This window comes from Neomonachus schauinslandi, chromosome 11, assembly GCF_002201575.2.
Source record: "Neomonachus schauinslandi chromosome 11, ASM220157v2, whole genome shotgun sequence".
Classification (NCBI taxonomy): domain Eukaryota; kingdom Metazoa; phylum Chordata; class Mammalia; order Carnivora; family Phocidae; genus Neomonachus; species Neomonachus schauinslandi.
The window spans coordinates 23791437-23935615 of NC_058413.1; the positions used below are offsets into that span (position 1 = coordinate 23791437).

The following is a 144179-nucleotide window of genomic DNA, read 5'->3' on the forward strand; positions in this document are numbered from 1 at the left end:
TGCTTAATTTTATCATTGTAATAAACCTTATTGTAGGCTGTTCCCAATCTATAATTCTATATATTCTATATCTATATATTCTCCCCAAAGCATTTTTATTTTGTTGTTTGGAACCAAATACATGTTTTCTATAAAAAAACAAAACAATGTTATAAATTGGGACTAGTTCCCCAGTCTGCCCCACAAAAGGCTATTTGACTCATACTGTATCTGAAATATGTTTGCAGTTAAAAGATACAATTACTGAAAATAATTCTGTTGCATAAAAGACATTATTTCAACTACATTGTGGGCAATTCAAAGAAACTAATCATTACTTATTTAATTGCCTTTTGGGAAAATTATATTATAAATTCTAATCGGGAACACTGGAGATAGTTTTCCTCTTCTTCCCACCAAGCAAATTCAAGCCACAGATTCTTGTTACTGTCCTGTCTCAGACATTCTGGTCTCCTCTGCTGGTGTGGAGAATCTCCACACCTAGGATTCCAACAGGAACATATACAAATCAGGCTTTTGAACTCAGAAACTTCCTAAATGATAAGCCTCCATGTGTTCCAAATTATGGATAAGCCAAAAGCTTATAGATACATTTGTGATTTTGTGTTATAGTGCCATGATTAAACTTTTCTATAAGCATCCTGATGTCCTAAGAGGTTTGACATTATCCCACTCAAAAGGTTAACCATCAAACATGCAAAAATCTGACTGAGCAATTTATTGCATTTGTAAACATTGGAAAGAAGCAGAGTCGAGTAGGAATGTCATAATGTTAAAGTAGAATTTTCAAAAAATTACACAAAAGGTTACCAGATAAATATAGAATGAACGCATGTCTAAGATTTTATTCAAACGATTAATGAGGGAATCGTTAAGATGACAAAGCTGGTTCAAAGGAGACTTGGAGAAGCAGATTTTATATGGTCAGTCAAAGGAATGCTGAAATGAATTTATGGGGTTCCTAGATACATAATTGGTTAATATCATATTGTGCATTGACCTCTGGGTTTGTATTTTTTAACTGGACAGAAATCTGTAAGTTACCATGTAACTTCAGTGTCTGGTTTCTAATCAAATAATAAACAGTAAAATCAAATATAGGTGAATTCTCAGACATTGATAATTAAAGAATTATTAGGCAAACGTGTTTAAAAATGACACTGAAAGGATACTAGCCTTCCTTTTGCTTTATTTCAAGTTTTGGATTATTTTTCTTGATAGTAATTTTTAAAAATGTGTCCAGATAGAATGTACCAAGAGAAGTCATAGGGTGTTATTTACCCTGATTAATTATCCTGACCCTTAGCTCTGTAAGTTCAAAAACTGATTTTTCCCACCCAGTATGCCTCTCCATTAACGCAGCTCATGGGAAACAAATACGCACATCAGACAAAAGCAATCCATTTACATTAAAAATACAACTCACAAATACATCAGATACTCACCTCCTCTGGCTGGTACATTCTTTCCCTCAAGGAAAGCAGTAAATTGGGTCAACTTATCATCTCAACATTGCTTGATGAGCAGTGAACAAGAAATAAACCAGTCACAATGCACTGGACATCTACCCACCATCTCCCATTCCCCCAAACGAAGAAAAAAAAGAGATCCCCTCCCTTTTCCAGGAGCAGGAAAAATGAGGGTACCCACAAAAAGTCTAGGTTCTTGACTGGGATTTGGGAAGAGGGTAGAGAAGGGCAAGTTATTTTTAAGTTCTTGCTAGGAAACCGACTTTACCAAAGAAAACTCATTGCCCTAGGCAATTTATTTAAAGTTTATTTATATTTCTTAGTAATCTCTACACCCAACGCGGGCTTGAATCCCAAACCCCGAGATCAATAGTCACACACTCCTCCGAATGAGTCAGCCAGACCCGCCTGCCATAAACAATTTTGGGAGCTTCTATAAACTGCAAAGCAGATTCAAAGCTAAACTTCTGCCTCCTAGTGGCTCAGAGTCTGCTCTCAACCTGGACAGGAGACTGAACCAAGTGCATAGCCCCAAAGCCTATTATTACTGTCTGAAGTTTCCCCCCCGGAGCCTTCCTGTACACATCTACCTGTCCACACACCTCACTCACCTTCCCTCTGAGCTCCCCCAACCGCCCACCTTCACTCCTCATTATCTACTCCCATCCCTGCTCTGATTTTGGAATGGGGAGTGGGGGGCAGGGAAGGAGAAATGATAGGGGCTGTCCTGAAACTTATTACACTCGATATATATTCCAAGGCCAGAATCTTCTATTGGAAAACATTCCTTCATGTGTTCCTTTGGCTTTGTTTGGCCCCTGTTAGCAATTGCTTCTACAGCTCAAACATTAATAACATCAGGCCATTTCCAAAATTCCTGCCTTTGAAAATAGACAGCTGGGGGAGAGTTTGATCCAGAGCACCTCCTCCCCAAAACAGAATGTACATGGGAAATGCCATACTGGATCTCTGACCTTTTTCTAGATTCCATCACATCTAATTCCTCTTCTGATTGACTCATTCTTTCTTGATCTATAACTTTATCAAAGATTAGCATATCTTTTTTCTTGTTCTTCCTGCTTCTGGCATGAGAAAGATTCTGACTCTAAGATGCTTTTGTCCACACTGCAGATACCAGATTGCATCTCTTCCCTAAATACAGTCTCACTAGGTGATATCATTCAGGTGATTCTAAACACTGTTTATATGGCAGTTGCTCACAAATTTACAACTCCAGGTCTGATCTCTCCCTTAAGCATCAGAGGACTTACTTCCACAGCTAACTAAAGGTCTCTAACTGTATATTAGTAAGCAATTCAAGCCTAGGCAGGTTGGAACATAGAACTCCTGATTCTTTTCTCTCCCAACCTGGTCCTCCCTCAATCTTTCTCCAACCACTCAGTTGCTCATCAAAAATATCAGAGTCCTGGGGCACCTGGGTGGCTCAGTCAGTTAAGCATCTGCCTTTGGGTTGGGTCATGATCCTGGGGCTCCTGCTCAGCGGGGAGCCTGCTTCTCCCTCTCCCTCTGCCCCTCCCACCCCACTCGTGCTCTCTCTCTCTCTCTCAAATAAATAAATAAAATCTTAAAAAAATATATCACAGTCCCTTGTTATCACCAGCTCACCCCCAATCAGCAAGACCTATGACATGGGGCTCTCCCTCCAAAATGCATCCAGAATCTGCCCACTTCTAATCACATCCACTGCTACCCACCAGTTCAAGTCACTGTCTTTCCTGGAGCACTGCAATCTTCTCTTCCCCTTTGCCCTTGCTTCCATCCTTGTCCTTATTCTTCACACAGCTGCCAGAGTGATTCCCATGCATAACATCACACCTCTTCCCTCCTTATAAATCTCCTTTGCATGGATTACAAGACCCTGCATGATCTAGCCCTTCCCTGCCCTTCTGTTTCCATCTCTTACCACTCTCTACCTTAGTAGTCTTCTTTTTTTTCCCTCTCACATGTCCCTTAAAGGTGATTTTAAAACTGTGTAACCTTTACCCTATAATAGGTGAACATGAACCACCTTTGCAGAGGTGGATGAAAATCTTTTGTGTATCTCCTGCAAAGTGCCTGTTACATTCCTTTGGTTTGCTTCCAGTTAAACAGGGAATTCAAAATAGCTTTCTCATGACAGTGACAGAAAAGAGGATGGTGTCATTGGCAGCAGTTTCAAAGAAATTCTTAATATATGGGCTTGACTCCTTGACTCCCTCGGACTGGTCGGAGGAGAAGGACCAGGTGATAACAGAGGGTTCTAAGTACTGTGGAAACTTCCTTGGCAAGGAGGGTGGAGTTGGGGAGGGATTTAAGAATTCCCGAAGGTCAAATGATCTAACCCAGTTGGGGTTTTTTCCTGCTTGGATAGGGAAGCTATAAAAACGCACCACCCACCCACCCACACACCCACCCACACCCACATACACCAGTTCAGGACTGCGGGGTCAGGAATTCCCAGGTCGATTATCTCTCCGAGCTGAAAAGGAAGCCCAGCCGGCGTGCGCGGGTTTGACAGCTGGACCTGCCCCGCGCCTGCGCCGAAGCCTGCGGGCCCGTGGAGGACCGCCGCCAGGGGGCACCCGGGCCCGGCGCCGCCGCTCGGTCTCCGCCCCGCCCGATCCCCGCCCCTCACTGCTCAGAGAAAGCAGAGAAGGCGGAAGTAGGGGCGTCCGCGGCTGGGGCGCGGGCTCCGGGCGGCCCGGGGTCGCAGCTGAAGCGGCCTTCGGGTCGGCAGATTGGCGTCCAGGCCGCCTCAACTCGGAGTGAGCAGCCTTGGCGGAGCCGAGTCGTGCTGCCGGCTGGCGTCGGCGGTCCAGCGGACGAGAGCGGTGAGTCTTCGGACGTCTCCTCCCGGCGGCCGCGGCCTCATCCCCGAGGTTGGGAACGCCGCCCCCTCCTCTCTAGTTCCTCACAGGTTGGGGTCGCCGCCTCCTGTCCCCTCGCTTCCCAGAGGCTGGGGACGCTGCCCCCTCTCCCCTCACCTCTGCTCCCCCTGCCTGCGGGCACCTCCTCCCCTCCCCTCACTCCGTCTGCCAGCGGGAATCCCGCGCCCCCTTCCTTAACCCTACCTCCCTTCACCCCCCGTATTCCCCTTTCCAGAAAAGGAAATTGCCTCCTGGATTTTCCCGTCCCTCGGAGCTGTTACCAGCTTTTTATAAAAAAGGAAAAACAAAACAAAACCCAAACCTTGTAAATTCCCGTCGCTCTCTGTCACTGTCATGGGAAAGCTATTTTGGGGTTCCCTGTTGAACTCAATAGAGGTCCCAGACAGCGATTTAAAAAAAAAAAAAAAAAAAGGTTCAGATGACATGAATGTTTCCTCCCCCGCCCCTGCATTCGGTAGTTGTAGAGATTGTTCCAGACGCTGGGTTGATAAAGCTGTTCCTAGTATTTGGCTTTAGGGGAACTCCAGTTGAGAGTTAGGACTGTCTTGAATGTGAACAGAAAGCACCTAAAGTATTAGCAGCTTAAATGTATAGTATTTGCGTGTTTCTCTGTTTCTCGGGAGAACAGGTTACTAATGTCTTGCTACACAGGGGTAGAAACGAGAAAAACTTGTAAAGAATATCTAAGTGTTGGCCTTGTGAACCCAACCACTGCCATATTATCCGTTCCTCTGTGATTACTTGGGAAGATAGAAGGGGTTTTTCTGATTTTGAGGTTGGGGTGGGCTAAGGACAGTGTGGCCTTTTTGTGACTCAAGGAAGGAATGTGTTTCATTCAGGCACTTGTTGCCCATGTGATGAGCCGAGTTTCAACCTGCATGTACTATATACTTCTCAGTATTTCAGAATTGTAAAGGCCAGACCTTTTCTGTGATAAGATGGGATATATGATGCTGATACAGTTTTGGCTGCAATTTTAAAAGAAGTTGTTCAAATCCTTGCCTCCAGGAGGAAAACAAATAGTGCCTAGGAAGGGGAATGCCTCTTGAATTTGTATTCAAAATTAAGATCTAACAGTTGACTATTTTGCAGCACATTTACAGGTCTTTGCATTTCAGGAATAGATTTTAAAGAGTTGGTGAATAGTTGTTTCTAAAGCTAGTAGAAGAATAAAGGTACTTTCTCAGTATTTTGTTTTATATCATTTTACTTTATAGGAGTTCTGTGTTTTGCTATGAATGAATTTTCCGTTGACTTAAAATTGACCGATTCAAGACATACCTTGTTGATTTCTTTAGCTTAGAACCTTTCTCTCATTAGCATCTGTTGATCTTAGAGGAGCACATTTTTGTGCATCACCATACTCCTCCCTTCCCTAAGATATTTAACTATGTACTTTTTGACCCAGATACTAATATTTGGATTTAAGCCATGATATATGACAAGCCATGATTTTTGACAATATTTATTCATTTCGCAGTCTAAATAAGTCATCAGCGGTTACATCCCACAATATTTAATTAAGGCTGTGCTTTGTCAAAGTTCAAAAATAAGAGAAGTAAAAGCCAGTGAATCACTGAAGTAGTAGTTGGTAAAACTTTATTGTACATACCAAAAAATTCTTTGCAAACCAGGAGCAGTTGAACCAAAACATGGAATGAGGCTCAGGGGTATTGTTATAAAGCAGCTTACATAGTGAGAAGGCTGTGACTGTTTATTCTTCAGAGTGATTGAGTATAATATTAGAATTTTTTTAAGTGATAGGGAATTGGTCATTGGTTACTTTTATCAACCTTGGGGGACGCTTCAGGTTTTGCCTATGATTTCCAGCAAGTTACTTAACCCTTTTATGGTCCATAGTTTCCACCCTGATAAAATGGGGACAGTGAAATTGTTCAATTAATTTACTACAGGGAGCTGCACATAATAATAACAACTCATTCTTCCAGAGGCAGTTCTAAGTGCTTTGCACATATTAACACATTTAATCCTCAGTAATTCTGAGGTGGGTTTCATGATTATCTCTATTTATACATGAGGAAACTGAAGGATAGAAGGTTACCTAACTCGTCCGGGTCCTACCCCAAATAATGGAGAAAAGAAATAAACCCCTATCATCAAATTCCAGCACTTAAGCTTCACGTACTGTCTATCCAGCCAAAACAGTGCCTCTTCCTTTGTAGATCTTTTTGGGAAGAAGAAGGTGTCTGTAAAAGAAGAAAGTGTGGAAGTAAAAGATACAGGATTACTGTTTTAACCCACTATTTGGCCTGGTGGCAGCCAGGATTTTCATATGAAAATGAGACAGGCAGGGGGATAAATGTCTACCATATTGACTAGAGGCTTACATTCTGTTTCTAGAACTATATCTGGCACATATTAGGAATTTTCCTCAGGTGTAATTATCTGCAACAGAGACTTGGTTACATAGGCTGTGAATTGCTTTTAGACATTAGCTTCTAATTCATAAATACTATGGGGGTTTAGAATTTGAAAGCATCCCACCTACCCATGAAAGCAATAGTTTTCAATAGGCCAATGAAACCTCACGTGTTTTTCCAGTCATTAATAATGAGACATAGTCACTTGACCTGACTGAAGGCAAAAGGACATACACATATATATTTTCAATTCCATTCTTTCTACATAATAGAAATCCCCACACTGAACATTTAGAAGTACTTGTAGAATTTCAAATCTAGAAGAAACCAAGAGCCAAATTGTTAGGTTGCCCCAAATCACACATCTAGTGTTGCACGTGATCACCTGATTCCTTGTGCATCGCTCTTCCTTGCACTGCTTGCTGGTCTTGCTGTGCTCTTCACCTTACGATACTGAAGTCGAAACGTCAGTAACATAATTCAGTTCTTCAGCATATGCTTAATGAGCACCTGTTATATGAAAGATCTTGTGCTAAGTACTGAAGATATGAAAATTCTTGACTTCAGTCAACAGGAAACAGACATATAAGCAGATAATTAAGATACAACTAAGTGTTACAGTTGAGGTGCTTTTCTTCTTTTAATCTTATATTCTCTCTTTCTCCTAGATCATAAACTCCACAACTCAAAAATCGTAGCCATGAAGCAAAGCCCAAAGAACTTGAAACATTCTCTGTAAATATTATTAACATGGCTAACATATATCAACTAAATAGTGACTTGCCTTGATAAGCTATGATGTCTATGTGTGTGTGTGTAGATGTGTGTGAAGGCATTTTTTCCTCACTATTTCTACAGAGCAGTTGATAATCACATTACTATGAGTCTGCTAAACTGTGAGAACAGCTGTGGATCCGGCCAGTCCGAGGGTGACTGCTGTGGTGCTATGGCCGGCCCGTGTAGCGCTGCAGCAAAAGATGACAGTGTGGGTGGAACCGCCAGCCCGGGGAACCTGTCCAGCTCCTTTATGGAAGAGATCCAGGGGTATGATGTGGAGTTTGACCCACCCCTGGAAAGCAAGTATGAATGCCCCATCTGCTTGATGGCGTTAAGGGAAGCAGTGCAAACACCATGTGGCCACAGGTTCTGCAAAGCTTGCATCATCAAATCAATAAGGTACGTGAGCGGGGTGCCTGGGTGGCCCATTTGGTTGACCATCTGACTCTTGGTTTCAGCTCAGGTGGTGATCTCAGGGTCATGAGGTCGAGCCCCGAGTCAGGGTCTGCACTCAGCTCAGAGTCTGCTTAAGACTCTCTCTGCCTCTCCCCCGTGCTTGCATGTATTCTCTCTCTCTCAAATAAATAAATAACTCTTGAAAAAAAAATATAAGGTACGTGAGCATAAGAACTGTATCCAGCAACAGAACCAAATATAGAGAACATTATTACATAGAGCACACCCCGAGAGTAGTCTTATACGTAAAAAGTTACTTAGGGAAAAGCACACTGGACAAAAAATTGAGAAATTTAGATTCTTACTCGCTTCTGCTGTGGTATGAAAGGTAACTACTGTCCTGTCCCCTCCTGTCCCTTAGATAAATAAATAGGTAAATTAGCTATTTCTACTTAAAGCAGTTCTGTTGCAGACTAAGGGGTGAGTCTCTATGCTTTAAGAAAATAATATAGAATAAATGTGCCTTAGGGGTACCTGGCTTGTTCAGTCGGGAGGAGTATGCAACTCTTGATCTCAGGGTTGTGGGTTTGAGCCCATGTTGGGTATAGAGATTACTTAAAAATCAAATTTTAAAAAATGTACCTTAAATGATGATGCTGTTAGAATCTGATAATCTCAGCCATACAAAGAATGCTGGCTTTTAAGTGATCAGTTATTCTTATTTTAGCTGTGTTAAATTCTGTTAAACCTGGTTTCTATCGACAACTGTAAAATAACCAGTATTTTTAAAGGAAGTAATAGTTGACAGCTCTACCTTCATAATATACCCAAAATCAAATTCCTTCTCACTGCCTCCACTTGCTACCACCATCTGATTCACCATCAGCCCTCACAGGCCTCCTGCTTCTACCCTTGCCTTCTTCCAGACTGTTTTCAGTACAACCTGGTAAAATAAGTAATATGATATCACTGCTCAGAACATTGCAGCAGGTCATCTGAGAATACAAGCCAAAGTCCTTGTAAAGCCCTGTATAATAGGCTCATAGTCTGTTTTCTGACCGCCTTTCTACTACACTCCCCTTCCTTCCACCGGTTCATTCTGCTGTTTCTTGAACATGTCAAGCATGCTCTTGCCCTGGGGAGTTGGCTTTAACTGCTCTCTCTGCTTGGAGCACTCCTACTTCAGCTAATTGCTCAGCTTATACTCTTTCCTTCCCCCAGTGTGGCTCACATCTCACTTTCTCATGGGTAACCGGGCCACCCTATTTATACCACAGCATGACTACCTCCCCCCACGCTCTCAGTCTCCCTTAACCTACTTTCCTTTCTTCCTTAGCACTTTTCATCTTCTGAAATACCAGGTAATTTATTTATTGTCTGCTTGTTTGACTGGAAGATTAGCTCCTTGAGAGCAGATGTTGACATCTCTTTTATTTCTTGAGTGCCACTATTTCCTAAGTGCCAGGAATAGTGCCTGACACAGTTGGTGCTCAGTAAATCATGGCTGCTTTAACCAAATGAAGGTAGATGGGATTTCCACATGTGATTCAAAATCATCTCCTAAGAAATAGATACATTTTACTATAATTCAGAAATAGATGGGAGTCTTTTTAGGTGACTAAAGGGCTCTGTCCTGAACAAAAATGACGGAAGAAGGTGGGGGAGGAGTTTATGTTCCTCAGTAAAATCATTCTTAAATAGGTTAAGCTGGCTATTCACTAGTCTTACAAGTTTTTCTCTTTGAACTTTTAAATTAACTTTAACATAAAACTTGAGTTTAGGGTAACTACATCCACACTTGGGACTTGGCTTGATTTAAGTAACAAGGGGACATGTGACTTGTGTAATTCTTGAAAAAACTGTGTTACCCACTGTTGAATTGGTAAGATCTGTTGAGGGTAGATTTTCTCACCCTCCTCACATGGCATTTTGGCCCAGATAATTTTTTGTTGTGGGAAATTCTTGTAGGATGATTAGCAGCATCCCTGACCCCTGTTCGTGGATGTTGTCGTACCCCCCACCCCCAACTCCCAGAGTGGCCTCCAGACATTGCCAAATGTCCAATGGGGGACAGAATTGCCCTGGTTGAGACCACTGGTTTAGAATATACATGAGAATGATGTTAAAGGCTCAATTTTTTGTTTGTTTGTTTATAATGATGTTTGTTTATGTTGTTATGTAGGCAATGAAAGTGGATTGTTGGTTTTCCTGTGGGTAAAAATATATAGTATTTTACCAAGTGGTCACACATCCCAGGAAGGTAGCTAATCTTTAGCAGTTTTTTTAATAGCAAAGTTCATGCAAGTAGTGGGACATGTTCTGAAAAGGAAGTAAAACCCACAAAAGGAAGTCTGAGCTTTTTTTTTTTTTTCCTGTCTCCCTTTAAGTTAGAATTGACCATTTAGCTTTAACTCTGAAGTTCTTAAAGGAACAGCTCTGGAATTTTTCATTTCTTATAGTCATTCAAGGAATCAAAATCTATCTCAATTCAATTCCATTTTCTTTTGGAGTGATTGCTAATGCTATGGACAGTGGTTTCCAGTTTACTCTGTAAGGTGGTTCTTATTTTCTCTTAGTCATCCATCACTTAGATTTTGGGCATCTATTTCTATGCTTCTCAGAAAGTTTTTGACAATTTAGTAATAACATGCATTCTGAGAGAGGCCTCAATAAAGACCATGTCTCTCACCTTTATTATTTCTAAGACCTTTGACAGCAGACCCCATTTTTCAGCAGCTTTTTACCTGCAGCAGCAATTAGCACTGTTGGTTTACACATAGGAAGTGCTCAACAAATATTTGAGTGATTGAGTAGCCTACCTGACCTTCACTTTTCAGTGAAGATTGAGACATCCCAAAAAGTTAAAGGGGAGTGACAGACACCCAAGCTTCCTAGGGATGGTTTTTCCATCATAAGATGGAATAAACCACTGGGAATCAGGACATAGAGGTGCTCTACTCCCTACTACACTGTACCTTAAACATAAAGGAAACCTTCTGTTGCCTGTGAGCCAGAGTATTGTAATGACTGTTCAGAGTACACCTAAAAATGTGACCTTGTAAGGTTACTGCTGATTGGTTTAATTTTTCCTTACAGCCAAGCAGCACACTACAAGTAGATGTTGGCACACGAGCAGCCCATCTAGTTCCATCTCACTAGGACACTACGGCTGCTCACAGAACAGAAGCCTGCCAGACTGCCACAATTCCCACCCTTAACTTTCATTTCACTTCATGCCAATCGAAATACGATTTTACTCAATTTTTCTCATTTTTTGCTCTAAATCTATCCCCAAATCTAAAATGCAACATAGTTTTTGATAGGTAACCAAAAGGTACTAGTTGTATTCATTTCAGTAAAGAATGCTTGTTAAACTGTCCACAGAAGAACAGTTTATTTTGGTGATATGCTGTTAAATTACTTTCCATAGGAAATAATCAATGAAGAATTTATGTGCGGTGACTAAAAGTTTTGTGTGTTCTAACGTTAACATTTGTTTAAATCTACTAAGTGTATGTATCTTGTTTCTTTTAGGGATGCTGGTCACAAATGTCCAGTTGACAATGAAATATTGCTGGAAAATCAACTATTTCCTGACAATTTTGCAAAACGAGAGATTCTTTCTTTGATGGTGAAGTGTCCAAATGAAGGTTGTTTGCACAAGATGGAACTGAGGCATCTTGAGGTATTAAAATTATTTTCTAGCTGTTAGCATATATGCAAGGCAATTCCTAGAGGATACGCACTTTGCTGTGTCCCATCTGTGCCTAGCATATAATAATTGGTTAATAAATTATTGCTGAATTAATACCAATTCTTTCATAATTGAATATAAATATGAGTAGAAACTATATATTTCTAATCCATATACTCTGGCTTTGCCCCAGTGATAATAAGAAAGAAATCCGTATTCTACTACAAATTTTTTAGGTGAACATTATCTGCAATAAAACCGAGGAGCATTGTGGGGCACCTGAGTGGCTTAGTCGTTAAGCGTCTGTCTTCGGCTCAGGACATGGTCCCAGGGTCCTGAATCGAGCCCCGCATCTGGCTCCCTGCTCAGCGGGAAGCCTGCTTCTCCCTCTCCCACTCCCCCTGCTTGTGTTCCCTCTCTCGCTGTGTCTCTGTCAAATAAATAAATAAAATCTTTAAAAAAAAAACCTGAGGAGCATTTCAAATATAAATGTCACATGTTAATCTCTTAATTTTGTTTCTCTCGTTTTGAAATAAGCAGCAAACTCTATGTAGTCGTCTGTCATCTTAGTATCCTAACCATACTTTTTTTGTTTTTCTAAATTGTATATTTTATTAAGAGCTAAATGGAGTCCTCCTACAGCTTGAGATTAGCTGAAGTAATCAGCTAAAAGCATTTGCTTTTAAATTAAATAAAAACAATTCTTAGTTTGGTTGTTTTACAAGAATTAAATATTGCTTATGTTGTATTTGAAATTAAGTGTTTAAAATGTATTTGTGGGGCACCTGGGTGGCTCACTCAGTTGGTTAAGTGTCTGCCTTCGGCTCAGGTCACGATCCCAGGGTCCTGGGATTGAGCCCCATGTCGAGCTCCTTGCTCAGTGGGGAGCCTGCTTCTCCCTCTCCCTCTGCTGCTCCCCCTGCTTGTGCTTGCTCTCTCTCTCTGTCTCTCTCTCTCAAATAAATAAAATCTTAAAAAATACCTGGTTTAACAATGGGAAGCCAATTACATCTTTAAAAAAATAAAATAAAATGTATTTGCAGCATGCCCACCTTTACTTAGCTCCTTTTGAAGGAATGGTCCTTTTGAGACTAAATTGATAATCAGAAAATCTGACATCTTTCCCTAATTGGATACATGAACTTGAGAATTCACATTCTTTGTATAAACTTGTAATTCACAACCATTATTTAAATTCAGTAAGGCCAAGGGCACCTAGGTGGCTTAGTCTGTTAAGCATCCGACTCTTGATTTTGGCTCAGGTCATGATCTCAGGGTCGTGGGATTGAGCCCCACGTCAGGCTCTGCGCTCAGTGCGAAATATGCTTGTCCCTCTCCCTCTGCTCCTCCCACTCGCTCACTCTCTGTCTCTAAAATAAATAAAAAATGGGCGCCTGGGTGGCTCAGTTGGTTAAGCGACTGCCTTCGGCTCAGGTCATGATCCTGGAGTCCCGGGATCGAGTCCCGCATCGGGCTCCCTGCTCGGCGGGGAGTGTGCTTCTCCCTCTGACCCTCCTCCCTCTCATGCTCTCTGTCTCTCATTCTCTCTGTCTCAAATAAATAAATAAAATCTTAAAATAAATAAATAAATAAATAATAAATTCAGTAAGACCTTCATATGGTATGTGCTAGACAAAGCAGGTTCAGTAGCCAGTTCTATAAAAGGGAACAGTACATTTGTAGATTATTTCTTAGGAAATTTCATAGGGATTGGCAAATACTGATCAATTACATTTTCCTCATTACAGGATCACCAAGTACATTGTGAGTTTGCTCTCATGAATTGTCCCCAGTGCCAACGTCCCTTCCAAAAATGCCAACTTAATATTCACATTCTTAAGGAGTGCCCGAGGAGACAGGTTTCTTGCGTGAACTGTGCTGCGTTGATGGCATTTGAAGATAAAGAGGCATGTACTTACTTGGATTTGTTAATTTTACTACTTCTTTAAAAAAATAAAAGTTTCAGGGGTGCCTGGGTGCCTCAGTTGGTTAAGCGGCTGCCTTTGGCTTAGGTCATGATCCTGGAGTCCCGGGTTCGAGTCTCAGCAGGGATCCCGCTTCTCCCTCTGACCCTCCTCCCTCTCATGCTCTCTGTCTCTCATTCTCTCTCTCTCAAATAAATAAAATCTTAAAAAAAAAATGTTTTAATGTATATTTGAGGGTATAGAAGAAGATGTTACTCCAAATCTGAGTCTATATTATCAGTGGTGGGAAGATTGACTTTTAAGAAGAGGGGTCAATAAACCATTTAGTAAGTAAGTGTAGAATTTATACTTGTATATCTTTCTTAGAAAACATTGTTTATACTACTTAACCACTATAGTAGATATGCAAGTAACACAAGCTTCTAGGAAAGACATATGCTGATCTCCTTTTCTATGTGATATTTTAATGACCAATTTTGGATTAGAGACAAGTAGAATGATTACTTTATCAGACTTACACTTTTCTCTTTGAAAAAGAGAATAGGTAGATAAAACTTTTATGGAGAATAAATTAAAAACCACAAAATGTGTTCCTTTGATGATAATTTATTGAGCTATACCCATGTAATGAATTCACTTTTTTGTGCATATGTTATACTTCAATTAAAACGTTTATCTTTAAAAAGAAGTGTCATGTGCTTGACAGCATCATAGTGATAGAGCAGTTTTCCATTCAGAAACTGAGATGTGGAGAGGTTAAATAATTTTATGTTAATATAGTCAGTGGCAAAGCTAGCACTAAGATCTAGTCCAGGATCTCCATCCTGTGTCCTCTTTACTAACATAACCTATGTATAATTTATGTTTTTTATTGCTATGAAAATACTTCTTTAAACTTTATTTCTTATAAATTCATTTTGGTAATTTTTTCCTACTTTCTTAGAAGGTCAAGCATATTCATTAAGTTGATGAAATATTAAAGAAGTCTGCTAACTTGCTAAACATGTAGAGAAGTCTGAGACATAATTAGAGCAAATTGATGTCTTCCTAAACTTCAGTAAGTGGACTTAACCTAGAAGCTTAATTACTTCTCAGCATATCAACTAAACTAAATTCATTGTATTCTGGAACACAAAGCTCACTTTCCTGGGGCATATGAGAACCTGGGCACCAAAGGTTCTTGCTCTAATAATACTTCTATTCTTTTAACCTTCCTGGTAAGAGTTTTAGTTAAGACATCATGCTGTTGCTGGAAATTTTTGGAAGAGGGCCTTTGGAGAATTATATTATTGGTAAATTTTGTCCAAACTCGTCGCAGAAGTTCAAAAGAAATGATTTAAAAGATTCTCTTGTGTACTACTCATATTCTTTTAAAGAGCTAGAAAGTGAGATGAACCTCTCATTACCACACTGGCTCCCTTTGGAGAGAAAATAACCTTTGTACATTATTTTTACATTTTTGTTTTGCACAAATTGAGGTCTTTAATTTTTTTATAGTGAATTACTTTTTATAAATAGATTGTTACTTTTTCAGATTTTCTCATGCTTTTTTTATATTTTTTTAATAAAATTTAGATCCATGACCAGAACTGTCCTTTGGCAAATGTCATCTGTGAATACTGCAATACTATGCTCATCAGAGAACAGGTATAATGATTCCCTTTTGTAAGTTAATATTTCCATTAATGGATTAAAGAAACGAGTTAGGTTTTTAATGGGAAATTTAAATCAGTAAGTCAAAATGAATACAGATTGAAGAAGTATTAAAACTGAAAAGCTTTCATGTAAATTATTATAGTACTTTTAGAAAGAACAAAATATTCAGCTCTAAGTACTTAAAATTCCTAAGTCATTAACATAATACCCGTGTTTGTGTATATTCATAAAAATTCCTACCAAACCCGGGTCATTTTAAGATAAAAATAATAAAAAAAAATCTCCATTTAAAGAAAGAAAAACTTTGAGAAATACATATTTGCACACTGTGGAACAGGGTTCTTAGGTGTCCAGAGACCAGCTGAAAGTGAGAGAACTATGAAACAGATGAAAGCAAGTCTGTTCAGTAGCAGAGCATTATTTGTAGCTGTCGCCCCTGAGACATAGTGGGACGTTTTGAGATTTCCAAGATCTGTAGCGCCTCTGTTCATTTGTGCCATAGCCTGCTAATGGACATCATCAAAAGTAGTAATAATAGAAAACTGTACATTTGTATTAATAGAGAAAGGAAAATTCCATCTGATTGCTATCTTTTGACATTTGGGGAGTTTACCCACAAAATATGAATATTAGTCACTAAATATTTATACACCCATGAAATCTGCAAACCCCAAGATCATAATTGATTACGTTAATAAGTAGCAGCAAGCAAAACCCGTCACTTGACTAAACTTTTCCATTTGTCTTTTAATAAAGTCTTTTAGGTTTTTTCCCCCAACAAAGCCTTAATTCGAAGGTGTTAAACTTCTTTTTGCTTTTGAAGTCTCACCTCCTTAGTTTTCTTTTTTGCTCTGTTTTAATATTTGAAGGAAACCGTGTATCACATATTAAACCCAGCAAAAATAAAATAATGTAGGAAAAAACTCTAGGTTAAGAGAAAACCCAGGTTTTGATTTTGGCTGTGCCCCTAACTTGCCCACTGATCTCTGACAAGAAAGCTGACATTCTAGATCAGGAATCAGCAGACCAGCCCACCAGCCAATCTGGCCCACTGCTTGTTTTTGTAAATACATTTTATTGGAAAACAGCCATGTCCACATGTCTGTGTGCTGTACGTGGCTAGTGTACCACAATAGTAAGAGGTGACTACTTGGGACAGAGACCCTAAGGCCTACAAAGCTCAAAAAACTTTCTATCTGTCCCTTTACAAAAAATTCTGCAGACTGCTGTTCCAGATGATGCAAAATGAAGAATTGGACTAAGTAGTTTCTATAGTCATTTCTGCTCGAAGTATCTATGAATATAGCCAAACTAAATTTCTAAAGGGAATTTGGCACCACTTTCAAAGAACATGATTCTGCATAATGGATCTCAACTTAAAGAATGTGTTTAGAATCCCCAAATCAAAGGCTGAGACTTTCTTTAGAACTTTGATTAATGTGCTTAAAATACCTTCTGACATCTGCATCTGCATCTCCCCATGGTAACCAAAACATGCCCTGGTTAAAAGAAAGTAAGATTTATGAGAGCCGGTCATGAGGGAAATAATGGCCGCAGCCAGTGGTTTCAGTGTATGCAGTTAACTGGTCCCTGTTAAATGGTCTGGACCACAGTGAGTCTTGAGTTTGCAGTTTTAGTTGCTATCAGAAGGTGCCTTTTCTCTAAAGTGCCACTAGAGGGGGTTAGTTCCTAGCAATAGAAACATTCATTTTCTGGGCATTTGAGTGATTTGGAGGGATGGTAAGAGATGTTGCTCTAGCCTTTCTCTGTGACTTTTGGAAATAAATATTATTTTGATCTTTGTGGGCTACATGGTTCCTGTTGCAGCTTCTCAACTCTGCATTGTGCAAAAGCATCCATAGACAATACATGATATTGTTTAGATGAAATGTAAATCTTTATTTCAAATGTGATCATTAAACTAGAACATGATATGCAGGGAGAACCATTTTTCAACCTTTGTTTTGGTTTTCAGATGCCTAATCACTATGATCTAGACTGTCCGACAGCCCCAATTCCATGCACATTCAGTACTTTTGGTTGCCATGTAAAGGTAAGGGTTTTTTTCTTTCTTTTATTAATTCTTGAATATCAAAGAAAATTCTGTAGTGAAGTTGAGAATACCAGTGGAAGGGGATATGGCTGACATGCAGTGTATAACTTTTGAGCTCCAAAGAGAAATTGGGACTCGGAATATTGATTTGGGGAAGTGGTTTGTGATGATAATGGAAGGTCGATAGAGTGAGTGTGTACAGGAAGGAGAAGCAGACCATCAAAGGAGTCATGAACAGACTGTATTAGAAATTGGTGAATCAGGCAAGGAAGAGGTGGTATTGTTATGCTCTCCAAAATAAGCTTCAAGGCTAGTGATCAGTTGTGTCACATATTTGAGATTGATGGTTATTTTTTTAAAGATTTATTTGAGAGAGAAAGAGCGCACGCATGCAGGGGAAGGGGCAAAGAGAGAGTGAGTCTTAAGCAGACTCCCCACTGAGCACAGAGCCCACCCCAACCGTGGGGCTCAGTCTCACAGCTCTGAGAACATGACCTGAGCTGAAACCAAGAGTCAGCCACTTAACTGACTGCACTGTCCAGGCACCCCAGAGATCGATGGTTATTAATGATAAGTCTTTCTTTCTGGAGAGTCCAGCTATACTTTTGCTTTTCCATTATGCTTTTTAACCTGACTTTTTTTACAATAAGCACGCATTTAGTAATTTTAAGAATAAAGTGAAGAAATAGTATATACTATGATTACCATGGGAAGATTCTGTATTGTCTGCATAGAGAAAAAGACTTGAAGGAAATGTATCAAAATGTTAATGGGGGGCGCCTGGGTGGCTCAGTTGGTTAAGTGTCTGCCTTCAGCTCAGGTCATGATCCTGGGGTGCTGGGATCGTGCCCTAAGTCAGGCTCCCTGTTCCGCAGGGAGTCTGCTTCTCCCTCTCCTCCCCCCTCTCTCTCACTATCTTTGTCTCTCTCTCTCTCTCTCTCTCAAATAAATAAATAAAATCTCTTAAAAAAGTGTTAATGGTAGTTAGGTGAGATCATAAGTAACTCATTTTATTTTCAGTCATCTGTATTTTCTGTTTTTTGATAATATACGTGAATTACTTTTGTAATAAAAGTTATAAATACTTTCTCATATAACAATTAAGCTGTTCTTGATGACATGAGAAGAGTGTGGAGACAAGAAAGATTATACTTTGCAGCACTTTGGAAAACAAATTGGAGACAGCGCAGATGGAGTACTCTTGGTTGTAAAAAGAAGAGAGAGAAAATGGTATTAGCTAAAGAGAGACATGAGATTAATAGAGAGATGTACCTTTTTTTTCAACAGGAAAGCTGTAATATATTCTGAGGGAAAGGGTTAAGGGGAGGGAATGCAGATAAAGGAGAAGGGGTATAACTGAGCAAAACCTCTGAGGTCTTGAAAAGGTGGGTGCCAATGAGAGCCCAGGTGAAGCATTAATGTTGGACAAGCGGAGAGTCATCTCTGAGTCAGAAGCGAAGGATGGGTATAGATCCTGATACTTTTATAGGTGGGAGGGAGATTTATCTGAGTGAAAGGTATTCAGCACATAGCCTCACTTTTTCAGTGACTAAAGAGACAAGATCGTCTCACTGGATCAAGAATTTGATGAAGACAGGAGGCTGTTAGGGGTTGGAGGGAAATGATGACATTACTTAAAAACCTTTTATTTGGCTTGGCTAGGTCCCTTTCCTCACAGTATCTAGTCCCAGCCTAAGGCTTATGCTTGGTTTTTAGATGCAGAGGAATCACTTGGCACGCCACCTACAAGAGAATACCCAGTCACACATGAGAATGTTGGCTCAGGCCGTTCAGGGTTTAAGCCTTGCTTTAGCTCCTGTACCTCAGCGTGATATGGCGCCATACGATTCTTCCTCTGTGTCCCGGGTCTCCACTCCGTGTCACCCCGAGGTCCATAATTTCCAAGAAACCATTCAGCAGTTGGAGGGTCGCCTTGTAAGACAAGACCATCAAATCCGAGAGCTAACTGCTAAAATGGAAACTCAGAGCATGTATGTAAATGAGCTCAAACGAACCATTAGAACCCTTGAAGACAAAGTTGCTGAAATAGAAGCGCAGCAGTGCAACGGGATCTACATCTGGAAGATTGGCAACTTTGGGATGCATTTGAAATCTCAGGAAGAGGAGAAACCTGTTGTCATTCACAGCCCTGGATTCTACACGGGCAAACCTGGCTACAAACTGTGCATGCGCCTGCACCTCCAGTTACCAACTGCTCAGCGCTGTGCTAATTATATATCCCTCTTTGTCCACACAATGCAGGGAGAGTATGACAGCCACCTGCCTTGGCCCTTCCAGGGTACAATACGCCTTGCAATTCTTGATCAGTCTGAAGCGCCTGTAAGGCAGAACCACGAAGAGATCATGGATGCCAAACCAGAGCTGCTTGCCTTCCAGAGACCCACAATCCCACGGAACCCAAAAGGTTTTGGCTATGTGACTTTTATGCACCTGGAAGCCCTAAGACAAAGAACCTTCATTAAGGATGATACTTTGTTAGTACGCTGTGAGGTCTCTACCCGCTTTGACATGGGCAGTCTCCGGAGGGAGGGTTTTCAGCCACGAAGTACTGATTCAGGGACATAGCATCCCTGCATGTGTTCAAAAACAAAAAGCCGTCTGGAGAAAGCAGTGTCTTGGCCTTGTTCTCAATAATATGCAAACCACAAAAGAAGTGGGAAGGCTCACCAGTGTAGTACTCACCAGTGAATGTTATTAGACAGGTCACTTACCACTTCTTCCTGTTACAAATCTCTGAAGCAGTTTTATTTTCTTCCTTGGAAATCTGCACATTCTGTGCTTTCTCAAAAACCGAAGTGCCTGTGGCACATTGTAGAAGCTCTTTTGTCACTTAGTATACCTCTTTGTTGTACTTCCATGGGCTTTTGCTCCAGTGTGTTTGATTGTCAAAAAGCCCATGGTTGGACTAGGAAAGCTCAAACCTTTTAATAATAATGGACATTCCTTAAAACTTCAGCTTATTTTTATACTATATGTAATATATTAAACTTGAGAATCACTACTGCCTCATGCTGGTGCCAGCGAGAATTATTACTTTGGAGCTGAGTTCTCATTTTATTTGACCTTGTACGGATTTCAGAGGATTTGAACCTTAATCCTTGGACAGCTTAAGTTCTCATTCACTCCAACCCCCCAACCCCCGTAGGGTGTTACTAAGGATGTTCAGAAACTAGTTTAAACCCTAAATGTAACCTTACTTATTCAGTATAAACACTTATCTGGCTTACATATTTCCTTGAGGCTACAAGTAGCATCTTCTCCAGAGTTGAGACTGTTGAGAACCATGTGGGTACCAACTGCCCAGTGTCTGTTCAGTGCAGAGTGAGTTCCACAGCTTTACATATGTTCTCTGTGGCTTAATGCTTATAGGACAGGGAGATGCACACATAGAAGCACCAACAGAAAAAATGTGTCTCATCAGTCAGCCAACATGGCATCTCACTGGTGGTGATGGGAGCTATCTGAGCCAGAAATTTTCAGCTCTTTTGAACACCTCCGATAGTTGTTAAATGGAACAAAACTGATTTCCTAAAAACAGAATTTCTTAATACTTGGGAGATCACTGGAGATAACCTGAGAGGTCATCAAACCAAGGTGGGCAGTCATAGTGGTTCTGTCAGGACTTAGCCTGAGTAGGTTGCTTTGGTCAACAACAATACATAGTTGAGGAGGGTCATCTGGAATGTACTGAAGTGGCTAAATGTTCCTAATAGGGAGAGATGATTTTTTGCCATTGATTTGTTAAGGCCTATAGATACTAAATATGGTGAAATCTTTTTCTCAGCGAGTCCCAGAGCTAGTAGAGGCTCTTAGAAGAATCTGAGAGGACCCATACTCCTTGCTGTTCACACAAGATTGTTTTACTGCTGTCTGGTCATGAGAGATGCAATTATATCTTTAGAGGGGCCAGATCAGAGCTTCCTGACCAGCATTGAAGATGAGCCTTAATTTCAAGAGGAAGCCAAGAGACCTTGTCTGTGGAAAAGAATGGTTTTGGTTCCAGGCAGACCCAGCAAGTGTCACTTTGACCTTTCCCTTTACTTGTGTTTCTGCACTTCCTCTCTGCCGCATTGAGGCTCCTGCTCTGATGCATTTAAGTTCCACAGTAAAAAGAAGGGTCATGCGGAGATCCTGTTCCCCAGAGTTACCAACCGTTACCAGCTGCTCATCGCTGGTTCCCAGTTCACTTCCTGGCAGTTGGTGTCCCTTAGCTGCTGTGCCTTCCAACTAGCTCCTCAGAATCATGGCAGCACCACCCTCCAGGTTGAGAGCCCCGCACTACTGCTGTTCTTATGACTGTTTTTCAGTGAGTAATTGTTGAGTTCCATTTAACAAGTAAATGGTAAACTTTTTTTGTTGCATAGAAAAGCCTGAAGGAAATGTACTGAACTATTTTTGATGACTTATATTCTTTGTGCTTTCTTAATATGTTTTACATTTTCTACAATAAACCATATATTTTGATCAGAGGGGAAAAAAATGTTGCCACAAAACATTCAACCCCACCAAAAAAGGAAATACTATTTAAAAGCTTCCTGGTCAAATTTCTATTAAAAGCATAGCTGTACTTTAGGTACTGAAGCCAGTCATTTCCTGCTTTGGTTAGTTTATTTTTTTTTCTACTCACTCTGCTTAATCCAAACAAAAACAGGGTTTTTTGCCTAATTTCAACTTCTAGCTTCAAGGTTCTCATCTGTAGAATAAGGAGTTGCTTTAGATGTTTCTAAGGTCCACTCCAACCATAAAATTCTGTTTTAAGAAATTAAGTCCTAACCAGCAGAGTGTTGACAATACTTTATTAAAGGATTGTGCCAGTAGGAAATTGCTCTGCCTTATTTTCTGCTGACATAATACTTCAAATGTAGTATCCCATCAGCTGGGTCTCATCTTAATTCAAATAAGCATTTGTTTTCACCCCCAAACATGTGGAATTTTGTAAGAAACCAGGCACTTATTTTATACTGGTCATTCACTGTGAATATAGAATAAAAGTAATGGTCAAGCTGTCATTCCAAATAGAAACTTTTGTTAAGACCTCACCTCAGAATCAAGCCTGAGGTGGAAAATCTGGTCTGTTATATTTTTCCAATCTGCTGGACTCAAACATGCTGGCTTCACTCAACCGGCTTTCAAGTGTTTGCACCCTGCATTCTTATTTTATTAACTTTTGAACATGTTGATCTTCTGACATCATTCTCAAATGTAGCAAAATTGTTTCCTCTTTTCCCAGAGAGGTCCAACCCAGTGTTGGAGGCAACTGGCTGCGAGTCATGTATTTCGCTGTGGGAAAACAAGTCAGGATGTTGATTTGTAGTTTGGGAGTTTTTACGGTCCTTTGGCCAGGGCAGCAGTGAAGCTTTGTCTATAGTACAGTATGATTCAGCTTCTATTGTGGGGCCGAGTCAAGGGAGATAGAATGAAAGGTGAGTTTTTTCCTCTAATGATGGGCTAATATAGAGATGTTGGATGACATCTGACAGTTTGTGTGACAGGTATAAAATTAAGTTCTCCATTAACTGTTTCTGTACTAGTAAAGTCTTAGATAAACTAAGCAGGAATTAGGAATTAGGAATTATGCATGCAATTAGAATACATTCTCCTTAAAGAGGAGCAGTTGCTTGTCATTCCTTTATCCAGGGAACCCTCTAATCTCTGGTGACCAGAAAACACTTTTAATTAGGAGAGAGGTTTTTCTAACTTAAAACTTGAAAGCATTGTGCTTTAATTCAGTTACTCCAGCTCTTTTTTTGGCTTGCCTCAATTAAATTATGAATTATGCTCATCATTTATATAAAATACCATTAGGTCTCTTTTGTGATGCCTAGTTCCACAGAGCCTAAGCACTGCAATGCCTTAAAAAAATGAAAAATGGACAATAGTCATTTGTACTTTTCTTTTGAAATACATTTTTTTCTAAATTTTCCAGATTCACACAATAAGCTATAGTAAGTTTCACAGTTGATACCATTGCATTCTACAGAATGGAGTTGACACTCCCGAATTGCCAGTCTCCAGAAAGTTGATTTGATGAAATCAAATTAGATGGATCTCTACAGATTGTAGTATTCAATTACAGCCTTCACTTTTAGTCACATGCCTGTAAAGAGAAGCCTACTCGGGGCGCCTGGGTGGCTCAGTCGTTGGGCGTCTGCCTTCGGCTCGGGTCATGATCTCAGGGTCCTGGGATCGAGCCCCACATCGGGCTCCCTGCTCGGTGGGGAGTCTGCTTCTCCCTCTCCCACTCCCCCTGCTTGTGTTCTTGCTCTTGCTGTGTCTTTAAAAAAAAAAAAAAGCCTACTCGTTTCTCTAAATGTCACCTAAGCCTTTAATGTTTTAAAGCTTTTTCCTCTCCCAAAATTGTTATTATAAAGTTATAAAATACTGAAAAATCATTCTAGATGGGGCAAGCATGTTGTGGAATGAGAAGATGTGCTATTTTTTTTTACTCTCAAAGTGCTTTCTCAGCCCGACGCTAGCCCTGCCTTTAGGACAAGAGGGAAGGAGAGGCCGACCCCTGTGCTCCGTCAAGGCTTGCAGCTCTGAATGCCCACCTGGAAGGTCACCAGAGCACAGCCGCAATGCTGCTTCCCAGCCGTGGTTTCTGGAAAGGAGAGCCTCCTGTCAGAGCTCCTCTGCCAGCTGACTGCATTTATCCCAAAGTTGCAGGTAGATTTCAGGGTAAAAGCTAAAAGGCCAATGGAAAGAAGAGCATATGGATTCCTGTATTCCAAGAAAGAAATGCTGCCAGTCTTAGAAGCACGTAACGACAGTTTTACTGCAGTCCGAAGGAGAATGTGAAAATTGAGGGACAGGGACAGTGTTCGGTTCATGTTTCAGCACAGTGCCTGGCACAGGATACACACTCATATATTTAGTAATGATCTGTTAATGAAAATACTGGTTAAAACTGACCAATTTCTGGTAGTTTGTCATGTAAGTTTTAGGTGGAATGGTATAGATGAGTTTGTTTTGTTTTTTGTTGTATTTTTTTCCCCCAGCACTTTCTTTATGAAATTTTTCAAACATGCAAAGATGTTGGATGAATTGTATACTGAACAACCACCACCTAGAATCTACAAGTAATATTTTATAACATTAATACATGTTAATTTTAATGAGACTTCTTCAAGTTTGGTTTCTCTTTAAAAATTTTGCTAAGATAATTAGCTTCAGTTGAGTCATCTCTTCGGGGAAACTTGTGAGATTTGAGTTGTAGCTGGAATTGTGGTCCTCACTTTGAGTTAGTTTTCAACTTGTAAATCTATTATGCTGAATTTTGATCTTATTTATTTTGCCTGAAGGGATGCTTTTTATAATGGATTTATTTGAAAGTCCTTAGTTGTGCAGAATATTCTAATGTTATTTTCACACTTGATAAATTATCCAATTAATTTCTCTGGTGAGAATGTAATTTTGGGCCCATTTTGCTTACACAGGATTCCAGGATTATGTTCCCAGAGGGCTAAAGAGGCATTGTAATTTAGCATATATACCCCTAAATTAGAAGCTAAGAGACTTAGGTTTTACTCCTGACTGACCATGGGCAAATCAGTTCTCTTTGTCTTTGTGTCCGTTTATCTACCTGTAAAGAGTGGGATAGAATCTGAAATTTAGATACTATTAAGTAATGGGTAATGTTTATTAATGCTTGGATCTATTAAGCAAGACGCTTTATGAACCCAAGGAGGCTATTAAAGTTCTGTAACTGTATGACAAGCTATGGGGTGAAAACGTGAAAAATTGAAGCACATGGAATGGTGAAAGTGTCATCAAAAAGCCTGCTGTTGCTAAGAATTTACTGTTGCTACAGAAGTTGTGAGCAGTTTTCCTAATCCATCTGGACTCAAAATAATGTGTTTTGTGAGAGGGAGTGAATGCAAAGATGGGAGGGGGTGGCTCATCACAGAAAGACCAAAAATCAGTGTTCATCGGAAGAGCAGGATGCGTGAAAGGGAGGGCTTAAAGGCATTACCCAGATTCACTGCCACACACCCTCCACTGCCCCCCTCCAACCGCCCCCATCACCACGCACAACACAGAGGACCTCCCCCCACCACCACCTGCCATGGTCTCCATCAGGTCAATACAACTGGATTGCAGGACTGGCAGAGGAATCAACAGGGTCTCCACTCCATTTAGTAGGTAAGTGTGACCTGTTCTTTCCAACCTTAGGTTATGCATATAGATTCACATTTAAGTCACAAAGGCACTTGGAGATTTTACATTAGATCCTGTCTTAGTAGTGGTTAAAAGAGTGTGACCAAAAGTGTTTCTTGAATGGCACCTTATTGAATGTTAGTGTACATGAAAACAAATGCTGGACTGACATGGCCTACCCACTCCCATCTGTTGTGCATATTCTCTTCTCAGCCTGTATACAGCACCGATGGCTTTACCACAGAAGTACTCTTACTTAAAATGAAATATACATATTAAAATATAACTGGTATCCCGCGTTTGTTTTAATAAAATAACTACACTGCTTTGATATTTGCTTTATCTTTGTTTTATTTTGGAGACTGTAACTCACTGTATTGGGAGGAAAGAATGATCCCAGCCACTGGTTTACACATGAAATACAATTAATATTTTGCTCCTCTAGGAAATGGTAAATGATTTATTCTAGACCTTGGTTTAAGCTGTGGTTTCTTCCTCGGACTCTTAAAACTGTATTTTGCAAAATAAAATTGGGCCCAAAGAGAAACGTTTGCACAGCCATTTTAGGCCCAGTGAGAAAACCAGGTAAACAGAAAGTACGAAGCCAGAAACGGCATGAACTTAGTCCCAACAGATGCCTGAGAAGCTTCAACTCCAGGGCCGAGGCTATCCCAGCCGCTCCATCATTAGCAAACCCCCCAGACACTTGTTTTAAGTGATGGCTGCCTCTATCGTGTGGCAAAAAAGCATTTTTAGGAAGCTTTCTGTGGGTCAACCCCGTCTCTTCAAAAGTAGACTCAGTTTCCCTAAGTGGGACGTACAAGTTTGTCAAGCATGCACGTGTTCTACAAAATGCCACCTTAATTCTTGGAAAGTTCCAAAAGTGAAATATTGTTATTAATCCCAGAATAAGCCATAAAAAATTTTTTTAAACTCCACCTCTAATTTGGGTTAGTTTCTTGACCAGTCCATTCTTGTGGATGTCTTGTTACACTTGTCATATTTTAAAATTAACTTTTGTATGGGGACCAGCAGGGGCATGATTACTTTATGAAGTGACAGTTGTAATCTTGTCAGGAAATGATGCATAATCACAATAATTTTTGCTTGGTCTGGGTAGGGATTTGCACATTTTAATATAAAAACGAGTCAACAAGTCTGAGCTTCACAGAATTTATACTTTTGAAAACTAAGTAATAAAACCACACTGAGATTTAGATTCCTAAATCCTGAAAAATAATCCTTTAAATATAAAAATATATATTTATATAAGTATAAATATATAAATCCTTTTTTAATATATAGTATATTAAATAAATATCCTTATTTAATTATCCATTACCCTGGACCTTCTCACGGGCCGCTCCACCCTGATTGGCAGAGGTTGATTTAAAAACAACGACAAAAAAAAAAACCCTGTGTGAGAAGGTCTAGCTTCTTAATCCCAGCTGTTTCCCTCTGGCCAGTCCTTTATTTTTTATTTTTGTATATATTTTTTATTTTTTTTATTATGTTCAGTTAGCCAACATATAGTACATCATTAGTTTCAGATGTAGTGTTCAGTGATTCATCAGTTTCATATAACACCCAATGCTCATCACATCACGTGCCCTCCTTAATACCCATCACCTGGTTACCCCATCATCCCCCACCCCCCTCCCTTCTGTAACCCTCAGTTTGGGTCCCAAAGTCCACAGTCTCTCATGGTTTGTCTCCCTCTCTGATTTCTTCCCCTTCAGTTTTCCCTCCCTTCCCCTATTCCTTCCCCTTCCACGCTATTCCTTGTTTCACATATGAGTGAAACCATATGATAACTGTCTTTCTCTGCTTGACTTACTACACTTAGCATAATCCCCTCCAGTCCCATCCATGTCGGTGCAAATGGTGGGTATTCATCCTTTCTGATTGGCCAGTCCTTTAACTTGAAGTGTCTACATAAAGCAGACAAAGCCCCACCAGAAGTGCTTGAGAAAACTAAAGCTAACCTGTCATTTCCTTTAGAATAGTTAGGAGCCTGAAAGTGAAATTTATTTCAGACCTAATCTGATATTCTCCTGGAGCCACTGTGAAAGAAGAAAGCAAGCAGGTTTTCTGAAGACAACTAGGCTAACAGACCTGAATTTGACTATACCTGTGCAGTCAGTGTTTTGCGAAGGTTTTTTTTTTTTTTTTATTGTGGTAGTTTTTGTTGTTGTTTTTGTTCGTGACGCACAGTAAATTATATAGATACATAGATAAATATAGAAAGATGATAGAGATAAATGAATAAATAATATGTACACTGACTCAGCTGCAACAAAAGGTGTTTGAAAAACTTGCTTTTACTACATCTTGATGCGTTCTGCTATTTTCTGTTCTTTTTTAAATGTAGCCCCAGAACCCATATGAGTTCATCAGAATACAACTTGTCTCTTGAGTCAAGATCCGAGGATTGAAAATAGCCCAGAAGGCTGGAGGCCAAATTCACATTCTTTCTCTCTCTCTCTCTCTCTCTCTCTCTCTCTCTCTCTCTCTCTCTCGTAGGGTGCTATCTGTTTGAATGCAGAGGGGCAGGAGGGAGGGTGGAAAGTGGAGAGGCAGGTTTCTTCCTGATATCTCAGTTATTGGCAACACTGAGTGTCTCCATCAGGCTAAGCTTTCAAGGAAAGGGCCAACCTTTCTATATCTCAGTCAGGAATGTGAGATATCTAATATGATTCTGGTCTTCTCAAAAGAGAGTCAAATTATGACTCTCATACAGATATCAAATGAACACAAGTTAAAGATTTTATTTAATTCTTAATGAGGGAACCAGGTGGATGTTTTAACCCATTCAAAGGAGAATCCAAAGAACAGACACAGGCCAGGAATATTTAAATGAATGTCCAAATGGAAGCAAAAATAGCTTCTTCCTCTGTAGGGGAGGGATGTCAGGTGAACCTCTCCCCACAGGATACGATTTGCATTTCTAAAAACAAGAATTATTTTGCATTTCTCAAAGTTACCTACAGGACAGAGCTGAAAAATAGCTTCCTTAGGGTCAGAATCTGATAACCCTGAAGGCTGTGCTCCAGACAAGATAATGTAGTGTTCCATCAAAGCACAAAATACCCATTCCTGCCTAGAACTGGACTACTCTGACAGCTGGTGTGGGGTGACAGCTTGTTCTAGCTCTTAAAAAGCTCCAAACTGGAAGACAAGTCAGGAGTAGAGCAAACTCAGCTTAAGAACCATGTGGCAGTAGGGGGCAGCAAAGCTCCATCCCTAAAGATGCACACTCAAAAAAGAAATTTGTAAAGTAGGATTGACCTGGAATCCATGGACTGAGTCCATAAATCCCCCCTGAGATTGTATGCAAAAAGGTTTACTTTGTACATTGTTCTGGGAGGAGTCTTTTTTTTTTTTTTTGACTTTAAGTCTGATGAAACTATAAAGCACTTTCCCCAAGTATTGGAAATTCCGTGTCCTAATTGTCATATTCACAACTTGGTTGCCAAATTAGCTTCAAATTAGAAACACCTGAGGAATTATTCGGTTGAACCATACGAAACTGACATTTCAACTTACATATATAGATTCCTGGTCGCCCCCACTCTGATAGAGCCAATGGGTAGATGAACATCTGAGATCAACTACCATCTTCAGGTTGAAGTTTAAGAAAATGGACTGTTGGACTCCAACCCACCCCAAGGCCTAGATGTGTAACCCCAGCCTATTCTGGCCACTCTGAACAGTGCAAACCAAGATGGCATTAGGACCATCACCCCACCCACTTCACTGGGGGGCTTTCTCAAGGGGTCTGATCTGAGGATCACTAGCCTCAGAGTCTCCTGGGGTGCCTGTGAAGATGCATATCATTAGGTCCCATGCTAGAGCCCCAGAATTAGATGGCTGAGCAGTGGGCTGGGGAATCTGCATTCTAAATAGGCTCCCAGGTAACTCTTCAGCAAAACAAGAGAGTAGGTAATCCCAGGAGATAGGCGAGACTATGAGCTGAGGTCTATCAGGTATATCAAAGTATAACTGTTAAAATGGTAAAATCATGGCTCTCATTCAAATATAGAATAGACATGTGTCAAAGGTTTTGTTCAGCTCATAAATTTATGACAGAACCATTAGGTGGTAAAGCTGATTCCAAGAGCATTTGAGGAAAAATAATTTATATAAGCCAATAGGAAAAGCATTTCAAAACAAACAACAAAGAATCTTAGAGCAAGATCGCTGGGTTAAATAAGAAGCTAGTTAATGTCCTCCAGGCTAATACAACCATAACCTTTGGGGTTATCTTTCCTACCAGATAGAAAAATACAAATTAACACATAACTTCACAGTATCTGGCTATCATCAAACAATAAATAGCAAAGTCAAACACAGATACATTCAGCTAGAAAATTAAACAATCCTTGGCTGACTTCATTAAATAATTCCCCAGTAGGACTTTGAAAGGACATACAGCCCAACATTTTGCCTTATTTCCAAGTTTTAAATAATTCTTTTCTACAGTGAGCGAAGATAGTAGAACATTAAGTGTGTGGACCCTGCTCCTCTGGGTGAGACAATTCAGACTAGAGCATATATTCCAACACAAGAACTACTTGATTCAGAGGGAGGAGAAAACTGTCAGAAGTCACGTATAACGTCCTTGGATTTATTTCAGACACTAGCCATAATCACTTCCTCTTCCTTTTGCAAGTAAGTGTTTTGTCCTCTTTCTAGTTATCTGACTTACAAACTCGTCATTCCCTAATAATTTCTCTTAGAAGTTTAACTGAATAGGCTGCTAAGGTTTTCAGCTTTGTTCTTTTGTGTTTAATCTAAAAATTCAGGCACTTTGTTTAAACATCAGAAATATCCTCTAATTTTTATGAAACAATTGTGCACCTCAGGGATTAAACTTTGAGCTTCATGAAACATGAACTGAAATAGAAATACTGTGTGTCCCAACTCAACCTCCATATTTTTTCATAACTTCTTTTGCCTTCAGAGGGATAGCTTAGGAATGAGTATATCAGTGTTGGGAATAAACATCTGAAGTTCAGCAGTGTCTTCATTTCAGTTCCTTCTATGAATTTCAGGTAAAATTAAAATGTAGTCGTTTTTGTGAAGTAATCTTTCAGTGGTTTTCTGTGAGATGACAGATCTCTCTTCTTTGTACTTTTTTTGTATTTTTCCTTTTTTTATTATTCTCTTAAAACTCACTTTACTGATCAAATTTGCCATTCTATGAGTTATTGATAATAACAGCATCTACCATGTATTGGCTAAGTTTATTTTAAAATGACTTTATTGAGATATGTTCCACATATCATAACATCCACCCATTTCAAGATAGTTATACACTGATATTCATAGCAGTCTTATTCACACTAAGCAAAAGGTGGAAAAAACCCAAATGTTCTTCACTGGATGACTGGATAAACAAAATGTGGTCTATATACAGAGGAATATTATTCAGCCTCAAAAAGGAAGGAAATTTGGGGCGCCTGGGTGGCTCAGATGGTTAAACGTCTGCCTTTGGCTCAGGTCATAATCCCAGGGTCCTGGGATGGAGTCCCGCATCGGGCTCCCTGCTCAGCAGGGAGTCTGCTTCTCCCTCTCCCTCTGCCTCTCCCCCTGCTTGTTCTCTCTCTGTCTCTCTTGCAAATGAATAAATAAAATCTTTAAAAAAAAAAAAAGGGGAAGGAAATTTTGACACATGCTACAACATAGATGAACCCTGAAGACATCATTCTAAGCAAAATGATTCAGTCACGAAAGGACGAATATTGTATGATTGCACTCACCCGAAGTACCTAGAATAGTCCCATTCGAAGAGGGCGAAAGTAAAATGGCTGCTGCAGGGGCCGTGGGGAGCGGGGGAGGGGAGCCTCTGCTTGCTGGGGACGGAGTTTCAGTTTGGGAATATGAAAACATTCTGGGGATGAATGGTAGCGATGGTTTGCACAACAATGGGAATGTACTTAATGCCACCGAACTGTACACCTAAAAATGATTAGAATGGCAAATTTTATGTATATTTTGCCACAAGAAAAAAGAAAAAACTGCAATTTCAGATGTACAGGTTAAGTTCCTTTTAGTAACTTTACGAAGTGATGGAACATCATCATTAATCAGTTTTAGGTAATTCTCATCCTTGCAGTAAGATCCCTGACACCCATCTACAGTCAATCCCCATTCCTACCCCACCCCTGAAGCAACCACTAATCTACATTCTCTCTCTATAAATTTGCTTTTTCTGGACATTTCATTTGTATATATGGAATCACAGAAATTGTGGTGGCTTCTTTCATTTAGCATAACATTTTTGAAGTCTGTCCGTGATGTACCATGTGTCTATAATATGTTCCTTGTTTATTGCCAGATAGAACTTCACTGTGTGGATATACCTGGTTTTGTCTACTGCATTCGTCAATAGATGTTTAGGTTGTTTCTAGTTTTTGGTTATTACACATAATGCTACCAAGAACAGTCATGATTTTACCTAACCCAGAAACAGCTTAAACCTTTTCTATGCCATATGTATGCTTACATATATGTGTGTAAGTATGTGTGTATATATGGGTGTGGGTGTGTGTGTGTGTGTATAGTTTTTTTTTCTCTCTAATCCTGCAAGGCAGGCAAAATTAGCTGCATTTCACAGAAGAAGAGGTTAAATAACTTGTGAAAAGTCACCCAGCTAGTTTTGCTGGGCATGGACAAAGGTCTGACTGTCCACAGTGACAGGGGTGACAGAGGAGAAAGAGGTTTAATCACTAGCGGCCTCTGGGTTCTCAGTGGAGTTGGCCCCCTACCACGCGCTCACAGGCTCTCAGGCGGCAGGTTTTGGGGACCTAGCCTCACTGGGGGGAGCCTCACAGAGGGCATTTCCCTCAAGTAGAACTACTTCTCTATGGGAAACCAGGGGCTCCAAGGGGCCGCCCAGCAAGCTCCTGCTTTTCCCAGTGACTGTAATTCTGCTTGGTAATTTAGATTACATTTTCCAAGGGTAGGGGAAGAGTTTACCACAGTGGTTAAAAGCAAGGCCTCTGGAGCTGGACTATGTGAGTTCGCATTCTGGTGTTGCCACTTAGTTCTGTGGCCTCGGGGCAAGTTATTTACCCTCTCTGTGCTTCAGCTTCTTTATGTGTAAAATGTGAATAATAATGGCATCTACCTCACTGGGTTGTTATAAGGGTTCAATGAGATGATAGAGAGAGAGCAAAGACTACACCAGCACCTGGCCATAGCAGACCCTGAATAAGTATTGAATGTGGTTAGTGTAGTTACTTGCTACAGAATTATCCTTGGAGTTCCAGAAGCTAAGACACACAGGGCCCCTGCGTCCTCTTGGCTGTCCATGAGCACTGCACATTATGCCCCAAACTTCAGTCTGTAGGCTTTTCCAGTGGTGCCTGCCCAGGTAGTAAGAGGAGTGGCAGTTGATGACCATTGTCCCTGAGAGAAAGTGTCCCCCTGGTAGCTCATGGGCAGAGAGGGCTCCCGCCCAGACTGCCCACTTCAGAGAACACTTCATTTCATGCTTTCCTCCAGCTTCCCTTGCCACCCTGACGAGCCTATCTGTTCCCCGCTCTCTCCTGGGGCTTCCCCACCTCTTCTGCTGAGCCTGCTGCCTGTCCTCCGCCTCCAGACAGCTTGTGTTTTAGGTGAAGACCAGAGCTAGCGGTGGCTTGGGAAGGCTTCTCTGGGGGTTTTCTGTTCTGGTTCCCACCCACCCACATATGCATGGATTCAGTCTGGAGTGGGTGAGTCTCTTCTAGAACTGCTGAGCCATCCCCTTCAGTTCCAATGGAAGAACTTAGCAGAGCTAAATCTGAAACCAGGTAAGATGGCACTCCTTAGCAGCAAGCCGGCTGATTGAATCAGGAGTGGTTTCATGATTCCTGAACTTGACCATATTCTTGAGAATTTAGACCAAAAAATTCAAAGAATCGGGCTGCAGTAGTCCATTAATAGGAAGGTCTCTGTACCTCTTGGGGATCAGGTATATAGAAGAGCAGAGCATTTACACAGAAATGTGAATGTGTGAGAGACAGACAATCTTAGGGTCTTAGCTCTTGAAGGGTTTCCAGTCCAGAGTCCCAGCAGTACCCACAGAATGTCCTCCCTTTGGGCTAAAACATACTATTGTGCCCTCAGGGGCCCTCTCCAACTGGTTTAAGAAAGCACACCACAGGCAGCAAAACTGTGATTAAAGCTCATTGGCAAGAGGTCAGACAGAACTAGGTTTGAATCTTCTCTATCATTTTCTTAGTTGTGTGACCTCAGGCAAATTGTTCAGTCTCTCTGAGCTTCAATTTCCTCGTCTAAGGGGGATGATACAATTGACTTCAAAAAAGCGCTCAGATGATTACACAACACAATGAATGAAATCCTCAGGGTGGTGCTTGACATATAGTTGATGACCACTAAGTGATAATTTAAGTATTATAATTTCTATCTTCCTTTTGAATAGACCTTTTATCATTATGAAATATGATGGCTCTAAATTAGCAGCGCCAAATTTCTTTTGCTAGTATTTACACAGTATATGTTTATACTTTTAATTTTCAATCTGTGTCCCAATATTTAAAGTTGTATCTCTTATAAACAGCATATTGTTATTTCTTCACCTGATGTGACTGTCTTGGTCTTTTTGTTGGAGTGTTTAGCCCATTTACATTTAACATAATGACTGCTATCGTTGTGCTTGTCTACCATCTTGCTACTGGGTTGGCCTTTGTGGGGTCTCAACCAAAAGCCCAGGAGGTTTGCCAAAGCTTCTCCCCGCCTCTGCAGGACTCAAACCTCTGGCTCCTCGGCATGATCTATTTAGCTCTTTGGCTCCCCAGCTGTTGTTCTCTGCTGTGCTCAGCTTAGGAGTCAGCCAACAACTGGAGGGAAACACGTATGCAGATTTCTCATGCGGTCCTCTCCATCATCCTCCCTTTGAGTTCCAGCTACTCCAGCAGCCTTCACCTCTGATCTCAGCCCAGTAAGATGGCAGCTTTCTGCTCTCATCCACTCCTCCCACCCCCACCCCACCCGTGATTTGGGAAAATGCCTTCGGGAAAAACCAAGATGACTGTACATTTCACCTCTCTTAGGGATCACAGCCATTCAGACTTGTGCTGAGTGCTCTCCAGCTCCTTCAAACAGTTGCCCTATATATTGTGTCCAGCTTTTATCATTATCTTGGCAGGAAGATTAATCTGATACAAGCCATTCCCCTCTGGCTAGAAGCAGAAGTGTTACACTACTTCCATTTATTGAGCCCTTCTCAAAACTGCCTTAGAGTGGGCATCAAAAGTTTCTGTTGGCAGGCGACTGACTTGATCCTAGTTCAGTCAACAGGGAGAGGAATGACCTTATAAGTTGGCCCCCAGGGGCGCTTTGGTGGCTCAGTCCATTAAGTGTCCAGCTCTTGGTTTCAGCTCAGGTCATGACCTCAGGGTTGTGGGATCGAGCCCCGTGTTGCACTTAGTGTGGAGTCTGCTTGTCCCTCTCCCTCTGATCCTCCCCCACCCCCGCTCGTGCTTTCTCTCTCCAAAAAATAAATCTTTAAAAAAAGAAAGTTGGCGCCCAGACAAAGCTGAGATATTTAATCGATATCAGACTGAAGTTTAGGCATTTGTTAAAAGTTATGTGGCCCCGAGAACCTGCAAGAATTTAGAAGCCTCTATTTATAGTGCTTCGGATTCTTCTCAGAGGCCCAGACCTAGGCCAAAAGACCATGGAAAATAAGAACCAACTTAATGTGTGACTTGGTGAGAGGGGCATACTTCTGAAGGGAGACTGAAGAACAAGGCAATTAGATAAGACAATTGCCTACAAGGTCACGTCTCTTAGGTTATGAAGTTAATGAGTAAGCAATCATAAACAGCATCCAGTGTCTCTGGGGATTCTGACAAGAGTCAAATATGCTTCACCAGTAAACTCAGGAATGTGAGGAACAGTCCGCCAAAATTACTTGAAAAGATGTTTTGGTGTCCTTAGGTCAGGGTGAGAAGAATCGCTGTGCATGTCTACAGCTCTGGGTCGCATACCCAAAGGAAATTTCTGGTCGTTAGTAACCTGGGTGAACGGAGAGGGTCCGTGCCTTCTTTAGTGAGTGGTTTATCAGCCAGGGTCTAGTCAGGGGGCAAAAGCCGCATCTACCAATGGAACAGAGAATTTAACATACAGAATTGTTAATCAGGTATTGGACAAGTCAGCTGGCAAAGAGGAGACATGGAGGAATCTCAGAAGTGGAAAGTGCAGGAAGCAGGTACCACCCTTAGAAGGAGGGAAACAAAAGCCCCAGTTGGGGATGGTTGACTTCGAAAGGGCTTGGAGGAGGGCCCAGGCCGGCTGGTACTCCTGGCTCTGAGGGGAGATGTCCTGAGGCTGCCTGTGGGAGGAAAAGCTGCAAACTGATCCCAGGTGCTGCCACTGGGCCCACCTGTCCTGCCCCAGGATGTTGACAAAGGCAGGAAACAGGGATGAGCGGTCTCTTCTCACTACCCCCACCCCACCGCAGCCTCCCAGCCGCCCTCCAGTGCCTCCTACAGGCAGAGCCCCACAAAGCGGAACTGGGGTTTCGGACTTCCAGCCCCAGCACAACTGGTTTTAGACTTCCAGCCCCAGCATCCCAAAATGCGGAAAAGGCCTGAAGCTGAGAGACAACAGCTTCACAATGTGCAGCACGCCAGGAAGTTTAGACTCAAGTGTGGGAAGATTTAAAAGAAACAAACTAGAGCACTAAGACTTTTATGTAAGGAAGGAATCTATGCATAGTTGGTATTTTAGACACATGTCGTATTTAAGAGAATAAGGCCCTGATCGGTGACAGTTTTATAATCCATTTTAAAATGTATAATTGAGTAATTAATTAAGACTTGTGATTTTTTTATGGTGTCATCTAAGCTTAAGTAGAGTGTGAAAACATTTAAAGTTTCCCTTATTTATAAGCTTAATTTATTAGTTTCTATAAGAAGTTAGAAGGGGAAGATTTTATATGCTGTCAGAAAAACTGAAGTACTTAAAAAAGAAATATTAAATTTATAAATGTATTTAAAAGTGTTTGAAGTGCTGAGCTAAGCTTGTAAATAGGACCAAGCGTTATTTAAAGAATTCTCCAAAATTAATGCTAGAATCTGCTAGACTTATAAATAGAATAATAAAATTTGTGAGTTGAACTTAAAAGCCAAAGAAAATCTTTTAAATTTGTATCTTAAATTGAATATTGATTCTAAAGACATTATTAACAGAATTATTTATTAAATGAATACTAATTAAACTTATTAAAATACTATTTTTAAATCCAAATTTAAACTTAATGAATTTTTCAAGAAAAAGACCCACTGAAATCTTTTCTGCATAGGAAATCAGCCATTCAGGACAGCAGACTCTCCACACCCTCACTCCCTCCCCTCATGAGGTTTTTTTAGAAGTGGCTGGAGAAGAGCAAGATAGGCAGCTTTGCTTCTCCACTCTCTGGAAACCCTGAAACCATCTCACCATGTAGCAAGCTGAAGAGGATATGCCCCTGGCTTAGTTGTTCTGCTTCCTCATCCTCTACCAAGCCAGGACACCTCATGGAAGAGAGGAAGGATGGTCGCTGGACATGGGGTAAAAGAACCCAAGCCTCAGTTTCCCCATCTGCAAAATGGGAGCGATACCTGCCTTGCACAGTTGTTGTGAGGGTCCGTGTAGTGCTTGGCACACCAGGGCAGAGTTTGAAGCTCCCTTTTGCTGGATCTTTCCTGGGTTAGGGCCAGGAGGTTCTTGCCTGAGCACACTGGCCAGGAATACTCCCGCTTACTTCTTGGCAGGAGAACTTCTTCAAAGACCTGGCCTCGTGCCAACAACAGGCACATGTCCCGGGCCCTGAAGGAATCAGGCCAGGAAGGAAGCAGCCGGCTCGGGAGCAAAGCACCAGCCCTGTGCACAAGTTAGCGCTTCCCAGGGACTGGCAGCCTCGGGCTGGAGCAGGAAGGGGGCGCTGCTGCAGGGAACGGCTGAGACCTGGCCCCCATCCGTGTTCCCAGGTCACTGGGCCACGTAGCCTCAGCTGGAACACGGTTAGAGAGCAGCATGGGGAAGGCCTCTGCCTGCGGAGAAAGCAAAGGGGGTGGAGGTCTTTTGTACAAATAGGTGGGAGGGAAGGAGTAGCAGTCAGAATTACCACCGTCCCATTAATTCGTCCAATGCACCTGACTTAGCACTTCCTCTGCACTGCTAAGCCCTAGGCAGGCAAACACAAATCCCACATACTGTTGCCTTCCTGGGATAGCACCTGCACACGTGTGGAGGCAGAAACATCTCCTACCTGGAGAAGAGGTCGGCAGGGCCCGCAGGAAGAGGGGGCAGCTTCCAGGACACCGAACCATCCAGTGAGCCTGACACCTGTTCACAGGGAGTCACAGAGCAGCAAAGGAGGCCAGAAAGGCAGTTGGGGTCAGCTTGGAAAGGACCTTGAAGTCACGTTCAGGTGTGTGGATGTTTTTGGAAAGCTTGGAGAAGTTTTAACTAGGTTTTAGAAAGATCCGCTGGGGCCGCCCATGGGGAGAGATGGAATCTGGAGGCAAACACAGGGAGTACCCAGTGGCAGAAGTCCAGACGGGAGGATGCGGGCCTGACGAGCATGAGATTAGAAATCGGAGAAAGATCTGAGCAAGAGACTCCAGAATCCTAGTGAGTGTGGGAGTCTGGGCCAGGGTGGGTGGAGGTCTGGCTTGAAGGCCCCTGGACACCAAGACCAGCACCCGCCTGCCCACTGCAGTTTCATCTCCGCAGGGCCCTGGGCACCCCCTATGGTGGCTTTTCTCCTTCCAGGAGAGATGCTAGCAGTCCAGATGGAGATCATGCTGTGCTGTCTGGGTGGGCCCGATGGAATCACAGGGCCTTAAACATGGGAGGGGGAGACAGAATGTAGGCTGCTCCGATGCACTTGATTTGAGAGGGGCTCCCCCCACCGTTGCTGGCTTTGACGCTGGAGGAGGTGGCCCAGAAGCCCAGCATACAGGTGGCCTCCAGAAGCTGGCAAAGGGGAGGGAATGCATTCTCCCCAAGCCTCCGGCCAGGGGCACAGCCCTGCCGACACCTTGATCTTAGCCCCATGAGACCCACGTCACCCTGCAGCCTACAGAACTGTGATAATGAATGTGTGTGGTTTTAAACCACTCAATGCCATTACCATCTGTGCTCACTTGGGATGGCAGGGACAGGCAACAGAAGCCGATCGTAAGGCTGGCTCGAGTCAACTGCAGAGAGAACTTCTCTAGCCACCCGACCCAGGGCCGCCCTCTCCTCTCCCCCAGCCACTGCATTTTGTCATTTGATGTCTCCCAGTGTTGGTCATTATTTGAAATGTATCTGTTGACCTGATCACCAGCCTTCCCCCGTTGGATGGTCTCCAGGAGAGCAGGCAGGCCCCTTGCCTTGCTGTCCGTTGCTGCATCCCCAGCACTAGAAGGGCCTGCAACGCGATGGCAGCTCCACACATACTCGGTGAGTAGCTGAGCAGATGTAGGAGTCGATGTGACAGTGCACCGATGAGGTGAAATCCGCCGAAGCACAGCTCTCTCCCACCTTATGGCCTCAGAAGGCTCAAAACGAATGGACATGCCCCGCTTTGCATCCCCCAGGATTCCCAATCAGCTTGGGTCACACCGCGTTGAATGCTCTTACTAATAAGCCTTCAATCTCAGGTCAACTCTGCTCCAGTGGTCCTAGGAAAACCTATGCAGAGAGTAGCAGATTATAGATTAAAGTTTCCATCTGCCAAACAGAATCGGAGGGGAGTATATGAAGAGAGAGTCCATGAGGAGCCACGGTAAGTGTCCCGTCTGGCTCAAACGCTTGGGAAGAGCCCAAGCTGGCTTTAGAAGAGGACTGGCCTTCCCAGACTGTGTTCGGTGTTTTTCAAGCTCTGCAGACAGGCTGCTTGTCCAGGAAATGACCTGCCAGTCCAGCTGAGGATGGCAAACAAAACCCGGGGGACACCGGCCAAGGTAAGGCTGCTGCCGAATCCTGGAGCAGAGGCAACAGGAAAAGGGACGTGGAGGCAGGGAAGGCCAGCAGAGAGCGTGAGGACAGGATGCATAAAGAGCCTGGGGACTGCGGCGCTTGCAGATCCAGTCAAGCCACACAGCACGGGGACAGGATGACGTGTACAAAATGATGTTTATTGAATCTATTTTGGAAACAGACAACATGAAAGGTTTTTGGTTTGTGAGCTCACCCAGAGCTTGGAGTCGTGATAGCTTCCTGTCATTAAAACGCAGCCACCAGACGATCCTAGCTTCGTCTCATAAAGGGGCGAAAAAGTGCTTGCCAGCACCACCGCCGTCGCTCTCGCGACAGGTCTGATGGCTAAAATGCCCATCAACATCAACAAAAGTGTCTCTGTACAGTCTGAAATATCCACGGCACAGGATCAGGCACAGACATCAAAGGTGAAGTTGTAAACTGGCTCACAGTCAGCAATTAAGTACACTGACACTCCCGTTCTCAGCCTGAGCGCTCACGTGTTTAACCGATGGTTGCTGGCCTCATCAGGGGCATTTAGTATAAGGACAAGGCATTTACAAGCGTGTGTATCATTAACGTTGGAAACTAAAGAAGCATACCCAAGCATGATTAATGACTTCGCCTGGATCGATAAATACTAGTCCCGAGTGCCAGTAAGCACAGACACCAGCAGTCAAATAAATCATCATGTTGTTACTTACTGATGTTCTATTGCTAATGCACGTTAGTCAATTTGTGGACTTCATCCAACACATACACAGACCTTATTTTTTGTTTGAAATTCTCAGAAGGTCTCCTTTGGACATTTCTTTCCACGTTCTCTTAGAAGAATAAAAATGAGACAACGTTTTAAACTAACTTTCCAAAAGTACAAGCCATCCAAAGCATGACTCTGGTCATATTCCAGCTCTTCACCCGGAAGGGATGTGCCGTCAAGGCTTAGATATGCTTAGAAGGCCGCCTTCCCTGCTGGCAGCTCACACTGTCCTCGTCCTCTCCCAGCCACCTCCTGCCATATTGGAAGCCACGCTGGCTCATGTCTCATTAACAGTTTCCAAAGACTAACAGGACACCTAGAAGGTACCAGAAGGACTCGGGAAAGCCTTCTCTTTTTTCTGGAGCTGTTATTGGTGGGGCCAACAGGCAAATACAAAGAGAAGAGGGCTTCTAGGTGGATAAAAAGCCCAGACCCAGAGGGAGCAGTGTTAAGGATTCAGCACAGTACCAAAGCCTGCTGCCCCAAACAGCATTTTGAGAGCTCAGATGTTAGAAATTCCAGGCACTTCTTTAATCACAGGGAACGAACCTCTCTCCAAAAGGTCCTGCCCACATCTCCCCCCACCTTCCCCTACTATAAAGCACTGAGACATTGCATTTGCTATGACCCTCTGCTCTTGAGGCAAACGGAGCCTCCCTAACTCAGTGCTATGGACCGTGATGCTCACAAACACAGGCCATTTTGGATTTAAGTCCAGCTGCTTCCAGCACTCTGCAGCTCATGAGCCCTGCCCACCACGGCTCACCTGCACCCTGAACCACTTCCAGGCTCTTTTCCTAAGTGGGGGGGGGGGTTATTTTCTAGTTTGAAGACACACGCCCTTGGAAATGAGCAATGCAAGAACCTACGTGCAAATATTTGCAAACAATTTCTTTTTTTTGAAACGATGCACATTAAAAAAATTCAAGTCAAATCCAGGAACAGACTACTTGGTTGGCATCCACTGGCCCCGCACCCATAACAGGAAAATGGTCACTTTCTGAAATGAGAGCGGAACAAAGGCACCAGCTACTCCACCAGGGAGGTTAGTTCCTTGAGCTTGGAAGGAGGCCAGAGAGGAGAGTGCCGAGGCTTCATCAAAGAGGACGTTTCTCCAGCCGGGTGGCCCCCCCGGGGCCAAAAGTCAAAGGCGGCATGTAGGATCTGGATACCGAGCAGAATGACCCTCACCCACCAGAGGGACAACTCTTTTCCAGGAATTCTGAAAGTAAAACAGGAAGGCACGCTCCCAGCGTCGTGCTTGGCAGGGGCCGCTGCCTGCTTTCGCTCCACCCAGAACAGGGGAGGAGAGGTACCGCTCTACCACCTCTCTTCTCCTGGCAGCCCCGCATCACAAGAACCTACAGGGGATCTCCAGAGGCCAATGCATCCCTGTGGGCTTTGTGTGTGGCTCAGCCGACCTCCCGCTATCCTCAAGCCAGCGGCCCTGGGCGATATGGTCGGGAGCGTCGACAGCACTAATCTGGGGGCAGGGCCCGCAGAGAAGGATCCGGAGTCAGGCAAGCAGAAAGTGAGCATCAGGCAGTCGGGTCTGTGTGGCTGCCAAGAGGGGGGTCACAGTCACGAAAACGGAGAGGTTCACAACCAGGACACTTGGACTAGGCCTCCAGGAGGAGCCCCTTGGGGAGCTCCGCCCCGCCCGCCCCTGCCCCGGCGCATGGAGCCTGCTCACGCCGGTGGTCAGGCCGGGGCTGGGAGGTCCTGGGGGTGGGCCTTCAGCCGAGGGAAGCACAGTTCAGCTCGGAGTCCCCCTGGCTGCCCGCGGCCCCCTGCTGCAGGGCATCGGGGCTGTCGGTGATGTTGGGCTCGCTGGAGCACTGCCGGTGCGGTGGCGAGAAGCTGGGCGGCAGGAGCAGGCCCTTGTCCTCCCCGCCAGGCTCCTCACCCAGGCCCGAGTGCATCATGGTGGCCATCGCCAGCAGCTGGATGTCCGAGTGGGCGTTGGCCACCGTGTGCCGCCGGACGCCGCCGCACTTCTCCAGGTAGGCCTCCCCCTCCTGCTCCGCCAGGGGGGTCAGAGCCGTCTCATTCAGGGGCCGGCTGAGGGCGGGGGTCGGGCAGGCGTAGCTCAGGACCGCGACCTTGGGCCGGACCCTGGAGTGGCGTCTGGCTGCAAGAGAAAAACCAGCAGAGACTGTCACTGGGGAGGGGGGGCAAAACCTGCTCCTGTGTTTGGGGCAACAGGGACGTGGTGGCTCCATGTCCAGGAACAGCTTGAGGTACAGACGTGCCGAAAGGCAGGGGAGGAACCTGAAGCGTGGAATGAGGGGACAGAGCGGGGGTGCCCCAGAGGGCTTCCCAGGGCGCGTCAGGTTCTCTTTCCCAGCTGCCGCCTGAGCTTCACTGCATTCGCCCTACATTTCCTTTCAACCAGTCTCCGCTAAAGGCCTGGGCACTGGCTGGACCAGCTTCTAGAAGACACGCTCTGGCTCTGTTCAGCAGGAAGTAGGGGCCTCCCCGGTGACAGCAGATGACTTAGCCCCTCAAGCCTAAGTCCAGCTCAGGGGACCTCAGCTGTCAAAGCGAGGGCCGTGGGACATCCTCCAAATCATCCTGACCGGGACCACAGTGCCCCTCCCACCAGATCAAGGGGCTGTGACCTGCGTTCTGTTCAAGTCATATGCGATTCCAGCAGCCTTTGGCACCATCAAGGGATGGGCGAGACTCCGCAGATGGCCCCGTGGAGGCAGACCCCGAAGACGAGGCCTGGCCACAAATTATTGGAAAACCACTGCTGCCTGAGCACTCCGCACATTCCAGAAACTACGCTAAGCCTTGACATGCAATCATCTTTTGACTCCTCCTAAAAACTGACCTTAAGTCATGATATGCTATTAGCTCCCACTTTACAGATGAGAAAACGGAGTATCAGAGCGGTGATAGTTGACCTACGTGCACACAGCTAGGCCACAGTGCAGCTGGGAGTGAAGTGAGGTCCCACTGCAGACCCTGCTCTTCCTAGACACCCCCACACGAAGCACACAGAACTAGAATAAGCTGAGTATCTCCAGGGAAGGACAAGGGGTTTCGAGGCAGGAAGAAGCGGATCCATGTGTCAGGGAGGACGTATACTGGAGCTGGGGGAGGGACAGCATCATTCCAGATGCTGGACACACACAGCATTTCTGGTGCTGAGCCAGGTGCGCCATCCGGCCACAGCCTGGCTGGAACATGGAAGACATGAAACAGTGGAGACGTGCACAAACAGGCAGGAGGGCCCTTGATCACAGGAGGGCCCTTGAAAGCCAGATGGAACCTTCTGTGATCAGACAAGCCATGGGGGGACGGAGCAGGTTGGGAGTTGTGCTCCAGAAAGATGCACCTGGCAGGAGCTATGCAGGGTTGGAGCCTGAGGGGCCAGAAGTAAGGAAAGCCAGGGCCACGACAAGCCTACATCCCCTCGGTCTCGGTCCGGTTACCTCCCCCTGCTCCTTAAGAGGCACCACACCTCTTCCCCCACATCGACACTGCATCTGTATCATGAGCTGGCTGGAGGACCCCAGCGAGAATGGAGGGCCGAGGACCAAGTGGGTTCTGTTACACGTCCCTCTTTCTACCAGTGCATACCTCTCCCAGCCGGCCAGCCGCCTACCGCATCTCATCTGGCCCCGCTTTCCACACCTCCCACGTCCCTGAGGCCCTGAAGACCCCAAAAGAAACCCATCCCTTTCTCAGCAGGGGGAGGCATTGGGCAGGAGGGGAGAAGCATGACAGGGGTGGTGTTCCTGCACATGGACAGGATCCCAGGGGAAGACCTAGTTTCTAAAGGGAAAGCAAACCATGCGGCTCAGAGACTGTCCTTGGGGACACATGGCCCACTCTGCTTTAGTTTACTCTCGGCTCTTCCTGTGAGTCTGGAGGGCCCGGACACACTCCGTCATCACTTCCAGAGCTCATGCTCCTAGATGGGCATTGCAGTGAGACCTGCCATGTCCATCTGCAAGGCTCTCAGGGGTTCCTGTCACTTGACAGTTTTATAGGTCCACATATATGCACAGATGCACATCCAATGACGAGAGGATAAAATCCGAAGTCGTAGGACTGAGTCACCAAGTCTGTTGGCTCTGAGCCCCAAGGGAGCTGACAGGTAATAATAATTACTTCTCAAAACCAAAGAATAATATGTAGAATTTTCCTGAGTGTTCCCATCCATTTTCTCACTGCTGAGTCCCTATCTCCCTTTGAAACACCAGGGCTCTCCTCACTCTTCCCATTGTTCAGATGAGGAAGACTGAGGCTCAGCCCAATCTCTTACGCTCTGAACAGCAGTGCCCAGACCTTCCCCACTGCATAATACTTTGTCTCAGGGCTCCACAGATGCCCTCGGAAGACACATTCCTCTTGGACGCCATGAACAGCAAATGCTACTACCCCCCAGGAGGTGCTGAACAAGAGGCTGGTATTGGCCAGGAGGGCTGGGTCAGCGGCTCTTCTCTTTGGGGAAGAACGAATAGGAGACAAAATGGCAAGGAGCAACCGAGAAGGAAGAATCCATGCCAAGCATTGGCCGAGGTTCTCTCGGGAGAATGGGGGCTCATACCCTCAACGTTTCTATAATGTTCCCACAGTGTTACAATAACCATGTATTACTTTTATGATCACAAAAATCGATAATTATAAGACAGAGGCACCAGAAGGGTTCAAAGAAGCCGGGGTCCCATTAAAGAACCCTCCTTAAAAATAATGCCCTTGAAAACAATTCATTTGTCTCCTGCTAGCCATTAGAAGCAAGCACCTATGATTGGCAGTTGCAAAATCTGTTGTGGCCCAAACCCTCAACCAGCTGGGCCGGAGACTGGACTAGACGGTTCGGTGAGCCTTTCTCACACGCAGACCCAGGAAGAGAAGCGAGCTGGAGCTAAGGCTGGGCCCAGGACACAGGGTAAGCTGAGGGCCTGGAGGATAGACGGTGGACCCACGCAGCATCTCTAGAGGAAATGACGATCTGTTTGATGATTTCCAGGGGCCCCAGCCCGGCAGAATGAGCCAGGAAAGGTGTTTCAGATGTGTGCCTGCCATTATCCGTCTCTCTCTCACACTGAGTTAGCCCAGAGGCCCAAAGTCCTTGGGGGGGTTAACAGGGAGCAAAAACAAGAGAGGCCACTTCAGCTGCTGCTGAGAGCTGGAAACACAGTAGGGAGGGGTCCCACGACACCTGTCTCCTCCTTCAACAAACACTCTGAGCTGCGACCTGCAAAACACTGCAGTCACTGCTGAGAGGGAGAAATGCGAACCTGCCACGGGACCTGCCTACAGGGGCCCGAGCCCAGCGCACGTGCGTGTACGTGTGTGCCTGTATGGGGTGGGGGGTAGGGTCTTGGGAGCAATCACTAGCTGAGCATCTACTGTGGGCGAGGTACTGTATCAAAAAAGGGGGTGATTCACTGCCATGCTCGTCTTCGGACCATTTTGCAGAAAAGGAATCTGAAGTCAAGATGCTAATTAACCTTGCAGCCAGTTAGGGATGGAAGCAGGAATCAAGCCGAGGGCTGATGGTGGAGCCCCCGCTTCTGCCCCTTGGGAAGCCTGCACACAAAGATCTGTTAGAACAAGGTCAACAAGTACGGAGTTACCGAATCACTCTATTGTACACCTGAAACTAATACAACGCTGTATGGTAACTAAAATGGAATTAAAAAAAGACAAGGTCAACAAATGACAGGGTGGAGGTAAAGGCAGGAACTTGCTGGGGAGCCAGGAGAAAAGTCCTAAAGAGCAGTCATTTCGGAGGGGTCTGCTCCAGAGCGACTGATGGACGGAACCCAGACATTCACTCATTCACTCCCTCAGAGCCGAGAACTGTGCTAGGGCCTGGGGTACGAGGGTCCCCACGTGTTCCCTGCCCCCAACGAGCTGACAGTCTACGGGGAGACTGACAAATCATCAGGCAGGACCACCCAGCACGGCAAGCGCCAGGATGTGGTCTGGGCTCCCAGGGAGAGGCACAATTTTTCATCTGGAATGATTCCAAGGAGGCCAGGCCACCCTCTAGCTGGGGCCCGTAACACAGCAGGGAGCAGCTCTGCCTGGGTCCTGTGCTCGGACAGGGCCCCTTCTTCCTTCTCTGTGCTCAGCCCTCTGCAGCTCAGAGACATCAAGTAACTTATTCCAGGCCACACAGCTGAAGCCAGGCCCTTGTGGTTTCAAGGCCCTGTTCCTTCTGTGGCCGGCCCTGCCTCTCTCCTGATGGCTCTTCCCTGCTCATGACTCACAGGAGCGGCCTAGGACTCTTCTGCCTTCTGGGTGGAACGTTCTGGTTCCCAGGACTGGGTGTGGGCAGAACGGAGACCACAGGGGCCGCTGGGCTGTGTTGAGTCCCCTCGGCAGACAGTGTTCCCTCGATAAGCTCCCACCAGACTCCAGAGCCAACCTCAGACAAGCACGTCAGCTGCGTCCCCAGTGGGGTCAGGCCACATACTGGGCTGGGAGCTGAGATAGCTACCCACACTGGTGCTGCCCGCCACCTTCCCCGCCTCCTTCTTATTTGTACCAGGGAAAGCCAGGCCCTGCCACTCAGAGAAGGAACTCTCCCTTAAAGAGACTGATTAAGCTGTAGGCACCTCCTGGGGGCTGAAATGGGTCCTTTCCTTGTAGTGGTGCCCTCTGAGCTGGGAGAGGCGCGGGGTCCTGCCACCATGGCCAGCACCCACCTCCGGACCGCCTCCTTCTGCCTTTCACACGGGGTGGGGCCAGGGGGGCCTTTATTCCTTCCTCACTCCCCAGGTGCCCCACTGAGCTCTGGCATTCATCCCCTTGCACCCGAGTGAGCAATGGCAGCTCCTTTCAAACCCCCAGAGAAGCAGAGCCTGGATGAGGCGGTCCTCAGCCCCTTTGTGGGGGACTTGGTTCCCAGGCCTTTGATCTCCCATGCTCGCAGGAGTGGCCGCCATAATGTGGGTATTGTGACCTCTGCACACCAAGCCCATTGTGGGCGTCTCTCTCCAGGCCCGGGCACCTGAAAGCCCATGAAAGCCTACTTGTCACGAGGAGAAGTTACAGTATCTTGAGGAAAAGGGCCCTCCCCCTGGAAACACAATGGAGGAAGATCTGTGGGAGGCCAGGGCTTTTGTGTGGGAGAACACAGCATGCTGAATGTTCTGCGTGTTTGCTCCGAGGGCCCTGGAAGCAGCCAGGGCAGCCGTCTGGAAGCTTTGGGAACTAGAAAGGTAGGATGTGGGCCCAGCCTCTGACCAATCTTTTTTTTTTTTTTTTTTTTAAAGCTTTCACTCTTCCTCCTCACCTCCACATCCCCACCACCCCAGGAAAGTGACTGCTCTGGAACAGAGCCATCCATCGTACACTGTCCTCCAACACGAGCCTCAGACTCCTCTCTCTCTCCCCCAAGCCTTGCACGTCAGTGGGTGAGGCTCACTTCTCAAGCCCATCGGCCTGGCTCAGAGGAAGAGAGACTCTTCCCAAGAATCCCCATGGGGTCAGACAGGCCTGGGCAGGTGCGCCTCTCCCGCCGGAGAAACCACTTCTCTGGCTCTGGTTACCTCCCCCAGGAAGTTTCTTCCTGAGTCTGAGACTGAGGTCAGCACAGCAGCCACCCCTCAGCAGGCCGTACCAGGAAGACAAGCGTCTGGGCAGCACCTGCAACAGGACAGGCAGAAGTGCGGGCTTCCGAGATGAGCCCTCCCACTGCCCTTGGCCACTCCCAGCCCTGGGTGGGCCCTGAGTGGACCATGGCAAAGCCCTCCTGTGGCTTTACACTTCCGATGGTGGTCTCCACACTCCTCTCCTTCAGGCGGGACAGACGTAAGTTATGGCCTCCGTTCTACTGAGGAGAAGACTAACGCCCAGAGAGTCCTTACTTTATCTGGCAAAGAGGTGTCCTCAACAGGGAAGGGCTCCATTGTGACCATTTTAGCTGTTTAGTTGCAGAGGTTTGGGGTGAAATGTCTGGCCCCGGAACTCCGCTGGGCTAAGGAATGAGGGGGAAGAACACCTCCTCAGCTGCCCCTCAGTAAAATCACAATCACCTGGAAACTGACAGGGGGAGGCTGGGGTGAGGGTGCAACCAACCTGGGGCTTTGAAATCCCAGCTCCAATGGCTGAGTGACCTTAATCCTCATTTGCCTCACCTGTGAAATGGGTACAGTGGTGCCCACTCTGTGGTAGGGTATCCAGCCCGCCCGGCAGAGTGCCTGCCCAAGATGTAGTCTGTGGCCTGTGCCTTCCCTTGCCACCAACCACTTTGTAACTCTGAAGGTCTTTCAGTTCCTCAAAGGCTCCAACCTCCTGTTCCCCTCCTCCTACCCCAGAGCCCTCCCAAAGATCCTTCCCTTTGTTTGGGATAGCTGAGCAAACAGGGAAGCAAACAGGGACTAATTCAAATTCATCCTACAGGACGCATCTCAGGTATCACTTCCGCATCTCAGGTATCACTTCCTTCGGGGAGCCTCCCCTGATTTCCCAGTCCGAGGGAAGGGCCCCTGCCGTGGGCCCCACGGCTGATGCACTTCCCCCAGTCAGAGTCTGTGCACACTAATGAGTCATTGTGATCTCTTGTCTGTGACTTCCTCACTGGCCCGTGTGCACCACAGGGCAGAGACGGGTCCATTTATTCATGGGTATCCCTGCAGCACCTCACCTCACAAGGTACCTGGGGGGGGGGCCTCAGGACACATTTGCTAAAATAATAATAATAATAATAATAATAATAATAGGGGCGCCTGGGTGGCTCAGTTGGTTAGGCGACTGCCTTCGGCTCAGGTCATGATCCTGGAGTCCCTGGATCGAGTCCCGCATCGGGCTCCCTGCTCGGCAGGGAGCCTGCTTCTGCCTCTGACCCTCCCCCCTCTCATGTGCTCTCTCTCTCATTCTCTCTGTCTCAAATAAGTAAATAAAATCTTAAAAAAAAAAAAAAAAAGAAATAACAATAATAATAAAAAACTATTTTAAAAAAGAGTCATTTTCTGCCCCTCCTGAGACAACAGCCTGGAGGCGAGGCTTGTCCTTGGTATAAGAAAATCTCAGGCCTTTACTTTATAATTTGCCAAAAGTATGTATTATTCTGAGCTTAACTGGAAAGCCAAAGGCATCGCCTCTTAGAGTAAGTACTCCCTGAACAAACTTCCAAATCTATCCTTACTCTCGGCTCTAGGCCCGGCCGATGGCCAGGTCCCTGCCACAGCCCAGCTCACCTGCTTGTGTCCTGACATCTGCCTGGATCGTCCCACCCAAGCTTGGGTAGCTGGTGAGCCCGTGAGCTGGGCCGAAGCCAGAAGGCGGGCTCCAGGGAGGGCAGAGCAACGTGGCCCCCCGCTCACGGCTGACGGTTTTCCTTCAGCAGGCACTGTTACTCGCTCTGGCTTGTACCAGCTCCTGGGTGGCATGAGTGAGTGAGCGAGGCAGGAAGGAAGGGCGGGGGGGGAGGGACCCGGCAGGCGGGCTAAGGCCAGCACCCCAGATGTGTGGCGGCCATGGCTACACCGGTGTCTCCAGAGACACATGAAGCGGCCAGGAAACCTCCCAGCCGCCCTGCTTTTCCTGCAGTAGTGAGGCCCAGGAAGGGGCAGAACCTCACTGGACACTGTGCCCTTTTCTCTGACGCTCAGCTACAATTCCATTGGAGCAAGGAGAGCAGGCAAAAGATTCCAATTTCAGGGAATCCCTTTCCGCCTCTGCACCCCTGGACAGGCGCTGGTCACCCCTCCCTTGGGGTACAACTGACTGTCATCCATCTACAGATATGTTTTTGAGTACCTACTATACGCGGACCAGATACTATATGCGTCCCATTAAGGTTGCTGGAGATAGGGACATTCCTGCATTTGGGGGGGCTCTCATTTCAAAAGGTAACTGAGGAATGTCTCTTATGATAAGCCTATTATATGGCTATTTCCCCATCTGGACTGCGGGTTCACGGAGAGAAGGAACAGATGCAATTCACCTCTAGATTCTCCAGGGTGCCAAGTGCAGACCCTGACACTGATGCTAGTTTTAGAGCCACCAGCCGGACTTGTCCCCAGTCCAGGAGTGCCTTTCCCTGGCATGCAGGCCCTGGCGGTACCTACGGACAAGGAGGGGCCGGCGAGGGGGGGGACAACAGCAGCTCCATTTCATCTGGCCGTACACCAAACGAGTTGTCTTCCCATTTCAAGCTGCTTTCAAGGGAAAATCTACCACGGGTGGTTTTTCCACTCAAGTGTGTGGGGGGCGTTGCAATCAGGCCCAGTTTCTGGCTATCAGATACGGGAAAATGAACACTGCAGGAACACGGAAAAGATCAAAGCCACTAGTCAGAGAGGCAGATCAGACAAGCAAGACCACAGAGGCGCAGTATCAGTCCCTGGGGAGGACTCGTCAAGCGGGGAGGTTACCCCAACGCAGGCCAGCGGGAAGCACGGGTGATTAACATGCACAGATTAGCCGGGACCCACATGAGAAGCAAAGAGCTTGCTACACAACCCAGGCTCAGGAAAACATCATGGGCAGCATTCTCCCCGAGGCCCCTGCACCCTGAGCGCCTCGCCCCTTACCTGACATGGACGTGGGACCCGAGACGCCGCGGTCCTCACTGATGCCCAGGAAAGGAGACACCACTTGCTTCACCAGTTCCTCCAGCTGCAAATAACCCTCACTGGGGCCTGTGGGCTCGTGAACACTCTGGAAATAAACATCCAAGAGAGACAAAGGTCAGTCAAAAGAGGCCAGGGCCAGCTTGGCACTCAGCGAGCAAATCCCGCCGGCCCTCCCCGCTACATTCAGAGCCATGATACCTGCAGACAGCATCCTCGTGGCTGGAATGAAGGAATCTGAGGCCCGAAGCCCCAGTCACAGTGATCAGAACTGTGCCCCGCGGCGGCTTCTCCCGTCGGGCCCCAGCCCCTCGGGGCAGGTGGGACTGTCCTCACGCCAGCTCCAGGGTTGAGGTCTGATGGGTCCCAACCACAGTAATCCCAGCCCACCCTCAGAGTGGCTGCTTCATACTTGGCATGCAGGCACTTCCCTAAGCACTTTACATGGACCAAAGCACGGAGGCCTCTCCACAGCCCAAGGAGCCAGGTGCCCTCATCATCCCCCTTCTACAGATAAGAAAGTTAAGACCCAGAGGGCTCATGTAACCCAGGACTGGAATGCAGGCTGTTTCGGCTCTGAGCCCATCTTACTGCCACTTGTTAAGGAGGCTAGAAAAGAAAGGAGGACAGAATATGGAAAAATCCAGAACAGTAGAAGAGAGAGTCACTGTGGAGCTAGACATACATTTCGCCCCAAGATGAAGAGTTAGCTCAACAGCCCAACATGACAGGCGTCCTCGGGGCTAAGCCTGAGCAAACACCAACTAACACAAATGACAACGCTCAAACACCTTTAAAAAGGAGACCAAAAGTGACCCAGGTTCTCTAGAAGACCAGCAGACTCCTAGGGAATCCAATTTCTCGCTGGAAAGGACTTGAAGCCTTGCTCTGTGTTGAGGGGCTGCAGGGGCGCAGAGCTGTGCTCAGCCCAACAGGGTGACCCACCAAATTCTCAGAGCGGAAGAGAGGTTACATCACCTTCACTTAAAAAGTAGAAACTCCCCACTGTGCTGGAGTTGGGGGGATTGGAGGAAAACATGGTGGGGGAGGGAAGCGAGAAGGGCCCGTCACACAGGCCGGGGATGGCTGGGTGAGGCAGGGGCTCCCTTGTACCCAAGCTGACTTGGCCCCTTGTCAACGCCATCCCGCAAAGACAGGGCTGGCTGGGGGCGGTGGAAGGGAGGGGTTTGGCTTAAGGAAACACAAAGGAGGCTGGGGAAGGGGGTTCTGAGGCAGAAGACTTGGGGTTGGGGCTGGGAAGGGGTCAGAGGGGAGGACATGCAGAATGAACAGGAGTGGGCCTCCGACCCACGGCATAGTACCGCAGTGAGGGCTGCCCGGGGGGAAGGCAGGAGGGTTTTTCCTGCCCCCTGGGCTCTGATACCTAGTCCTCAACCTGGGCTGAAGGACTGGACAATCTAGCAGTGGAAATAAAGGGGGAAAGCCCTGGGGGTGCTTCAGCCAGGAAGGGAATCCTCAAGGCTGCAGAAGGGAGAGGGGAGCCTTCCTCGGGCTCCCCGGAAACCACTCAGGCCTCAAGAGCAGGGCAGTTTCAGCCCCAAAACCACCTCAACTGGTGTTCAGAGCTAAGGAAACTTTTTTTTTTAATTCAATATTTTCCTCCTTGATATTTCTTGTTTGCCTTCTCGCCCCAAGCCTTCCCCCCACTCAACAGAGAGGGACAACAGAGAAAGAAGAAGAGGCAAGAGGTGGGGTGAAAATGGGTAACATGCGCATGCTTTGAAGCTGGATGGGTTTCTCCCAGAGCAGCGGCCGACAGACAACCTGACAGCCCTCAGCCTGGCTGCCGGACTGGCCACCTCTTTGCAAGGCTCAGGGCAAAATGAAAATGTGGGCGGGGTTCCCTTGTTCAAAGATTACTAAGCGACAGGAGAGAATAAACCAAGCACAGGACCCTGCTTGGCACGGGACCCTGGGTGACTGCACGGGGGCCCCTCAGAAGGCACTCAGGATCTGGCTGCACCTGCCAGGAGGAACCAGATCTCTATGATGGTCAAAGTCTCTGGCTCAGCCTCTCCCTGGGGCAGCCTGGGGACAGAAGCATACAACCCAGAACAGGGAACTTGGAGCCCCTTGCACATGTCGGGGAGGGAGGGGTTTGTTCGGGGACATTTGGAAGAGCACCAAAAAAGGGAGACACGAAGGCCTGAGGAATGGCTCTTTTCACTGTATGAGAGTCAGGCCAGGAGAAATCTGCCCCAGATCTCGTGGCACTGGGGCAAGTGAGGGCCTGGGGGGAGAAGGGAGCAATTCTAACTGGGGTCCTGATTTCCTGCAGTGGACATGGTCCAGGGGCATTGAGATCTAGCAGCTGCGCTACTCAAGAAGATAGATGTGGATGGGCCAAAAACCCCTATTTCGTCCCTGTCACATTCCCAGCTTTACGGCTCCCAGAGTAAGGAAGAACATGGGCCAGAACTCGCCCCACGAGACCCTCCAGGAAATAGCGCCAAATGCCCGCATGAAAGTGGACCATCTTAGAAGCTTATGCAATCTCTCCCAGGGCCCTGGGGCGCTGCAGGAGGGAGGCCGTGGTATCTGAGCAAGGCTGGCTGGGCAGGTAGAAAGAGCAAGGGCTGAGGAATGGGTGACAGGCCCACTCTCTTACAAATTAGTATGTGACCTTAAGCTGCTTGGCCAACTCTTCTGAACCTCCACCTCCTCTGCGAAAATAGGACAACAGGGACTGTTCCCTTGCTCAACTTCCCAACCATCTGTCACAACCACAGAGCTTCTCTGACTGTACTTCTTTCCCTCTGCCAAGAAATAAATCCCTGCATGATGATCACCATCAGAGGACTGGAGGCCAGAGACCTGGGGTTGGTCCCACTCAGGCTCTTGCTAGCTGTGCTATCACTCACTGGGCACATGTTTAGTTGACACCTACCGCGTGTCTACCATGCAGTGGGTGCTGAAGGTACAAGAGGGAGGAGAATGTGGGCAGACCTGCCTTGACTGGAAGGGGGCTGTGGGTCCCAGGAGACCGTGTTCTCCTCAAAGGGAACCCAGGTGCGAAGACTGTGCTGCCCCAGGGAGAGGCAAAGGTGATCAGTGTGACCGGAGGCTCCAGGTGAGGCTGGGGAGATGGGAGGACCAGAGGCCGGGGTACAGATCAGGCCATTCTCCTAAGATCACCGGGAACCCCATGGAGAGCAACATGGGCCGGAGGCTACGGAGGATGAAGGAAGTGTCTCCTAGGGCAGCAGGCTAACCCCCCAGGGGCTGGCAAGGGGATGATGGCAGCCTTCTGCTATGGCTGTTGGGTTGTCCAACGTGGGAACACGGTGGATGTTTTTCATTAGCACAGACAGAGGCCTTCCTGGGCTACTATCAGCAGGCGGGGGCCCTCACCCCAATTCTCCCTCCAAGGAACAAAAACAAACAACACCAACAACGAATCAGCTCTCATCCTTAAAATATCATAAATGGAAATAAGAGGGAGAAAGCCCAACTTTTCTTCCCCAGTCTTCCCATCTGAACCCCAAAGGGGTCATTTTCTAGACTCCTCACTTGGGATGCAAGCTCTACTTCATGCTTCTCAGACACGAGCCCCCCCACACACTTTCCGAACACCCCTCCTTCTCCTTCCTGCCCGAAAAACACCTGACCTGGTTTTCCAGCCAATGAAGAGCACCCTTATCCTATTAGGTAACTCTTGCTCCTCTCAGACTTCAGGAAAGGCGGAGAAGGTCCAGAAGCATGGCCCAGCTCAGAGAGCCGGAAGAGAACAGCAGCTGGGGGAGGGGGAGACCAAGGCCCCAAGCCTGCTGGAGGGCAGTGGGGTCACCGCCAGCCTGAGCAAGGATGATACCGGCTGCCTTGGGGAACAGCTCAGACCCGATGCTGTGGGATCTGAACTTACTACAAAGGTGGAGGCACAGGAGCCCTCTTTTGGGGGTGTCCCTGGCCACATCTCTGTTTCATGGGAATTGTGCACCCCTATCCATAGGATTGGGCTCCCTGAGGCCATGTTTATGGTACTTGACCCAAGGTCATGGCTGATTGGCAAAGGAGAGTCGTGTAGCCGGGGCTAGACCAGCCCAACTCTTTCCCCTGAGTGTCCACAGCTCTGAATCCTACTACCACTTGCTGAGGGACCTTGGACAAACACACACTTCCTGGGTTTCCATTTCTTTGCCTGGAAAATGGGAATAACAACACTATCTACTTCACGAAGTGGTCATTTGGATGATCTGATTCAGAAAACACCACATAAAGTCCTCGGCCTGCACCAGGTACACAGACAGGAACTGGTAATGTTAGCTTGTCTTCCTACTGTTGATTCGGAATGGAGATGAAGAGGCGACCGTCTGGGTCACCACTTGGTGGAAACGCGTGAGCTGTGTGCGTGATGCCACGTTTGGTCAGGTGTGAAGCACAGTACTGAGCACAAGTCTGCAGAGGGAGGGGGAAAGACAGAGACACCCAGTCCAAGAGACAGCGGGCAGGGCCAACAGAGGCGGCGTCAGAGAGAGACAAGGAAAGACCAGCAAGTGGCGACAGGCTGGCTGCTTTGGGGCCTGACATGGTCTTGCTTCTGGTTGTAGTCTCTTAGGATGCCCTCCTGCCCCGGGAACCTTCCAGTGAGCTCCTGGTCTGGCTCGAGCTCACCTGCAGGAGGCTCTTGCCGTCACGTGCTACTTGAGGCTCCCGGGCGAGGAGGGAGGGTGTCTGCTCCCTGAAGGACAGGACTGTGCCTCTCTCGCCCCCCCCACCCCCCACTGGGATCCCAGCATGCAGCACAGCACCAGGGGCCTCGCAGGGGCTCGGTGGAGGTACAGCAAATGAACAAACGTGCTAAGGAACAGGAACGACGACACTGAAGCATACTAGCTGAGCTAAGGTGCTCAGGTCGTTTGGTCCCTCCCCCGTCCCACAGGGTCTCTTCCTCCCCCGGCCTGGTGGCCACGTCTCCAGTGGGGCCTCACCCACCTGCAGGATGAGCAACATCTGGACAATGGATGAGGGTGGCTGGGACTGGGCCAGCAGCAGCAAATCACCCAGCTTCACCTTCAGTAGGACCAGGTCGCGGAAGCCCAGCAGGGAGATCTGGCGGATGGTCAGCTCCTGGCCCTGGAGAGGAGACAGGGGGCAGGGCCGGGAGGTGAGAGCCCGCTGGATATGCTGCCGGCCACACGGGGTCCAGGACAACCAGTGTGGACAGAACACCAGGATGGGACAGGACGAGGTGTCTGCAGGACTCGGGGCGGGCAGGGGCGCTGCCAAAGAGTCGAAGACTTGGCCCTAGTCCTTCCCAATGAAAGCTTCGTTTAAGATAAGGTGTGACTCAACCTGCCTAAGTGACTCAAGATGATACAAGACACATCAATGGGGGCCATGCTGTCATGAGGGCGGGAGTGGGGTGGTCAGGAAGGAAGAAGAGAGAGGAAGATGGGGGGAAATGAGAGAAAAGATCAACACCCCCGACCCCCATCCCCCACCCCCACTTTCAAGGCTGCTTCCTCAACCCTGTTCAGTATGTGAGCACCTAGCTCGCGCCAGGCCAAGAAGGAAAACACAGGGACAAGTCTGACCATGCACGGTGTGGGCGGAGGGTGAAAGGAACTCCTAATCCTAAGAGCTACACTTACTAAGTTCCAGGTGCTAGGAACGACTCTCAATATTTTCGGTGGAACTAACACGATTAATCCCACCCTTCGAGACAGGTACTGTTATTAAACCTACTTCACAGAGGAAACACCTAGAGCCCAGAGTTATGGTTCTATCCCCCGGGTAGAGCTGGGTCTCAAACCTTAACTATTTGATTTCAGGGCTCCCAAAGTTTCCCAAAGCAGAAAGAGAAAGGAGGGCCTCTCTCCTAGACTCTCCTTTGCACGTATACACACGGCACACACCAAAAATGGGCTGCTCTTGGTGGAGCCAAAGAGATCATGAAGGTACCTGCCAAACGGGATGTCGCTTTTCATCCCTCATGTCTGCCAAGGCTTAAGGAAGTTTTACATTTCCTAGGAGTCCTTAGGGTTTCACAGAAATGCAGGCAAGAGTGGTTTTGCCATCTCCGCATGCCCCTCTCCCTCCCCCCCCCAGTCCCCAGAGATACATACAACCCCTTGCTGGCGCCTTCCAGGCTCGGGTCAACCACCCCCTTCCTCGACTGCCTTCCCGGCCCGCCTCCAGGGGCAGCAAGCCCCCCTCCGCCAACTTTGCCTTTTCCAAGACACTAGTCCGCAGTGACCTCCGACCTTGTAGCTAGCTATGCCCTCATTTCATCTCCCAGGTCCCTTTCGCCTTCTAAGGTGGGAAAATGAAGGCAAGCTTCCGCCCCCTTGAACACAGTAGGCACTCAAAAACACATCTGTCCACCGAGGCAGTAGGGCTCACACAGACACCCATCCAGACAGGGGGCTCTGAGGTGGACGGAGCTGGACTGACAGACACCTCGGCGTGTTACTACCGGTAGTGAGAACCCCTAACTCCGGGCTTCTCAAGGTGGGGTGTCTGGATCAGCAGCAGCACTTGGGAAACTGTGTGTGGGGAAGGGGGTGGATTGGGGCAACATCAACTATCACCGGAGCTTGCGATTCTTCAAGAGAGGCAGAATGCGTAACATCCTCAGACCCGCACAACTGGTTTCCTGCCTGGATATATGCCAATGAGGGCCCTTCTTGGCCGTCCGATGACTGTACCAGGGCCATGCCCACTCAGATGCCACACTCCCATTCTAACCCATCTGGACACCCCCACGTTGGAATTCCATGCCCACGGGGTCCTAAGACAGAGACCCAGGTCTACACAGCCCCTCCAGTAGGGTTGCCAAACGAAACAGAGAATGTCCAGTTGAACGTGAATAATTTTTTAGTAGAAGTATGTTCTAGAGGGTGCCTGGGTGGCTCAGTTGGTTAAGCGACTGCCTTCGGCTCAGGTCATGATCCTGGAGTCCCGGAATCGAGTCCTGCATCGGGCTCCCTGCTCCGCAGGGAGTCTGCTTCTCCCTCTGACCCTCCTCCCTCTCCTGCTCTCTGTCTCTCATTCTCTCTCTCTCTCAAATAAATAAATAAAATCTTAAAAAAAAAAAAAAGAAGTATGTTCTAGATATTGCATTATTCATTGTTTATCTGAAATTCAAATTTAACCCAGCATTCTATAATTTTATTTGCTAACTCTGGCAACTCTACCTCCCATGTCTGTCTTCTTAGGACCCAGCGCTGGCCTAGGAGTGACCATTACAGGGAGGGGAGACGTTTGTGGGTATGGGAGCTGAACTGACCCCAAAAATGCTGCAAACCCTCTCACGGTGGTAGAGGATGGGGCTAAGGATGGGATGAAGAGAGCAGTGAGCTATAGGCCAGAGCTTCTACTGGAACTGTGAGGGGCAGGCCAGAAATGGGAAATGGACTCAGTAGGCGTAACCTCCCAATTTTTAGATATTGATACATATTTAAAGGAATTCCAAGTTCCCATACAACACCATTCAGAGCAAACAAAGCCTGTGGGCCCTTGTGTCTGGCACATAGCATCGCTAAGGGCTGTTCTGTTGCTGGGCCCCACACCCGCACTTCAACAAAGCCCCATTAGATATGAGCCTTCACCCCAGTGGGCGGAGCGGGGGTGGGGTAAGTGGAGGATGGAGATGTGAATCTTGGAGAGGAAGATCTATCGGTCAACCTGCCTGCAAGGGTGTCCATTCTGACCTGGCAGTGACCAGTCCTGCTATTAGCCTCTGCAGGAAGGTAGAAGGAAAGCAACTCAAGTGTTAGAATAAGCTCTGATCACAGAATAAGAATACTAAGGAGATGCTGCTCATTTTTTGCTCGAAAGCCCACATTTTGCAGATGAAACATTTCAGAGAAGTGAAATGAGTTTGCCTAAGCCCAATGACTGATGGAGTCCAGTGTTCTTTCTGCTCCCTCACGTGGCTACTTGTCTTCAGGCATCCCTCACAGAAGGCAAGAGACATGATTCCCTTCCCACAATTTGGGACAACAGGAATCTTGCTTTAAAATCGGGCTTCCAAGAAAGGGAGGGGGAAGAAAAAGAGGAAAGAAAAGTCTCCCTGCCCCATCTTCTCTACTTCTGAAAACGGGAGAAACAAACCACGCCAAGAATATACAGGAATACTCAAAACCAAGAGGGTGACAAGAGCCTACAAATTGCTAGTTATGCAGGCACTCTCTCTTGGCTTGAGGTTAGATGCTAAACATAGACCAGAGAGCCCTCCAAAGAGCGCCGTGGTCCTTAGCCAACTCAGGCGCCCAATGTCCTGCCTCTCCCCCTTCACCAGGAGGTCCCAGCTGGCCAAAGGCCAAGGAAGGAGACAGAGTGCCGAGGCCGGCAGGAGGTCGTTCCTCAGTGAGACTGACCTGAACTGGATAAAATATTGCCTGCAGGGTGGGGAGAGTCTCAGTGAAGAAGTGGTCCCACACTTCAGCCAGAACCTCAATGCGATTTTCACCTACACGAGGACGAGAAGATGGGAGGGGAGGAAGAAAGAAAAGAATTTGTCATTACTTGCAGGAGAGGCTAGAGACAGTCCCAGGTCAAATGCAGCATGGGGACAGGGGGACAGGGGAAGAAGCTCATGACCTACGTTTGCTCTCGGAGGCATTACTACAAGTCAGCGTGCGATTGGATGGGAAGACTTAATCAAAAATAGGCAAATATGCCTTCTATCCCCCACTCCAGAAACAGGAGCTGAAGTTTGGAGATGACATGACAATGGGTGCCATCACAAGAATGGTTACAACATTCTCAGGCACTGTGCTAAACTACTTATCTACGGGCCGTTTCATGAGTAAACCCTATGACCTCATTTTACAGGCTCAGAGAGGCTGCGGGTCTAGCTCAACGTCACACAGCTAGAAGGCAGAGCTGGAATTCCAGAACCCATGCTCTTGACAGATTTAATCTGGGAGGATCACGTGCACAGTTATTGTTTTGATTTTCTAATCATGACAACACTGCTTTTTTGTTTTGTTTTTGTTTCATTCTGGATTCGAGCTGTCAGTACAGGGAGGGGGAAAGAAGGGCCTAGAGACTGTCACTTCCACCCACTGGTTTGCAATAACCAGAGGCCGGGTGGCGGGTGGGAGGTGGACAGCATGCTCTGCAGTGGTCACCTGCAAAACACAGGACCCACCTCCTCATGCTGTGCCTACTCTCACCCCTGGGACCCAGAAGGCTGACCCCAGGCTGCCTGTACATGGGGCACCCAATGCCACCAGAAGGCTGCGCCAGGAACTCTGCACCTGCAGGAAGGCGGGCACGGGCGGGGAGGGACCCCCACGGTGCCTGCATGTTAATGACCTAGGTGACACAACTGACTGAGTACTGTCTTTGCTCATCTGAGGCAGAGAAACTGGGTCAGCCAAGATTAGACACTGAGAGATACGTCTGGCAAAACACGGCCAGTTCACTGAGCAGATCTTGAAAGATTCATTTAGCATCTTCCGCCTATTAATTTAATGGACAATAAAAGCAGTGGCTGCGAGAGAGCGAGCAGAGCACGGATGTAACGAGCAGCGAGCAGGGCCGAAGACGTGCAGATTTTGAAAGGTCAGAGAGAAACACACTAGGGGAAAATGCAAATCCATAGCACCCTCTCATTTCCCTCCCGGAGTGCTAATTACACTCGGCTGGAATCACTTACTGACTTCTCTTGTCTCTTCCACTAGAATGGGAGTAAGCACGTAAGCCCTGTCTGTCCTGCTCACCGTTATTACTTCTAGTGCTTAGCAAGAGGCCAGACAGATCAATAAATCCATTTTTAGAAATCTTTGAGTGAATGAATGGCAAGTATCAAGTGTGCAGGTTTTCACAGATGCTAAGGCCGGTGAGTGGAAGGAAGTTACCATTTAATCCAAATATGGGACAGGACAGAACAGGACTTAATAATTAGCTCCAACATTTTCCTTTGCTCTTAGATCAAGAAAACCTCCACAATATTAGGCACTCTGGTTGCCGGGGGCGGGGGGGGAGGGGCGGGGAAGGGGGAGTCTGTTTCCTTCTTCTGTAACCTTACCCTTGAACTTGACCTTTCCCTTCAACCTTTGGGCCCCAACTATGTGGATTTTACCTCAGCCCCTCATGTTCACCATGATCCTTCACACCACAGGGCTTTTGCATGTGCTAGTCCCTTTGCCTAACTGTTCTTTCCCCCTCTCTCTGCCTAACTTACATCTGTCTGTCCTTCTAGTTTTAGCTCTAGCACCACCTCTAGAGCAAAGTCTCCCCACTAGTCAAACGCCACTTCTATGGATTGTAGCCTTAATACCTGTTGCAATTACAGTTTTATATTTGATGATGATTTGATTAATATCTATCTCCACCAGTGGCTGTGAGCTCCACGAGGGCCTGGGAATCCTAGGATGGCTTTGTTCACCACTGTGTCCCCAGCACCTAGCAAAGCACCTGGTACATAGTTGACCACCAATCAATGTCTGAATGTACAAGTCTTTTCAAATCCAGGCTATGCTAGTTCACGGCAGGAAGGAGCCAGGGAGGTCAGAAGGAACATCTGAAACATTAGCTCTCATCCTGGTACCCAAAACCAAGGTGACCCCAGCAGCTGGATAACGTCCTTCACAGAAGAAAGGGCTCTTCCAGCTCCTTTACTGATGGCCTGTATCCTAAGCCTTCCACGAGGAAGACAAGCAGAGGCCTTCCCGACATGGAAGAAAGGAAGGAGACTCGTTCAGGTCAGTGCTTATTCCCCTCCGCCGCCAACGGAACGCTCGTCGGCACATGAGGTAATCCTTCAACCCGGCAGCAGGAAGGCACCTCTCCTGGGAACCTGTGTCTAATTGCTGGCTTCACACTTCACAGAGTAATGGATGTTTTGGAAAGCGTTCAGAGGAGAACATCAGACAGACACAGGCTAACAAAACAGGGGAGCCCCGGGGAAGAGAGAGTTACAGGGACGTGACTTCACCTTCAGAAAACAGCCCAGAGGACTTCACTCCCTGCCAAGATGAAGGGCAGCTGGATGGAAGGGTCTAGATGAACACCCTACAGAAATTGTCCTCTTAATGTGCCATGGGAGTTTAGATCGCCGCATGTCTATAGAAGGGGAATGAGAAGCTCCTCAGGGTCAAGGTTGTTAAAGCTCTGGGAAATTACTGGAATTATCATGACTGATCCTGCCCGCAGAAGAGCAGCACCTGGGTAAGAGCTGTGGGGGCTGGGTCTGTGGCCGGGAGGCGGGGTGCCCGTGCATAAACACTGAGGTCCTTTCGGTGAAAGGATGGATCCTGTCCGCGGCTCCCGAACTATGTGTTAGAGCAAGAGGATCCTTTTAGCCAAACAAAATCTCTCTTGGAGCTGTAGTACATAACATAAAAAGTGGGGATGTCTGGAAGACAGGAAAGGCCCTTACAGGTTTTCCACGGGCCCCTTTGCGGAGCAGAAGGGCCGCTCAGACACCAGGACGAGAGTGGACCCCAGGGAGAACACCCGGTCCGGTGCCCCGTAGCGCACTTTGGGGGCTGAGCAGAGAACCTCGGAGGACCTTCGTTTGCCCGGGTTAGCATAGCTCCATTCCTGAGCTTTCACTCCAGAGTATTTATGTCGAGGGTCACTCGAATGAGAGGCACTGAACCTCCCCTTGAAAGCACTTAAATCTCTGGTTTTGCTCGGTATCTTTTTCATGAAGCTGGTTTTCCATGTTTCCAGGAGCTTGTGATAACTCCCCAGATGACTTCCAGGCAAATACCATGGTCACAGACCGTGCTTCTCTTCCCTCCCTTTCTGAGGCTGTCACCTTCCATGCTTGTGTAGTAGCCTGACCCCAACATGCAAAAGGGGCACAAACTTCTTGTCAAAGCCAGTTCACTCAAAAACAAGGCCCTGGGGGGCGCCTGGGTGGCTCCGTGGGTTGAGTGTCTGACTCTTGATTTCAGCTCAGGTCATGATCTCGGGGTTGTGAGATCGAGTCCCGCATCAAGCTTGGCACTGGGCGTGGAGCCTGCTTAGGATTCTCTCTCTCCCTCTCCCTCTGCCCCTCCTTCCTGCTTGCATGCACGCACGCACGCACGCGCGCTCGCTCTCAAAAAATAAAAATAAATAAGGCCTTAGGCTAGGGGGCATTTATAAGGTTTAAAAAGCCTGAATACAGTTGTACTGAGGGAAAACAAGGTTACAGGCTCAGTCAGCTCTCAGATATACAGAAGTTAGTTTCTAGCCTCTATTCCTCCAAAGGTCTGCCGAGCTCTTACTCTGCGCCAGGTACCAGACCCTTCCAGCACCAGTTCTCATTTGTCTCCTATTTCGTCTTTATACGACACTGGCCAAGAGTGTCTTTCCCGGGGTGGGGGGGGGTGCAGGGGAAGGCACGCTCTCCTGCCTGCCATGTCTGTGTCTAGTAGTAAATCTGTAGTAGTAAATTTGACCTCCAGGTAGAAGTTTCTAAACTAGAGTAGGGAAAAAAAAAAAGAAGGAAATCAGTCTGTGGAACTACTGCATGCCGGATAATGGTGCTACGCCAATTACGCTCCCTATACTCCCTTTTAAACTCGTATCATTTAAAAAATGATAGGGAAAAAAAAAAAAAAAAACCAAGAAACTAGAAACGTGCCAAAAGTCACCCAAGCAATAGGTGGTAAGCTAAGATCAGGATCCACCTTGGTGGCAGCTGAGAGTAGCCCTTGGTAGAGTCATGGGGTTGGCCAATTCTTGCCTTGGTTCCATCTCCATTTGGTGCCCTTCCATCCTGTCCCATGGGCTCTAAAACATTTTAAGGTCAGGAAATCTTCCTTTGCCTATCAAATCATATCTCACTCAGCAGGTACCTGCTTAGTATAATGTCCGCCAAATGGGTAGAGCACTCCTGTCATATAGGACCTCGAGAAATATGAAAAAGGCCAATTAGGAATAGCCTGGATCAGACCCGAGAGAACAGCATGACAGGATCTGTTGTATAATTGATCCCTTCACAGGAGACCACCAGCACACATCCTGCGAGAACCCTCAACAAGGTCTCTGAGAAGACCACCCCGATTCTACCTGACTTCTCAAAATACAGATCTGACACGCACCACCACGAGTGGCCAGCTCCAAGGGAAGTGCTGCCGCCTAGCTGGAGGAGAAACGGGCGGGGTGACTCACTCACTTGGAGCCCGCCACTTTTGGACAGAAGCATTTCAGCTGTCCAAACATCAGAGGCTGAGTCACAGAGCCCGCTGTACGAGCGCGCCTTGTACTTGCCTTCACACAGCTTAATCTTCTCCTCCACAAACAACAGGCCTTTTGCAAGAAGCTGGTTCTGTCAAGAGAGAACAAAGAACACAAGGGTTGGGCCACTTCAGAGAGTGACAAAACCTTCTTCCACTTCCCATGCCTGAGGGAGCGGGGTTCTAGGCACTTGTAGGCTAGTCATGCCTCCAAGTCTGAGGAGACTTTTGTCCTCTTGGAGGATCAGGCTTGGGGAGAAGTCAGCAAAAGAGGAAGACAAGAGCCAAACCCAACCGCCATCGCATCCCTTCAAGCAGAAGGAGGCATGCCTCACTCTTGGCTGGCTCCTATGGCAGGCCTAGGGTTGACACACAATGTCCTTCAAGCCCTGAATCTAAACTCAGAAGAGGGAGCACTGAGGTAATGGGAACTTAGGCAGAAATAATATTTTTTTAAAAAAGAAAAATTTAGGGTTTCTCATGCTAACGTGCAAGAGACTATGCGTAAAACTTTAAGAAGCCGTGGGTATGTGTCTGTCAGTGAGCGTGTGTGTGGAAAGCTGTGGAAAGAGAGAAAAAGGTTAAGTCCTTTTGCAATTGCACCTAACAACTGTTGGGTGTTGTGTGTGTGTCAGAGGCTTTATATCCTTCATTTCACCTAATTCCAACCCTCCCGATAGTCCCCTCTGGTTGGTGCCACTACCCTTACTTGACTGATGGTCAGGGAAGACACTGCCTGCAGGAGACAGAGCAGGTCTTCCTGCAGCCAGAAGCCATGTTCTCTCCACTCCGCTTTGCTGCCTTCCAGCAAATCTTCCCACCCAGACCCCTTCCTTCCCTTGGAGGGCTACGGCGGGTCCCGTAAGAAGCAGCGCAGCCTCTCCAGAGGTCACAGAAGCTCCAAGAGCAAGGATGTGCTGCTGCCCCTCCACCTCGCCTCACAATATCAGATTATCAAAGGCCTGTGCTTATGGGGTAGGGGGCCCATGGGGATATGTATCCTACACAAAAAACCTAAGGCATTTCTTAGTATTCTCCTTTACAAAACCCTACAACCCTGTTGCAACGATGATAAGAGCATGCACAGCAGAGTGGAAAAAACTTGGGTATCAGACGGGTTCAAGTCCCAGCTCGGCCACATTCTAGCTGTGTGATCTTGGCCTTCCTTTCCCTGATTCTTGAGTTCCTCATCTGTAAAATGGACCATACCAGCAATATCATAGAGTTCATGTAAGAATTAGTCATTGTAAATACACACACACACACGGTATTTTATGTCCTTAGTACTCAGTGGTGATGGGCAGTGATGATCATAGCTGCTCTCTCATCTATCTTCACAAAAGGAGTGGGAGGTAGAGAGAGTCTGTAACAAATGAGCCTACATCAAATATATTAAAATATTTTAACAAAAGAACTACCACATTTCTGTGACACATACAGATGAACCAAATTTCACAGAACCTATTAAAACTCACAAGAGGGCGCCTGGGTGGCTCAGTTGGTTAAGCGACTGCCTTCGGCTCAGGTCGTGATCCTGGAGTCCCGGGATCGAGTCCCACATCAGGCTCCCTGCTCGGCAGAAAGTCTGCTTCTCCCTCTGACCCTCCTCCCTCTCATGCTCTCTGTCTCTCATTCTCTCTCTCTCAAATAAATAAATAAAATCTTTAAAAAAAAAAAAAACTCACAAGATAGGGGCGCCTGGGTGGCTCAGTCGTTAAGTGTCTACCTTCAGCTCAGGTCATGATCCCAGGGCCCTGGGATCGAGCCCTCCATCGGGCTCCCTGCTCAGCGGGGAGTCTGCTTCTCCCTCTACCCTTTCCTCCTGCTCATGCTTTCTCTCTCGCAAATAAATAAATAAAACCTTAAAAAAAAAAAACACCTCACAAGATATGACCTAACTTCGAAAAGTAGTCGGCCACTGTTTAGTTTCAAGATGGAACCCCAAATCCGAGTTAGAGTGACATCTCATAGGAGAACACCAACTCTGTTAAAGGAAGAAAAAAATCAATTCCTTTACAAAGAACCGGAACAAACAGGTAATTAAGGTGAAACCCCAACTGCGTCCTCTCCCTTCCAGCCTAGCAAACGAATCCCAGCAGCTTCTGGGTCAGAAAGCAAGCAACCATCATGGCACCCAATTTAGACTCTCAGAAGCAAGGGTTTGCGGCAGCTGAGCCAGACGGGAAAGATTACAGAGGTGCTTCCACGTGGCAGTCACTCTATCGGCATGTTTCTGAACAACTGGGGCCTTAGGTCCCTGCGTGGGTCCCTTACTCCCCCCCCACTGGTGAGGTTCTCAGAACATCCCTAGGTGCTCTGTGGGAGGGCTCCTGATGCCATGGCTCTCTGTCACCACTTCTAATACCACACGGGTGTCCCAGGCTTCTTCCAAAACGGCTTCACGACCCTCCGAAAGCTCATGTCTCTGCGATGCGCCTGCAAATGTGATCAAGCCTCCCTCTTAATGCAACTTTCCTGAGTGTGTTCCATCACTGCGGTTATCTACACTTCCAATGGCGGGGCTGGGGGAGAACCAGAAGTTTACTGGGAGATGGAGAGAGAAAATGCACTGGGTCTGCATGTGCTAGGTCCAGGTCAGATCCTGAGTTAATCAAAGAAATGAATTCAAACCCTATATCCTATGTGTTAGGTCCTTAGGGGGTAAGGACCATTTCTTAGTTTAGTGCCCGAGGCTCTGAGAACAGTGCCCCAAACACGGCAGATGCTGAGAGTGTATGTTGCCTGTTTTGGTGCTAAAGACCATTTTGAACTTTTAAGACATCAAGACAAGAGACAGAATGTGTATAAGATGGGAGAAAGAGAAAAACAGCATCACTAAATTTGTTGACATTTCTTCACTCGGTAAAAATCACTTTGTCTGGATCTTTTTTTTTTTAAGATTTTATTTATTTATTTGACAGAGAGAGACACAGCGAGAGAGGGAACACAAGCAGGGGGAGTGGGAGAGGGAGAAGCAGGCTCCCCGCAGAGCAGGGAGCCCGATGCGGGACTCGATCCCAGGACCCTGGGATCATGACCTGAGCTGAAGGCAGTCGCCTAACCAACTGAGCCACCCAGGCACTCTGTCTGGATCTTAAAGGATAAACTTTAAGAGATGGCCCGGGTTCTCCTTCCTTCTCTCTCCTAGATCTTCCCCCTTCAAGGAGACATTTGGAAAAAAAAAACCAAAACATTTTGTTCTTTTTTAAGAAAAATAAATTACTTGTGGATTAGAGAGAAATGGAAAAGAAAATATTCTTTTTAAAATTCTCATGATACACAGCATGGCAATCCTTAACTTAGACCAAATAAGAGCAACAAAAACTTGGGCTCAGGAAGGGACTGGAGGGAGCATCTAGCCATGCTGCCATCTCCCCAGCCCTGCGGTCAAAATCCACTGGTCACACACAGTTTTGATGGTATTTGGGTGGACTCCTTTTCCAGGAAATGAGTCTCTAGATTTTATTCGGCACGTGTGCACAGAAGAAGGACCTTTGGGGCCAGCCTAGCCCACAGCCCCCCCACCCCTTCTGGAGAAGCACCTGTCATCCGCTTAATGGACCTCTGCCCCACTGTGCAAGCTCAAACCCCTTGACCCCAGGCTGCACTGTAGGCTTAGCCGACTGGCCTGGTTCCGACCCCACCCCCTGACCCAGGCCCCAAACTGAGCCAATGGTCTTCTCTCCTGGGAATCTGCAGTCAGGCAGGACCCTGTGGAGGTTAGGGTCCTGTGTGACTGCAGGCTTCGTGGCCTGAAGGGCCTCCCACTTGGGCTTAATGCTCTGCAGTTACTGTTTCAATTCTTATTATTTTTATCTTTGAACTTGTGTTATGTAAGTGAAATTGGGGCCATGGAGGACGTACCAAGTGCTTGGGGTCTCAGCTCCCTTGTGGTCTTGCCTCCTACCACCTCCCCAGGAGGGGTATTCCACACTTGCTCCCCACCCCCTGGTGGCTGGCCCCACTGCAGGGTCTCCCTCACCCTGCCCACCTCCCACTATCCTCCTATTCCCCAGATGGTGAAAAGGGTCCTGTCGGTGGGGGCCCAGGCATAGGTACAGGGAGGGTAAGGTTGGGTGCATGCCCTGCAGCATCCCGGGGAGGGGCCTGGTGGCAGCCCTCCCCGCCCAGCTGCCAGAGGGGTGGCTCAAGTGCTGGTGGCTCAGAGGGGGGGCTCTTGGCCACCCCTGATCTGTGGAGTGAGGGTGCAAAGGTTACAATCTCTTGGGGGTTCGCCTGTCCACCATGGGTTGCAGCTGCAGGCCCACAGGAAGGGGAGACTGATTTCCCCACCCTGGTCATGGCCAAATTTTTATTTTGCACTGGGCCCTATAAATTATGAAGCCCGCCTTGTCGGCTGGTCACTTCACCTAAGGATGTGCCTCCTGGACATCTGTGGAGCTTAAGGCTGCTGAGACCTAAAAGAGGCGGGGAGGAAAAAAAAAAAAAGGAGAGAGAAGAACCACCCTTGAATCGGGCATCCATCATGCGTGGTCTTTCTAGGCACCTGTTCTCCCTAGAACTCACGGCACAGCATTCCCAGCCCTTGACAAGTGCCTGACTCTGGAAGGTCCCGAGTACCTGCTCGCTGTGGGCAGTGGTGATGGAGCCTTGGGGGGCCAGAGCTGGAAAGAACCTGACTTTTCTCTGGTCCCACTCCCTGCCCCATGGCAGCAGCCACCCCCCCCCACCGCCCACCTCCCCAGGCCTAAGGCTTCAAGCTAAAAAAACACTTACGTGAAATAGCAGCTCCTAGGAAATGATTTGGGACTTGGAATGAGGCCCGTGGTTACTTAGTGCCTCGCCCCCACCCCAGAAATGAACTTAGCGGTGGAATACACAGCATTTCAATGAAGGGGCAGAGGAGCGTAGACGTGAGAAACAGCTGACACGTCTATTTTTTCTAAGACATCCCAAAAACAGGCTGCCCATAGAAAAGTGAGGTTCAGCTAGGAAAAATGCAAAACACAAGGCTGTCTGGGGAAAGGCACCCAAACCACCCAACCTTGACCTCCTTTTCCCCAGGCCACGTTACTTATTCCTCCTGACAGCTGATGAGGAAGATTTTGCTCTTACCGTTTTACGGATACTGCAACTGAAGTCCAGAGAAGGGAGGTTACCCAAGATCGCACAGCTAGGAAAAGGGAGAGCAGGTATCTCTCCCAGCAGGTATTAGTGGGGCTGTGGGCTAGGCTGGGAGGGCAGGACAGATTCAGCTCATCCCACTGAGGTGATTTTGGGAGGTCAGGCAGGAAGAGGCAGGGGAGGTGAGGAGAAGGTAGGCTCGTCACCAGTATGCACCTCCTGTCAGGCAGGCACCTCCCCGCCCCCACCGGAGGGACTCAGGAAAACAGGGAACCCATTAGGCTTGGGGGTGGGGAGAAGGACACAGACCCCCATCTTCCCAGGGGAAAGAACTTTCCATACAGCGGGAATCCTGTAAATGTTAAGGCCACTGGCCACCCGCTCTTCTACTAGTTTAGCAGTGACGACGATGATGATGATGGAAGGACAGGAGAGTTACTGATTTTTACTCTTGTCAGGCACTGTATTAAACCCTCTGCATGCACTAGCTCATGATACCTTTGCCACAAACTATGCCCGTTTTACAGATGAAGAAATCGAGGCTCAGAGAAGCAACCAGCAAATGTGAGACCAGAACCGGCACCCAGGTTGGTCTGAATCCAAACGCAGGTCTTTCTCCCGTTCTATGCCCCTGGTCTATTTTAGCAATGATAATAAAAAATACAAAGATACAAATTACCGTATGTTGACTGTTCCCTCTGTACCAAGCACTTTGCATATAGAACATCTCCTCTAGGAACCACAACCACCTTTTGAAGTAGGCATCATGATCACAGCTAGCTTACCACTCAGAAAACCAGGCTCGGAGAGGTTAAGTGACATGCCCGCAGTCACCCAGCTAGTAAGGGTTCCAGCAGGGACCGGGATCCAGATGTACCTGGCAGAAGGGCTGGTGCTTTCAGCCCTCATGCTCTCCTGCCCTGTCACCTGGAGAGACTGCTTACGTCCTTGCCCACAGGGGAAAGTAGAGGGGATCCGTTCCCAGTTCACATGAACTGGGAGCAATCTCAGGGGATGTCACTCAGTTCCACCACAAAGCCTCCATCCAGCTGGGTCATTCCTGCTGCCCGACCCTGCAACCAGTGTCCCAAATTCTGCCTCTCCAAAAATACTTTCTCAGGGCCTCCCTCTCTGCAATCTACTCACTGTCTAGCAAGGCAAACACCTGGCTCGCAAGCGGATTCCATTCCCAAACGCGACATTCTTTCCGACCCCAGAGGCGTCTAGAAGCATGCCCCTCTCTGCCTCCTGAGAGCTTGTGTTAACCAACAATTCTACTTCAGGCATGTTTCCAGTGATACCAAGGTCTACAAAGGTTCCTGGCGTTGGCACCCAGCCAGTGATGGAAATGGAGGGCCACCTTCTTTTTTCCCCTCTGCGACTTTGAAAGTTCAGTCATCGTCTCTAAGGATGTCTGCATTTCCTGTGAACCTGGATACCTTCCTAGATAAGCAACAAGAAGGCTCATAAACACAACTCACCCCCAAGTGCAGAGAGTTCCTAATAAACCAGTTCTGGGGTGTGTGGGGGGGGGCGATGAGACCAGACAGAAATCCCCAGATGGAGTGTGAAGATTTAAAACTTGTTACAAATGCTAATTCTTCATTTAGTACCGTTTCAGTGGTCATTAAGAGGGTGAATTGGGGCTTTTAACAAAGTTGTTTTAGGGGCACCTGGGTGGCTCAGTGGGTTGAGCGTCTGCCTTCAGCTCAGGTCATGATCCCAGGGTCTGGGGATCGAGTCCCACATCGGGCTCCCTGCTCAGCGGGGAGTCTGCTTCTCCCTCTGCCCCTCCCCCTGCTTGTGCGCTCTCTCTCTCTCAAGTAAATAAATAAAATCTTTTTTTAAAAAAGTTGTTTAACAAGGAAGCCTAAAAACAGTCCATGTCTGTTTCACTGGACACCTAAACAAATAAAATTTTAAAACACTGAAATTTTTTTTCCCTGGGGTTTTTCATAGGATGCCGTAAGGGCATCCTTTAACATTAAAAGTAGAACCCAGATTTTTCTCCTGTGGCCAGATGGCCTGGGTTTGATACCTGCTCTCCCTTTTCCTAGCTGTGCGATCTTGGGTAACCTCCCTTCTCTGGACTTCAGTTGCAGTATCCGTAAAACGGTAAGAGCAAAATCTTCCTCATCAGCTGTCAGGAGGAGTAAGTAACGTGGCCTGGGGAAAAGGCTTAGTGAGTTTCTCAGACTTGCGTGGGCATCAGAATCACGGACACTTTCTGATTCTCTGAGTCTGAGGCGGGGCCTGAAAATTTGCTTTTCCAACACGCTCGCAGATGGCGATGAAGATGCCGGTCCGGGGACCACACTCCTGAGAGCCAGCAGCTTAAGACAGTGCCTGGTGCATAAATGCGACAAAGTGTTAGCCGTCGTGACGGTCATCGCTTTGGTCCTCCTTATAGATCTTCGCCAGCCTCAGAAAAAGTTGCCCTGTTGCTTTCCACGCCTAACAAGTATTTCTCAGCCCTTCCAACTCAGTCGTTATTCCTCGTGGGCCACTGAACCTCTGCACGTGTCCCCGTATCTGAACACCGCATGCATTTCCAGCATCCCCTTTCCCCCACACACACACCTGCCGCCCCTCCTCCATCAGTGCCCTTGAGCCCGGCTCCTGCCAGCTCTATGGGAAATCACCCAATTTCATACATAATGGTTTCCTGAACACACGTCCTCGTGTGGAACGAGACACTTACATGATATAAGGAGGAGTTCTGCTCCCGTAGAGCTAAGAGGGATTATAAAATCCCTAATTAATTACACCTCATCTGCGGATGATATACTTCCAGCGTTTTGCACCTATGTGTTCTTTCTTTCGCAACTGAATGTTCACTACCCTAAGGCCAGTGAGGCTAAAGACCTGCCATGTCGGCGTGCCTGTTGAGTTTCATCTTGATCTCAATTATATGAAGACTTACGGTTATCAATTTCACCAGACCCATCCTTTCCACTTACCTTCATAAAATTTGAGAGAAGTCCAATAAAAATATTCAAATAATTGCAGAGAATTCAGGTAATTGTCGAAGGGATGAAGTATGGCAGAGCTGCTGAAAGATAACAGGGCGGTCTGTCGGGCGGCCCCCCACGAGAGTAGCCTGAAACATCCAGGGGTCTTTCTCAAAGCCCCCAGACAGGGTACCACCCTATTTTCTCCCCTCACAGCAGCCAAGGAAAGCTTCCAGGCACCCCCTGCCCCACATATTTACAAACTCCACAATGCCTTTCTTCCAAGTATTGGCCAAATCTGAAACACAACCTGTAACAATGTTCTCACCTAAAGGCATCATCCCCTCCCCTCTTCCTTGTCTTTTCGCTGGAGCTCAGCCCACTTGTTCAACACTCCATCCCTTGCTACCCTCTGTCCACCTGATCATCTTTTTCCATTTGGGGAATCCCATCGGTTGGAGAAGACTTCCCAGGCTGACCAAAGAGGAGCTGAAACTTTTCTCCTCTATTCCATTGGGTTTGGAAAAAAAAAAAAATCACACACAAGTGATTTTCCCCACTTTTTATCGTTCTCTCCACCCAGCTAGCTGTGGATTCTAACCAGTCCCATCTTTGCCCCCTACAAAATCTACTTATTCTGGGCCTCTTTGGAAGCCCTTACCATCCATTCGGGTTTTCAGTTAACACGACACAGTGTGGTATGCATCTGCATGGATGCATCTACATCCCTGTTCTGTCTGCAATCTCCAACTCCACAGTGGCCACGATGCTTCAATGTTTCCTCCTTTGGCTCTGCCATAAACCCTCAATGAATTTTCCCTGATAATGAAGAGCTAAGGAGGAAACCGGCCTCCTGGGACTCACAGATATGGGTAGTAGGGGGGAGGTATTTGTATCAAACGCTACCAGGTCATCCATCACCTTTAGGCATTAGGGTGACTAAATTTCCCCCTTTCCTAGGTACTATATCATTCAGAGCCACTGACGATAGACAGAGTTTCTTTTTTTTTTTTAAGATTTTATTTATTTATTTATTTGACAGAGTCAGCGAGAGCAGGAACACAAGCAGGGGGAGTGGGAGAGGGAGAAGCAGGCTTCCTGCAGAGCAGGAGCCCGATGCAGGGCTCGCTTGGGACCATGACCTGAGCTGAAGGCGGACGCTTAACGACTGAGCCACCCAGGCACCCCAGAGTTTCTGTATCAAGCAAAACCAAAAGGAATTTAACTTTCTGGGCTTAGGGGAAAGCTTGCAGCAGCCACGGCAACACCAGCAGATACAGGAACACAGAAAACGCTATCTGCAACTCCTCGCATCCCCATGCCCCGCACCACCAAGGTGGTTAACCACTAATTAGGTGATACAAAAATGCATAGCATTTCATTGGTTTCCAAAGTTATAAGGAATGAATTATCCCACAGAGCTGTCTCTATGATACAGAGTTCCCCTGGGAAACCCCAACCCTCCTTCCAGGCGCAATGCAAAACAGAGGGAAAAAGAAAATGCTGGAAATGTCAGATTTTGGGGGGATCAGTGTCTTCTGGAAATCTATCTGTGCTTCTGTGGCTCAGATGGCCTGTCTCCTGTGTGTCTGTAGACACAAGATAAGCACTGTTTTTCCACCTGCTTCCCCTCTGCCTTCACCTCAGGTCATTTTCATTATTCTTCGCTGAAAATATTCTTTTGTGACTCTTTCTTTAAAGCTACAAAGTGAGAATGTTCACTTTCAGAAGCGGCGTCACAAAGAAGGCTTTGTAAGTAGAGATGACTGGGTTGGGGGTCTGGGTCCCAGGAGATGGGAGTCCACTGCTGAATGCAGATGCCCAGGAGGGGGCCATCTGTTCCTCCACAAAGAGAAGCCCAGTGCCCAAGGAGCCCATTCATCATCTTCACCAACAGCCACATCCATGGTGTTGGGGTCTTCCCTGTCCACCCCTGGGTTCTGTTCCTTATTTGTCCCCAGACCTTCTGCCCTCCTCCTTGCCGGAGGAATGTTCTTCCTGGAGCCCATTCAGACTTTCCATCTGCCAGTGGAATGTGAAGGCTGGCCTCTAGAACCCTCCCTCCTGGATGCCCCTCCTCCCCTCCATCCTCCCTCATGGAGAGTTCTACTTGGCATGGCTTTGGGACCAGCCCATTTCCAAGAGGTGCCTAGCACGAGGCTCTCCAAACCCGAGTCTCTCTTGAACCACCTTCAGCATTTGGCCATAGCCAGGGCCGCCTAAACTGTTACTCTTTGCAGACTATTTTTCTTAAATCCATCCGCTTTTAAAACATACATATGTCTAAAAATGAAACTATAGTAACATCAGTTGCCATAAATAGAATGTAACTCAATCATCAACTCAAAGCAAAAAAAAAAAGGTTATGAAATCCTAATTAGTGTCCCTAGCTGAAGGCTCTACACTTGAGGCCTGCTCTATCTTCCTGAAACACGATCGCCAAGTCCCACAGAAGTGTCAAAGACTCGCAAACCAAGACTCTCTCTGGCACAATCAGCAGTGCTAAAGGAAAAAGAAGGGAAATAATTTCCAGCCATGAAGACGCCCCTGCCTCTACCACCTAAAATCATCTACCTCCCTCTCCCGCAAGAAACTTTACTGAGTATCTCTTCTATGCCAGGTACCTTCCAGGGACTGGGGAACCAGACACCATTTTTAAAAAGGGCTCTGCTCCTTACATGAGACTTAAAACCTACATTTAAGCAGACAGCTCGACAGCGTCCAGGCTAGCTCTCTCTCCCGTCTAGCACCCTACACTAAGGAAAAACCAGATTCAAAACTGTGAAAACCAGTTCCTACCCCACACTGTCAGACTCACTCTCCACCAAGCAGTTTGTCTGATTAAGCTCTCGATAGAAAAAAAAAATGACATGTGGTTATTAGTTAAGTGTTTGGCATACTTTGTAAGCAGCATTAACCGCCCCCAAAAACCTCAGGGCTTCCCAGATAAACAAGTCCCCACCCAAATGCCCTTCCCCACCCATCCTAGGGGTAAGCCCCCTATGGCAAAAAACAACTGACATTTAAAACCCGATTGAAACCACACCAAACGCTGTCTATTTTAAATGTCAACGAGGAAGGCGGCCAGCTGGGCAGGTTCCTCCAGAACTGATTGAAAAACCACTTCTCTGGAGTTGGATTTAAAAATCAGTCCTACACACAGCAAGAGGAGAGGCTGAGGACAAGACTGACCTTTGAGTCAAGGGCAACAGAGATGATTCACATTTGTAACTAATTACCTCTTTCTTAATCTTTACGTTTGTCTCTCCCTGGACCCGGGCCTTCTTTCGAGCAGCTGAGACATCTGAGCCAACTGAATTCCAGGCTTCCGTTGAGTCTTGCTTTGTCCAGATTTATAGCGGCCATTTTCTGCTCTGTGCGTGTGTGCGCGTGTGCGTGCGCGTGCGTGCATGTGCATGCACACGTGTGTGTGTGTGTGTTTTAAAGGACTGACATCTGTCATTCTTTAAAAGTGCACATAAGGGGCGCCTGGGTAGCTCAGTAGGTTAAGTGTCTGCCTTCGGCTCAGGTCGTGATCCCAGGGTCCTGGGATTGAGCCCTGCATCAGGCTCCCTGCTCAGCAGGGAGCCTGCTTCTCCCTCTCCCTCCCCCTGCTGCTTTCCCTGCTTGTGTGCTCTCTCTGTCAAATAAATAAATAAAAAATCTTAAAAAAAATAAAAGTGCACATAAAAGTTTAAGCTTCCTGAATCTTGGTAAGAAAAAAAAAGAATGCCTGTGTTGTTTTTAAGACCTAAAAACTCTTTAAACAGTCTTAAAAGTATGTTCTCCTTGGATATGGAATAACATCACCAACCTGAAACCAAGATGTTTTCTGTTTTTATGTTACTTTCCCATTAAAAGGGATGAATGACACCTTAGAATAACAAATATGCATACATATAAATTTAACGACCACATTACTCTGTCTTCCTCTGTGCTCGTCACTGTTCCTGACACTTAACAAATAATAATCTAGTCGGTCCTCACAACAACCTTGTAAGGTTTGGTCCTATTACCCTTGTTTTTATAGAACAGAAAACTAAAACACAGAGAGGTAAAGCAAATTGCTCAAGGTCACACAGCTAGTACGTGGCTATGCTGGGCACTGAACCCAGGTAGTCTGGCTTTAGGGGGCATGATCTTGACCACTCCCCCACTCTGTCCCCCCACTTCCCTCCCCACACACTATGTGCCGAGTACTTTACGGATGTCATTTCATGTAAACCATACAATGACCTCTAAGGTAGGTCATATTTTTATTCTCATTTTACAGATGGGGAAAACAAGGCATCTTGCCCAAGACCACTCAACTAATAAGTGAAAAGCAGGAACTCTGACTTCACCAAAGTGTCACCCAGTGAGTTACTCAGTCAAACAACACGTCCCCATGCGCTCCCCCGTCCCCATGTGCCTGTGGTTAGAATCAGGAAAACCACCTGTATCAGTGGATTAGAGACCATCTTCCAAGTGAGACTGGAACCTTGAATTCAATAGCTCCGTAAAAATAGGGTTTTGGCAGGAGGGATGTCAGATCCCCTGATCCAATCGTCTTTAACAGGACAGACCGGGAGGCTTAGCGACCAGAAACAACTTGGCTGAAGGGTACCTATAGTTACAGTGATTTAGATGCCATCCATGGGGGTGGGACGGAAGGTCACTCAAGCAGCAATTCTCTAAGTGTGGTTTGGGGTCCCATGAGAGATCCTTAGACCTTGCCCACATGGTCAAAACTATTTCCTCAGTAACCCGAAGCCACAATTTGCCCTTTTCCTTGCATCCTCCATGGGTGTACCGTGCGATTTTCCAGCGACTACATGATGTGCAGTACCGCAACAGACTGCATGGGAAACAGATATGAGGATCCAGCTACCTCCTCTGGAGCCAGACGGTGCAGAGATTTGCAAGCATAAAACAATGCCACTCTTCTGTTTTGTTTTTTTCTGAAAAAGCCATCTTTCATAAAAATGCTGTTTAGGCTAATGTGTAATAGGTTTATTACTTAAATGAATTAAATATCTTAAAGTTTCTCAGGTTTCATTTCCAAAATTGTGATTCAGACAGAGATAACCCAAATAAGTGGTCATTTTTAAGAGCACAAAGGAGTCCTGAGACTAAAAAAGCCTGAGAGCTGCTGCCCAAGATCATCATCTCCATAAAAGGAGGGACCACACTGGCCCTGCCTGTATCAGGGACTCGGTGTCCGTAATTTTGGATGTTGAAGGAATGGTACATGCATCCACGTACACTGTAATGACAGACACTCAGACCCACGCAGCTTACCTGGAAATAGTCTGTAATGAAGGATCCAAGCTCACTCTTCAGCAGCCTCCTGGGGAGAGAGAAACACCGTCAAGCAGCCCTTGATGGTACAGCGCCTGGTGTCTAGTCCATAGATACGTGACAATGACGGAGTGCTCGCCAGTGGTACAGGGGCCGAGGCGAGGTCTAAGAAGGGAGTGTGCTAGGCTTAGTAATACCTCTGCACAAGAGATATTAGGGAATTCAGGCAATGGAAATCCTACAGGGGGATCCAGGCTGCCACAGAAGATTTTTTTTTTTTAGAGAGAGAGAAAGAGAGAGAGAGAGGAGGGGGAAGGACAGACAGAGAGGGAGAGAGAGAATCCTAAGCAGGCTCCACACCCAGCACAGAGCCCAACACAGGGCTCGATCTCACGACCCTGAGATCATGCCCCAAGCACAGGAGAGTCCAGGAGTGTTGGTACAGGCAAGCCAAGGCACCTGGCTTCATGTGAAGGGGGCGGGGGAAGCAAAGAGGAGAAAGACTATAATTTTGGAATCCTCCACATCTGCAGACTTTATGATTTAAAACACATTTGCCATACATTCTTCAACCCAAGATTGTGAAATATGTGCGAGAGGAGAGCAATCATTATCCCACCCATGCAGATAAAGAAACGGAGGCTTAGGGGCGCCTGGGTGGCTCAGCTGGTTAAGCGACTGCCTTCGGCTCAGGTCATGATCCTGGTCCCGGGATCGAGTCCCACATCTGGCTCCCTGCTCAGCGGGGGGTCTGCTTCTCCCTCTGACCCTCCTCCCTCTCATGCTCTCTGTCTCCCATTCTCTCTCTCAGATAAATAAATAAAATCTTTAAAAAAAAAAAAAAAAGAAACGGAGGCTCAGAGAGGTCCTCGGAATAAGCCGGTGGCAGAGTTAAGATTCAAACCCAAGCCTTCTGCAAATTCAACATCTTTCCCCATAATCCCACCCTGTCTCTCCTCCAAATCCACCAGGACATTCAACTTGGTGCCACGGTTGGGCTGGTCTTGCCGCTCATCCCCGAGCGACTGAGGAAGCCTCCAAAGGGGGCAACAACTGGGAAAAGAGATTTTACTCATCCAGCCACAAACATTTCTTGAGCTGTCCTTCATGTGCCAGACATTGTGCCAGCACCAGGTATGCAGAAGTGAACACACAGAGGAGGTCTCGGTGCTGCGGATGGAGAGCATGCTCATAAATACACTCGCAAGACGATTTCAGAGTCTTGAGAGCTCGAACGAATTTTAAACATAGAGGTGTTGGCACCAGACCCCTTCTCCCTGTGACAAATCATGGGACTGGCCCCACTGCTATAGCTCCCCAGAGCCGGTGAGTCCCCTGGGGGGTACACTCTTCACCACTTCAAATGAGTGCACTGACCCATCCCACCAGTCATGGTCATGAAGGGGCAAGTGCTCAGGCTTCTGACAACAGCTGCTGCTATCCACTCCCCGCCCAAGAATGCGTTCCCCACATGTCGCTGGAGGAGAAACAGGAAGTTACAGCGAGGTATCATTAGGCGCAGACCATAGACGCAACAGGACTGCAAAAGAAAAAGAGGGAGACCTCCATAATCTAAATTCTCATACCAGAAAGACCCCTGGAAAGCTGCAAACATGTGCTGAGCTAGGAAAATACCTTCTTTTTCCCACGACCGACAATGTGCGTGTGGTGGATACTGCATTTTGAAATCCAGTATCACGGCGGGCTCCTGGAAGGTCACCCCACAAACACAACCCAGCAGCTCTCCCAGATGTGGGCAGGTCTGACAAGAGGCGGGGGAACCTTCATCAGTCAGCAGGCCATGGGCCGGGCGCTCATCACCGCTCTGGGAGGCTAGAGCCTTCTCTCAGGCAGAAACAGAAACCTAGTGGGCAGCCCCAGGTGGAGGCTTTCAAACAGGAAGAGTCAGGGAAGCCGTTTCTGACTACTAGAGGGGAGGCACCCCCGAGCAAGGTCTTCATGGCCACTGGGAAGCCTCGGAACCACAGGCGAAGAAGCCAAGCTTCCTCAAAAGGTGGAAAAACACGTCCTAATAACAACGGGCTGCCCCAAACAGAGTTTCCCAAGCACGTCTTGGGTACTCATGATGCTGAGGGACGGACACGGCTCTGAGACCAAAGAATGGGTTATGGAATTGGTGTCCCTGAGGAATCCATGCTGGGAAACTGTGCTCGTGAAGATGCTTCGGGTAAAGTGCAAGGAGAAAGAGGTCCGTGGGAAGGGTAGTCCTTCAAGGTCAACTGCTATGGGAAACCCTCCCGGAGCACAGTGGAGGAGGGATCCATGTAAATGTGAGCATCGTTAATCAAGGCTGGACGTGGTTAACAGGTGATTACTGCACAGGGACTTTTCAGGGCAGGACTTGGGAGCATCACCACGCTACCCAACCAAGGAATCCGAGAAGCACGGTCCCCGACCGATCAGGGGAGGCAGAAAGGCTACAGCTCACAGTGAGGGGAAGGTACAGCACCTTCCGGTCCTGCCAGGGCTGCCACCAGCCGTGGCCACAGCCAGAATTCTGCAGAGCATTACAGGGAGACAAAGCTTGTGGGAGAAACTAGCTGATAAAGGAGCAGAGGCTAAGGAGGGAACTTGACACGGCTGCCAAGACAAAGGCACAGCGGAAAGACTGGAACTTCTAAGACTGAAGCTAGAAGCAGCCATACCAGGAGCAGTGAGATGGTGATGGAGAAGAATGAGCAGCGCAAGGCAAGGACCTCCTACTATTGCTGAGTGTCCCCGGCTGCTTTTCCATATATATGTGCTTCTACCACACTGAGAACTCGGATCCTCGGTCCTTTACTGAGGAGGAACCAGACACAGGAATCTGCACAACGATCCGCCTTCTATACTTTCAACCTAATTAATGGACTATTTCTGACCGGGTATGGTAAGAGAACCAGACATGTGTCCTTTCCTCAATCCTGAGTTCAAAACCCTGTCCACTAGGTCTTGTTATATAGACTTAGCCGAACAGAATAGACCCCATCGGATCAGTTAAGTCAATGTTCTGTTGTCCTGGGGGCGAGGGGTGCCAATCACTAAGTGGTTCTGTCCCTTACAAAACTTGTCCTACTTCGGAGCATGTTTTGTGTTAGACAAGGTCACTGCGTATATGTACAGAGTTTCTGCAGCAGCAAAATAAAGGAATCAACACAAATGGGCACCAATAAAGTACTTGCAAAAAATTGTATCATTCTTACAATGGAATTTTATGCAATTGTTAAAAAAGAGAGAGAAGAATTCTAATGGTACATAAAGATCTAGGTTATATTAAGTCTTAAATAATGCAAGATGCTGAACAGTGTGTATAATACGCTACCTTGTGAAAAGATAAGAGAAAAATAAGAATATGTATTTTTATTTACAGAATACCAATTAACTCAGTTGTCACATCTGTTCTTTGAACTTAACGGCTCTGGAACAGCGATGTGATTTGGTTTCCAACAGGCCCTTTGAACTGAAATAGATAGCGCCTTGATTTTCAAGCAGGTGAAGCACGAATGCATTTTAAAAATTACATATAAATGCACTGGGCTTTGTCCCCTCCTATCCATCTCCCCAAGTAAGGAGCTGGAGAAAATTGAAGCTGTTGCTGGAAATTAAGTAGGGCAACAAAACACTTTAGCAAACTTTATTCCCTGAAGTTACAAGGAGATACAGACCCCAGTCTGTGGACCTCCTACAAATTGCTGAGTGTCCCCGGCTGCTTTTCCATATATACGTTCCTTCCATATGCATAAAGAAGGTCTGGAAGAATGTCCGATAAACTGCTGTTATAATAATTCTCTTTGGGGGGGTGTTGAATGAGAACTGGGTTTCTGGGGTACAAGAGACGGAGATTCTTTATGGTATAACTCATTATATATTTAAAATTTTTGTACCCTGTGAATCCTATGAAAAAAACATTTAAAAAATGTTTTTTAATTTAATTAACAAAAATCACCACCAGGGTTACTACCAAATGGCTTGCAGCCTAGAAGAAATTCTGGGAGGGAGTTCCCATCAAGGTTGCAATGTCAGGAAGCAGGTGCTCCCAGGGATCGGAGAATCCCACAAGGCCGGAGAACCTGCCAACCCAAACCCAAACTCAGCCTGGCAGCCTGAGAATTCAACCCAGAGAGAAAAGTGGGGAGGAGGCCAGAGCTGGCACAGCCATCGGAGAGCAGATTGCCGCTAAGTCATACTGCAAAATCTCCAACCGGTTTCTATACTCGGCGTTTATTCTGTTTGCACTTGGTTTACAAGGAAAGAGTACTTCTGAAAAACATGATCTTAGCTGAACTGAGAGAAAGAGGGATTTTCCACCCCTCTGTCTTGATACACCATCTCCAGGGGGGTCTCGGCAGGAGCTTCTCTCCAGAGAGAGAACAGAGATCCACAAATTCATTCGCCAAATCACAGCCATTTTCTGAACACCTGCTCTGTGTCAGACATGGTGCTAGCTGCTAGAAGGGATGAACGGAGCCTGGACAGAGATTTCTTCCCACCGGGGCCACGGTCTCGGCAGGCACAGGAGCTCCATCTTCCCCAAAAACAGAGAGTACAAGTGTCAAGGGGTTAGAGGGGCACAGACCTAAATTCAGAGGTCAACTCACCCTCTAACCTTCCTCACTAGCTTTGCCAGTTTAGTTTGCAAAGCACAGGAAAGGAGAGCAAAGCAGGAGGAACGACAACAGAATTAACGAGCCTATGGTTTGTGGTTCCCTAGATGCAAGAGATGAAAACTCTCATTGCCGATCCCTAGGATGCGTGTTCTGGCTAAGGCACAGGGGCTGAGAACCTGGCAGCCCCCTTCCACTTTCTCCACCCTCTCCTAGGGTGTTTTCCCTGAAAACAGGAATATAATTCCTTACTGGAACAAATAAATAAAAATAAGGAATAAGAAATAGACTGCTCCTAGGATGGAGCTGGATGATCCCCGCCCCGCGACTGAAGTTTACTAAGCACTTACTAGGTGCCAGGCACTGCAGTCCACAACATACGCAACACCTGTTTCCTCCTGTAAGCCAAAAACAAAGCCATAAGGTCGTAGTAACACCTCCGCTTTTTAAACACAAGGAAAACAACCCTCAGAGGTCAGTACGGAGGGTGTGCAGCAAGCTCAGGACAGAGATGAGAGAGGCCTCATGGAGTGTGAGGACCTGGACCAAAGCCTGTTGTCAGCGATCACCTTTGCAAGTCAACATCACTGGTCAGTCCCTTGTACCCGTTCTCCAGCCAGAGCTCAGGGGTAACAAGGATACCGCTCTGCGGATTACCGCAAGGGTTAAAGAGTTCATCCTGGACCAGTTAGTTCCCAGAACAGGCCTGGCGTGCATAAGGCTGGGCAGGTGCATGCTGCCCAGGGTTGCAGACCCTGACACCCACACTCCCAAGAACTTGATCCAACAGCTTCTCAGCATCTTAAAAGTACAGCCGGACCAGCCCATTCCCAAGCCTGGCATGAGGGACCCAGGTGAAACTCACGATGGGGCCGGACACTAGGGCCAGACCTCACTGAATGAACAAAGGGTAACAAAGGTAGGATGGTGGGGCCAAACTTGGGGGGAAAAGGTGGCTTGACTAAGACGGAAGTGACGTCCCAGCTCACGGGGCTCCAGCTTCGCCCCTGTGTCACCTATGTGGCTTCCAGGCACACAGAATCCTGCTGCTAACCACCACCAGCAGAAGCCACGGAGCTGGAAAAAGGAAGTGGGGACCTGGGAGTAATGGCAAAGGAACGCTCACGTGGGTCCAACCCAAAAGGGAAACGGGGCACGAAGTTCAGTCAGAAGCCAGAAAGGCCACAAGAGGGAAAAAATGGGGAACCACTCACTGGCCTGTATTATGTCACCCCCTTCTCCCCGCCTAAGGCTGACTGGGCTAGACACCACCCCAGATGACACGATTTCCTGTTATTACACAGACCCGCCAACTCGCCCCTCACTGTCTTGTCAACTCGACTTCCCACTTCTGTGGGCTTGAAGGGTAAACAAGGCTGGGCCGGAGCCGGATCCTGGCGGGTGGAGAGGCACGGGGACCCCAAGGGGGCAGGCGGCGCAGGAGCGGCCCAGAGGACGGAGAAAAACCACCTCGGGTACGGGCCACCATGTCCCTGGCACACGGGGAAAGACCCAGAGCAGCAAAACCCCAGGGGAGGAGGCAGCAGTTTGGAGACAGGAGTCACGGGGCTCATGGCTCCCCAGCATCTGTCAGGACGGCCAGATGAGCTGTTCAATATTTCCGTGTCATCTGGCTACTAGGGGCTGCCCCAAGTACTCAGGCCCTCCAACCTGGCTCCTTAGCAGGATCCAACCCAACCTCCTCATGATCCAGGCCCTGTTCCTGATACTGTAGCTGGTCAGTACCCCGCAACCTGACTGCTAACTCCCCCGAAGATCACCTCCCTCAGTTCTGCAACAGGACATATTTTAAGGAGGTGGCCTCTTTGTGCACTGACATGCAAATGCCCCTTTCCTCCTGAGGTCCATTTTACTGGGGCCCACTGGAGGGGGTGTCCATGACTCAGGTAAAATGTGAAGACTCCCATACCTCTTGCTTTCCTGCACCCTAGTGGGTGGCAGTGGGGACAGTAAAAAAAGATGGGAGACCACCAACAAAGAGCTTCCATTAGCCTTCCTTTTTTTTCTTTATTTTTTAAGATTTTATTTTTGTGTAATCTCTACACCCAAGGTGGGGCTTGAACTTACAACCCCGAGATCAAGAGTTGCACACTCTAGGGGCGCCTGGGTGGCTCAGTCGTTAAGCGTCTGCCTTCGGCTCAGGTCATGGTCCCAGGGTCCTGGGATCGAGCCCCGCATTGGGCTCCCCGCTCCGCGGGAAGCCTGCTTCTCCCTCTCCCACTCCCCCTGCTTGTGTTCCCTCTCTCACTGTATCTCTCTCTGTCAAATAAATAAAATCTTAAAAAAAAAAAAAAAAAAAAAAAAAGAGTTGCACACTCTACGGACTGAGCTGGCTAATCATGTCACATGCACGATGCTAGGCAGTTGGCACAGAGCATTGCTAATCCTCCAGTGCCTCTGTGGTAGGAATTTATCCTCCTCTTGCAGATGGGGAGACTGATGCTCAGAGCCTTGCCCGGGGCCATATAGGTAGATCCTCACCCCAAATGAGGCCGACCTCAAAGTCAGCCCATGGTACCCCGCATGCTCACAGGGGCGGGTGGGTAAGGTGGGTGAGGGACGCGGGCAGGCATGAACAGCGGGGGCTGCAGCATGCTCCTCGAAAGCCAGCAACCAGGCCTTGGCTCCCCCTGACCAGTCCCAGGCCAGACTACACGTCCAGTGTTACCCGATGTGAACTTTCCAGAGAGGCCTGGATTTTTAGGGGAGATACCCACATTTCTAAACACCATATGGGCCAACCACCACCACATGGGTCAGCCCCAGAGGTTTCCGATTTGTCACTTCCCTCTCTTCCCGCCCCCAAAGCCAACCAGAGCAGACACAGGGACAACACATATACTCGGGCAGAGCCACCGGAGCCGAAAAGAGACTCCACCTTAAGCCCTCCCAAAGCAGGGTCCTCAGAAGACAATGTCCGGCCTACCTCAGGATCTGGTAAAGAATCTTTCCCCGGGGACGTCAGGCCTTGGTCTGGACAGGGCGGGCTCTGCATGCCTCTTGCGGCCTGCTTACTAGGTGTTTAAGAACACGGGGGGCTCGGGTTCAAATCCCAGCGTGGCTACGGACCGGCTATGCAACTCTGGGCAAGGAGTCCCAGCTCGCTGCGTCTCTGTAAGACAGGGATACAGTACCCGCCTCATAGAGCTGTGCTGAGTTTTAGAAGAACGGACATATTTAAAGCACACAGAATCGAGCCTGGCACATGCTAAACACTACACAAACGTCTGCTATCAGCATCACCTCGGGGAGCCTCGCCTCAGACTCTGCCAGCCTGTGGGCCTCATCCAGACTCTGCTCCTTCCCAGCTCTCCCCGCCCCCCCGGCAGCTGCGGGTCCCACAACCGTCAACAGACTCCCTCACGGAGATGGGAAAACCTGAGGTGCATTTCCCTTCGGGGGTGAGGGGGCTCAGGCAGCCCAAATGACTCAGAAGGAGGGCGTTTCCACTCAGACCCGTCAAAGATCAAGCACAGTTCTTGGAACCTCCTCTTTCCTTGAAAATCTCTGGGGTTTCCTCCACACCGCCCTCCCAACAAGAACAGAAACAGGGTGGTTGGAGAGAGAAGGAAGAAGTGAGTTTCCTGCCTCAGGCCTGCTGCAGATAACTCATCTCTGGCTTCCGGAAACCTCGCCTCTGAGCATTCATCTCTGCAGAGGAAAAAAAATCCTGGGGAGGAGCAGGGGTGGGGGGGGGGCATGGAGACAATATTAACAAGGAGGTTATATCCTCAGTTGCCCTTTCCGCCTGACCCTTACCTGCTCATCCTCCAGATTTCAACTCCAGATTTCACCTTCCCCCAAATAATTATGAGCCCATCCTCTGCACTCCCTGGCACTCTGGATTCTGCTAGCACCCCACTTAAGAACACGGAACCATCACCGCCTGTGCAGGGCCCCGCTCTCACTCTGCAGGCAGCTCCCCAAGAGCTAGAACCACCTACTTCAACAGCCTCCCCCAAACCTGGCCCAGTATCTGGCACAGCATCCACGAACATCCACTGATGACAGGAATTAAAGAACCAGTGACCTCTGACTTCTCCCTCCACACAACCCCCCACCAAGCAAAAAGTGAAAGCACCTGCATGGGTTCTTATAAGGACCAGTCAATGAAAATCATAGGTTTCTCGCCCTCTGCTAACCCTTTGTGGTCACACACCATCGGTAGAGTCGTTGGCTGACAAGAATGTTCAGGAAGAACGTGCTCTGGTGTGTCAGGGAGTTTGGCCACTCTTGTTCCCGGGAGACCTCACGAAACCCAAACCTCAGACCCAGAGGCGTCCCCACTACCAAACTGCAGCCCCATCAGCAATGAGGCCGGGGACGGTATTACAAACCACATCAATGTCCCACGGAGAATTGAAACCAAGAGGACATCCAGGACCAGCTCCAGTCAGGGCAGATGGAATTTTAGGGCAGGCAGAGTCGTAGACTGTGAGGACCCGGGATCTCACTAGAATAGGTCTATTCTAAAGGGTCATCTTCTTGCCTTTTGGGATATGGCAACATGCAAGTCCTGCTTTCTAAGGCAATTCTGATCTATGGTCTTCATGCTGACTGACCATATGCCCTGACTTGTTTGGGGAAAATGTGCTGCTTTATTGAGGCGTGACACTCCTGACGAATTTCTTAAGAGGTCTCCACATCCTTCCCTTGATCTAATAACAACGTGTTTTAGAACTTGCCCATTGTTACCAAGATTCTTCCTCATGGCTACTCCAAAGTCTACCTGCTAAAATTTAAACTGGAACTCACTTTTGATGACCAAAAGACCAGGTGTTCGTAATGACTGCATTATAAAACCTAGTTACATAAAACCTCTATCTTCCCGGTCACCCTTTGCATCCACCCACGTTTAAATGAACTCATGCTTCCCAGGCACATACGAACCCCACCGTCAGAAAGAAGGCCAGGGCTGGCCAGGGTGACCGGGGACACTGATTTCAGCTTTGATTCTGGATTTGGACAATCCATCAAAGTTTATTACCGTTTGGCTTGAGTAGAATGGAGAACTGAGAGAGTCATTTCCTCTCGTTCTTTTCTCTGTGGAAAGGACAAACAGCTGGCCCCTTGTGAGAACTCAGCCTCACCCAAACTTCAGGTCCAGCACATTCTTGGAGGAGCCCGTCCTGGACCTCTCTATTTCGAAGTGAGGTCACCGCATCCAAACTGCTAGAAGAATCTTTACACAATACCGTCCGTGTGGTGAGTCACCACACTGCCCTGCGCTCTCATACCTGGTCCATCCTTTATCACTTTATTATCGCTAACATTTCACAAGGATAGCAGTAATAACGGCTAACATTTATTACGCATTGGACCCTGTACTCATGGAGTGTTTAGCATTATCTAGTCCTCCCAACCACCGTGAGGTTGGTGCTATTATTATCCCCACTTTATAGAAGGAAAAACAGAGACCGAGAAAAACAAAGTAACTTACTTGCCCAAGGTCACACAGCTAGTCTAGTCTTGATTCCCAGTCTCTCTGACTCTGGACACCACTCTCCTAACAAGTTAAAAAATTCTACTGGACCTGGCACAGATCTTCTGGCACAAAGACCTATCACAACTGACTGCCAAAGTGGGCTTGAGAATCACTGGTCCTCTCTCCTTCCACATTCTCTTCCCTACATTCCTATTGCCCTTCTGCCCCCGCCCCCTCATACACACACCCTCCGTACCAGGCATGCTTCAACCCTGTCGGGTTTATGGACCTGCTTCCAAAAGAGAAAAGAAAAAGGAAAATCAAAACCCAAATGTCTCCACGAAGGTGAACCAGAGAGGGGCAGGTCTGTTCTGGCGTTTTCATTGCTGAAATGAGGGACAGTTGTGTTCATTCCCATGCAGGCACCTGCAAATGTGGGCATGCGTGCAGGCCGGCTCACCTGACTCCACTTGGGACCGGGTCACACTATGCCTGGCATGCCTTGCACGTTCTCAGTCAGACTCTGAGTGTCTGTGATGTGAAAACCCATCTCCATTCTAACCACTCTCCTGGAGAAGGCCAGAGGAGAGAAGGTCCAGAACATCGGTAGCTGCAACTCTGGTTTTTGACAGCTTTGACATCTCCTGGACTTGAGCCACATCCGGGCAATCAGTGTCAAACCCCACACATATCTCTCACCAGCCTGAAAATTGCTCAAAACATAGGAAGAAACAGCCAGCCGCCGCCCCCCCCCCCACCCCTTAGACCCAACACTGGAAGGGAGTGTTGGGGGGGATGTCATGCTTCTCAGAGGGGTGTTAAGAATCTCAGCACATGATGGAAGATGGGGTCCCAAAGGCCTTGTGAAAGGAAAGCAGAAGGCCAAGAACATCTGCTTAACCTTTCTTCCAGTCCGAAACCCCTGACTCTACAATATGTTGCAAAGAACACAGGTGTTGCTCTGGACTGAACTGTGTCCCTGTCAAACTCCTCTGTTGACGCCCGCCCCTCCCCGGGTGCTGGTTATTTGGAGATGGAGCCTTCGGGAGGTCATTAGGTTTCGATGAGTTCATGAGGGTGGGGCCCTCGAGATGGGATTAGTGACCTTGGAAGAAACCGGAGAGCCTGCTGAACACAAAGGAGAGGCCCTGTGAGGACACAGCGAGCGGGCAGCCCTGAACCAGGCTCTCACCAGGAACCGAATGTGCTGGCCCCTTGACCTCAGAATTCCCAGCTTCCAGAACGGTGAGAAGTAAATATTTACGGTAGAAGCCCCCCCAGCCTGTGGCATTGGTTATGGCAGCCTGAGCAAACGAACACAGGTGTCTGAGACAGGGGTTCAAATCCTGACTCCACCCTTTCTAGAGCTGGGTGGCCTTGGACGAGAGTTTATTTTTCTTATCCACAAGTTTATGGATAAACCACAGAACAGTGGTCACCTCACGGGGCTGTGAGGAGGGTCAGGCGGGCTGAGAGGTGCTCCGAGCTTTTCCAGACTAGCTCCCTTCCCCCACTCATGCGGCCTTAGTGCTAGGACAGCCCCCCCACCCCCATCAGCAACGCCTTCACGCACGCTGGGGCTCCTCTTGTCAATGGATGGCCTCCCGGTCCCATTCAGCCCACAAATGTGTTTTATTTGACCTGTACTAATGTTTGGGGGAAATTCAGATTATTTATCAACATTTAAAAGCCAGGAAATTTCACATAAAAGTCTTAATTTCCGGTTGAGAAAGAAGTTGACGTGTCACCGGCCCCGCGTCCTGCCAGGGCGATCCGCAATCCCCTTTCAACAGAGGGTGAACTCTCACCTCCCTGCATCCAGGCCAGCCTCCCGCCTTCAGAAGACTTGCTGGAAACCTGAAGGCTTCTGAGTTAGCAACCCCCTGGGGATAAAAGGGCTGGTGGAATCTGCCGGGCCCAGTACTTTTCCTAGCTGCCCACAAAGATTTTAAGTACAATTTCAGGATCAGTCTCCCAAAGTGAGGAACAATGAGCATGTTCCTGAGTCACTGTTTTATTTATTTATACTTCCACTGTGAGCTAAAGAACCCTCCCGAAGAGGCCAGGATCTTAGTTCTTGGAGTAAAATAGAATTCTTGCAACCCAGGGGTTGGCTGACCCAGCTTTGTCCCTGTCACTTGACTTCGTGGGGTCTCAGCTGCCTTCTCTGTAAAAGGAGGCCTTGGGCTAGACAAGCTCTATTGTCTCTTCCCATACTTGTGTAATTACTATGTGAAATTCAAGCGCCTGGGTAGAAATTCAACACACCTCAGTTTACTTCTGAGCCCAACGGTTTTAATGAAAGCAGAGCTCTTAAAACACCTCACTGACCCTTAACACAGGTCCTCATTAAATGTAAACAGGACCCAAATAAGGGCCTTGTTTATTGTTCTGCCCATTCCAGGGTTGGGTCTTTAGCCTTGATGTTCTGCACTTAACACACCAGACAGGAAAGAACATCAGGGCATTAAAAGGCCTGATGCACAACCTCCCGTCCCCAGGAGATCCTGGCGCTCTGGGCTGTGCCTGCCTCTCTGTCCAAAACACAAATCCAACCATACCACCCATCCCCCAACTTCTGGTATTCTCTGCTCATGGGTCTTTTCTTGGATTCTTGCTCAATGCCACCACAGGACCTTTGCACCTGCAGTTTCACTTGGTGAATTCCCACTGGTCCTCCAGAAGAGAGCACGAGTAGGACATTACTCGTGGCCTCGGCAAGATCAAGTCATACAGACGTGCTTTCCTCACAGCAGCTGTCGAAGCCACACTTCTACGTTTTACAGGTATGGTTAGTTGACCAATGAGGATCTCCCTGACTTAATATAAATCCCAGGACAGCAGGGTCCACCTCGGTCTTTGCTCAGTGTTGTCTCTCCAGTGCCTGGCCAGTAAGGAGGCACTCAAATATTTGTTGAAGGAGTGAATAAATCTATGAAAAGCTGACACAACTGGGAAGATTCTGGAAGACAAGAAACCCCTCAAGGACCACATCTTATTGAGGGTTGTATCACCAAAACTGTAATGACAGCGACAACATGCACAGTCATAAGAGCCCCCAGTACCGAGTGAGCTCTGACCCTGTCCTAACAGGTCATTTATACAATAACCCAACTTAAATCTTCACAAGAATCCTGTGGAAGTAGGCATATTTCCCATCCGTGTTTCATGTAAGAGGAAACTGGGGCACAAAGAAGTTAATAAGTCACTTAAGTCGGTAAAAGCAACAAGGGCAGCAGAATCCCAAGCAGTCTGGTTCTAACCACAAGGCCATCTTGCCGAATGTGGCACCTAATGGTTAAGCAGGGACAATCCATATTTACAGAGTATGTGACATCTGCCCTATGTCAACCCCCCCCCACAAAGGCCCCCCCTACAGACACTATACACAGGAATAAATGTATGAACCCTCTGTGGACCGGAAGTCTAGATAGATAAGGGTCTCAGAACTTAGTAGCCATATGAGCCAGTAAACAGAAACAACAAGTTGTTTCGACAGAAACAACAAGAACCAAGCAGACAAAAACTTTAAGCTAAGGCTTCCAGTGGGGTGGCCCCCACTGCCCCAGCTCAGACCCACAGTGGGAAATGGTCCCTAACCGAGCCATCTACATACCTGATGTTTTCATTCAATGCATAGAGCTCATTGCTTTGCAAGCCGCCCCCTTTGAAGACATTGATCACGGCAGTCTGGACACTACAGGGGAAACAGAAACGGGCCCTCGTTAGAGGATCTGCCTGCCAAGGGAAACCTCAATAAGCAGCTCAGGGCTAAAGGCAGATGCAAGGGCCAGAGAGCCCATGGCACAAACATGGCCCATTTTCCATCCCTGGAAATGCATCATTTCCTTCCCAGGGTCCTCAGAGAGAAAAGAAGACTGAGGCCAAGAGGATCCCAAAGCAGCCCCTCTCCCCCAACTTTCTCAAAGGCGAGCTGGTGTTCCTCACTGGCCTCGCTGGCAGCCCTGATGGCAAGCAGCATTCATGAAGGGCAGGTGGTGGGATCTGCTCTCAGGACACTGGGCCTGGAGGGATCCAAAATGGCGCCTGCAGCAAGCAGATGCCAACGGTGCCCAGGGTTCCTTCACTTAGGAGGTCCCTGTCCTCACGGGACAGCCTGCATGCCTGGGGCTGATATGAAATGCTAATTCCTTGCCTTTTTGGTAGGGTTACCTTGGAAGAGTTTCATTGAGGCTAGCCTCTCTTGCCCCTTCCGTTCCCCTCCTGTGAGATGCAGAGGCAGTAGGGGGCTAGTCCCTGGAGGGGCCACAGTTAAATCTTGACACCACGTGCTCTGGGGCACCAGCCCAATATTTCAGCAAGGAGCAGATTATAATCTCGTCTCTATCAAGGATCCCAGGTCTTTTTTTTAAAAGAACACAGATCCATTCACAGCAAAACATGTCAGAGCCCCTCTTCACCCCCATCATAATAAGAGTTGTGCAAAAATGAGACAATCCAAGATGATTCAAAGTACAGAGAATCCAGTAATGCTTTAAAATAATGATGCATTAAATGCATCATTATTTTACATCCAAAGAGTAACTGCTAGATATAAAAAAGAGCAGCCCACAGGGATTCAAAACATACTGTTGATTCAGTCTCTACTCAATGCTTGGCCTACAAAACGTTGACCAGACACCACAGAAAAGCGCAGTGTCCCCTTTCCCATCCGCCTGTGGCTCACAGGTACCGAGAGTCCCCAGTTTATACCACTCATTTGGCTTTCCACAGATATGTGTCTTATCTTCCCAGACAAGTAATAGGTGACTTGAGGTTACTTACATGGCCCCACCCCTTGGTACTCGAATAGTCTGGGGTGTGACTAAGGAACATGAATAGTAACTGTAAATTCCAATCCGGTTAACTGACTCTGGTAGCCCAGAGGCCCCCAGGGACCCCCCTCCTCTCTCCTCAAACAAGGGAAGCCAGGGAATACACTGTCCACAGGGAAACATGCTGTCTTCATCAACGGCCTAGATGTATAATCATGACCTTCTGGAACAGAGCTCTCCGAAGGAGCAGAAGCTAAGCCTGTCTCCACAAGCCCTGCTCTGGCCCTTGGCAGCCCTCCACTCCACGACTATCGCCCCCTCCCGCTCCCCCCCCCCTTCCGTTACCTGTTCCAGGCCGAGTTGGAGCTCAGCTGCAGAGCCTGCCGGGCTGCTTGGAATCGGGGCAGATCGCTGAGCACCGGGGAGCTCATGAAGCGCGGCCTGGGCCTGCGGAAGGAGCCCATCTTGTGGAACTCAGTGGGTAGACTGGGAGCGAAGCCGCGGGTCATAAGTCCAGGTGAGGGGACGCCTTCTCCTCTGGACCAGAAGGTTCCAAGTGCCCCTGGGAAGGGCTTCTCCCAGAGCTGCCCTCCGGTCGTCAGGCTTTCTTAAAACCACAAATTTAGCCAACATCTGAAAAGAGAGGGCAGTGTTTATTGAAAACTCCCAGGCTGAGCAGATCATTTCTTAGAGGAGGTTGGCTGGGATTTTCCAGCCACACTTTTTTAAAGAAGACTCCAGGACCCTGCAATAACATCCATACCCCACTGGCTCCCATTCCCACTTTTGACTGTAACACTGTGCTTACCCCAAGGTGGGAAGGCAGCCACAATGGGCATAGGTTAAGGCAATCTTACAGAAAGGTGATTTCTCAGCTGTGCTTCACTGTGATTCCTATAAATACCAGTCAACGTTTGGGCACTGGCTGGGTTTCTGTAGACCCTGCATCGTTGTGCATTAAGAGATGGCTTTTTATGGGCGCCTGGGTGGCTCAGTCGGTTAAGCGACTGCCTTCGGCTCAGGTCATGATCCTGGAGTCCCTGGATCGAGTCCCGCATCGGGCTCCCTGCTCGGCGGGGAGCCTGCTTCTCCCTCTGACCCTCCCCCCTCTCATGTGCTCTCTCTCTCTCTCTCATTCTGTCTCAAATAAATAAATAAAATCTTTAAAAAAAAAAAGAGATGGCTTTTTACAAAATGCCTCAAAAAGAACACAGGAGCTCCTTCTCCTGGCACTAAAGACCTTCCATGATCTGCATTTAGCATGCCAGCCCACGTGTATTGCTCAGTATTTCCCAAAGCATCAATGCCTCTTCACTCAGGCACATCTCCCCATCCCTGACCTGCTGTTCATTCATTCCTTCCATCAGAACATATTTGCTGAGTGTTCATTATTTATTAACCACTGGGAGCTGTGGAGCATCCAAAGATTTCTAAAACATAATCCCTGCCCTCAAAAGGCTCAAGGTCTACTGAGAAGAGAACTTTCTGTGTATTCGTATGCACAACAAATATTTTTTTCCTGATTTTATTTTTTGGGTTTTTTTTTTTTATAAATTTTAATTCCAGTATGGTTAGCATACAGTATTAGTTTCAGCTGTACAATATAGTGATTCAACACTTCCACACATCACCCAGGGCTCTTCATGACAAGTGCACCCCCTAATCCCTGTATCTGTTTCCCCCATCCCTCCCCACCTCCCCTCTGGTCACCATCAGTTTGTTCTCTATAGTTAAGAGTCCATTTCTTCGTTTGCCTCCCTCTCTTTTATTTTTCCTTTGTTCATTTGTTCTGTTTCTTAAATTCCACATATGAGTGAAATCATGTTATTTGTCTTTCTCTGATTGACTTATTTCACTTAGCATAATACACTCTAGTTCCATCCATGTCGTCGCAAATGGCAAGATTTCATTCTTTTTGATGGCTGAGTAATATTCCCTTGTCTTTAGATACCACATCTTCTTTATCCATTCATCAGTCGATGGGACACTTGGGCTGCTTCCGTAATCTGGCTCTTGTAGATAATGCTGCTATAAACATAAGAGTGCATGTATCCCTCTGAATTAGCGTTTTTGTATTTTTGGAGTAAATATCCAGTAGTGTGACTGCTGGATCATAGGGTGGTTCTATTTTCAAGAAATATTTATTGACTGCACACTACGCACCCATCACTCACCCAGGTACTCACTGGGATACCGTGGTGGCTCTGGACAACATGGTCACTGCCCTGTGGAGCTTACAACCGGTAGGCGTGGTTCCACGCCATGCTTCGTCCCTCTCCCTAGCTTCTGACCACTTTTACTGCTTTCCTTGCCCAGAATTCCCTTCCTTTTCCTCTCCGCTTATCTAAATCTAACTTACCCTGCAGGGCTGGGTTCAAGGATACTGTCCCTTGAGCAGTTCCCAGGACTTTATGGCTTTGCAGTTAAGAGCAATGGCTCTGGAGTGAACCCGGGTTCAAGGCTTAACCAGGCCCCTCCCCAGCTGCATGATCTGGGGCACATGGAGTCCAAGAGTCCAAGGTTATTAGCAGTGCCACCCGCACAGGACTGAAGAGAGGAGACACGAGCTCATGTGATGTGCCCAGCAGAACGGCACACCCGAAGCTCACTTTCCGCAGCACCTCTGCTCCTGTCATTTCAGTCTCGGACTCTCTCTTTTATTTTTTTAAGATTTATTTATTTATTTGAGGGAGAGAGAGAGAGAGCAAGAGCACAAGCAGGGGAAGCAGGAGAGGGAAACGACACGGCTCCTATGGGCAAAGGACTGGGGCTTGGAGACGGGCATCCAGGCAATCCATCGAGAGGGCTTGAGACGTGCCAGACATTGTATGCAGACCGCGGGCACACTGACAATGAACTTGCAAAAAAGAAATGACTGGTACTATGTCTTACATTTTTAAAGGCAAGCCGACTTGTGTACCATTCCCCTGTAGTCTTCTGCCCCTCCACTTGCTTCTCAGGATGAACCCACGGTGACTAAAATTTATCAATACGTACCACAGAAATCAAAATAGGCCTGCTCCGCTTCCAAGTCTCAACGACTACACAAGTGCCCCTGGAATTTGGCAAGATCTTTGCGAATCATCCGACGAGGCAAAGAAGAAATAAAACCACGGAGCCCCTTCAGAATCCTTCCACGGGCTGGCTTTGGGATTTCACTTGCCCGGTAAAGGTCACACTATTAAAAGAGGATCCATTTCGCTGCCCTTCTTTAAATGGGCCTGCTAAGGGCAATACGTCTGTGCAATTACAGGATATTACCTCCTTTTTCGAGGACCTGAGACTTGAGGTGACAGAGCTGCCTCCCACTCAGGGGCACTTGAACAGGGAAGCAGAAAGGTGAGCTGAATGGGTCGTCCAGGTGTTTACTTCCCAGCTTCCTGCTGAAACCGCCACTTCCCCAGGAGGCTGTGCGACACAGAGGACCATGGGGCTGGCTCCTGTCTCCCTCCACGGCTCAGTCAGCAGCCCCAGGCCTCGCACTCCAGGCCGTGTGCGTATCCAGCAAGGCACACAGGCGGGCAGCCCCATCCACCCGCGGCCCCTTTTAAACAAGGGTAAATTTCAGCCCGAAGAACGATGAGCGCAGCCCCCACAACCTTGTCACTGGCCGCCCGGTGACACACAACAAGCAGCTGCCTCCAAATCCATTCTCACCTGCAAGACCTGCCACCCTCAGACCCCGACTGGCCGAAGACCGTCAGAAGCGGCCTTTGTTTCCATCATTCCTGCTTCCGGAGGAGTCAGGAGGCCTCCCCAGAGCACTGCGGAGAGGGGGCCCTGGCAGCGTGGACAGGAGCAGCCTGAAGGGAAAAGCGGGCGCCCCCCGTATCCACCTGCTTGCACCGCGCTGGCCCCTCGGGCACAAGCTGGTCCTGACCTAACCGCGACAAATGAGAAAACGACAAGACCGATGCGGCCCCCGTGTACAGATGAGCAAAGTGAAGTCCAGAGGAGCACAGCAGCTTGTCCAGTGTCTCTGAGGTGGGAGAGCCGGCACTGGCTAGAACTCAGGTTCCCCGACTCCCGATCTAGAAAGTTCCTAGGCCCCACCTAGGCCATTCTATAACCTCCTTAGAGAGTCACGGGCACTTCTCGTCTCTGTCTCCGTAAGCCTAAACTCACTGCCCAAGACACAGATGAAGGAAGGACAGGAACTCATGAGGTGCTGACGGCCTGCCTGTCACAGCAGGTGAACTTACAACCCTCACAAAACCCCACTTCAAGACCAAAGTAATCTGCTGGAAGTCACAAAGTGAGGTGGCAGATTGTTGACTGGTGTCCAGACTGACCTAACTCTATAGCCTATCCCCACTTTGTCATGCTACCAAACTCAGCCAGGAACCAGAAGCTACCAAGTCAGTCAAGAACACCCACTCCTGAGATTTCATATCCAAGTTTAAATCTCATGCCCCTGAGACAGATAAATGGACATAAGGAACTCTACGACCACATTTTACAAGGGCAAGAGGAGCCGTGAGGAGAAGGGAAGAAAGGAGAAAGTGTGGGCTGCCTTAGTTAGACACCCCATTCCTCACCAGCTGTGTGACCTTGTGTAAGTTACTTGACTTCTCTGAGCCTTGACATCCTTCTGCGTGAAATGAGCATGCTAATGGTGACTACCTCAGCCCTGTAGGGGGATAAAATGAGTACATATTTGTAAAGCACTTAGAGAGGACAGCCCATGGCAAACAGCAAACAGCTAGGTAAGTGCTTGTTAAACAGATAAGATAACTTGTCATTTCTAAATCTCCAAGTAATGACAGCAGTGGAAACAAAGCAACACTTCCCCCTGTTTCTGGCAACCTTACTGACATCTGGAAAACTCTCCGCTCGGAAGAACGCAAGGTCTCCAAGTTGCCATGGTGGTCACAGATTGCTGAGGCCTTGCCCCCTCACACCTTGGGCAACACACTTATTTACTGACCCTTCACCTCTGTGTGGCCGTCCCTGAGTTTCAGAGTGTTTCCACACATCACCACACTCGTAAATCTTACCCTAACCCTGCAAGGCAGGTCAAGTAGGGATCCTGTCAGGTCAGGAAACTGAGGCTACGTGATTTGGCCACGGCTGGGAGGCGGTTAGGGCAGGGAACCTAGATCTGGCCCCGAGTCTTCCAACCTCAAGCCTGCACTGCCAGGAAATTCTTCCCCTATATATGTTAAAATATTTTCATTATGCAATGTATGTAGAAAAGAGTTTATACACACACACACAAATATATGTATCGTAAACAATGATAAACTTCCACCTGCTTAAGAAAGAGGACGTTAGCTTGGAAATCCCCTGTGTTCCTATTTTTCTGATAATAGCACACCTACTTGTTTATCATAAAAAAAGGTAAACATGCACATAAATCTGTAACATACAAAGTGAAAAAGGCTTCACTCTGGACACTTAGTGTCGAGAAGCTTTCTGCCCAGAACTTGCTGAGAGGACGGAAATGTTCTAGATCTGTGCTGTCCAAGGTGGTAGCTGCTAGCCATGTGGTCAGTGAGCACTTCCAACATGGCTAATGTGGCTGAGGAAGTGAATTTTATTTTAGTGTAATTTTTAATGCCATACACATGTGTCCACACAACATTTGAATAAAAATGGGTAATCTTTTCTTTCCTCTTAAGACATCATGGCTTTCTTCCCATATCCCCGTATACTGATCTACTTTACTATTTTTAATGGTCTCTTCCATTTAGGGGATACCATACTTGATGTAACCAGTCCCCAGTGGATGGGTATTTTCGGAGTTTCCAGTTTTTTGTTCCTGCAAAGAATGAGCATATCCGCCAGTCTTGGAGACCCTGTGCCTCGAACACCCACTGCCGCAATAGCCAAAAATAGCAAGGCAGAAAGGGAGTTGGGAGGTCTCATGGCCGTAGCTCCCAAGGATGAGTGGCCACGATGGCTCTGGAATCAGGCAAGCCCTGATTCCTGATTCCTCACTGACAGTGACAGGCAGAAAACCCAGTGCCCCGAGATACACTCACTTCTTACTCCCCAGAAGCTGTGAATATTAGGTTAGATGGCAAATGATGTGATTCCGTTAAGGATCTTGAGAGAGAAGGAGCTCATCCTGGGTTTTCCACGTGGGCCATAAATACCATCACATGTATGCCTGTAACACGAACGCTAAGATGTGAGCAGCATGAGCAGCAGCTGAAAGGGGAAAGGCATAGATTCTCCCAATGCGCCTCTGGCGGAGGCCCGGCCCGGTGACACCTTGCTTCTGGACTTCTGACCTCCAGAACTACGACAGAACACGTGGATGCTGTTTTAAGCCACCGAGATTGTGGTGATTTCTTATCGCAGCCACGAGAAATGAATATACTCATGGTGTGGCCTCGGACCACACTGACTGCACTGTCTACGTCGGAAAGAAGGGGGAACAGGAAGAGTTACTTTGGAGAGCTGTGCCGATGAGAAAGATGAGCTGTGAAGTGCCTGGCAGGCATCCAGGAACTATGAGGGGCTTGACACTGGTGCAGGGAAGGTTCTGAGCAAAGGTGCCAGAGTTGGGCTGAGCGCTCTCGCTTGCTGTGTGACCTGGCAGCTGACTTAGGTATGAGGGGTGAAAGAGATGTCTCAGGGAAGCCTTAAATTAGTCCCAGGATACAGTAAGTGCTTGATAAATGCTACCTATGGCTTATTTTTATTACCACCACCGCCTCTGGGTTAGCCTGCTCAGGCTGTTGTAACCAAAGACCACAGACTGCATGACATAAACAACAGAAACAAATCTCCTCATAGTTCTGGAAGCTGGAAGCTCAAGATCAAGGTGTTGTCAGGGCTGGTTTCTCCTGAGGCCCCTCTCCTTGGCTTATAGATCACCACCTTCCGGCTGTGTCCTCACATGGCCCTCCCTCTATGTACGTTCATCTCTCTCTGTATGTCCAAATTTCCTCTTTGTATAAGGACACCAGTCAGACTGGATTAGGGCCCACCAAACAGGTTCACTTTAACTTTATTACCTCGTTATTTTTCTTTTTATATTTTTTAAGATTTTATTTATTTGACAGAGAGAGTGAGAGAGAGAGCACAAGCAGGGGGAGCTGCAGCCAGAGGGAGAGGGAGAAGCAGGCTCCCCACTGAGCAGGGAGCCCGACGCAGGACTCGACTCCAGGACCCCAGGACCATGACCTGAGCTGAAGGCAGATGCTTAACCGACTGAGCCACCCAGGCGCCCCTCATCACCTCTTTAAAGGCCCAACCTCCAAATGCAGTCACATTCAAATACACCGGGAGCAGGTTCTGAACATACGAAGCTGGGGGGCACACAATTCAGCCACCACCACCACCACCACCATCATCATCATCACCACGAAAAGTTCCTTGCCCAGTGTCTCGGAGTTTTGGTAGATGTTCTCCTGTGAAGGAGCAATGCAGTTAACATTTAGAGACATGTGCTTCTAAAATGATTTAAATAGTTAAATTGTGGGGGCTTAAGTTATCTGGAAAGCTGGGATCCTGGACACATGAAGGGCTGTGGTGGTTACAGGGTTACTGGGTATCCTCCCCAGCCTTGCTCCCCCAGCTCACTGCACAGGGATTTCTTTGAAAACCCCCACACACAGGATCCAAGGTTGGTTTCTTGGAGGAAAGAAAACGTGGTGTCTCACGTTCTCCTCCCAGCAGCCAGGGCCAGCGCCCGGGGAGGAGGGCACAGGCCTGCAGGCCGGCCCAGCAGGCCGAAGAAGGTAGCGCACTTAGTGGGAAATGCAAATCAATTCCACTCAGCCTCCAACCCTGAACTCTGAAAAGGGAAGTAGAACCAGGGCACAACTTAAAATAAAGAAGTGAGTGGCTTATAATGACTCTGAGGCTTCCAGGAAAAAGCCATTCTGAGGGTAAATAACAAAGAAGTCAAAGAAAACTGAGAAAACACAGTCGGGTGTGACCGCCCAGAAAACGAGGAGAGGCCAGTTTCCAGGGAAACCGGAGAGACGGCAGAGATGGCCCAATTTATATGTCCCCCTCAGGAGCTCCTGCAGTCAGGAGGCCCCCGGTGCAGCTCCTTCCCTGGGACCTGAACACAGAGACGAAGGGCCAGTGTCCTTCAGCACCGTCGGGATTTGACCCGTCCGCTCGGGTCACAGCCAGAGTCATCTTGATGATAACACCCGTGAGAAGGGTGAAAGCCCCACTTACCGAGGGCCCGCCATGACACATGCACTTGACATATTCTCTCAGTACTTCCAAAATGAACTTAGGGGGTCTCGGCCAAAACCTTTAATAGATTCGGACAGAAGTATCAGTGCGTCACATCTTGGGGACGCGTGTATATTACACGTGCGCTTGTGTGCACGGAGTCTAAACGAAATGCCTATTTCACACTGTATGTCACAGTCAAAATGTTTGAAAGCCTCCGTGTGCTGTTACCATCCCCACCTTACAGAGGAGGAAATGGATGTGCCCAATGTTTAACTAGTCTAAGGTCACAGAGCTTATGACAAGAACCCCACAGCCCGGGGCCCTTGGTGCCCATGTCGCTTCCATGCCCTCAAAGATTTCCCACAGCTCCCAGAATAAATCCCCGAACCCCATCCTCATACCCTCACCTCCTTCTTGCCACTCTGTACCCCAGCTCATTGGTCTTCCTTAATTTCCTCCAACACTACCTGTTCCTCCCTGCCTCAGGACCTTCGCATACACTATGCCCTCTGTGTGAAATATTCCCATCCACTTCTCCAGGTTCAAACCCACAGACCCTTTATCACCCGTCTTTCACTTGCTCAGAGACCTCTCTTTCCCCTCACTCCTGATTAGGTCACATGGCCCCAAAGAACACCCTCCTCACCCCCTTTGTTGTCTTGTCACTCAATAAATGCCTACGGAGTTAGTTATTGTTTTGTGAGGTCCGTAATGGCAAGGACTATGTCTATCTTGTTCCCAGGTGCTTAGTACAGTGCAGGAATTCTGCAGGCACTTGAGGAAGGAGCAAATGAACCAGCCACATGAGAAGCACTACTTCCAGGAGACAAGGGAACTGTGCGTAGCTGTCAGCTGAGAATACCAGCACCCCAAATTACACAAGGCTTTACCACATGAAATAACCTGGTATTGAAATCTAAGAAATCTGGATTCGAATCCAACCTCTGCAATTGATTAGCTGGGTGACGTGAGTTGATGACTCAGTTTCCTCATCTTCAGGGGCACCTGGGTGGCTCAGTCGGTTAAGCTTCTGCCTTCGGCTCAGGTCATGATCCCAGGGTCCTGGGATTGAGCCCCGCATCAGGCTCCCTGCACCTCGGGAAGCCTGCTTCTCCCTCTCCCCCTGCCCTTCCCCCCAGCTTGTGTGCTCTCTCTCTCTCTCAAATAAATGAATAAAATCTTAAAAAAACAACAACAAAGCTTCCTCAGCTTCAAAAGAGTGGCGTATGCATCTCCATGAGATAACTGAAATCTTAGCTTTGGCCCATCCAAGGGCCCCCCCAAATTAAGGCTCGTGTTAATATTTTCATAACTCTGTGTTCTTCACAAAACCGTCGCAGGTTCCAAGAGATGACCTATAACCAGGGTTTGGGGCGGCAGGTACTCTCACACATCGCTGGAAGGAGAGCAGTGTGGGGCAGCTGCTAGGAACGGAAATTTGACAAGGGCTGTGCTCTCTGACCTAGCAATTCTACTTCCAGAAATTTTACTCTAGGCATGTCAAGGGACTTACATAACCAGGGTTTTTACCACTGCCTTCTTTACGACAGCAGCTGATTGGAAATAACCTAGATGCCCAGCAACAGAGGACTGGCTATGGAAACTTGGGTGTCCCACATGCTAGAATCCTATGCAGCTCCAAGAATGAACGGGAAAACTCTTAAGTACTGACTGGTATGCCCTCCCATCCGAATGAAAGTGTGCGAAACATGGAATCGTGTGTGTGTTATGCTACCATCTAAGTAAAAGAAGATGAAAAGAGCATGTACATATTCCATTGCACTGCATAAAGTACCTCTGGAAGGACAAACCAGAAATTGAGAACACCTGTTTCCCCCAAAGAAAAGGGCTGAGTGACAGGGACACGGTAGGGAAGACTTTTCTCTGCAAACTTGTTTGCACCTTTGAATTTTGAAACATGAAAATGTACGACATATTCAAATAAATAAGTAAAAACAACAGTGAGGCCTCCCTCACCCCCACAAAAGAAAGGCAAAAACATAAAGGTTATTGATTTGTTCAAAGTCACTCAGCTGCTTGGAAGAAGTGAGGTTTCGAACTTGGCTTCTGATCCCAAACAAGTGATCAATTATAGTTCATTCATTCATTCATTCGACACAAATTTATTTCTTCAGCACTTATTCTACAAGAGGAGCTGCCTTGTACAGCGACACACAGGTCAGAAAAACAAGCCCTGGGGAAAAAAAAGAAAACGAAAGGAAGACCGATTTCTTTCCCTTTTTGCACCACACGTCGCATACTTGTCACACTTTGTGGAACCTCACCAAGAGTGGGCAGGACCTGCCTGGGCTAATCCCTTAATCCCATCTGGTTTTTGCCACCTCAGGACACAAGCTCAGTTTTGCCAGATCCGAATTTTCCAAGAGATGCCAAAAATCCAGGTTTTTTCAAACGTGAAATCGTGTGATTTATAAATGTTGGCCACAAATTCACCAAGCTGACTCGCACTTTAGGGGCCCAACTAGAGGTTTGGGACCTTTCTTTTATCCCATCACAGCTAGGATCACCAGCCTTCTCTCACCCTTCCCTGGGGCCTCCATCAGGTGTGACGTAAGCCCCCACAAACCAGCCACCGTGGGCTTGAGCAAGTCACTTCCCTTCCTGAGGTCTGTTGGCTTATCAGTTGATGAAGAGTCCAGCCTGGCTGGTGGCCATGAGCCCCTCAGCATCGCCAGCTCTCCGTTCAGCCCCTACCCTGACTGCCCTACAGACCTGAGTACCTCTGAGAGAGGAGGCAGCAGATGACCCCCAACATGGCACAAACCCAGAACTAGCCGCCACCTACCACATCATCTAGCTGACCAGCCTCTTAACTATCAGCTGTCTTATCTCAGTCCTACCCCATCACTGACTCTGCACTGGAACTGCGAGCTCCCCTTCATATTACAGACCCACGCATGCACACTCTTCCAATGGAACAAGCCAGCAGCATGTGGGGGATCTCGAAAAGAAACCCACAGCAAACAGGACACACCAAACCGACCCAGGAAACTAGATCTGACCCCCACACACCCCACCCCAGCCCAGCCCACTAGATGGAAACCAAGCCAGAAGTGGGTATTCAAGAGTGCCGAGACCATTCTGCAAATCCCCTACCATGACTATTTTACTCTATTTATCACTGAAAAGAATATACTAGCTTTCATCAGGGGCCAGCCAAGATAATCAGGATGGTGCCACACCTCTGTCTGCATCTAGCATCTCAGGTCATCTCCACTCAAAACTAACAAGGCAGGTTTAATCTTCCCATGTTGCCGATGAAGAAACTGACGGACAGGGATTAATTTATCCAAAGTCAGAAGATTAGTTAAGAGGGACCTGAGCAACAGATCCCACCTGATTCCAGGGCCTGAGCTCCTAACCGCTGTGGTTTAAGCAACACTCACGTCTGCCACACGCAGAGGTGAGAGGTGACCACCACCCATGGCTTCCCGTCATGCACACCATCGACAGCTTCTTGCCTGGCCAGGGCAGCAAGCGCAGTCTGTCTCTCACAGGAAGGAGGCTTTGTTTTCTCAGGGCCCTTACCAGCTTGTGAGGTCATCGCGTTTGTTTACTTGTTCACTGACGAGCCCCGATGGCATGTTAAGTTCCTCAAAGTCTGAGACCTGACCTGTCTCGTCCCCTGCCGTGTCCTGCTGTGAGCACGGCGCTGGGCACGTACGAGGTAAACATCTCTGAATGATGGAATGACGTGTGGACTTCCAGGCCACCGGCAGAGCAACCTTCCCGTTATTGAGGGACCAGAAAAGTTCTCCCCGGATGACTGAACTGGGATTCATCCGCCTAAGTATGACTGTCCACGGAAACGTGGACCGTGGCCGTGTGGACCAGAAATCCTGGGTCTGTGTGTGGGTGTGTGGAGCCTACAGATGGGGCCCAGGAGAGACGCCTGCTGCAGAGCCACGCCTTTGTTTTGATTAAGGACCAAACTTCGCAACTCTTAGGAGACAAAAGCCAGCCGAGGGATAGACACTGCCACAAACAAGAAAATGTGAAGGGTCAAGTTCGGACTATGGAAAAGGCTCCACGGGAAGAATGAGAGAACTTTCTCATTGCTCCACTGGAAACCGATGCAGACAGAAGAGTCTCGAGAATGTGAATTTAGGCAACAGTAAATATTAGCGCAAACAGGATGCAAGCTCAAGTGCTTATCTCTGCTTAGCCAGGCTTTCTCAATGCCCAGAGGACTCAAAGCACTGACGATTCGGATCCAGCTAGCAGTAATTATTTCATCAGACTATCGCCCTCACCCTGGCCCGCCAACTACTGTATAATCACCAGAAAAAAATCCCCTCCTTTGGTACAAGTCAAGCAAAACTGTGGGGAATAACCACACATCTTATTTACTCATCTGTGAGCCCCACTTGAAGGATCGAGTTGCTTGGAGTGCAAATTGTGAAGGTGCGGCCCATAAATGCCATCCAGAGTGATTCTGAGGGGCCTACCAGATGATAAACCGGAACGTCTAGACAGAAGCGGTCGCTGAGGCTCACCATTACGTGAGCAATTACACTTCTGACATGTACCATCTAAAACCCTGGTGGGTGACACAGCGGTCCAAAGCTACTGTCTGGCAGACAGTAAGAATTTTCAGGGTGGGGAAATGTGCTCCAGATTAACTTGTGCTATTTGTTAAAAATGAGCTTCACCCTCCCACTGCAAGAACAGGGTGACATGCTTTTTCATGAGAAAATGGAATCAAGGGAAAGGAAATTCTCCGTGTCCTACTGCAGCCAAGTATAGGGAGCACTGAATAAAGACTCAGAAAACTAAAGAGGCTCCTGGGATCTCATCACTTCACAGAGGTCATGGGGTTACTTCAAGTTCATTCAACAACCAAACGTTAAGAGGTCCAGCATGTGCCAGGATCTGAGAAGAGGAAGCACAGAGGGTAAGGAAGAATAAATTCCCTGCTTCCATGGGGCTCAGGGTCTTGCCAGAAACATTCAGAAGTCATGTTATAAATGCACGTTGACAACTATAATTGAAGACGCGCAGTGGAGACAAGATTGAGGCGGAAGGGTAAATCACCTCTAGTTATAAGGCAAAGCTATTAAGAGACCAAGTGAAAAATACAGGTTCTCCATTTTCTTGCCAGTTACTCTAAAGAACATGGACGCTGGAGCCTAGAAAGGAAATGCGGGGAAGGAAACAAGCTTTCATAGGTAAGCCTTTCAGAAGCTTGAGTATCCTTTTTTCATTTGTGATGGACAAGGAAAGGATAAAAAAATCACATTTCAACAAATATTTCGGGAGCACCTACTAACCTGAACACAAAGATGAGCCAAATGTAGTCCTACCAGTAGCAAAGAAACAAGAAGAGAGAGAGAAGAAGAATTTGATCATGATTAAAGACAAAGACAAGAAGGCCTGAAGCCGGGATGGCAAACTCGATTCTCATCGGGGCCGAGGCAGGGAACACCACGGTGTTAGAGAATCCAGTCTTTTTGTTATTGTTTTTTTTTTTTTTTTTTTAAAGCTGGGAACCTGAAGTTTAGATATCAAGTCTCCTAATTTTTATATTTTAAACAGCAGTGGACCAATCCCATTATTTTGTAGTTAGGAAAACTGAGTCCCAGAGCAATGGAGCAACTTGCCCACGGTCATACAGCTCGCCCACGGCAGAGTTGAGATCAGATTCCAGATCTCAATTCCTTGACCCGTGTTGTCTCCAAGATGCCCGTGAGGACCAACGCAGGGACTCTTTCAACAGCTCCCCTCTCTGCAAAGTTGATACCGACACCTTTCGGGGTATCTTGAAAGTAATCAATTGCCCTGTTGGTCAAGAATTTTTTAAAACTTTTCTCAGAACACTGCAAAGGATTACTTTGTTTGCCCCCCAATTTTGCCTCCAGATACTTTACAGTGAAAGGGGTCACACAGCTCCACAGTGGGGGACCCGGCAGCTGGCACGCTGCAGCAGAATTCCCCGAAATGACGGCGCCAGTTGACGTGATGTCCCCCAAAGACATCTGGAGAACGACAGTGAACTAGTTCCAAAGGAGTATGTGGAATGAGACAGCAAGCATTAATGGGTTTCCACTGAGGATTTATGCAGCTGAGGTCACGAGCAGGTTGTAACAGGGTCTGACGCAGCTCAGTTCAGAATAATACACACACACACACACACATCACAGCCTGGGCTGGATTCCTGCCCCCAGTCCTTGGGAGGAAGACAAAAACAAACGCTCCTTTCAGGTGTTCTCCCAGGCTCAGCTCAAGCTGACATATACTCTAGTTCCTGAACGAGGGAGCCCAAAGTGGTCCCTTAATCCAAGTATTTGCTAAAAACCTAAAAACCTAACTGTTGTCACAGATGCCTTCAACAAAACACAGAACTGAGCCCGGGTCAGAAAGAACCAGCCAAGCCAGAGAAAGTCCTGTAACAGGGAAGGAGGAGCGAGAAACTGGGGGTGCTGTTGGCATGCGGCAACCAGCTAAGGCGAAACCAGGACGCTGATGAATGCATTAGAAAACGCATATATTTGTACCCCAAAATTGAGGAGAAGGAAAGAGAATGAAAGCCCAGAGAGGTAAATACGTGCTTTTAGGTAGCATATCATTATATGCAAAATAAATTGTACAAACACGCATGATGGGTTCTTTGGGCAGTGGCAGGGGTAAATGCTGACCATATTTTCCCATGGGCCACGGTCAAAAGAAGGAGAGGGGCACCTGGGTGGCTCAGTCGTTAAGCGTCTGCCTTCGGCCCAGGTCATGATCCCAGGGTCCTGGGATTGAGCCCCGCATCGGGCTCCCTGCTCCGCGGGAAGCCTGCTTCTCCCTCTCCCACTCCCCCTGCTTGTGTTCCCTCTCTCGCTGTGTCTCTCTCTGTCAAATAAATAAATAAAAACCTTAAAAAAAAAAAAAAAAGAAGGAGAGAACTTTTGGTGAGTTCTACCACTCTCTGAAACTCTCTGGGCACAGGTCATCCGTCAGCACACCAGGGCCCCGAAGAGGACCGGGCAAGTGAGGCACCGTCTCTCAGGGTCATGCCCTCCGTGGTTACACCCTCCGTGCCTCTGAAGCACAGAGTAAAGATGGCTGATTTTCATTACAGGCCTATCCTTTTATTACAGAGGTAAAGGACCACATCATACTCCATCCAGAAAGCTTCACTTAGGTGTCCCTAAATTTCCGACAAAGAACTCCGTTCACCGGCTTGCCTTCAGGAGGCTGACTGAGCCGGATGTCCCTGGCTGGGAGCTTCTGCTTCGCAAAGAAGCCGGTATATAATAACATCATTTATTATCCTGCTAGAGAAATGTAGTATTTTTAAAAGGTGGGGAGGAGGAGAACACCCTCTACACATTTAAAGAATATAAAAAAGCCTCCCAAATCCCAGAATACGTTAGAACTAGAACTATCGTGGATTAAAAAAAAAAAAGTCAGCTTAAATTTAATAGACCGTTTAAATTCCTGGTTGATGGTAATTAGAGAGCAAGCAACATTTCTTTAAACGCTGCTAGACAGAACTTAATCCAATTTAGGTAATCACTAACCTTTGCTGTTTTTTTTTCCCCCTCCCTCTCTCTCCTCTAAATGAAATCCAAGGATTGATCTACAAAGGCCGTAAACTGGCAAAGCATAAAAAAAGAATATTTTAAAGACAGAGATTGGGTGACTATTACCACTAAAGGCCAAGTCCAATTAAAATGGAAACAGGTCTCACGAGCTCCCTAATTTATATTGCCTATAAACCGGGGATTCTAACCAGGCATCATCACAACAAAAGGTATGCTGAGGAGGGTGGGGGTCCTTCCTTCCCCGCTGGCCCCCTCTGGGCACCTCGTGTGGCCTCCCAATTGCCAGGTCTTGCTTTACAGTATGACAGCCATCCCCTGCCAGACCAAGGTAATTCTCTATACTCAAAGTATCTGCAGGGCCTCTCTCCCTCTTCCATGAATTATCAGCATTATCCAGACGGTCCCTTCAGCTCATCCACTGCTCACCTACCTCCTATCCCTCATTTTTAGAGCTCCCACACTGCTCGGGTACCCACTTCTGATCCAGAAACTTCCATGTGAACCACCAGGACTTTATTGAGTACTTGGCACCCTGGATTCTTCACCGAAGGCCTTCAAGGGTAGATATCAAAACATACTGGAAAGCACAAGGCGTTTAAGTTAATGGCTGTTCCGTCAGGAAAGGAATTAACCTCGCTGAGCTTCTGTTTTTACATCTTAAAATAAGGAAAAGAATATTCACCTGCTCAGGTGGTGAGAGGCTCAAATGACATCACCATGGCTGCACCTGGCTCATAAGAGCTGCCCAAGAAATACGGTGGCTTGTTTGTTTTAACTGTACAAGTTTCAAAGTAAACCTTGGATCCCCAGTTGCTGAGAAAAATGTTCATTAACTCAAGTTCACCTCTGATGTCTCATCATCGCTTTGCATCATTTACACTCCCAACCTCCTTCCTGGCTCCAAAGTGGAATCTTCCCTTGCCTTCTGCTTATCAGGATATCACTCTCTCTGTTCCCAAATTCCTAAACCAGCACAAAATCCCCAAAATATTGTATTCTCAACCTTCAGCAATTGAGATATTCACACTGACTTGTTAACAAATGATACGGTCTGTAAGCATTACTTTTAACATTTGCATACAGAGAGGCAGCTCTAGGGAACAAACTTCTAATGAGGAATACTAAACAGAGTAGGGATCTCTCAGAGGGGCTCACACCCTACTTCTCAAATCAATTCTGTATTGGCCTAGCTCTGCAAAAACCATGAGAAGGAAAAAGGCTGCAATTCAAGAAAGATTTCAGTACACTTGACCTTGTACAAGGGCTCTACAAAAGGAATGACCACAGGAAGTAATGAGGGTAGAAAAATAATTAAGAAATCCACAAAGTCCTAATAATTCCATTTTCTACAGATAAATGGCTTAAATCTTGCACATACACAGTCAGTGAGCAAACTGAAGATGATGACATTTAGGTCTGGACTACCAGCATGAAATTTTCAGGTACCAGAGTAACAGTTTTCTAAATACAAGATTAGGACTTTTTTCCTTCAATAATTGAGCCATTCCGTGGTACTAAGTGACATAGAGAAAAAATAAGAAAGAAGAAGCCACCAAGTTACCCAACTATTAGCCGATCTAGTCATCAACTGAGGAACAACAAACTGAAGGGAAAGATCCCCAGTACTGGCTCCCACTAGAGGCCTGGAGTAACAGACCCAGACCCCATCCTCGGCTCTACCCCCGTGTGTGTGACTTGGGACAAACCACTTAAATAGTTTGTCCAAAGCCTCAGTGGGCTCATCATTATTGTGATGGGGATATAACAGTACCTACCTCATCACTGTTTTGGCGCAGATTATATAATATTATCAATGTCTCTTAGGGCAAAGTTTAAGACATAATAAAAACTCAAGAACTGTTTGCCCCCCTTCCTCCTTTTCTAAATAAAGGGAACGTTTTTATAATGTTCAAGTAACAATCATTATTGAAATCTCACCCCCTGAAATAAATATCCACGAGCCTCCGGATCTGAAAGAAATGAGGTCTCCTCAATTTAGAAACAAGGGAGTCTAAACCAAGCCCTGGAGAAATAAGCCAGCTGGACTACTAGCTCATTTCTAATGTCTTTCTTTTTTACCCTATTCATGGTTCTGGCTGTTAGAAGCATCAATAAGATACCGAAAGGACAATGGTTGGGTTTGGAAAAACAGAAAACAATTTTGTGGACTGATCAAGCATGGTTTCCTTTATCTGCTGGTTGCCTACAGAACAGGCTCTCAACGGGGGCACCCCTACATGCGTTAGAACAGCTCAATACTGCAGGGGCGCCTGGGTGGCTCAGTTGGTTAAGCGGCTGCTTTCGGCTTGGGTCATGATCCCAGGGTCCCGATATCGAGCCCCTCATCGGGCTCCTTGCTCAGTGGAGAGCCTGCTTCTCCCTCTCCCACCCCCCCCTGCTTGTGTTCTATCAAATAAAATCTGACCAAAAAAAAAAAGAACAGCTCAACATTGCAGCCAGGTTCCGCCACCGCATCTTTCTTGATCATACGGGGAACCTCAGCAAGGGCTTACATTTAAATTGTGGCTAAATTAGCCTCTGCAAGCTCCATTTCCCCCCCCCCCCCCCCCGACCCACTTGCTGTTCCGTGGTGTCAAGAACAGCGCCTTCCACCAGAGAGCAATTTACCAGAGCTCAGCACCGGGACATTCTGCAGCGTGTAGGCCAATGAAATGTCAGGACAGCAACACACGGTGGTCAACCTCACCAAAGAGAGGTCAAAAAAGGACAGTATTCGTGGCTTGATCAACGAGCACCCTTTGGAGGGGCACAGTGGACCTTTAGCGCCCTTGAGCAATTTGATCTTTCGCGTGGGCCATTTGAATTTGCACGGATCCCGTGGACAACAGGTTCCAGAACTCCGCCCCAGCAGGGATGCCGGGAGACCCGCCCAGAGCTTTTAACATGCGGGTCTCGGGAGCAAACGTGCGTCTGAGCGGCCGCGCGGGACCCTTCCGTCTTGTGGGGCGCATCGCACTAATTGAAACCTTACCCACCGCAGGACTGCAGCGGCGTCTATAAATACCGCCTTACTGCTGACAAACAAAACGCGGGCTCCCGGCACCGCGGAGGAAGAGGCGGCGGCATGTGACCGAGGGCAGGGGCAGGGAAAAAACCCTGTTGCCTACCAGGGACGCACCCCAGCGCCGATTCCTGAAGCACAGTTTGCAAGCACACAGCCTGATGTGACCCGGGGCGCCCGCCCTCGGGAACAGAGGCCGAGGGCCGGGAAGGGAGGGTCTCGGCCGCGGGGGGACCCGGGGCTCCGGAGCGCCCCCAGCGCGCAGGGGGCCCCCAGTATGAGCACAGTAGGCGTGCAGAGGACAGCCTCGCCAAATGGAGGGCGGGCGGGAAAGCCGGCGCGGAACCGGGGTGCCGCCGGCGCCTACAGCCGCCCGCCCCAGCCGGGTGTCTTCGCGGGCTGCGCCCCGGCCCGCCCCAGTCGGCGGAGCCCAGCGGAGCGCGCGGGACAAAGCGGCTGGCCTCCCTGCCCTCCCTCCCACGCCTGCCTCTGCAAAAGGGGGCCGGCAGGAAAAGATGGGCTGTCTCGGGGCGCCCGATCGCCCGCGCCCCAGCCGGGGCAGCTCTTTAGATTTGCCGCCTCAGGCCGAGGGAGAAGGAGAGAGGCAAACAAGCAAACTTTCTTTTTCGATCTCCTGGCACAGCCTGGGTCCCGCGGTCGGCGGCATCCCCCCATCCCACGCTAAGCCGCACGGCTTCCCCCTCTCACCCCGCCCCAACCCGGGTGTCGCCAGATCCTACTGCGTGGGATCTGAAGATCCTGCACCGTGCTGGGGTCCCCATCCGGTTGCCCCCAAATGTGACTTTTTCCCCAAGCCGCCCCCCCCCCCCCCCCCGGCCCGTGCCCCGCCAGTCTATGCCCAGAGTGCATGGCGATCTCGTGCTCAATCCTGTGCGGTCGCTGAGCGGACAACTCCAGCCCCTCCCCGGGACTTCCCCACTCACCCCCTTGGGGTCCCGGGGCTGAGTCACCTCGAGTTGCGCACACCCGCAGCTCGCCTCCGCCCGAGACTCTGCGCGCCCAGGACAAAGTTTCCGGTCTTCCCGAGAAAGTTTTCTCACCGGAGAGCGACGAGGGACCTGGATAGCTCTGCCGCCGCGCTCTGCCCAGCTCTCCCTCCTCCCTCCCGGCGCAGCGCTGGCCTCTGCGGGGTCGCGTCCAGCCTCCCGTCTGCCAGCGCGGGTCCACGAACGCCGCGGCCGCGGAGCTCCCCGAGCCCGGCTGGTGACACGTTTCCCTCCTCTCTCCTCTCAAGGCCGCCTCCTCCCCCTCCTTCTCCTCCTCCTCCTCCTCCTCCTCCCACTTTTCCTGTCCTGTGCTCATCGCTTTAGTTTCTCTCCTGCGCCCCCACCCCACCCCACTTCAACCCCTCCTACTCCTCCTCCCCTGCAGCGATTCTCACCCGGCTGGGGAGGGGCGAGGGGGAGGAGGCGCCTGCACTTTCATCCAGATCAACAATTTCAGGAAATCCAACTCTTAACTTGAAAAGCCTGGGAGGATGCAACAGGTCGAGAGAGCTCACACAAGAGGAGATCCCCCGCAAACCTCCACCGTGGGATCTCCGCCGCAACCCCCTACCAAGGGAAACTCTACCAAGAAGCCATGGGATTGTTTCTAAGGCTCAGTAGAGTCCCCGAGAGCCTGGGACTTTCGCTGTTGTTTCAAGGAACAGTCCCCAGGCCGATTCCAGGAACAGTTGTTTTAAGTGCATTAATGAAAATATAATTCCAGTGAGGTCTCTCCCTTAGATTTGCAAAACCCTTTTAAAGCTCCCAAATTCTCTTTCCAGCTGAAGGTTTAGTGAATTGGAGGGACCCTCAGAGTTTGAAACAACAGAAAACCAGCCAATCTCAAAATTAAAAACAGTGTAAAATTATTTTCTTTTTCTTTCTTTCTTTTTTTTTCTTTTTGCAGGTGGTAAGAATTTGAGGCCGTTGTTTTCAGGAGCCACTGGCTTGTATAATTTCACCTTATGGTTGAGCAGGAAATACTTTTAAAATGCTGCCTGCTCAAACATCACACTTAGGCTTTGAAACCACAGTTGACATTTGCTGAAGAAAAGATGTGCCTTCTTATGTCAAAACTGAGGAAAAAATAAGTGTTTATTTTGATCACTGTACCCTTACAAGACCTGGGTAAGCGAGGGTTGCTGGTCAGGGTTTGCCCAAGGGAGGGGGCTTGAGGGGGTTTGATGAAGCTTCCCCAGCCCCACTTGTCCAATGATAGTAAAGGATTCTCAATACAAACCCCAGGGGGGTGAAGAGACCTTAAATCTCATCCCAGGAATCACACACATGGAGAAGCTCCAGGCTCTGGGCACGGGCCAGGGAAAGGAAAGCATGAGGGGCAGGGACTTGAGGGATGTCCTCAAGGCAGCTGTGCTGAGGTCTGAAGAGCCAAAGCCTAGAGCCCGAAGGTCAAAGCTTGTATCCCACCTCCTCCTGTTACTGGCTGCAGGGTATTAGCCAAGTTATTTAGCTGTGCTACACCTCAATTTCCTCCTATGAAAATGGGGATCAAAGTAGTAGTGATCTCAGGGTTGCTATGAGGATGTAATGAATTCATAAGGAGAAAGCGCTTAGAGTCTCTGCCCATTTCAACAGAAATTAAGCCATCATTATTACTATTATTATCTCACAGGTCAGGAAAGTGAAAAAGGAGCTATTTCTACAGGGTTGCAGGAAGCCCTGGTTGGGCAAACTCCTTCTACATTCTAACTCCCTCATCTCCTTCAAGTCTTTGCTCAAGGAGGCCCACCCTATTCTATTTCTATTTTTCCTTTTGTCCATTGCATCTATCGCCTTGTAAGGTATTACAGAATTTATTTTTTTTTAGAAAATGCATCTCTCTCCCACCACCTCCTACTTCCAGGCCAGAACATCAGCTCTACAGGAACATGGATTTGTTCTGTTCACTGATAGGGTTCAAGATCCTAGAACAGTGCCTGGCACATAGTATGCACCGAGTAAATATCCACGAATGGAAAAATCCATGAAGGGATTCATTCAGCAAATTGATACCGTGCTGGTAAGATGGGTTGGGCACTATTCAATAAGAAAAAAAAAACTTAATCACTAGGCCTATTCAAGGATAAAAGAGGCTCCCTCTGGAAGAAATGTGCTCCCTAGTATAGAGAAGTACCCGAGATGTAGGCGATGCTACCTTGGTGGGGAAGCCATAAAAGAGTATTCAAGGACCGGAAGGGAGGTTTAAAGAGGTTAAAGTCTCTTCTAAACCTAAGAGTTGCAAATTTTGTAACCTGAGTTTTCTTAAAATGAGAAGTAGCCAACATTTGGTGTAAATCAAATTAGATCTTCTCTCTAATAACTATTACTACCAGTATCTTCTACTTGTCACCACCCACATTTTTACCAAAATTCTATCTAAATGCCAATGGAACATTGCCGTTTTTTAAGAAACAGAATTTTGCTGGGAGAAACCAATACAGATCATTCTATTTACACATTGATTTATGGAGATGAAAATTGTAGGTCTTTGTTAGATATATCAGGTATGCAGCTTGCCATGGTCACAGCCTCTGGAATGGAAGGTGGCTGAACCAAGGTCCCTGCTGAAAAGGCCGGCCTTAGGCATCCCCTTTAAGATCAAGGGCAGGTACCTAACCCAAATGCAGCCAAACTCTGTAACAAACCTCTGTGACCAGAAAGGGTACACTGGGCCGATCAGATTCCATTTCAGGAATGCAAACACACACAGGTGCACACGTGTGAGCACACACACACACACACACACAGCTAGTATCCAGAACAGAAGCTGAGAGTTCATGACTTTATCTAAACTCTCGATTCTAGAAGCTGCATCCTCTGTGGACCAGCTAGATGTAGATTACAGGTAGCATATTTTCTTAACCCCACGGTGTCAACATTTTTTAAATTACTTGCCAATATGTAAGAATCAGAACACTTCATGCAAAATTGTGGATTTTCAGCTTGCCTTGACAAATCTGAAAGGCCTGGCGCTGTTCATGCTGCAAGCTCGCACAGCCACAATAAGCTAGTGTTAGAGCCCATCTCCCTCTAGACAGGGCAGGCAAGATTCAGATTGCCACAGTCTCAACCACTTCTTGACCCCAACCTGCTTCATCCACTTCCCTGCCATCCCTGGTACAGCTAGAGATGGGATGCTGTTAGGAGGGGCCAGAGCTTTGAGGAAGCAGACATAATGCAAGAGAATAGCATGGGTTCAGATCATTTTTCTCCCCAGCAGGAGAACCTTTCCTTTTAACAAAACCTCGCTTGACAAGGCATGACGTGCACACTACTGAAATAAAGGAAACTCTGGAATAGATATGGAGGCAAGTGGGCATCAAGACAGGGAGAAGCAGAGGCCCTCCTTGGGGCTGCCTTGGGATCAAAACCACCCTCCAGTTTCTGTTCTTCTAGAGGTGTATTGTTCTCCTTTTCCTTTGTTCCCATAACAATGCCTGCCCACCCCATCTTCACAACTCATTTCTGTCCCCCAAAGCCTAGCCAGACCAAGTTCAGAAAGGGCAAGGTGACTTGTCCAAAGTTATACAAAAGGTAAAAAAAAAAAAAAGGATAACGCAGGGATTCCTGATACCAATTCAGCCCTCTTTGTACTACACGATACTCCCTCTTGGTAGGATTAAGTGCGTCTGTCTATGAATGATAATTAAAATCACTTGAATTTCCAAAATCATAGTATTGAATGCCTCAAGGATCTGTAGTATGCAATAGGTGTAAAATAAATATGTGCTAACCTTGGGCATTCAAGTTTGGACCTCCCCTTCCATAATACTCCAATGTCTCATACAATGTCTTAAAGGCATTCCAATGAAGAAAAGCATCATATTTTTCATACGTTTTCTCCTTTTTGCAGATGGAAAACTGGAGGTCCTGAAAATCCAAGATCCTTTGCACAGAGTTTGTGAGGAGCACAGGCAGGTCCCCCAGGCGCGGGAAGCTTTAGAACATACAGTGTTTCAGGTTCTCAGAGCTCCAGTCCTAAAATAAGTTAATGTAGTTACTCATGATAAATGCCAATCTAGATACAGTACTTGCGTAAGTGCTCAGAATATGTCCACAGCTCTGCACCATCCATAAAAACATGACCATTTGAGAAATAAGCTCAGCATCTGATCTAACACCAGGATATAAAATCAGTGACCTCTGGTACAGCAGGAAGACTTCATGCACAGTTGAAAAAAAAGCTTGCCCTCCTGTCCTCTTTTTAACTTCCACAGCACACAAACTGAGGAACCTGAAGTTTGTTCTTTGAAGAATTTTGGATGATACAAACAAAGAGTTGTCATCCTTTCCTTGGGAAAAATGGAGTGTTTCTGGTATGTTGGTTGTTGGTCTCTTTGACTTTTGGTATGGGGAAGTATCCAGCCTCTACTCGAAAGGGGCTGGCAATTAGTTTGAGATTGTATTTTGAGAATGACTTGAATGAGCACATCTTAAAAGTAAAAAGAATTTAATAATCCTACCCGAATTTTTCCCCGGGTAATCCAGATTTCAACTATTCCTTCCCACAATTCCAAGTCAGTCAGTTAGTTGACAGATACTGACTGGTCACCTAGTAGTCCCAGCTACTGGGGATGCCAGTGAATAAGACAAAGTCTCTACCATCGAGGGGCAGCAAACAAACAATAAACATACAAATGAACACACAAAGGAGATAATTTCAAGAACTGGCCTTTGCTGTGAGGAGGCTAAGGAGTGCTGGAGTGACCACAGGGAAGAGAAGTGCTTTATCCAGGGTCATCAGGGATGGCCTCTCAGCCAGGGTAGCTTTGGCCCTGTAATTTAAATGATGAACAAAAAAATCCATAGCAACAGAGGGATGTTCCAAACAGAAGACATGGCCAGTACAGAGACCTTGAGTTGGGAAGAAGCTTGGCAAGTGACAGGGATGAGAAGAAATCCATTATGGTGGAAGCATAGAAACCAGGAGGAAAGGGGAACAAGAGGGGGACTACGAAATAGATCGGGGTCAGATCCCATAGGACCTGATAAGTCAGGGTAAGAGTTTGGCTACAGTGGGACGTCATCAGAGGAGTTTAGAGAAGAAGTAACATGATCTGGCTGATGGTTGGCAGATGAACTAGAAGAAAGGCAAGAGGGAGGGCAGCCCTTTTGAGGAGGTGGCCTCAGTAGACCAAGAAGAGATGACGATGTTTGGATTCAGTGTGAAGCAATTATGTTTGTCAAACATGGACTTGGAGATGATGGAACTTTCTGACGGATTGGCCGTGTGAGGAAGGATAGGCATCATAGGTGAGGCTTCGGTTTTTTGTTTGAGCAACGGGGTGGATAGTGGTGCCATTCACTGAGATGGGAAAGACAGAATGGAGAGTGCAGTCAGAAGGAGAATCCATAGTTCTGTGGTAGCTCAGTAGAGTTTGAAAAGCCTGGGTGAGAGCCAGGCAGAGATGTCCAATAGACATTTGAACATATGAGATGGTGGTGAGGGATGGATAAATTTGAGGGATAAATTTGAGACCTCTCAGTGTATATAAATGGTATTGAAAATCAAAAGACTGCATGCGATGCTTTGGGGGGTGAGTATGGACAGAGAGGAGAAGCCAGGAAGAATAGAGGAGTCTAATAAAAGAAGAGCAACCAGCAGAGGAATGAAAAACAATGAGTTGCTAATGAGATGGGGAAGTCCAAGGGAGTGTGGCACAGAGCCCTAGAGAAGATGTACCAGGAAGGAAGAGTCGGTCAAGGATGTCCAATGCTGTCAAAAAGTGAAATGAGAACAGAGAATTAACTTTTATTCGACAAAGCCATATTGGTGACCTTGATAAGGGTCCTTTCAGTGGAGTGGTGTGGGAGGAAATCCCATCAGAGTGGGCTGAAGGGAGAAAGAGTTGGAGAGGAGACAGAGAATACTAAACTCTTTCAAAGAGTTCTGCCATGAAGAGCAGTAGAGAAATGGGACTGTACCTGGAGGGGGGTACAAAGTCAAGAGAAAGTCTGTTGATTTGATGGTTTGATTACTTTTAAATGGGTGATAACCAGTAAGGCATGTTTTGAAGGCTGATGGGAATTATCCAATGGAGAGGGAAATTGATTTATGTCCCTACTCACAGTTCGGTGGGATGGGGTAGGAGAAGTAAATGCTCTTTTGAGTGCATTCTCCAAATGTGGCACCTTTAAACACACTCCTAAATTTTTTATTTTTTATTCACTGAATGTTTATATTTGCAAGCTCTTTTACTTTTCTGCGATTATGGAATTGTGTTGATCTGGTTGGAAGATTTAAACATTTTAAAATGTAATATATTCACATGTTGAGACTATGATCAGATGTTAGGGTGAACACTGCCCAAGTAAGATTTTGATATGCACAGGGAAAGTTCTCGTGTCAGGGCTTCTGCATCACACACTGTGAGAGACATCAGTCGCTAGAATTACAGTATGAACAGTGTCTTCTGCAATCAGGCAAAATGGCAGGCTTGAGTTAAAGATTCTTTGGGCTAGCTCCTCTGCCAACCAACCACGGGTGCAGATCCAGGTCCAGACTTTCTCCACTGATGTAGGAATCTGGCTGTATACATCAACCTGCTCACCACTGCCACCTCCAAAGATGCCGACGTTGTATTGCCCGATCCACCTCTAAGAAGGCCTTTTGCATCCAGAGGCAACGGAAGACATTCATAGCAAACCATGTTCCCCAATTTTTTGTGTCACAATGTAAGACCAGCACATGCTCAATCCGGCTGTGCACCTTCAGGCAAGACTGAATGGGAAACATTCCAAATAAATACTCAAAGGTGTTCCCCAAAAAGTTCTTTCATCTCCTTAGTCATTGGAGCAGGCATTTGGGAATGCCTGCCCACACCTTACCCTCCTCCCCAGGAACATACCCTCTCTCCCAGATTTTGCAGGATGGGGCAGTGAATCATCCTACGACTTGTGACAGGTGACTGGTCTTGGGAGGGGGCACCTGACAGAAGAGCAGGTGAGGAGCACCAGTCAGACTACCCTTTAAGGATTCAGATACTATGTAAAATGGCTAGTCTCCTGGCACCATGTCTCCCCCAGCAGAACCTGGCTCAGTGTGCTCCTGGCTTCCTGGCAGCACTCAGATTCATCACTACCCTCTGCCTTCAAGTACTCAGGACTGGCCTCCCTAGGGCCTTCATCCCTGTCTCTGCCCATCAATGCAAGAAGCCAGGGCTCAAGGTTACCCTTAATCCTCCAGACTGTCATCACCGTATGGCCATTTCCATTCCCATTTGTGACCTGTCTCCCAGCCCTTCCCCGTTCCCCAGAACCTTCTGTTGTGTGCTCTGGAACCTGCAGTCAACACTCTTAGAAATCATTGAGGACCCCAAAGAACTTTTGTTTGTGTGGGTCATATCCATCAATACATACTGGATTTGAAATTAAACAGGGAAATTAACTTATTAACTTTAAAATAACTGATAAAACCATGAAATATTTTATGAAAACCATTTTTTTTAAGGCAAGGGAAGAATGGCGTTGTTCTACATTTCTGCAAAGCTCTTTAACTTCTGGCTTAATAGAAGACAGCTGGACTCTCCTATCCACTTCTGCGTTCAATCTGTGGGGTTATCACACATCACATGCGTGGCCTCTGGAAAATTCCACTGTGCACTTGTGAGAGAATGAGAGTGAAAAGGCAAATAATATCATAGTCTTGCTATGAAAATAGTTTTTGATTTATGGATGTCTGACAGGATCTCAGAGACTCCCTGAGGTTCCTGAACTACACTTTGAGAATCACTGTTCTAACTGAGCCCTCGTTCTCCCCTGAGGACCTTCCCTCCCCCAAAATCCTCTCAAATGGTGGTGGGTTCTCTCCACCAATCCTTCTATCCCTGGACTGTGAAGGAGAGTGCTTGCTTTCCTTGCTCCTTGTGCCACTTTCGAGACCACATTCCCTTCTTAAAACTCCCCATCGAACTATCAGATGAGTCTACTCACTTCCCTTCCCTGTTACGGTCATTGCAGGCTCCCAGGTTTTTCCCCTCTTCCCTGGAAGCTTTAAGTCCCCCTTCATGGTCACTGCCATAGCTACTGCTCCTGTTGTGATTCCTGATGATTTCAATATTCATAGACAAAATCCTTCTAATGTCCTGGCAGCTCGGTTCCTTGACCTCGGCTCTAGTGACCTTTTTCCCCAGTCTACTGCAGTCACTCACTCTAATGGTCAACCTTGACTTTGTCATTTCCTCTTGCCACCCTCTCCCACTAACTTTCCAGTTCACCCCTCCAGTACCCTGACTCCCATAGTTCTGCAACTCCCTGAAAGGCCTATCATTCCTCACTTCCCTCCTCACCCAGATTAGATTTTATTATGATATTAACTTCCTTGAATGCATCCTACACTCCCTTGCCATTTCTCACTTCATTGTATTTGCTTTGCTAGGTCAAGGTTGTCCAGTCTGATTCTCCTCCTCCTCGGTGCCTGCATCAGTTTAAGCGTGCCTGGAGAAACACACCCAACCACACTGCTGGATTTCACTTTAAATCCACACTCACCACCCTCCTGGGTTCTAATGCCACTCAGCACCCACACCAGTTGTCTCTAGTGTAGTCACTGTCCCGCTGTCTCCAACATTCCCAAATTTTCTCACACATCCTCACTCTCATCTGAGAACCTTTGTTCCTTCTTTGATCGAGAACATAGGAACATAATTTCTATAATGCTATGGCCTGAAGGTCTGTCTCCCCCCAAATTCATATGTTGAACCCCTTGTCCCCAGTGCGATGGTATTTGGAGGGGGGGCCCTTTTTGAGGCGATTAGGGTTCGATGAGGTCATGAGGATAGGGCGCTCATGATGGCATTAGTGCCCTTACCAAAAGAGAAAGAGACACGAGATCATTAATCTCTCTCTCTCTGTCTCTCTCAACCAAGGAAAAGTCATGTGAGTGGGCATCTGTAAGCCGTGGAAAGGGTCCTCACCAAGAACCAAATCTGCCAGTACCTTGATCTTGGACCTCCCAGCCCCCATACATGTGAGAAAATGATGTCTGTTGTTTAGGTTCCCGGCCTATTCGTTATAGCAGCCCGAGCTGACGAACACACCTATGTTGCCACAGCTGCACCTATCTACCTGTCAGAGTCAGCTGCCGTGCCCTGCCTCCCGCCTATTGCTGGAGACCAAGCTGCTGGTGCTGAATCTGAGGCCAACCTCCATTGTGCACCAGACCCCGTCCCCCGCGCTCCTCATCTTTTCGGAGGGAATGTGGGATGACCCTCCACCACTCCCACCATCTTGGTTTATGTAGAGCAAAACACCTTGAAAGAGTTTCCCATATTCATTGTCCTTACTATTCCTTCTCTTTTTCTTTCTTTGACCCTCTCCAGTCAGGCTTTCATCCTCTCCGTTCTGAGGAAACGACTGTCAAGGTTGTCCATGATCTCCACGTCACATGGGAGCTCAATAAATACTTGTTGAAGGAATGAACGAACGAGTCCTCAGATCGTGAGGACCTCACAACAGAAGAGTTGCACCAACGTGAGCATATGCACACAGAGACACACACAGTTAGAGGGAGATGGGGAGGGGTGGTGGGAATCCTCTTCCTGGCCCCAGCAACCTTGAAACCCAGCTTGTCCTTGTTTCCCTGAGAGGCCCCGGCCCTTTCATTTGAGATAGTGGGGTGCAGGGTACGGGGCGCGGGTGAGGCTGTCCTTTGCAACGCATGTCTTGATCAAGACAGTCATCTTACTATAAGCCAACCCTTGCAGTCAAGAAGTGTCTCCTTGTGGGGAAGAAGCCTACATTTTGGTACTTTTGGGAACAGTTCCTTAATCTATTGGGATCCCAGGTGCAAACACAAGTTGGTTTTCAGGGATTTTATAAGGTCTAAATGAGATTTATGAGAGTTATGTGAAAAATGTATATAGTGCTTGCCACACTTGTACGATCTGATAGAAAAGTAATGAAGCACCACATTCAAACATTGTGTGTTTTTTGTCCATTAATGTTTGCTTTTCTAGATAAATAATCCCAATTCCTTTATCGTAAAGCCTAGGATTGTCTTCAGTTTCCAATTTGGTTTACATATGTTTTAGCCTTTCTTTATAGTGGAATATTTATTGTATTACCACAACACAAACATACCGTCGTGTTAAAAAATACCGTTGAATGTAAGGGAGACTTCAACCAAGAACATGGAAATAAAATGGCAATCTTAAAACATGACATTCAGACCCTCCCCACGTCGAAAACAGGTAAAATAAAAATAAGGAGCATAATCACATTAATATAATGATGTAAGATCGCAGTCTGTGTTGGATATGTACAGAGGCAAATGGAATAAGCAAGAATGTGTTTATGCTTATTCATTCCTGTCTGAGGGGGAGGTGAGAGCAGCAGGGGGAAGTGGGGGTGGGGGGTTGGACGGGAATGGGAGAAAGAAGGAGATAGGGAGAGAAAGACAGGGAAAGCGTCCTGGCCAGGATAGTTCATCTAGGCTATGGTCAAGAGGCCTGATGAAAAATTCCTTGGGACAATCTAGGCCATGTTCCTCAGAGTCAGAACCCCCCATGCAATCCTACCCATGAGTATGGTGTCCTGGGTACCCTGATATGCCCCCAAGGTGCATCCTGTGCAAAGTAAGCTTTTTGGGATTGATTCATACTAACTAGATTCTCCAGAGCCTAATGTATAAACTAAGATACTAGTTAATCTATAGTCAGTAATATTGGTTTCTAGGACTCTTCCTAGAATCACATTGGTAAATGATCTCTTCAGGTGAGTTAGCATTAGTAGGAAATTTATTCATTTTCCATTTTAATATAAATCTTCCTTTGCAAGATGGAATCCCCTTTATACCAAAAGCACTGCACATTCTTTCCTCTTCTTTCCCTTCTACCTCTTCCTCTTTACCCTCCTCCTCCTTCTCTTCCCCTTCTCCTTCTCTTCCCCTTCTCCTCCTCCTCCTCTTCCCCCTCCTCCACCTCCTCCTCCTCCTTCTTCTTCTTGTTCTTGTTCTTGTTCTTCTTCTTCTTCTTCTTCTTCTTCTTCTTCTTCTTCTTCTTCTTCTTCTTCTTTTTCTTCTTCTTCTTCTTCTTCTTCTTCTCCTCCTTCTTCTTCCCCCCATCTCTCTCTCACACACACACAGGAATACACAAATATGGAGTCAATAATAACAACAATTACAATTGACGTAAAGGTATGATGTACTGACACTGTGCCAGGTGTGTCGAACGCAGTATCTCCCCATCTCAGACAACGCTATGACATGGGTGCTATGATTACTCCCATTTTACAGATGAAGAAATCCAGTCTCACGTGGGTGGTTTAGTCCTTTCTCAAGGTCACACACTTGTCAGAAGTAAAAATAACCCCAAGGTTTTATTTCCCACTGTAAGAGCTTCCCTCCCCTCAGTCAACTTGACCTCCAAAACGAGGGCGAGGAAGTTGCATAGCTGTTTGGGGAAGATAAATATTCTCATCCAAACCACCAACTGCAGGGAAGTTTTGTGCTGGACATGGGAAATAAGGAGAATTCTGCAGTAGCAGAAAGCAAATGGAGGAAAGATGCCCTGTCCCCTAGGACCGCAGTACCCAGCGGTGCTTGAATGTCTCCTGCAGTCAAGGTGAGCCAAGCCAGCGAGTGGATGGCCGCCCTTCACAAAGAACTCTCTGTTCATTCTCTAGCATTAAGTGGGGCAGTTCTGGACTGATAGGAACACAGGCCAGCCCATTACTCACCGTCTGTTCTATTTCTCCTCCTAAGTACGATATTCATTTATTGGAGTTTGGGTGTTTCGGCATAGTTTCCATCAACGAAGTCTAGCTTAGATCTCGACGATGGGTGTCCCTTAGACTGTTCTCTGAGGAAGGGTGATACCACGAGACACAGCTACTATTACTGGAGAAAGGCTCCTTGGCTAAATAATTTTGGGAAGTACTACATACAATAGCATAACATGCATCAGTATCCTTCCCCTGCATCCCGGGCAGGCTGCCTTAGCACTTAGCACACCCTCCCTTAGAGCCTCGCCTCCGTGTGTCACTGTGATAGGTCACTTGTCTCTGCTCACAAGTTATGCAATCAAGAACTTGGAAGTGAAAAACAAAAAAAGAATTTGGAGGTGGTCTGCAGGAAAGAAACTCAATAATTTCATTGCTTTTCATGGAATACTATCAACAGTTTGAGGGTATGGTGCTCCTCAGAACGTGAGTGGGGAGATGCTGTCCCAGGCAGAATTGAATGCCAGTCAAATTTGCTTTGAAGAGGGCCCGGGATTAAATAAGATCAAGGCAGGATCTTAATTGAGTCTACTCAGTAGACTCTGCCTTCTGATTTTTAATTTCTTGGATGACTAATCTACTGATAGTATCCTAAATTTATAGGGAAAAAAATATCCCTGCTTCACTTTCCACTGCAGAAACAAACTGAGTAACCTTGAACAGTCATTCCCCTGACCTGCCCAAGTACCTCATCTGGGCTGGAGAAAAGAGTGAAGAAGCAGTCACCTTCTTCCTAAGAAAGGATGACGAGACCAGAGAGAGATGTGAACTAAGGACCTCTGCTAGTAAATTAGCACAAGCAGCTGTGTCTGTTGGGAACACACTGGGTAGCAGACCCCCACTGAGCCCTCAGAAGACAGGCACTCATTTCCTCCCTCCAGTCTGCCTCTGATGCACCGCGGACCCATCCATGTGGGGAATACCCAGAACCTAGCACTGAATACCCAGAACCCAGCACCGTGCCTCTGCTGAAGAGACACTCAATAAATATTTATTAACGGAAGGAAGGGAGGGAGGAAGGAAACAGATTGAGGTTTGTAGATGTTAACTTACCCAACGTCACACCTCTTTTTTTTTTTTTTAAAGATTTTATATATTTATTTGACAGAGAGAGCGAGAGAGCACAAGCAGGGGGAACAGTAGAGGGAGAGGGAGAAGCAGGCTCCCTGCTTGTGGGGCTCGATCCCAGGACCCTGGGATCATGACCTGAGCGGAAGGCAGATGCTTAACCATCTGAGCCACCCAGGTGCCCCCAACATCACACCTCTTGCAAGCAGGAGAGTCAGGACTCGGAGGCAGCGTGGCTGGGTTCTTCCACACCTCACCGAACTGCCGCATCTTTGTTAACCAGCACACGACCAGCCCTGAGGAGCCGGCTTGAGGCTCCAGCCACACTTGCTCAGAGCGTCAGCTTTGGCATTATTATAGCTGGTGCAATCGAAATTGGTGCATTGATAGGGCACTTTTGGGGGGCTGCCTGATAATAACAGCTAAAACTTGTTGAGCGCTTACTATGTACTGGGCACAACACTAAGAACTTGACACAACTCATTTCCATGACCATCCTGGGAAATCGGTGCAATTATAACCCCCGCTTTACAGATGAGGAAACTGAGGAGCTGAGAGACTAGGTGACCACCCCTAATTAAGTGGTGGAAGGAGGATCTGAACTGAGGCTGTTTAACTCTCAAATCCCTGCTCTTAGCCTCTTTTCCTAAATCTGTTCCTTCTGTCTGATGACAGACATCCCGAAGGAAAGAAAAGACAGAGGCAAGTACCACCCAAAGCTGGATAATTAAATAGATTTATTTTATTACTTTACCCCTTAAAAGTGTTTGCATCATTCTAAGCACATCACAAGTATCAACTCATTTAATTCTCATACTACCATGAAACAATAGCACGAGGCTGGTCCTCTTATTATTCCCACTTCATAGATGAGGAAACGGAGGCATCGTCTCTGTAGATGGGAAACTTGCCCACATAACGGGTGACACAGATGGGATCCAAACCCAGACAGCCCAGCTCCCTAGTCCTTAGGCTAAACCACCACAGAGTGCTGTCTGCTGAGAGCAAGTGGGCACCTCATTTAAAAGTGAGATACCGGGGCGCCTGGGTGGCTCAGTCGTTGAGCATCTGCCTTGGGCTCAGGTCATGATCCCAGGGTCCTGGGATCGAGCCCCGCATCGGGCTCCCTGCCCCGCGGGAAGCCTGCTTCTCCCTCTCCCACTCCCCCTGCTTGTGTTCCCTCTCTCGCTGTGTCTCTGTCAAATAAATAAATAAAATCTTAAAAAAAAAAATGAGATACCCTCCCACTAGCAGGGGGGGAGGATGGCCGCAAACAGGAACACAGAATCATCCTGGAAGTTAAGGGGCCAGGGAGCTTGAATGACTTAACCACTGTTCAATTTAGATTTCCTGGCTGAATGGGTTCCTGTTAGTCCCACTGGAAATTAATAGCTGATTGTTTCTTTGCATTCTTGTGGGAGGGGTGGGCCATCCTCGTCGGGCTGCTAGCCATGGAAAAGTAAGCTCTCCACCAGCGTCAGGCAGGTAAAGAGGACCAAATCCCTGTGGCAGAGATGGACCAACTCCTGCTTACTCGGCTGGTCTAGGAGCTGGGCCCTGTTCTCCCCGCGGCAGGAAACCTGCCCTGGGCTCAGTTCACAGCTCTTGTGATGGAGGGAGCAGGAGGGTGGAGGGAGGAAAGAAAAGACGAGTCCGGTTATTTGTTAGAAGGGACATTTCTAAGGCAGTGATGAGGAGCTGCACCCACAGCATCGGTGGGAGGGACAGAGCCAGCCACAGTGAATCCTGCTTAGCTCTGCAAGACTGTCCCCAGCTACACCATGAAGAGGGCAGACGTGAGCTCCAGAGGGTGGGAGTGATATCGGTCCAGGGGCAGGACAGGTGCTCCGTGAATATATGTTAAATACCTTGGGACATGAATATAAGTTCATAGCACCTCAAAGAGTTGGACCTTACTTTTCTCTGGCCCATAAATATTTCCCTCCCTTTTCTGTTTACCCCTGTGACTAAAGGGATGCTAAATGAAGCCTGAACCACGGACCTCATTCCCAGCCACTCTTTGCCCCCACCTCACCCTATGCTGGGTCTCAGGAGCTGCTGGTGGTCTGGGAAAAGGCAGTACCGCATACAGGTCAAAGGTGCAGGCTATGGAGGCGAGCCAGGTTTCAGCGCTGGTCCAGCAACATACCAGTGTGAACTTGGGCAGTTTACTTAACTTCCGTGGGCCCGGAGCACCCAGATGAACACCGACTTCCCCCTCCACGAGCCAGGTCAAGGGCTTATCCTTCCCCTGCATCCCAGGCAGGCTGCCCTAGCACTTAGCACACCCTCCCTTAGAGCCTTGCCTGCGTGTGTCACTGTGATAGGTCACTTGTCTCCACTCACCAGTTACGCAATCAATGACACCATGTTAGGTATCTCCAAATCCCAACACCTAGGCGATTCCTGAGATATCACAGAGGCTTTTACGGAAGAGGAAAAGTGGGAATGAAGAAAGAAAGACAGATGCAGGGAGGAAGGGAGGACAGGCATACTTGCATAATTGATTACCCCTTTAAAACCACAGGCATGGTTTGAGAAGTACTAGGAAAATGTTCTTTCCCCCATATGTCTGCACAGCTTGCCCAGTCTCTAACATTTCCTGCTTAGGAGATTTGTTCCTCGGGGTAAAGATAGTGTCTCCAGGGGGCGCCTGGGTGACTCAGTCGTTAAGCGTCTGCCTTCGGCTTAGGTCATGATCCCAGGGTCCTGGGATTGAGCCCCACAATGGGCTCCCTGCTTGGGGCGCCTGCTTCTCCCTCTCCCTGCCACTCCCCCTGCTTGTGCTCTCTCTCTCTCTGTGTCAAAATAAATAAATAAATAAATCTTTAAAAAAAGAAAAAAAAAGATATTGTCTCCAGGATCTCCTTGTTTCTTTTCCAAGGGTAATGTGTTCAACTATTAACAGCCAAGCACCTCAACATTCATTTATAAGATGGATTTTCAAAAGACAAGTGACAGAAAAGGCCGTCAGGACTTTGGTGCTAAAAGTGAAGGAAAGAGGCCCCAAAAAAGGGAAGGGAGATACCAGTAACTTAAAGAAAGTATCTATCTCAGTGAGTAAGTCATAAGAATGAGAACACAGGATTCCCATTCCCACTCTGCCCGCCACCCCCCAGCCCCCACGTGCTGGTTCTCCCTGGTGCACACCCCTGGGAGAAAGTTCTCTTTGGGCTCCAGCCGGTACCCCAGTCTCATAAGCAAGATTGGAATCTCCGGTGACCATTCCACTGCTTTGGTGCTAACAGAATGTCCCTTCTCTCTCTCTTTCCTTTTGAGACAGGGACCCATTGGTGAGTTTGGGCTCTCTCATCTGCCATTCCAGAAGTGCAAGAGACCTCAGAGTTCACTATATCCTACTCTCTGCCTCATGCCAGCCCCTCTCCAGCACCCACAGGAAGGGGGCAGCCACCCCTCCAGAGGCGAACAATTAGCTTCTGCGTGGACCCTTGGAGGGAAGAGATGGAAGAGATGTTCACTGCCTCTTGAAGCAGCCATTCCATTTCGGGACACTCCAGTGGCTAGGTATGACCCGGAATCAGCGAGCCTGAAACTTTAATGAAGGAGGAAAAACAAGTAAAGCAAGTGATGTGTGTCGGATGCCGCTTTGGGAATTCTGCCGAAGGTCAACGGTAAGGAATGGATAGTGTCTTTGCCTCATTTTTTGATAGACATAGATTTGCCTACATAAATGACCAAGTGCAATGGTTAATTTTGCGTGCCAACTTGACTGGGCTAAGGGGTGCCCATGGCTGGTAAAATGTTTCTGGGTGTGTCTGTCAGGGTGTTCTGGAAGGGATTAGCCTTTGAACTGGTATACTCAGTAGAGAAGGTCATCCTCACCAATGTGGGTGGGCCTCACCCAAGCCCTTGAAAAGTGTGCATAGAACGAAAGGCAAAGGCAGGGTGAACCTGCTCTCTGCCTGAGCTGGGACATGCATCTTCTCCTGCCCTTGGACGTTGGTGCTCCTGCTTCTCCATCAGACTCAGACTGGGATTTACCCACCATTAACATAAATTAACATTTTTATGAAGACTGACTATAGTTTCCAAAAGCAAACTATATGCAGTGAGAAGAGTGGCATTGTTTTTCATTTCTGCCAATCTCTTTAGTGCCCGGCTTAAGAGAAAATAACCGGATTCTCATATCTGCTTCTGCATTCAGTCTGTTGTAATAGCCATGTCCTATAGCTGCTGGAAAACTCCACTGTGTTCTATGGGAATGGGAAAAGGCAAATAATGGTGCACTGTATCATCAATGTATTAGTATTAGAATAGTTTTGAGCTCATGAACCCCATGAAAGGGTTCTCAAACAACTAAGAGTCTCGGATAAATAAGACCAGCTACATAATCTGCGGTGCAACTGAAAATGTGGGGTCCCTTGTCCAGAAGGTATTAAGAAATTCAAGGTAGCCGCAGCAGAGCATTACACAGAGCACAGGGCCCTCTGAGCATGGGTTCCGCGGGCAACTTCACAGGTCCCCAGACCACACTTTGAGAATGGCTACTGTACAATACTGTTTACATCTTGAATCAGAGGGCTGGCTTAGGGCCACAGTGTACACCGAGGTGCTACAGAGGTGGGAGTGTGCGTGTGTGTGCGCGCGTGTGTGTGGATCTAAGCTGCTGGATCACTAGATCTAAGTGTTCTTGAGCAATAACGAGAGAAAGGTGTCATTGTGCAGGTTTTTCCCTGGGTGCCTGCAGAAACTTCTACCCTATTCAGCCTCTTATTCCATACTGACCACACACACACACACACACCTCGAGCTGAGGCACCGCACCCCTTGTGTTCCAAGTGGCTGCACACCAGAGAGTCAGATACTTGACATGGTTTCCTGTTTTGTGTTTTTATTGTGGTTATGGGCTTTGATCAGCAAAACTGATATATGTACAATCTTCATTTTCCTGTTTGGTGCCTGACACATAGTAGGTACCCTGTGCGTCTCCTGAGTTACAGTTCTCATGGCTGGGGCAAATTCTACTTGTTAAATGCTGTCACCGACAGATGGCTGGCCACACAAATACACCCTTTGGTCCTCCTTCCTGACCACGGGGCTCTTAGGGGGATCTGCAATCCCATTACCAATGCCTCGGCTAGTGTCTCCAAGTGACAAAGCTGCTCTCCAGCAGTGAGCTAGCGATGCCCTGAGGGGCCTGAGGCTCACACATGTATATGGCTAGTAAAGGACATACATTGTTGTTGTTGTTGTTATTTAAGCAGGCTCCACACCCAGCATGGAGCCCAACGCAGGGCTTGAACTCATGACCCTGAGATCAAGACCTGAGCTGAGATCAAGAGTCGGACACTCAACCGACTGAGCCACCCAGGCGCCCCAAGGACATATGTTTTTGTAGCATTTAGAATGATGCCCTTAGAATTCTGGTAACAAATTAATCCATTTTAATGAACAGTATACACATTTACAAATATCATGCAGACCCATTTATGATTCTGGTCAAATCACCTCTCTCTCTGGCACAGAGAGAAGCGACTGTAGCTACTCTCCCACTCAAACAAAAGTCACACGATAAGGGAATTACTGTTACTTAAAACGGCGGGACATTTTTCTATTCATATTAGAAGTTCATCCTGCTGCAGGTGCAAGGACCCAGGATCTGTAGTTCAACTCTGCCACTTTACAGATGGGGAAATTGAGGCTCAGAGACAAGAAGTGACTTATTTGGGGTGCCTGGGTGGCTCAGTCAGTTAAGCGTCTGCCTTCGGCTTAGGTCATGGTCTCAGGGTCCTGGAATCGAATCCCGTGTTGGGCTCCCTGCTCAGCAGGGAGCCTTCTTCTCTCTCTCCCTCTACCCCTCCCCCTGCTTGTGCTCTCTCTCTCTCTCTCTCAAATAAATAAATAAAATCTTAAAAAAAAAAGAAGTGACTTATCTGTCCAAGAACACACAGCTATCTAGTGGCAGCTCTGGGATACACACCCACTTCTCCGAACAATTAGATAATGGACCATCCACACCAGGAGAATGTGGGCTTTCAGGACAGGGTGAGTCTAGATTACTGAACATTTCACCACTGATTCATCAGGGGATCATTAACAAGTAAAGCCAAAAACATCTCTTCTGAATCCAGCTGGACTTCAAACCCTCCGCTCGTGCCCCGAGAGCAACATCCCTTCCCAGATGTTTATTTGAAATATCTTTCCTCCGTCTTCAGCATCTTCATCCTCTTCCCCTCCACTCTCACCATTTCCCTCTTTACAGTGTGTATTCATCACCTTGGGGAGAAGAAAAAACAAGCCTTCACATGGCGGGCTGCTCCAAGTAGCTGCAAGTCTATTTCTGTCACGCCTCTTACTGCCAAACTCCTGGAAGTGATATATACATGGAAGGTCTCCCTTTTCTCACCTCCCTGGATGCCCGTAAGCCTTTGCAGTCTGGCTGCCATCCCAGCGCTTTACAGAAACCACCCGCTCAAGGGTCAATGATGTGCTTGTTTCTAAATCAAATGGCCTTCTCCTTGCCATCAGCAACCATGCTTCCCTAATAGCGATAGTTGTCGTCATAATTTAGAAGGTTTTATACTTAAACATAGGTCAGGGGTTAAAAGACCATTTGTAAGTTCAGTAGTTAAAAGCATGGGCTTTGGAGCCAGACCACCTGGTTCACCTCTTGCTCGCAAAATTGACTGGCTGGTTCCCTTAAGCAAGTTGTGCCTTCAGCTTCCGGATCTGTGAAATGGGAACACAGCAATACCTAGCTCATAGAGTCTTGGTGAAAGTCCACGACATGTGCTTAGAACACAGCCTGGCACATAGTACATGCTCAATGTTAGTGAGTTGTTGTTGATGTAAAATTCATAAATCTAAGGTGACTAAGAGTTTACGTTTGCAGTACCCATTCACATAGCCACCAAATCGAAGTGCTTGTTTATGCTCTGAAGTTTATATTCCTCCTGGCTGCTCTCATACATCCCTCTCTTGGGCATATTTCCTTAAAATAGATCCATTTGGAAATCTGTTGAGGCGAATGACACTTCCTCCCCAGATGGTCTCCTTAAGTGTCTCAGGGACCTATGGGATCTATACTCTGATCACCCAAGATTCCCTTCAATGAAGAACAAATTCAAATGAACCTTAAATTCATGGGACACCCATGGCTGGCAACAACCATCTCCAAGTGGCACTTTCCACTTCCCGCAAGCTAAGCCCTTGCATTCTCCAATACCCAGGCAGCTCCTAAATTTCCATGAGGTTTCCAAGACTGACGTTCAGCTGTAGCCATCTACTTGAGATTTTTTTCCAATTTGCTGTTCACTCTTCCTTGCCTCTGGCTGATAAGTGCAGAGTGCATGAGCTCAAAAATATTTCAGGTACTATATGATTCCTTCCTTGTTCTACATAATGATAATGATGGTGATGGTGGTGGTGGGTGGTGGAAGATATTTCTAGAGTGCTTACTAGGTGCAAAGGTTGTTTCTAAGCACTTTGTATGTATCATTGTCCCCACTTTCCGATGCGTTCCTTCAAATGCACATGCAGAACTCTGCATTTTCTCACTTCCAACTTTTAAAAAATGACCTGTGCTCTCATTTCCATTATGAGCAGATCTCTCTCTAAAGCGGCACGTTCAACAATCTCACTGCTTTTGTGCGTATAGGAAATGAAGGATTTAGTAGTAGTTGTAAGATACCTCAAAACCAAGCACACATACAACCCAGAAGCCATAAATAAGGGACAATCAGGTGGCCGAAGCTGAAAATCTGCCCCGGTGACTTACTCCTCTTTGGTGGTGGTGGATGTGCTCTTACCTAGAGCGTGACTTTGTTCTTAATTATAAAACAGGATAAGCTGAGCAATGATTAGAGAAGCTTCTACAGCACTAGTCTGAGTGCTTACCAGGTCCCGAGCTCCGTGCAAAGAGCTTCACGTACGTTATCTTACGGAATCTTCAAAAAAACCATGAGCTGAGTATTGTTATTATCTCTATTTTACAGATAAGGAAACTGAGGTTAAGAAAATAATTTGCCGGGGCGCCTGGGTGGCTCAGTTGGTTAAGTGACTGCCTTCGGCTCAGGTCATGATCCTGGAGTCCCGGGATCGAGTCCCGCATCGGGCTCCCTGCTCAGCAGGGAGTCTGCTTCTCCCTCTCCCGCTCCCCCCTCTTGTGCTCTTTCTCTCTCTCACTCTCTCTCTGAAATAAATAAATAAAATCTTTAAAAAAAAAAAAAAAGAAAAAATAATTTGCCCAAGTCATACTAAGCTGAGGTTCAGTCACAGGTGCATCTGACTTCAAAGCCCAGGCTCTCAAGGGCTCAGTTTCTAGGTTGATTTGTGCAGCAGAATGTTCTCCCTGTTGTCCATCCACACTGGACTGTCCATTGTCTCCCCTGGCTTCTCTTCCTTCTCCTACTCCCTATGGGACTCTTTCAGTCCTAGAGGTGAGCGTTTATTTTCGTGGTATCCCTGATCTTGCCTAGAAAACTCTTTAAAGCCATCTCATGCACCCCATCTCCCTAAAGACTTCCACAGCACCCGGCACACGGCACATAAACAATACATATTTGTGGAATGAATGAACAAATCACCTGCCTAACGATTATTTGGAAAATATAAAACATTTCATTCTCGGTGAATGATCTAAGAGCTTCAACGTTTAAGATTTTGTGGTTTGGGGCCTGTGCAGGGATGGAACTCACTGTAAGCATATCGGTACAAGGCATGGGTTCTCAACCAGGAGGGATTTTTTACCCTCAAACCCTCCTGCCTGGGACATTCAGCAATGTCTAGGAACATGTTTAATTCTCATGACTGGGGGTGGGGAGAAGGGGTGAGGATGCTGGTGGCATCTAATGGCAAGGCCCTACAGAATGCAGGGCAGTCACCCACAACAAAGAATTTTCAGACTCAAAATGTCAATCGTGCTGATGTTGGAAAGCCTGGTGTAATGGTTTGTCTTCCGAAAACTGGTGTCCTGGTGGCCGAGATGGGTCAGGAATGCAAAAGCCCTCCTGTTTATCTGAGTGCCCAGTGCTGAAACCCAGGTTGGCATTGGCCTTTTGTTTGAATGGAAGGAACAGGGAAAACAAAAGTGGCCTTTTGTTTGAATGGAAGGAACAGGGAAAAATTAGGGATCCAGCTTGAGGATCCAGAGGTCTAACTTCCGGCCCTGACACCTGGAATTACCATGATGTGCTACTCTAGGTGAACTGGTGGGTCCAACTTCTCATCTGTAAAATGTACATGTGTGCATGCAGCGTGTGGAGTGGAGAGCCCTTCTAGCTCTAAAATTCTCTAGTTTTGGGGTGCCTGGGTGGCTCAGATGGTTAAGCGTCTGCCTTCGGCTCAGGTCACGATCCCAGGGTCCTGGGATCGAGCCCCGCATCGGGCTCCTGGCTCAGCGGGGAGCCTGCTTCTCCCTCTCCCTCTGCCTCTCTCCCTGCTCATGCTCTCTCTCTCTCTGTGTATCTCTGTGTCTCAAATGAATAAATAAAATCTTTAAAAAAAAAATTCTCTAGTTTTAACAAATTCTGAAGGTTGAACTTCTTTTTTAAACTTATCCCCCTGATTCACATCCAATCTCAAGTCAAGCTTTATGTTCACTTTTAAGATCCTCTTGCAATTGACTCTTTTCATTCCTGTCCATCCCCACCACCCCTACACACATACCTATGATTCCTCCACCTAGGCCCCCACTATCACTGCCTGGATTACAGGACGCTGTTCCGAATCGACCTCCTTTTCTCCAGAGTAAATCCTCAAAATCGGAAGCTTGACCTGGATTCCCAGCAGCCCCTCATCTGTGACCTGAGTCACGTTCTCTCTCCTCTCCTTACTCTCCACCCTCCCTGGAGGGCAGCTTCAGAATCCTTCTTCATGGAAATTTCCCAAAAGTCAGCAGAAGGGCCTCTTCTTCATTCACACTCCAGTAGCCCTCTCTGTCTAAAAGCAAGACATAAATTCCCCTGTGAAAGATGCCCTCCTGGTACCAGGAAGAAAAGAACATTCTTATTACCTAAGATGGGGAGCTGACACTGAGATGAGCCTGCACTATAAATAGCCCTTATCTTGCCTTAGTTTCCCCCATATGTTTCCTAGTCACAGTCCCACACTCAGCCACCCCCAGAAGCCCAAAGCCCTCTCCCTCGTCCAACTACTTTTCCGCAATTTATCACCCTTTGTTAAATGGCATCCAAGCCCCCTAATCAAACTGCTTCTTGGAGATTTTCATTTCTTTTCTATGAAGCTCCTCATGCCATGTAACATCGAGTAAAATGTGTGTGCTTTTCTTCCGTCACTCTGTCACTTGTCAGCTTAATTCACAGTCCTGAGTGTCAGAACCTAAGAGGGTAGAGGAAAAGTTTTCCCTCCGCTACAAAGGCAAAAGTATTATGAAACAACTACCAGCCACAGCTGTTTCTGCATTATGTGCACAGTTAGGGATATTCTCTATTGTCCCAATGGTGGGAGAGTGGGGGAGGAGTGGACTGATCTTTTGTTTAGAAGAACATGGTGATGAACCCTTAGGTATAGAAGGTTCCCTGGCTCAGATCAGAATGAGGAAGCAGAAATAAAGGAAGCGGAAAGTGTTCTCTGTAATTAAGTAATAAGAATTCTCTTTCCCCTTGCAACCTGGGCCATACACATATCCGAGAGGCCCAGGAGTTCTATAGGGAAAGAAAATGAAAGCTGTTGCCCCTCAGGGTCAGGGCCCACACAGGCCCCAGCAACACAGAGCCGGACTAGGGCAAAGTCAGAGACCTCTTAGATGCTATGGCAGTTATTCAATAAGATTATCTAGTGCTTTCTATGCACCAGACACAGTTCTGAGCCCCTTACAAATATCAGGTCATTTAATCCCCACAACAATCCCATTGGTGTTGTTACCTCCATTTTACAAATAAGGACACTGAGACACAGAGAAGTTAAGTGACTTGCCTAACGCCACCCAGCTAGTAGGAGGCACAACTGGGATCTGAAACCTGGGTAGTCTGAAGTGAAGATCTGTGCTTTTCACTACTTTACTGGTATTGCACGTGAGTGTGCTTGCTCTGTGATGTAATTCTGTTAGTTCAGAAGAATATGGGAAGTAAAACTGAGAGAGAACTAAATATACTCCCTTGCCCCAGGGGCTAGGTGTGCGGATAGCTGAAAGTAGCCCCAGTGTCAGTGAGGAGGGGACTGGTGGGATGGAGAAATGCCAACAGCAGGAAGTCCGAGATGGTGCTGGTCTCTCTCCTTTGCTGAGTCCTCTGTGGGGATGGGCAGGTCTCAGAGCAGTTTTTTTTCTGGTTATTGGAGGAAAGAGTGAGCCCAGTTACATCTGGACCACCTCAGGACGCCTTAGGTACGGTAGGGTTCAGAAGATGATGAGTTGTTAAGAAAAGTGATAAGTTAAACCTTCCCGTCCTTGCCATTGAGGAAGCAATGAAGGAGACTGCACCCCCATTCCCACCACCCCGCTTCCCAAGAAGGAGGGGAAGATGTGTGTGCTCTGGGGCGGGGGTGTGCATTATTCCAGCTTGCTTAAAGAGTGGGCATCACGGGATTCCGGAGAAAGAACAGAAGGCCCCTCGCCTTCCTTCCCACGAACAATTGACCAGAAGGAAGCAGGGACACTCAGCCCCTGGATTTCCCCGCAGGAAACCTGGACCCTACTAGGGCCTCCTGCTTCCCCTCCCTCGGCGCCCTGGGTCAGTTCCAGGTGAGCTCTCTGCGTGTTTGGAAAACAGATGCCAGAAGAGGCCAAGTGCAAACTCAAGACAGTGTGCGTGTGCGTGCGTGTGTGTGTGTGTGTGTTTAACTTTAACTCAGATGCTTTTAGGAATAGCAATTTTTCAAATCTCCTATTCATCAGACAGGGAGCACAAAAGGCATTTTTCTTCCTGTTTCCCCTGCGCCTACTGTGTGCCCATACTCTGCTTGGCTCAGGGAGGGAAGGAAAGGGTCGGTCTCTTCAGGTGCGTGGCTGGTACCTAATTACTGAAGCTGCTTAATGACCTTCCTGCACCCTGTTTTTCATCAATAAAGTGGGAACATTGATACAGCTGTTTTGCAGGAGTGTTGGGACAGTCGTAAATTTTAATTCCACGTGAAGGCATCTAGTACCATAGCTGACACACAGCAATCTCCTTGAGTTCCCCGTCGATCCTTAGTTTTTCATGAATCCCTTATTAATAGTTATCACTTGAGCATACCTAGGACAGAGTCCAGCTCTCCGAGATCTCTCTTTCAGCTGGGGCTGTGACACATAGACAGGAAATGACACCCGTATGACACAGGGCAGGACGGTGGAGCATTACCAGCCCAGATGGGCACAGGGACAGAAGTGCCCGAACGTTCTGTGGAGGGAGATCCCCACGTGATCAGAAGAGCAGGACTCGCGTGTGCAGCTGGGTGAGGTGGGGAGCTCCAGGCTTGGGGTGTCCTGTCACTTTCCACTTGTCTCCCGCACTGCGCTCTCCCGGGCCGCATCCCTGGCATCTTTCATGCATCACCTGCCTTACTGGAGAGGTGCAAGAGCTACGACGAAATCTGTGTTCTAGATGAGAAAACTGAGACCCACAGAAAGCCATGCCACCAAGCCACAATCAGCTTGGTTTTGTCAAAGAAGACCACGGGGTAGACAGTTGTAAGGTCAAGGGGGTGGGCCGGTCACACACAACTTCAGGGGGAGGCGCAGAGAGTAATCGGGCAGTTGTCATAGTAACAACCTGAGTAGTACCGACGATGACAACAAACTATTAACCGTTACCAAGCACTTACTTGTTGTGCGGGGGATCATGGAAAATGTTGTGTATAGACTCATTTGGTTCTCATGGTAACTCTATGAAATAGGTGGTATTATTACTATTATTATTAACTTTCTTCCCTTTACATAGGAAAAGCGGAGGCGTAGAGATGTTCAGAAACTTTCCCCAAGGTTGCTGGGCTCTGAACTGACAAGGTGAACTGCAAACCCAGGTCTGTCTACCCCAAAGCTCGGGCACTGAACCACCACAGCAGCTGCCTCCTGGGTCCTGCGGAGACTAGCATGTTCTGGAGTATTTTAGAAAGGGGCCCTGTAAGGAACATCTAGCCTGCTCTTATCCAATAACTCTCGTGGCTGGACCATCCTCTGCCTGACAAGAGATGATGGGTCACAGTGGTTCAGGCACAGACTCTGGAGCTTGGGTGAGCAGCTCCTTTGCACTTCTCCACCATGTGAGGACTCTAGCATCCTCCATGCCCACCCTCTCTGCAGGTTAACCATGCTCCTCTTCTCGGAACTTCCACACCCCTCACATTCCCAGGGTCTGTCTCTGGAGATGATCTAGGTTGCCCATGCCTGCCTTACAACCTGGCACCCCAAACTCAAAAGAAAGCACTGCATGTGATTTGACTGGTACAAAAACATTGGGACCCTCTCCTTTATCAAAAAATCACACTTTCACTTTCATGGTCTCAAACTGCTCTAGGTCTTAAGAAATTGCTGATTTGTCTGGAGCTTGTGGTCAAATAAACCTCTTTCAATCAGGTCAAAGCTTTTCCAAAACTCTATGGGCAAATGCACTCTGATACAGCTGAAAAATCCAGATGCTTAGTGATGTCATTTTAGGAACTCGAAGAAGAAATTTCAAAAGCAATACATGGTGTTTCATTTTAAATCAAACAACAGAGAATTGAGTAAAGGAAAAGTGAATGATCTTCCTGCTCCCCATATCACCCCTTTTCTCTCCAATGTAACCAGTATTAAGTTTGGAGCCTACCTTTACAAAACATACACACAACATACAAGGGTTCTCTTCAAAAAGATTACATCCTATGCCAAGTGTCAGCAAACCATGACCTGCAGACTAATCTGGCCCACTGCCTACTTTTATAAATAAAGTTTTATTGAAACACACCCAAGTCTATTTGTTTACATATTGTCTATAGCTGCTTTTGCACTGCAATGGCAGGACCTGAAATATTTGACATTTGGCCCTTTACAAAAAATGTTTGCTCTTTTCTGTCCTATGTACTACACTCCAACCTTTCACTTAAGACAATATCATGAACACCTCTCAAGTCACTGCATACAGATCTAACATTCTTTTTAAAAGCTATCTAATATTTCATAATACAGATGAACTACAATTTATTCTCTAACTTCTCTATTTGTAATCTTGTGATACAATAAGAAATGTAAATTTTGTCTTCCTCTCTGGTTCCTGGCACAGAGCTTCTAAAACCCTTGGAATTTCCTGAGTAATGGGCTGAGAGGAGCATTTTTATTATTCATTACAAAGCTCTTTCCAAACATACTTGAGTTTATGCTAATAAGACACTTGATGGGCCCCTAGAGAATTTCAGGATGGGGGGCTGGTTGCCAGAGGAACCAACCATGTGATTGGAAGGCTGAAACTTTCAACCCTGCTCCCATACCCCTCCCTACCTCCAGGGAGGGGAGGGGGGCTGGAAACTGAATGAATCACCAATGGCCAATGATTTAATCAACTGTCATGGAACCTCCATAAAAACCCTATATGAAGGAGTTCAGTGACTATCTGAGACGGTAAGCACATCGATGTGCTGGGAGGGCGGTGCCCCCCAAACTCCACAGACACAGAAACTCCTGTGTTCAGGATCCCCCCAGACCTTGCCCTATATACTTCTTTATCTGGCTGTTTACTTGCATCCTTTATAATATTGTTTACAATAAATTGGCAATAGCAAGAAAAGTGTTTCCCTGGACTCTGTGAGCCCTTATAGCAAGTTATCAAACCTGAGGAGGGTGTCACGGGAACCCCCAATTTGTAACCAGGTCAGACAGAAGGGTGAGTAACCTGAGAACCCACTACTTGTAAGGGGCATGTGAAGTGAGGCAGGCCGTCTTTTGGGAGGGGACTCTTACCCTCTGGGGTCTGGGCTAACTCATAACTGGGTAATCAGTGTCACAATTAAACTGATTCGTAGGACACCCAGTCGGTGTCCACAGAGCACTAGGGAATTGCTTGGTGTGGAAAATCCACACATTTGTCAGAAGCTCACATTTTACATACAGCCATAGTACCATGGACGGTACCCCACCCCTCCATCCAGGCAGGGTATTTGTGCCTTTGGAACAGGGCAGAAGGAGTTTGGCTCTGGGCACAGAGTGCCTTGGATCCTAGAAATGGAAGGAATCCACACAGATCACTTGTTCCTAATATTTTTGTGGTTGTAGATGCCTGAAAGCTAAAGATCTCCAGCCCCCTCCGCCCCAGAAAAACCTGTGTATTTTTTCTGTATGAATTCAGCATAAATTCAAAGCGTGCACAGAATTCCTGAAGATGCTATCCATGGCATCCAACCCTTAGGTTAGCGACCCCTGCCCCCGGTTCACGGCAGTCACGTTCCTTATTGAGGCTTACCCACCCCTTGTCATCACTTTGACACAGCAAATTTCTCTGTGATTCATTAACTCTTCCTTCCTTGCATCACTGACCTTGTGCCTGCTGTTCCAAAGGCGGGCTGTCACATGCCTCCTTCTTCCTCTGGCTATCCTGTTGGGCAAGAGAAACTCATTTCCCAGCCCTCGGGCACCTCCTGCCTGGCACGAAATGCCCACTGACCAACCCCACCGACAAGCACCATTCTTCCTGCTTCTCTCACCCTGACCTCCTTTCCTAGCCTCCAGTGTGCGCCTACATTGGAAAGAGCCTTTTCCCTCCAGACTTTTGCCATCTGGATCAGTCTTCCAGAACATTCCTGAGAGCCGTAAATCTTTCAAGTAAACTAGATTTTCCTTTCTGGCTCTTGCCTGTAAATTTGGTGGCTTTGTTGTTCCTAATTTTAACAAAGGAAGTTTGGCAAAAAATACGACAAAAATGTCAAATTCATTGGCCAAGGGGGCTCTCCATTTGTTTGTGCTGCCCCCTACTGGGTAGAAAAGTAGCGCCACATAAACCTGCCTGCTGGTCAGTCCATTCTTGGTCAAAATGCTCACGGGTCTATCTTGATTTTTAAACGGAGTCTTAGAAAGTAATGCTTAGAAAGTAATGCTGATCTTCCTTATTTACAAAGACGGAGTGCCCTGTGGTCTATTTTAATACCTCATAATGTCCATGGATGAGCGACTCGATCTCTACAGACCTGTGTTCTCAGCAGTAAGTGGAGGTCTCAATAGTGCCTGCACCAGAGAACTAGTGTTAAAACTTGAGTATGCATTGCAAAACTTCCCGAACAATCCTTGTCTTCCATTCATCCCCCCATATATTTACCTTTGCACAATTTGCCACCTCGAGAAGCTCAAGCCCTCTTCCCTTTGTCTTACCATTTTCCCACAGTTCATCACCCTTTTTAAAAAATGGTGTATAAACTCCCAGGCTTAACCACTTTGGGGGGTTTTCACTTCTTTTCTGTGAGCCTCCCCCCCATACAAAATAAACCTTTTTTTTCCTGTTCACCTGTCTTTTATCAGTTGAATTCACAGTCCCCATATACTAAACCTAATAAGATAGAAGAAAATGTTTTCCTCCCCTACACTACCCACATTTGCTAAACTCTTAGTAGGAAGCAGGAATCATGTAGTTCCTCCAACCTGCACTATATGCTCAGTTAAAGTCCCTTCTTGTTGTCTTTTTTGGCTGTTTAGACCAACCACTTTGCATGTGTTAAAAGAAAAAGTGAAGCATATTAAAAACATTAAGTTTACTTGAGCAAAATCAACTCAAATCAGGCAGCATCTAATCCAGCAGAAAGATAAGGTTCCAAGGAGCTCTATGAAATGAAAATTTTTATAGGCAGAAGGAAGCAGGAATAAGGAAATTATACTAGGAAAAAAAAGGGGGGGTGGCTATTGCAAGGTTACTTTCCCTTAGGGGATGGCAAGGACCTATCAGGCAGAGCACCAGTGCTGACCAGGAGATTTCTGATTGACTTGTTTAGGATTCCATTTCTGGGAGAGTCTTGGCTTGGGGAAGGGGGTAGGATCTCCATTTTGGGAAAGAAGCTTCGGTATTTCAGAGGCAGGATCGTGGAACTCTTTTAGTCAACCTCAGGCAACCAAGAAATTCTTGAAATAGATAGAGGGCCATTTAAGGGTCAAGACTTGAATTCTTACATACTTTTCACACAAAGGTGGGGGTATCAATAATAAAATATTTTAGCCAATCTACAGACCTTGAGTAACACTCCCTGATAATAACTGAGACCCTTTTTCTGACCTCCATTATTCCCATCAACATGTTGCTAATTTCACCAAGGCAAACCCATTTCTGACACTTAGCTAGCTAATTGGCAAAACATTTGGTGTCTTTCAGAGGTATAGATAGCCCTTCAAATGGCCCCTTCTGGAATTAGACTTTTCTGACATAATGCTAGCTGACCGCTCAGGAGCATGGACACCTGATCGGAGTGGTAGCTGCCCCAGGTGTCACTTTAGATAATACACATAAATATCACGTGCTCTATGCTGCCATGATTCAGAGTGAATTACAGACATAGCACCTGTAAACAACACCGCTAGTCCCTGACACGTGTCCGCACACAGCAATTACTGATTATTAAATCTGGTGCAAAAATTCTAGGTACCACTATATTCTGAATTTTGCATTTCCTACATGTACTCCCTTACAGATTATGAACTAGGGATTCTTTCCTTCTTCCCTCCCTCCTTCCTTACCCCTTTCCTCCCTCCTTCCCGCCCGCCCTCTCTCTTCCTTCCTTCCTTCCTCCCTTCCTTCCTTTCTTTTCTTCTAATGAATTCTTTCTCCCCATTCCTTTCTGAAGTGTGGCCACGGTTAATGGGGAGGTAGGCTGTATGTTAAGGGTCCCCAGTCAGAATACTGAATGAGTCAATGCTGAATCCAAGGTTCCCAGGGCAGAAAGGTGATACCCACCCCACCCCCTCCCCTTCCAGGTCTCACTGCACCTCAGGAATCCCATATAAAGGCCTCCTTTGGTATTCTGAGAGCTCTCCATTCAGGGTGGTTTTATCAGAGAAATTAAACCAGAAAGCATTCAGCTCAGATAACAGGATTCATTAACATTCTTCTCATTCTGCAAACAACCCCTCTGGGAGGAGTGGCCCCTCCAGTCTTGCTGAGGTAGGACTGGGGCGGTCTTGGAGCTGCCCGAGGCTGGCGGGGGATTTCCTGAGGCTGGTTCTGCTGCACACTAGGCTTTCCGAGGAGTGGTGAGTTAGAGTACAACCCCTCCCTCCACCTCGTCCTCATGGGGCAATTTTGTTCTGTGTTCCCTCCACCGCCCCGGTTTTCAGCTTTGTGTTTCCAGGTTGGTGTTGATAGACTGAACGTGGCCTTCACAAGAACAATCGCAGTAAGAAGAGCACGAGGTCACATTTATGGCACCTTCCCTGTGATCTGCACAGGCTGAGCACTTGGAATTTGGGAACTCCAAAGGAGAGGGCCTTCAGGAGTGGGTGGTCTCAGCTCTCACCACCCACCCACCTTGAGTCTGCTGCATCCTCCCAAAAATCTGCCTCATCAAGGATTCATGAGCAATGGCTCTTCCATTGAAGACCTCATGCAGATGGGCCCACAGGCTTGGAATCACAGGGCACACTGCACAGCGGTAACTTAGACAGTTTTCCATTCGTTGTCGCCTGCTCCCACACCCAAATTTCTTTCCTCTTCCAGTTGTCTCTTCGTTTCTCCTCTTTCTCTTCCCTGCCCTCAGCCTCTATTAATTCCCTTGATATTCCAGAGCCATTAAGCTCTAGGGCTCACCTTGCAAAGCCCACTGGCATCTCAGCTTACAAAGCCACCTTAGTCCCCAGAGCCCAACTACTTGGCCTCAAGCCCTCCCCTCATGGGGAGGGATCTCTCAGCACCTTCCAACCACATTATCTGATATAATCCTCGCAACATTCTCGAGAGGTAAGAACTCAGGACGGTTATCATCCCCATGTACACAGGAAGAAACAGGCTCAGAGGTGAACTTGCCCATATCAATTGTCCAGAGCCATGAGGAGTCTTAAAGGCTCTGTTTGCTGTGACCACATGTCCCAGTGAGCCCAGATCGGCCCACTTTAAGCCTGTGTGCTTCGCTCTCCAGAGTGCTCTGGTCTGGAATCTTACGATCACCCTAACTATGCCATAGGCTTATTCATCTCTGCATCCACAGCTTCAGAGAGGCTTGTCCCTGGTGGGTCTTGGGACAGCCGTCACCCACCGGAAGCAGCCATACTCCCCCCCTCCTCTGCCTCAGAGTGCTTGAAGAGGGCTCAGTTTTCCGAGGCTGACAGGCAGGTGACCTGCCATCCCTCTCTGTGCTGCAGGCTCCATTCATCCCCCTGTGCACCCATTCCCCAGCCCAGGGGGGGGGCTCGGGCAGACTGGGGACCATGGAGGGCGCCAGCCAGTGTGAAGGCTGAGACGCGTGCTCGGGCCGGCATCACCTGCACCCACCTGGGACTGAGATGAAGTACACTTGTTTACAGGCTAACGTTTCAAGTGACGGTGGGAGGGAGGCTTAATAGAATCAATGAATTCTCTTTTCCAAGAGGGATGGAATCGGAGTCAAGGGAAAGCTGTCCACCACAGTTGGCCCTGAGATGGCCCCAAAGACGCTGCAGGTGCTCACCCGGCTTCCTTTTAGGGCCCTAATTTCCTCTGCTGCAGGTTCAGCTCAGTTCAGAGCCTTTCTCTGCTTGCCTGTTATTAGTATCGGACATCAGCTCTGTGGGGCTGTGTTTTTAATGTGGGGCAGGGACAGGTCCCCTCCTGCTTTGCTGTCCCTTCAGAGCAGTGGAGGGCTTAAACACAAAGACCGGA

At 47.4% G+C, this 144179-nt stretch overlaps 2 protein-coding genes across 2 annotated transcripts; one reads left to right on the plus strand and one right to left on the minus strand.

Moving 5' to 3' along the window:
* Positions 1 to 4118: 4118 nt before the first annotated feature.
* TRAF6 (TNF receptor associated factor 6) lies at positions 4119 to 20558 on the plus strand. Its single transcript, XM_021685379.1, has 7 exons — positions 4119 to 4300; positions 7597 to 7914; positions 11446 to 11596; positions 13354 to 13512; positions 15106 to 15177; positions 17162 to 17239; positions 18956 to 20558. The coding sequence occupies exons 2-7, from the start codon at positions 7619 to 7621 to the stop codon at positions 19823 to 19825; spliced, it is 1626 nt and encodes a 541-aa protein (XP_021541054.1). The 5' UTR covers positions 4119 to 4300; positions 7597 to 7618; the 3' UTR covers positions 19826 to 20558.
* Positions 20559 to 41201: 20643 nt separating this feature from the next.
* Positions 41202 to 92506, minus strand: PRR5L (proline rich 5 like). Its single transcript, XM_021685380.1, has 8 exons — positions 92318 to 92506; positions 90814 to 90894; positions 77148 to 77196; positions 63866 to 63923; positions 59029 to 59120; positions 55640 to 55780; positions 50648 to 50774; positions 41202 to 42273 (listed from the first exon to the last, which is right to left on the minus strand). The coding sequence occupies exons 1-8, from the start codon at positions 92479 to 92481 to the stop codon at positions 41879 to 41881; spliced, it is 1107 nt and encodes a 368-aa protein (XP_021541055.1). The 5' UTR covers positions 92482 to 92506; the 3' UTR covers positions 41202 to 41878.
* Positions 92507 to 144179: the final 51673 nt, after the last annotated feature.

Bases quoted from the DNA above. Each gene is read 5' to 3' on its own strand.
- TRAF6 (XM_021685379.1), top strand. From the start codon at position 7,619: ATGAGTCTGCTAAACTGTGAGAACAGCTGTGGATCCGGCCAGTCCGAG. The intron at 11,597-13,353 runs GTATTAAAATTA...TCCTCATTACAG, and splicing joins TGGAACTGAGGCATCTTGAG to GATCACCAAGTACATTGTGA. The intron at 13,513-15,105 runs GCATGTACTTAC...AATAAAATTTAG, and splicing joins TGGCATTTGAAGATAAAGAG to ATCCATGACCAGAACTGTCC.
- PRR5L (XM_021685380.1), bottom strand. From the start codon at position 92,481: ATGACCCGCGGCTTCGCTCCCAGTCTACCCACTGAGTTCCACAAGATG. The intron at 77,197-90,813 runs GTATGTAGATGG...CTCTCTCCCCAG, and splicing joins GCATTGAATGAAAACATCAG to GAGGCTGCTGAAGAGTGAGC. The intron at 63,924-77,147 runs GTAAGCTGCGTG...CTCTCTTGACAG, and splicing joins TCATTACAGACTATTTCCAG to AACCAGCTTCTTGCAAAAGG.